The sequence below is a fragment of the Ascaphus truei genome, chromosome 1, assembly GCF_040206685.1.
Source record: "Ascaphus truei isolate aAscTru1 chromosome 1, aAscTru1.hap1, whole genome shotgun sequence".
In the NCBI taxonomy this organism is placed as follows: domain Eukaryota; kingdom Metazoa; phylum Chordata; class Amphibia; order Anura; family Ascaphidae; genus Ascaphus; species Ascaphus truei.
This window is the reverse complement of record NC_134483.1, coordinates 554,190,830-554,335,008: the sequence shown is the minus strand read 5'-3', so window position 1 is coordinate 554,335,008 and position 144,179 is coordinate 554,190,830. Positions and strand designations below refer to the sequence as shown.

At 45.2% G+C, this 144,179-nt stretch overlaps 1 protein-coding gene across 1 annotated transcript; it reads left to right on the top strand.

The window, feature by feature from the left end:
• The first annotated feature begins 44,292 nt into the window (after positions 1-44,292).
• Positions 44,293-124,194, top strand: LOC142466731 (vomeronasal type-2 receptor 26-like). The gene is made up of 4 exons (XM_075572110.1): positions 44,293-44,331; positions 44,731-44,958; positions 87,865-87,988; positions 123,284-124,194. Exons 1-4 carry the CDS (start codon positions 44,293-44,295, stop codon positions 124,192-124,194), a joined length of 1,302 nt encoding a protein of 433 aa, XP_075428225.1.
• Positions 124,195-144,179: the final 19,985 nt, after the last annotated feature.

The following is a 144,179-nucleotide window of genomic DNA, read 5'->3' as shown; positions in this document are numbered from 1 at the left end:
CACCCGCAACCCCCCCCCGCAAGTTCTAAACTCACACCAAGGGCCAAATACCCCCCTCACCCATCCCCACTACACACATTAAAGCGGGCACGGTGGGTTAACCCCTTCATTGCCTTAGCGGCTATCCGCTATGGTAATGAAGCAGCATTTCTGTATTTTTAATAATATTGAGCAGGAGCAGGGGGGGTCCCTGAGCATTAATTTCTGGCTCAGGGAACCCCCTGCTCACTGTACAATATTATTAAAATACAGAAATGCTGCTTCTTTACCATAGCGCATAGCCGCTAAGGTAAATAACGAGTGTTTATTTATACTGTATACTGTATGTGTTTTATTGATACTGTACATGTGCAGAGGGTCTCCAGAGCAGAACCGCACTGGTTTCAGGTCTGGGGACCCCCTGCTCCCCGAGATACAGGCCCCTTTAGGGGGTGCCGGTATCCCTCTGCTCTGCTTGGTTTACAGGCCGCGATCACGTGGTCGGGCCCTTTAAACAAAGCAGAGGGATACCGGCACCCCCAAAAGGGGGCTGTATCTTCGGGGAGCAAGGGGTTCCCAGACCTGAAACCAATGCGGTTCAGCTCCGGAGACCCCCTGCACATGTGCACTATCAATAAAAATGTATTTCAAATGTATTTATTGTCATTTATTTACTTATTTATTTAGATTTATTTATTTATTTTTTGGCGGCTGCTGTGTGTGTGTATTTTTTTTATTGTGGGTAGCGGGGGTGGGTGAATGGGGTATTAGCCCCAACGATGCTTGTTTAGGGCTTGCGGGGGGGTAGCGGGAGGGCTTAACCCCTTCATGACCGTAGCGGTATTAACTGCTACGGTCGTGAAAGTGTTAAGTGCACCCGCAACACCCCCGCAAGTCCTAAACTCACACCAAGGGCCAAATACCCCCCTCACCCATCCCCACTACACACAATAAAGCGGGCACGGTGGGTTAACCCCTTCATTGCCTTAGCGGCTATCCGCTATGGTAATGAAGCAGCATTTCTGTATTTTTAATAATATTGAGCAGGAGCAGGGGGGGTCCCTGAGCATTAATTTCTGGCTCAGGGAACCCCCTGCTCACTGTACAATATTATTAAAATACAGAAATGCTGCTTCTTTACCATAGCGCATAGCCGCTAAGGTAAAGAACGAGTGTTTATTTATACTGTATACTGTATGTGTTTTATTGATACTGTACATGTGCAGAGGGTCTCCAGAGCAGAACCGCACTGGTTTCAGGTCTGGGGACCCCCTGCTCCCCGAGATACAGGCCCCTTTAGGGGGTGCCGGTATCCCTCTGCTTTGCTTGGTTTACAGGCCGCGATCACGTGGTCGGGCCCTTTAAACCAAGCAGAGGGATACCGGCACCCCCTAAAGGGGGCTGTATCTTGGGGAGCAGGGGGTCCCCAGACCTGAAACCAATGCGGTTCAGCTCCGGAGACCCCCTGCACATCTACACTATCAATAAAAATGTATTTCAAATGTATTTATTGTCATTTATTTATTTAGATTTATTTATTTATTTATTGGCGGCTGCTGTGTGTGTGTATTTTTTTTATTGTGGGTAGCGTGGTGGGTGAATGGGGTATTAGCCCCAACGGTGCTTGTTTAGGGATTGCGGGGGGGTAGCGGGAGGGCTTAACCCCTTCATGACCGTAGCGGTATTAACTGCTACAGTCGTGAAGGGGTTAAGTGCACCCGCAACCCCCCCGAAAGTCCTAAACTCACACCAAGGGCCAAATACCCCCCTCACCCATCCCCACTACACACATTAAAGCGGGCACGGTGGGTTAACCCCTTCATTGCCTTAGCGGCTATCCGCTATGGTAATGAAGCAGCATTTCTGTATTTTTAATAATATTCAGCAGGAGCAGGGGGGGGTCCCTGAGCATTAATTTCTGGCTCAGGGAACCCCCTGCTCACTGTACAATATTATTAAAATACAGAAATGCTGCTTCTTTACCATAGCGCATAGCCGCTAAGGTAAAGAACGAGTGTTTATTTATACTGTATACTGTATGTGTTTTATTGATACTGTACATGTGCAGAGGGTCTCCAGAGCAGAACCGCACTGGTTTCAGGTCTGGGGACCCCCTGCTCCCCGAGATACAGGCCCCTTTAGGGGGTGCCAGTATCCCTCTGCTTTGCTTGGTATACAGGCCGCGATCACGTGGTCGGGCCCTTTAAACCAAGCAGAGGGATACCGGCACCCCCTAAAGGGGGCTGTATCTTGGGGAGCAGGGGGTCCCCAGACCTGAAACCAATGCGGTTCAGCTCCGGAGACCCCCTGCACATCTACACTATCAATAAAAATGTATTTCAAATGTATTTATTGTCATTTATTTATTTATTTATTTAGATTTATTTATTTATTTTTTGGCGGCTGCTGTGTGTGTGTATTTTTTTTATTGTGGGTAGCGTGGTGGGTGAATGGGGTATTAGCCCCAACGGTGCTTGTTTAGGGATTGCGGGGGGGTAGCGGGAGGGCTTAACCCCTTCATGACCGTAGCGGTATTAACTGCTACAGTCGTGAAGGGGTTAAGTGCACCCGCAACCCCCCCGCAAGTCCTAAACTCACACCAAGGGCCAAATACCCCCCTCACCCATCCCCACTACACACATTAAAGCGGGCACGGTGGGTTAACCCCTTCATTGCCTTAGCGGCTATCCGCTATGCTAATGAAGCAGCATTTCTGTATTTTTAATAATATTCAGCAGGAGCAGGGGGGGTCCCTGAGCATTAATTTCTGGCTCAGGGAACCCCCTGCTCACTGTACAATATTATTAAAATACAGAAATGCTGCTTCTTTACCATAGCGCATAGCCGCTAAGGTAAAGAACGAGTGTTTATTTATACTGTATACTGTATGTGTTTTATTGATACTGTACATGTGCAGAGGGTCTCCAGAGCAGAACCGCACTGGTTTCAGGTCTGGGGACCCCCTGCTCCCCGAGATACAGGCCCCTTTAGGGGGTGCCGGTATGCCTCTGCTTTGCTTGGTTTACAGGCCGCGATCACGTGGTCGGGCCCTTTAAACCAAGCAGAGGGATACCGGCACCACCTAAAGGGGGCTGTATCTCAGGGAGCAGGGGGTTCCCAGACCTGAAACCAACGCGGTTCAGCTACGGAGACCCCCTGCACATCTACACTATCAATAAAATTGTATTTCAAATTTATTTATTGTCATTTATTTATTTATTTATTTAGATTTATTTATTTATTTTTTGGCGGCTGCTGTGTGTGTGTATTTTTTTTATTGTGGGTAGCGGGGGTGGGTGAATGGGGTATTAGCCCCAACGGTGCTTGTTTAGGGATTGCGGGGGGGTAGCGGGAGGGCTTAACCCCTTCATGACCGTAGCGGTATTAACTGCTACTGTCGTGAAGGGGTTAAGTGCACCCGCAACCCCTCCGCAAGTCCTAAACTCACACCAAGGGCCAAATAACCCCCTCACCCATCCCCACTACACACAATAAAGCGGGCACGGTGGGTTAACCCCTTCATTGCCTTAGCGGCTATCCGCTATGGTAATGAAGCAGCATTTCTGTATTTTTAATAATATTGAGCAGGATCAGGGGGTGTCCCTGAGCATTAATTTCTGGCTCAGGGAACCCCCTGCTCACTGTATATATATATATACTGCTTTACAATTCATGAATTTATGCCATCTGGTAGACACGCGAAGCATTGCAGCCTATTAAATCCTGATCATTATCATTTAACAGATCAGGCCCCCCTCAGCCAGGCATGAACCCAGGCTGGGAAGGCAAACACAACGCGGCTTGTCAGAGGTGAGGAGCGGCGCATTCCAGGTATCTGCCAGGTACAAACTGGGCATTTGCTCGAATAAAGTGTGTCGCAGCAGTATACAGGGGAATTAGGGTCCCCTTTTGTTCCGTGCACCCTGCAATTGCATATATTTAACACCATCAGAGTGCTGTCCCCTTTTACCCTTAGCTGATATTCACCAGATGATTTTGAAATACCCTCAGAGCGGTAACATGTACCCTAAACATGCCCTGTCCAACTTATTTATCCTTGCTGTATGTGCATTTTATCACCACTTTAATATTTGTAATATAATTTACTATTTTACACTATGAGAGGGAGTGCGCTGGCCAGCGCACCCATCCTTGCAGCCCCTGACTATTCAAAAAGATTTTTGGTGCAGACCGATGCCTCCGATTACGGTATCGGTGCTGTACTCAGTCACGTGGGGGAGAAGGGGGGGGGGCATCCTGTCGTGTACCTGAGAAGAAAGTTACTGCCCAGGGAGGGCACCACAATTGAAAAAGAATGGCCAGTGTCTCGTCTCTGAGAAAACTTCAGCCCTCTTTGTATGGCGGGACATTAAAGGTGATCACTGATCACAATCCCTTAAGTTGGTTGCAAATGGTGTCTGGGGAACATGGCAAGCTCCTTCGCTGGAGTCTTGCAATGCAAGAATTTGACTTTATCATCCAGCACAAAAAAGGCAGCGAGCATGGATACGCAGATGGACTTTCATGCCAGGACTGTCCCAGTGAATATCCTCAAGACAGGACAGGCCAGTTAATCCGTCGGACGAGGCGGTCGTAACACTGCCTTTTTATTTGAGTAGGGGAGGTGTGACAGTGAAGGGGCTAACCAGGCTAATCAATAAAGGTCAAGCCCACTTGGTTAACCCTGATCCATGTGTTAGGGTCTTAGTGTCAGCACTGGGACCCATTTGTCGAAAATGTATTACTGCAACTGTACTGTCGCGGCCGAGCTTATTCTAACATTTACCCGGTCTCGGCCGCGACAGATACCGGGCGCGCGCCGAGGTGTACCGTGCGCGCGCCGGAGCCTCGGAGGATCGGTCCTCCGATCGGGGCTTCCCCCTCCCCTCTCCGGGTCCGCCGGGTCCCCGGAGCCCCCCACCGCCATCCCCCACATTACAGCAACCCAGGGCTCCTGGGCTCCTGAGAACCCCCAGCACAAACAAATTCCTGAAGATGGGATGTACTTCTTGTAACGCTGGAAAGAGTTCGTTGTCTTCTGGAATTGCAGGCTGCTGGACTTGGACGTAAACTTTGGAAAGTTTCTTCAGATGTTACAAGAAAAATCAGACCATGGGGATAGCTTTGGGAGCATGTATATAGGGTCTGATAGCCTGTCTCCAACATAGCCCTCCAACCCCAGGCGTGGGAAAGATCTTTCCCCAATCACCACCTTGTCCATACCTTGCAGTGTGGGCACATCCAGGATTTCCTGTTGCTACTTAGCCTGTGCCAACCTCACACCTGGTCTCTATAGCATAAGGATACTCCCACCCATAGCCTTTCACCCTGGCTAAGGTTTGTCCCCAAGGTGTGAACTAGCCCTGCAAGCTAACAGGATTTCTATTCAGCCAGCATCCTGGATACCTCACACCTTGGCAGGTCTGGGCCTTTTAACTGCAACATTCGGAGACTCAGTGGCACTGCCACTACAGGAGGTCTCTGAACGTTGCAGAAAAAATACCCCCAGCTCATAAATGCCCCGGAACATATGTGCACATATACACTTCAAAGGCAGCAGGAAAAATAGTTTCCTGCCTGTCGTTTAAAACCTGCAGCAAAACAGCACTTTATTAAAAATACAAGTTCTACCTATGCTACAGATACATTTTTCATGTGTGTGTGTTTGGAATGTTATTCTAGGGTTGCATACAAAGAATTTGGGTTCTAACTCATTTCATGAACTTGCGTCTCGGCTACCGCAGCGCCATCTTGTGCCTAAAAAATAGTATACAGGCACAAGGTATACTTTAACACTGCAGGCACACACCAACCTGCAAAAGGGGGACACAAATGCATAGAAGGGAAAATAATACATGGGTAATGCATATAAAATTAACCCCTTCATTCCCCAGTGCGAATTAGGGTTAACTAGCCGAGCATATTGCCTTTATTAATGCGCTGATTAACCCTATTTTCGTTACACTGGGTACTGGGAGCGGGATTTCTAGGCTGTAAGTTTCAGGGTGGGTTTGTCAGAGAAAGTCTTTACAGAATGTGTCTGTGTATCGGGGTTCCAGAGTTATGGGATACCTCAAAAGTTGGACCCGGGAATTGAGTGACATTCTCGGATCCAGCCAAGCACATTGCTCCGCCAAACTCTGACTCTGAAAGCGCTATTACAACTCACCGCCAGGATCCCTGCTGCAGCATCATCCAGATAAGGTAAATGGGTAGGAAGGGGTTAAACTATATCTGCAGCTATACATGGAGTCCCTAGTGTTGCAGGGGTTCTCCAGTATACCAGAGATACTCACATACATACCCAGGTACACTGAAGCTAGTGTGGGGGTTCAGGGGATGCTCCAGCCAGGTTATAAAGCTGAGAAGGTTTTACTGTGTCTAAAAGTTTTAAAAGTTATTAAACTCGTGTGCCAGGAATGAGGCTAGTGAATGTAGGGAATATACACTCACTCCATCCCTGACACCAGAATAGGAACTCATAACTTCTAGCACACAGAACACAGGCACAATATATTTTATTAAATGGTTATAGTTTAATGTGTAAATACTGCTGCGGCGGCTTTTATTATAACAAATCAACGGTTTTTCCCTGGCTTGTTCCTGGAATGCGACGCTCTTCAGTTGGCGCATGCCGCGTTCATTTTGCGTTCCCAGCCACGGGTCATGTTGCAGCTGACGCGCGGTTGATGCGTTTCTTGAGAATGGTTCGGATTTAATAGGCTGCAATTCTTCACGTGTCCGCCAGATGGACAGTTTTTCTCCAAATGGCTCAGCCAACAAAAGTTTGCAAGAAGCTGGAGCTGAGCGGCGATAGCTGACATAAAAAAAAAATCAGGCTTTTTCCTGGCTGGGATTCATGCAGGGGGGCTACAGAGCTGATACCCAGGAATATCAGCACCGGAGACCCCCGGCATGCATCCGAGGCAGGAAAAATGCATGTACAGCCCACTTCATTACCTTAGCGGCTAACCACAAAGGCAATGAAGGGGTTAACCCACCGTGCCAGCTTTATTGTGGGTAGCGGGGTCGGTGAAGGGGGTATTTGGCCATTGGTGTGAATTTAGGGCTAGCGGGGGGGTTGCGGGTGCACTTAACCCCTTCACGACGGTAGCAGTTAATAACGCTACGGTCATGAAGGGGTTAACCCTTTCCGCTACCCCTCCCGCAAGCCCTAAACAACCACCGTTGGGGCTAATACCCCCTTCACCCACCCCCGCTGCCCACAGTAAAAAAAAATTCACACACAGCAGCCCCACAATAAATTAATAAATCTAAATAAATAAATGAATATAAATTTAAAAAAAAATTATATATATATATATATATATATATATATATATATATATATAAATAAAACAACAACCCCTATACCCCCCTATCATACACATATATGCACATCAATGATACTATAGGCCGGCGGGGGCCCTCGGGTGTTACCCGCAGGCCTGCAGTAACAATTATGTGCCCCCCCCCCAAATTAATGAATAAACACATACATACTTTTAAAGAAATACCCCCCCCCCCCCCAACACATACAGTATAGTTATGGCCACAATTACTATTATCCACAAAGGGATAATAGTGAATGTGCCCATTTTAAATACATAAACAGCAATAAATACATTACATACATATAGCACTTACCACCCATGTCCGGCTGCCACGATGAAGGCAATCCTCCTCTTCATCCTGCCCATGCCCGCTCCGCTGCTGCAAAACAGACACAAAAATTAAAACATCCAAAGTAATGTCCCCTAACCCCTTAATCACCATAGTGGTTATTAACTGCTACAGTAATTAACCCACCCTCACCCACCACTCGGGACGCCTACACACACTCCCACACTAACCCCCCACCCCGTGTGGCCTAACCACCCTCACCCCCAGTACCCACAATAAAAACAGTGCAGTGACCCACAATAAACTTCATTCTATTTATTAAATACATTACCCACCCTCTGTGCCCCCCCCATAAATACAAGATTTATCCTTTTACATACAGGGTTCATAACACAGCCCCACGTGAGTCCCCGGTGGGCTGGCGGGGCACCTGACAGACCTACAGGGTACCAGCAGCCCTTTTCAAACAGGTTCTGGAGGCCTGCTGGTGGGTCCCGCCAAGTGCCATGGCCCCCAGGTGTTCTCCTTGGGTCACCGTGGGCCACAATTGGGTCCCCACGGTAGGCCCAAGAATGTCTGGGAGCCCCGGGTCAGACCCACAGGTGTCTGCGGGGCCTCGGGTGGTTCCCACAGGGGTCTGGGGAACTTACGAGTGCTCACTACGGGTCCGCGGTGCCCCCACAGAAGTGGGACCACCGCTTCATCCCCGCACCTATGGGTCGGTGGTGCCCCCACGGAAGTGGGACCACCGCTTCATCCCCGCAGACTACGGGTCCACAGTGCCCCCACAGATGTGAGGCCACCGCTTCATCCCCGCATGTGTCACCCGTGGAACCAGCAGCCTGATACCCGTGAGATACGCAAGGAGATCCGCAGGTGGTCTCCAGAGGTCTCACGCAGAACCACGGAACAAACCCTGAATGTAAAAAAAATAAACCTGGCCTATACATTCAATACATACACTCCCCCCCCCCAACACCTACAGTACAATAATGTGCAAAATAACTATTATCCAGATATGGATAATAGATTAATTGCCCATTATTAAAAACATTAACTAGCATATTCAAATAAATAAAGTACTACTGACCTCATCAATAAGAAGTCTCCATCGCCAGCAACATCCTTGTCTTGCCCACAAAATACATAGCCAATACAAAGCCAATGCATTGCAAGTACATTCAAATATCAATTAACCCCTTAAACAGCTTATCGGATAATAACCGCAAAGGTAATTAAGGGGTTAAGCCACACTGGCCCGATACCTACCCTTCACCCATGAATTTGTACAGTGGCTTCATCATGCAACTATATATTATATATATACACACACATGATGAACCAATATACAAATAAATGTAGAAGTGTTACCAAAACCATACTGTACTACAAATAACACTTCTCCATACAGACACACTACATTAAAATCAATTTCCTTTAATAATCCTAACTGATCTTACAATCTAAATCATCAAATGCCAATGAAAAACCTCACATTCCAATCAATAAATTGCATTTACATTGTATATATAATGCATAAAATCTATGCATCATATACATTCTGCAAATGAATGTTAATAATATCATTGCAAGCAAAATACAAATACCTCCAAACAAGTAAACTATTTTAACCAATCAAGTAAACAAAAATCAATTAGCATTCATTATTTACATCCCTAAACAATTGACAGTCCATCCCGAACAATTAAACAATTAACTAATTCATGCCTGGAGCAGAACAATTTAGCATGTGAAAAAATATAAGTACCAACCAGAATGCAAAATTTAAAACCAAGGCTAACCCTGACCACAAGCACACAATACAATACCAAGGATTATATCTATCTAATTGTAAAAAAACATTATACACACATTGAAGCATAGCAGCATAGCCAAATTAATTTAAAACACATCAAATCAAGCTTTTAAAATAACAACATTTCTTACCCTGTATGTATATATCTCTCTAGACATATATACATACATACATACAGTGGCAAGAAATGATATACCACAAATAAATAATACACATGTTAAAAAAAAACTTTAAAAAAATTTACAAGCACAATTAAATACATTTCTTTAGTTCACTTACCATTACTTGAACCCACCGTCTCCCGTTGAACAGCTTACTCACGTACAAAACCACCAGGCACAGGAACCCATAAAATAAAATAAAAAACCATAAAAAAATAAACATTAAACTAAAAATCCAAATCAATCCACGTGTCTTCTACTTGTAATCCATCTTCATCTGTATTCTTCTTTCTTCTACCTTCTTCCGGGGTCTTCTTCCCACCTTCGGCCACGCCCTGGTCTTCTTTCTTCTCCGGAGGTCCGTCCTCCTCGGCGTCTGGCTTCAAAATGAGACGACATAGGCTTTTAAAGGCCTATGACGTCACATTTTCGTCATGGTTCCCACGGTCCTGATTGGCCCGTGAAAACCATGTGTTTTGGCCGATAAAAAAAAAAAGAAGATGACGTCACTTAAAGGCAATGAAAGCACAGCCAATCAGAATGGCTTTGCTTCCATTGCCTTTAAGATGACGTCATTAAAAGAAACATGGCCGTCCACACATGGTATACTACAGCCAATCAGAGTAGGGATGGAGTTCCCACGCTCTGATTGGCTACCGTACCATGTGTGGATGGCCACGTTTCTTTTAATGACGTCATCTTAAAGGCAATGGAAGCAAAGGCCTCTTTATATTATCATTATTGCATTGATTTTGCAATCATCTTTGCTGTGTGATTACTACATCAACACAGCCTCCAGGACTGATTGGGTGTCCTTGTCCTGCCCCCCTCGGTACATTTGTAGTGCTGTGAATCATTTCATGTAGCTCCTCACCCCTTAAGAAGTGTGAGCACCACACGAAACACGTGTTGGGGATATGACGACAGCTTGGCGTCCGTGAGAGGGCTTAATTGTGGAGTTTAGCAGCGCTGGTGGTTGCGGTAGCAGTCCGGTCATCACATAGAAGCATGGTTGTATAGGGACCAGGGGATACTTGGGGCTTACATCTGTGCCCCTGTGCTGTGTTATTTAACCCTTGGCACCCATTGGATTTTTGTCTGTATGTTGCGGCTATTCTTATTGCTTAACGGCCTTGTTACTGTGCACATCAGACCTTACCTTACCCCTTGAAGCTGAGAGACTCATGCTCAGACCTTGTACTATATGTAATTGCTTCTTATCGGGCTATCCGCATATTGTGATCTGTACATCCACATGCACCACGCTGTTTTGGTATTTTCATTCGAGTAGTTCACTTATACACATTGCTCTTACTATTGCACATACCATGTTACTGTTGCGGCCGAGCTTAGTCTAACACTTACCCGGTCTCGGCCGCAGCAGATCTCGGGGTCGCGCCGAGGTGTCCCGCGCGTGCACCGGAGCCTCGGAGGATCGGTCCTCCGATCGGGGCTTCCCCCTCCCCTCTCCGGGTCCGCCGGGTCCCCCGGAGCCCCCCACCACTATCCCCCACATTACATCAACCCAGGGCTCCCTCGGGGAGCCCTGGGCACGCATGCCATGAATGAAGCGTGACCGCACATCGATGACGCGCGGCACGCCGAGGGAAAAAAACGAGAAAACCGGAACGCCACGCGGCTTGCGGCTCGAGCCAAGTTAGACTAAAGTGTGCCGCCACTGTACATGAGCATCAAGGGCCTCATTCAGAAAAGCAAATGAAGCACAGCCATTCTGATTGGCTGGCATAATTCCCTTTAAGTGACGTCATTTAAAAAAAAAACAATTAAAGTCGGACATGGTTTTAACAGCCAATCAGGTGGCTGTTAACCCTTTTGAGGCTAAATGTGATGTCACAAGCCCTATTTAAGGCCGTGACACCTCATTTGAGCCCAAGAAGACGACGAGACAACATCAGTTGGGATCTACCATGAGGCTTTTTGGATTGACAGATGAAGATAGAAGATAAAGAAGATCAAGAAAAGGTGACAGATGAACATAGAAGAAGGTGATTAAATAAAGAAAAAAGAAGAACCGGATCTTCATGGCGGATGGCATCGGATGCTGTTGGAGGCCTTCAAGGTATGTGAGCTTCCTGTTACCCCGGGAGTCGGAGGGCCACCGCTTCTAATGGTAGTAATATATTGAATGTTTGTAAATGTCTTTTTTTAAAAGGTTTTTTCATTGGATGTGTTTTTTGATTTTTGTGGGGAGGCACATTGACTGATAATATATTAATCTGTACCACTTTAGGGTACAGATTAATATATTATTGTGACAATATTTGGGGGGCATTTCTGGCTCGGTATTGCTGTTGGTTTTTTTAATTACAGTTACTTATATGGATGTCATTGTTTGGTGTTTCCCTGCTTAATGGTAATCAAATGTTTGCGATTGTTGTTCGTTTTTAGTTAATGTTGTATTATGTTAGCTAATGCGATTAATGGTTATTTCAGATATTGTTTGAATTTATTTCTTTGTATTTTAATGTTAAAATTAATTCATTAATGTTGTAGTAATTAATTGGTTTGATTGGTTACTGTTTCTATTCATTTTGAATTGGCTTAGTAATTATTTGGTTTGATTGGTTGCTTTATAAAATAATTCGGAGTTGTTTTAAGAATTAATTGTTTTGATTGGTTAATGGTTTAATTAATTAATTGTTGATGTTGTTATTGCTTGTATTCATTGGATTAGATGGCTACTGTTTTTATTTAGTGAAGTGTGTTTTTTTGGAGTTTAGTTATGTTTTATTATTGTGTGTCTTGTGTATTAATGTATTGTAATTAGGGTGCCCATTGAGTGCTATAGAGGCTTATCATGCCCATATTATTATTATATGGGTATGATGTACCACTATACTACTAAATGTGTCAGGGTGGGTATAGTCAGTCCGGAGGGGTGCTTAGGCCTTACGGGTGGGTGAAGGGTTTATTAGCCCTAAGGATGGGTGTCTAGACCTTGCGGGTGGGTAGCGGTTGGGATAACCCCTTTATTACCTTAGCGGTATTAAGTCCCCCCGCAACCCCCCCGCAAGGCCTAAACAGCCACTAAGGGCCAAACTACCCCTTCACCCACCCTCGCTAGCCACAGTAAGCCTGGCATGGGTGTTTAACCCCTTCATTGTCTTCGCGGTTAGCCGCTAAGGTAATGAAGTTGCTGTAAATGCATTTCTCCTGCATCGGATGCATGCCGGGGGTTCCGGAGCTGCTATTAATGGCTATCAGCTCCGGAGACCCCTGGCATCAATCCGAGGCAGAAAAAGGGCCTGATTTTTTCTAAGTCCCGACATATCGCAGCTCATTGAGGCAATCTCCCCACCAATTTACCTACATTTTGAGGTGGATTGGATTTGGGGAGAAGATCACCTTTTAGGGCTGCGATAGGCTACGATAGGCTGCGATAGGCAAATCACGGCTACTAGAATCGCGTGAGTTTATGATCCTTCCGAAATTGGTGGATAAGGGGCTGATCGCCGCTTAATCAGCGATTTTCTTTTGGTCATAAGATTTTGCGGTGATACAGGCCGTTATCGAGCACTTATCAAGTCTTACTAAATATGAGTAGCCATTTTGGCCGATAAGTGCTCAATGAGGGCTTATCGACGCTTTCTGAATGAGGCCCTAAGTGTTCTTTACTACCACTCCCAACCCGCTCCCCTAATATGGGTCATTGTTTCCATATATTTTTTTCACTTGTCACCGTCATTATTTGATGTTTATAACCCATATTCCCCCCCCCCACCCCCAATCGCAGATAGGGTGCATATGCGGCGAATCTATATGTATTACCCGGTGTGGTGCTTTACCTGTGAGGCTCACAGGAGGCCTGAGCCCCTACCAATGAGAGACTGGGGTGTATCCTCCTGAACAATACTATAGGGTGCAGCGCCTCCACCTGCGATGGCTCCCAGCAGAGCGGGAGTTGTTCCTCGCAGGACACATACAAATGAACACATACACTAGATGTAAAGAAGCAACGATCTTTACTATAACAATATAATACTCTTCTCACTCTATAATAGTAATGGCACAACTACCCAAAGCGCCAACGCAGGGCGCAACCCTCCATCGTGTCCCCACACCGTGTCCACTGTCCCACACCCAAACCCCAAGTGTGTGGTGACCGCGCGGCAACTAGAATTAAGGTATTATAGGTGGTGCACTTTGGTGTAAGGTTACCTGCCGAGCGCTCCTGCACTCTGACCAGCGGACAATCTTCACAAAGGCTCCACCGCCGTGATGCCTTCCACGACGCTCCTCCGAGGCGATCCCACCCAGAGAGATATGACGGTCTCTGCACTGGCAGAGAGTAATTCCCTGCAATCACTGGCCAGGATTTTCCTCTTCCAGGCTGGACCCTCACACCCCTGGGTTCTACAGGACCCTGTCCCTATCTAGGGGGCGTCCCTTTAGTAACCACAAGCTGAGGTGATTGGGGCCTAGCTGGGGCCTAAGGGGGAATGTCTGGCCTAGTGTATGAGCCACTTGCTCTCTACACTTACCCACCCTCCCCTGTCTGTGTCCCAGCTTCTTCTGCCAACTCACAGCAACACACAAAATGTATCTTCTCCAGCAGGAGAAGCTACAAGCTTTATTGGCTCTCTGTTGTCAGGTGGCCTGTCTGCCTCTAAGCACTCTGTAGCATTGGGGCCACGTGCGCTATGGGTACTGCGCATGTCCGGACTTCTAATGTCCGCCGCCGCAAACTGCGAGTGCGCGACTGTGGGCCGTCCCTGCTACTGAGCACCTCTGCTGCCACTTCTCCTTTACCAAAATGTCAGCTGTGTTGCTACTACTGCATGCTCTAACCTCCGCGACACAACCAAGATGACGACGACCTGCCTTCGACGCTGCCAGGAGCCCCCGCAGCAGCAACAGCCCCCACCGGAGCGAGGGTAAGGGGAACAAGGGGGGACCCTGCTACATATTTTTAAAATTTTATTGTTTTGTATTTTAACAGTGGATTCCATTTTCTTTGGCTATTAGGTATAACTTGGGCAGGAGTTTGACCATATGCATTTTCTCCGTTTTTGTGGACACATCAGTTCTTTTACTGGATATTGTATCCTTATGTACACATTTACACTCTTTATGGGACAATTGTTCCTTTGGTGGATACTATATCTTTATGTACATTACTATTTCTTTTACCTTGACTGCAATGTGAAAAGGGGACTGCTGTGACCTTGTCACTTTCTTTGTATCTCGATACATATATTTTCCCCATGCACCAGGTTTTCTATACATATTGACACTTGGGTTTGAGCGGTATGCTGCCATAATCTATTACAAAGTGGCAGAGGTGCCAGGTTGGCGCATGCCCTATACAGACTGAAAAAAGGTGCCCTCCTGGCTTTACAATATCGGCAAATCAGTGATTGGCTGGCAGGAGAATTCCCACGCTCTGATAGGCTGTACAGGTTAGTAGATGAGAGCCTGAAAACCTTAAGAGATCCTGCAGCCAATTTCTATTAACCCAAAGGACGTGTGAGCTTTGAAAGCAGCCATTACGTTAACCCCAGATAGCGAACTGTATCCGCTACTGTTACCCCATACGGGGTAAGTGTCTCCAGGAAATCCGCAGAGCTGAAATTCATGAGGTTCAGCTGCGGAGACCCCCATCAATCCTATGCAACAAAATAAAACAAATGGAATAAAACAGGCAGCTTGCATTGCGGCTTTATGGGAAGTGGAGTGACAGCGCTTTCACAGTAAGTCAGTGAGCCACTATTTCCCCTTTCACCCAATGTAGGTCAGCTATGGAGCCACAGATCCTGTCCTCAATGACAAGTTTCTGTTCCCAACCTTTTTCCGCACTGTTCCCAGTAACATTCCTCAGTATGCTGCTATGACCCAGCTTCTGCTGCACTTTGGGTGGAATTGGGTTGGAATAATCACCTCGGATGATGATGCTGGGGAACAGGAGAGCAGGAAACTGGAAAAAGAACTGACCAGTCAAGGCATCTGCATTGAGTACACTGAGAAGCTGCATTCATACCATAAAGACCTTGAGTATGATAACACGATGAAAACAATTCAACAAACTTCCTCACAGGTTATTCTAATGTGCGGGAACTCAAATGCTTTTGCTTTTTTTTTTCTTACTAAAACATTTTATTTAATTGAGAGTAAAACATTTATTCTCCCAGGCACGATAGTCCCTTTCTTTGTGGATGAGAATGATTTACAGGATAACCCACTAAATGGAAGTCTGGTCTTTGCTTTCCCTGGTGCTAAAATCCCGGGGCTGACGAGTGTTTTGGAAAATGTTCATGCAACACATCCCCAACATGACATGTTCTTGGAAGATATTTTTGCTAAATTTTACAATTGTGCAACTGCTGAGCTGGATTTGAACTTTCATGTTGAATACAAAGGTGAATATAACCTCACAAATTACCTCACTAATTGTACAGAGAAAGAACATTTGAATTCTTTACCAACTTTTGTATATGATGCAACCACTTTCAGAACCACCTACAGTGTGTACAATGCGGTGTATTCCGTGGCCCATGCAATACATGAAATGCATCTGTCCTCATTAGTGACAAATCCAGGAACACTGGATCATGACTATCGATGGAAGGTGAGTGCTACTGTCTAAGTGAGATTATTTAGTACGATAGAATTAGACTTCTGTAGTGACTTGTATTTCTAATTCTCATTTAATGTTTATGGCAAATTAAGATTGTACTATAAAGAGAATAAGAAAGGGTACAAAACATAATTATCCAAATGGGTATAAATACAATTTACAGAGACACAACTAGCAGAACTCCGTACTGTACATTTGAAGACATGGGAGTGATAATTGTTGGTCCAAAAGTAAACAAAATATTTTGAAAACAAACATTTTCTAGTCTGGAGTGGGCAAAATACGCAGGTAAAATACAGGTGATGCAACCTTCCTAGCGCATAGTGTGAGGAGCTATAGTGAAGAAAGGAAATGATATAATGTACTCAGTGTATTCTATGAATGGTATGAGACTGAAGTAAAAAACTTGAGCTCTGTCAGGATCACAGGCACAATAGAGAGTGACATTTGTGACGGTAGGGGGTAGCCGGCTTTCATTAATAAAGCCTGGCTAGCTTCCTCTGTGAACCGTATGTCAAGGGCTGAAGTGTCAGCTCTTGGGCCCAGTATGACAATACACAGTGTTTCCATGTAACCATGTTCCCATATACGGTCCTGTAAGAGAAGTGTGCAGAGGTACATTTAATGGAGAATGATTAGGGTGAAATGATATCTTGGTTTTATTGCGCTTGTTCCTTTAACAAGGCAAAACATGCAAAAAGAAACAAAATAGAAGCCTACTCCACTTTGGAGAATAACTAAACCTTTACTCCAGCCCTTTCTAACTGGGTGGCTAGCTAAGCTGGTTACCGCCCTAAACATATATGTTTACGTGCGCGTCGGGGCTTAACCTTTGTGTGCCGCAGTGTCCCTGACTTAGCCGCTCATCTGTCTGCTGCGGGGATACGTGAGATGCTCCTGTATTACAGACGGAGCCCCTGTGATGGACGCTGAAACCCCAGTTACCCTTCGACCTCAGATAATTCACATTGGACATTCGCTAAGTATTGAACAGCATTTCACAGAGGTCTTATCTCTGCTTCCACCTAGCTGTGGGGATTACGTATATCTATTACCTCTGTACACTGGCTGCACCGCTGAGCCTAAAGCGGCTGGCACCGCGGTTTAAAAAAACCGTGGGCGCCGCGCGGCAGTGCCCCGCCATGAGCCGGGAAGGCGATCGTGCTGGGACCTTTCAGGGGAATACACGTCACCTGCCCGGCCGGCTCCCATCTTTTATAAGACTCAGCTCGGCCGGGACAGTATGTTTTCCATCTGTGTTTGCTGCACTTCTATGCTGTAGGTGGACTCAGACATTTTAGTTATTGTCTCTATAGGGTTTCGCTTGCCTTATAGGTTATTAGACCGGCCGGTCTGGGTGTCGGTAGGCCAATCACTTGCCACCACACCTAAGGGTTTGCTAATATTATGTAGCCAGGGTCCCTCCGGTCCCCCTGACTCCCAGTGCCTTTCCCCCTTATGTGTGTGCTGCAGCGGGGGCGAACGCATCGCTGGGGGCTCCCGGTGCCAGCTGCGGCAGGACGCCGCCATGTTTAATGTGTCTGCGCATGCGCGATGGTTCGCGCATGTGCAGAAGTGACACGGCGGCCATTACAGGGTTTGGGAAATGTCAACAGAGGCTTTCTGTAGCGCAGGGGCTTTAGAAGTGTTCCCCTGCGCAGTTAAGTGTAGCGGCGGCCATTACAGCTTCGCACATGCGCAGTAGATATCGCGCACGCGGCCCACATAGCAACGAGCTTCCCAAGGGACTACAACTCCCAGCAGCCCCAGGTGCTGGAGCACAGGTGACTCATTAGAGCCAATAGGGCTCTGGGATTCCCTTTAGCAGGGAATAGATACGTTGTTGTGTGCTGAGTCAGTGAGGATTTGAAGCTGGGAGTGAGGCAGGGAAGGTTGTGTGTGCAGAGGTCAGGGACCCATTGCACTAGGCCCGTAATCCCCTAGGCCCCCAGCTAGGCCCTGAGCCAATAAAAGGTTGTGGCTGCTGCAGGAACATGCCCTAGATAAGGAACGGATCCCCTTAGCAGTCAGGTGTATTCCAATATAGTCAGGGGCACAGCTGTGTGCAACGTGGCCTGGCAAGTTTGGTCTGGGACCAGACCTCTTCAGGAATGAGACTGTCTTCATGGTGGGATCATCCAGCGGGACCCTACCCCACATGGACGCGGATTCATCGTGGGATCAGCGGATCCTTTGTGAAGACACCCGGCAGGTATAATACTACAAGTGCACCAACTACAACATCTTCATCTTAGTGGACCGTGCGGTCATATACGTGGAGTATTGTGGGATTGGGACTCTCATGGACACTGTGGTGGGTTATAGCCCTGGGAGGTATGGGTGTAGTTGTGTCTGTAGTGGGTAGAGTGATAAGATATTATAGAGTCAGACAGTTGATAGAGCATTAAGAGACATGTTCCAGTAAAGCCCTTTTCTATTTTACTCTCTGTGTGTGTTCATTGTAAGAGTGTCCTGTGAGGGGCTGCTCCCACTCTGCTGGGATATCTCACAGGTGGAGGCGCTGCACCATATAGTAGTATGTGGTAAGTGTAGTTCACTCCAGGCTCCCAGCGGCAAAGCCTTAGGCTCCTGCGAGCCAAACAGGTAATGGGCAGCACCAGTAGCTATTTATAGCCACCCCCCTGACCTCACTTAGGGGTGGTGGAAACAGGCTACAGTTATTACCCAATGTGCTATTTGCAGTGACATCTATGTTTACTATACAGACATTACATGTATTATAGAGGTCACTCTTTACTCTAAATATTGAGGTTTCAACTAAATCACTCAGGCTCAGTGACACTGTGGCATGGTTTTAATCATTATATGTTGTATGTGATGCAACTAATAAATTAATATTTTTGTACGCTATGCTTGTACCGGGATACCTTTCTTCATCATGTTTATATATATATATGTAGGGATAATTATATATATATATATATATATATATATATATATATATATATATATATATATATATATATATATATATATATATATATATATATATATATACATATATATATATATATATATACACACTCAACAGTCCAACAAGAAAGTCTCTTATCTGTTTCTGTTGTTGTAACTGTAGGGAAAGGCCTCTCTGTTCTTCTGGGTCAGCATCCTTGTGTGTGTAACATGGTCCCCGTCCCCCCCCATCTCATTTATGGACGGGGGAGCTACACATATTTCTTCCACAAGGACCAGTGGAGCGCTCCCCTGGTACTTGTGGAAGAAGTTTGTGTAGAAGACTATTGGAACAGTCTTCACTTAGGGTTGAGTGTGTCTGTTTACCTCTTATTCACTTATAGTACACCATTAGAAGTGTTGTTATATTTATATTTTGTCACATTTGGGCACTATTATTAATATTTTATATTTATTTATATATTTTTTGAATGCACTATTGTATGCACTATTATTTGGGTTTGTGAGACCGCTATCTAGCACCTTTTTGTGTTATATGAGTGCAGTGGTTTTCCCTGGCCCTCCCTCTGGACCTCCGCTGTTGGGGGACGATCACAGGCACTTTTAGGGTCGCACAGCATATTTGGAAGGTGGGGGCAGAGCAGGGAGCGTTCCGCGGAGGCCGATAGTACAGGGAACCGCCATGTTGTGTTTCGTGCATGCGTAATACCAAGGCACGACGGGAGGCTCTGAGGAAGTTTGCGCATGCGCAGTGTAAAGCGTGCGAACGGCTGGCTAATCACCAGGAGGCTCAGCAGTAAACTACAACCCCCAGGAGCCTCAGCGAAGCCACCTGACGCCAGGGAGCGAATAGGATTGCAGGCTTTGCTGACAGGCAGGAACGTGAAGCGTGGGGGAGAGACCACGCTAGTCAGAGGGCACCGGAGGAGCAAGGGAAGGGGTTGTGTGTGTGCAGGGGGTCAGTGACCCACCTGCATAGGCCAGATTTCCCCTCAGGCCCCAGTGTATAACCTGAGTCACTATAAGCTTGTGGTGCTGCAGGGATGCCCTATATAGATAGCGACACCTAGTCACTTACTGTATATACAGATAGGGACACAGTGTCGCGGAGCTGCGGTTGTGACAGTGGTTTGGGCTCAAGCTGTTGGACATCATCAACTCGAGAGAGAGAGAGAGAGAGAGAGAGAGAGAGAGAGAGAGAGAGAGAGAGAGAGAGACTAAGCTGGATCGGCGGATCCTTTGCGAAGCTTGTTGCCGGTTACAGGCGCTGATCCCGCCTTGGGGGAGGACTCTTTGGGGACACTGGGTTGAGTGACCAGAGAACTGCGCATATATATATATATACATAACAGTGGACACGGTGTGGGGTGCACGCGGTGATGGGAAAGTGACATTTCTCTATAGGAGAGTGGCTGAGCCACCTGTAGATGTTATTGCATGTCATTCATTCAAATGCCATATCATATGTGTGTTATTCCTTATAGCTGTAAGATAAGATTCTATGACTACGTATTACTAAACGGTTACCAAGTTGAAGTGTGTTACCATTATTTTATTTCTTAGGGGAATCTCACTTATTGGGGATCCTGGGTAAGTGGAGGCGCTGCCAAGACTCTATTAGTACCCCAGGCTCCCAGTTAGCGGAGCCCCAGATTTCGCTGAGCCAGCAGGTACATATGCACTAGTACTCGCTCTAGATCAGCAGGAAAGAGGGCTACATTTGGAGGCGCTGCTGAGATCTCAGACCTGGGGTGCCCATTCAGAAATTAAATTGTGTTATCCTGTTCATCCAATGTTTGTGCCCTCACAGACCGAGGTACGCAAGTGGGCCCAACAAAACCATGTTCCACTGACATGCGCTATTGCCATTGGGAATGTCCCTGCATCCACCTCCTTGAGCCTCATCCACTGATGAAGTGACCACATTGCGTCACGAAACGCGTATGGAGAGGGAGGAGCTAGAACTGACACGGTCATCAGGAGCAGAGAGATCAGGAGAGACGCCATAGTGTGACATCACTGAGCTGCGCGCGGGCTGACGGCGGTTACTCAGAGAGGAGAGCAGAGCACAGTGTGTAGTGCTGGCCACCTCAAGCTGAGATAGAGATAGCAATAGCAAATAGAGGGGGCAGATCTCGCAGGGCAACTGCATAGAGATAAATGCCACTTCAGGGTTTGCAAATAACAAAATTGCCATCATCCCAGAAGCCTGCTATACCTGATTGTATCAAGCTGCGGACGGCACGTTGTCAGCTGTTTTAATACAGCCTGGTTTATGTGAGTAAGCCTTTGACAGTTTTTATTTTTCATTGTAAATTTTTTTTATCAATCTGCACCATCATCTTCTATGTTATCTCCTTTCTGGGAACACAGGGGAACCATGTCTGAGTGGTAATGCTGTGAACAGATAGAAAACCTGGATGAATGACATACAACACGCGGGATTCGTGATATCTGAAAGAGAAGAGGTTTAAAGCACAGATTGTCTCAAAGGAACAACAACACAGAAAGTCTGTAAGTTCATTACTTTAATCTGTCGTGGAGTCATTTATTGGTTCTTGTGGCTGCGCAATGGTCTTTTCCTTTTTGTCTATTATTCACTAGGAGGAGTCCGGAACTAACAGCCAGGAATTGGATCATCATCTCTCCATCAGCTGGAATATTGAAAATAACTTTCCATATCCATTTGGACTAATCATTGGACTGGGGTATTATTGTAGCCTGGAGCGCCGGCTCATTTCATTTTTGTATTATTGTCTGAAATGAGTTTGTGAGGAATTTGTTAGGCAAAGACCATTTGGCAGCTTTCACTTAGCAGTAAGCTTATTATTCACTTATTGTATTTACACACTTATAAATTGTTTTGTTTTTTTTGCGCTGAGATATTGGGTTAATCATTTTTTAGTTTATTTTTATCACCCTTTGGGGACAAGTGGACTCCTGCATGTGAACAGGCGTTTCTAGGGTTGAAGACAAATCTAACCCAGGCCCCGGTGTTGGCGTATGCAGATCCTGATCGAGAGTATGTCCTGCATGTGGATGCTAGCTTCAACGGCTTGGGAGCAGTGTTACACCAGAAGTATGACACTGGGCACCGACCGGTGGCGTACTGTATGCCAGCCAAAGTTTGACACCAAGCGAACAAAACTACCCAGTCCACAAGCTGGAGTTCCTAGCCCTCAAGTGGGCTATAGTGGATAAGTTACACGACTACTTATATGGCATTCAATTCGAGGTCAGGACTGATAACAACCCTATGACATACATCAATACTTCTGCGAAGCTGGATGCGACAGGCCACCATTGGCTAGTGGCGCTGTCAAACTATCGATTCAATCGCAAATACAAACCGGGGCCTACCAACATAGGGGCGGACGCTCTGCCTCGAAGACCTGGGCTCAACCCTATTACCGACGAGGAAGTATGGTAGGAAATTCCGGAGCCTGGCATACGGGCATTGTGTTCCCTAGCCACAGTGGTCGACGATCGAGTAGCTTTCTCTGAGTTAAGGATAGCAGATTCTCTGAGTTAAGGATAGCAGATTCCTGAGTTAAGGATAGCAGATTAAGGATAGCAGATAGTAGCTTTCTCTGAGTTAAGGATAGCAGTTCCCAGGGCGTACCGACATCCCGAAGGGATGAACATCACTCAGGATAAGATTATTGCATGTAAGGAATTGGTGCAATATCAAATTCAGCACCCAGTAGTTGGACTAGTTTGTCAAGCATTGCAACAAGATAACCCCTCCATACTTAAACGAGCTCCCAAAGAACTGGCGACCCTACAAATGAAGGAGATGGGTAAATTTGAACTGAACAATTGCCTATTGTACAAGATCATACTGTATCACAATCATCCCGACAGGCGACAGTTATTTCTGCCCAAGATTCTGCAAAACATGGTACTCCGAGCCTTACATGACGACCATGGTCATCTGGGCATTGACAAAACAGTCGGTCTACTTCGTGATCGATTCTAGTGGCCCAAAATGAGAGAATCTGTGGAGATACATTATAGGCAGTGCACCCGTTGTATACAAAGGAAAACACTCCCCACCCGGGCGGCACCCATGGCCCATCTGAAAAGTTCAGGCCCCATGGATCTGGTGTGTATGGATTTCCTTTGTATCGAACCTGACACCCGGGGCATCGGAAATGTACTGGTAATCACAGACCACTATACAAGATATGCTCAACCTTTTCCTACCAAATACCAATGGGCGGTGACGGTGGCTAAAGTGCTGTGGGAGAAATAATTCATTCATTATGGACTGCCAAATTGACTGCATTCTGATCAAGGCAGAGACTTTGAAAGTAACCTCATACGAGAACTGCTTAAGTTACTGAGCATCACCAAGTCACGAACTACCCGTACCATCCGGAAGGGTACGCTATGCCCGAACGTTTCAATCGAACGCTGTTCGACATGTTGGGCACCCTGAATGTCCCACAGAAGACTGAGTGGAGTAAGCATGTAGAGACATTAGTGCATGCTAATGAATGTACTCGCCACAAGTCCACAGGTTATACACCGTACTTCCTAATGTTTGGACGAGAAGCTTGGCTACCAGTGGATGTGCGACTGTGATATCTACCGATGGGGTATCCAACAGTACACATTTTCGGTATGTGCAGAGATTACGAGACAGCTTGCAGCATGCATACAAACTGGCAGATAAGGCAGCTGCACAACTAAATGCGAGTAATAAGAGGCGCTATGATCACAAAGTGCCATAAGGAAATTTGCCCAGGGGAAGCGGTCCTCATTTGCAATTTGGGTGTCCCCGGAAAGCACAAACTGGCCGACCGTTGGAGAGATGGCGTTTATGAGGTGGAATTATAGATGCCTGGCCTCCCGGTTAGACCGCATCAAAGACTCAGAAGGCCAGGTAAAGGTATGTGTAAGGTCCGGGGGAAACACCTCTCTCTAAGGGGGTTCCTCCCGTGACTTTACCTGCCTCCGCTCCAGCTCTGCCTTCTCCTCCACTTCCCGCGGCGGCTGCTGAACACGCGCATGCGCGCGCACGGCCGAGGACCTTCACGTCCTCCCTCAGGAGGAGTTCCCGCCCCCAGCAGAGGCCGTGCACGTCTCTCCCGCGCGGCGCACACGCCTGATGCGCGTGCAACGCTCACAAGCTTCACATCTAGTGCATCTGTGGCAATTTTCTCCCTACCAATCCCTATCTTCCCTGGGGCCGCTCCCTCGTTACTCCCCTTCTCCCTATTGGCCGCTCCCTCGTTACTCCCCTTCTCCCTATTGGTCCTTCCTCCTACTTATACCTTGCTCAGCCATTCATTCTTTGGCTGAGCATAGCTTTGTGTGACCTGTGTTACCCACGGTCATGCCTGCCTCAGTTCCTGTCTCTTTGTCTTCCCTAGTGATCCCTTGTGTACCATACCGGCTTGGCTGTGGACCCGCTCTGGACTTCGACCCTTGGCTTGCACCCAGACCTCCTGAACTCCCCGAACCCCTTTACCTCGGCTTGCGGATTCCGACTTACCCCCCGGCTCTGGACCCCAGGCTCTCGGTACCAGCTATCTTCTAGAACCTCCCTTCTCGTCTGGCGAGTATCTTACTCTATCTTATACTCCCAGACGGTTCCAGATGCCTATTTTCCACTTTCCAGGCTTGTCCCCGTAGCTGTGGGTGCAGTTGTTACCCATCTCACCTCAGTTTCGGGGTCCCTCCTTGTCTGTGGTGAGCACAGCGTAACATTATGCTCAGCCCAACGGACATGGACCCCGAAGAGGTTGAGCGACCAAGCCCCATGCAGCGACTTCTCCAGCTAGAGGCGCAGCTTGCCTCTATGACGCAAGAGCTCTCTAAACTCTCCTCATTGCAGCATTCCCCAGGCCCCTCTCCCATGGACGCTACGGCGTTTCCCTCTCCAGGTCTTCCCGTGGCTGTTGATCCTCGTCTTCCGGCTCCCAACCGCTATGCAGGGGACCCCCACGAGTGCAGAGGGCTTCTCAATCAGTGCGAGATTCAATTTGAATTATCTCCCTCGCGTTTTCCTACTGCACGCTCAAGGGTGGCCTATATTATGTCCCTCTTGAATGGAAAGGCCCTAACCTGGGCATCCCCCATCTGGGAGCGGGACCCTGCCATGACGCGTGACTATTCTCTCTTTGTTTGAGAATTCAGGCAAGTATTTGATATGCCTGGTTGCCAAATTACAGCCGATTCCTCTCTTTTCCATATTTCCCAGGGTACTCGTCCTGTTGCCGAGTATGCTCGGGACTTCCGGACCATCGCGGCGGAGACCTCCTGGAACGACGACTCACTCTCCGCAGCTTTTTGGCAGGGTCTGTCTGATGCCATCAAAGACCAGCTGGCCACTATGGAGAGACCCACCAGATTGGAGGATCTCATTGCGGTCTGCATCCGCGTGGACCAGCGTTACCAGAGAGAAGACTTGAACGCGCTCTTCCTCGTCCCACCTCCTCTCGGTCTACCGGCCGCAGTCTCGTCCATTATGTTCCCCAACCCATGGATGAGCCTGAACCTATGCAGCTCGGATGTCATCGGCTATCCGCGTCTGAGAGACAGCGTCGACGAGATGGTGGACTGTGCCATTACTGCGGTCATCCCGGTCATCTGCTGGTAAGCTGTTCTCTGCGGCCGGGAAACGCCAAGACCCAATATGGTATGAGAGGGTCTCGTTGGGTGTAATCACTTCTCCTCTTTCTTCTTCTAAAGTACTTCCCACTAGAATAATGCTGCCTATCTCTCTGGCCTGGAATAACTCCCTGATCCTCGCCTCAGCATTTATAGATTCTGGGTCTCAGGGAAAATTTATTGATCAGAGTTTTGATTATAGGAATGGGATTCCCTTCCGATCTAAGGCTGTTCCAGTTGGTCTGGAGGCCATAGATGGGAGTCCACTCCAACCAGCTTTTATTTCCTTGGAGACTTGTACTCTATCCCTCTCTACGGAGGACGGTCACCAAGAGAAAATTATCTTGGACGTGATCCACACTCCATCGGTAGATGTGATTCTGGGACTCCCCTGGTTGCAACTTCATAACCCACAATTAGATTGGGTTAATAAAGAACCCATAAGATGGAATCCCCAGTGCCTTAAGACCTGTCTTCCCCCCAAACGGATATTAGCCGGAGTGGAATTACCCGCAGAGTATAAAACTTCCCTTCCAACGGTCTACTGGGACCAGGCGGACTTTTTTGATAAGGTACGTTCTGAGGTGTTACCTCCCTGTAAGAGATGTGTGCAGAGGTACGCAATGGAGACCGTTTTAAGGTGAAATTAAAATAAGGCTTTATTGCGCCTGTCCCTTTTAACACAGCAAAACATATGAAAACAACAAACGCCTGTCCCTGTTTAAGGGCTAACATACTTCCCCAGTCCCTTTCTCCAGGGCTGGAGGGATACTCCCATTACCACCCTATTCCCCAAAGTCTCAAGAGATACCTTAAAGCAGGTGACCCTTCATGTAAGTCTCTGGTAGGTTCCTGGGTCCCCTGTGTCCAGGAATATAAGTCTCTGGGTGTCTTGATCTCTGCACCCTTTTGTGCTCAAGACAGTCTGTGTGCAGGCTTCTCTGCTTTCCTGTGTCAGTTCCAAATGTCAGCTCAGGAAAATCCTCTTCCTGTGTCTCACATGACACTATTTCACAGAGCTCTGAGGGAGCTCTAATCAGCCAGGTGGAGTGGATTGCAGGTGTGCAAATAACCAGCACACTGGTAGATTAGAGGCAAGATTCTTAACAGGGATAAGACCCTGTTACACACCTCCCCTGTTTGTGGGAAGCTCAGGCTTACCATGGCCGAAGCCCATCCTTCCACTCTCATTCTAGATATCTCTGTGACTTGAATGAGAGTGGATGGAGGAAGAGAACCCTCAGTCCCACTGGGTTTGGAGCCCTTTCTCCAGTTTATTCATGTCTCCTCCTGAAGGTGCTTGAGATCAGCACTCCTCAGTCGCTCGAGGAGAACTTTTTCCAAGTAAAGTCTTTTTACCGAGTGCGCGGGCATGAGATTTCCCTTGCATTGGGCGCTCCTCTTTTTGTAGGCAGATTGTATGGCGACAGTTGCAGAGCGTTTGAGAGTAACGCTTTGAGTTTTCCGCTCTTGTAGCTGTCCTTCTGCACTCTTTCCACTCCATGCTGTTGCCAGTTCATATTCTTTGGGATTGAGTTGCAATTCCACCTCCAGAGAATGTCCCATCTTTTCAGCTTCATCCACTAAGGATTCTTCTGGTTTTGATTCTGCACATATACCTTTCCGTTTTGCCTGTTGGCCAGCTGAAGGTTTTGCTAGTGCTTGCTTAGGTGATTTAGACTTTGCAACCTTGTTTTTCAGATGAGCGGTGTTCCCAGCTCTCACTGTATCCTTTTTCCTTTGTTTTTTTGTGGCTGTGGGATACCGACGCTTGGTCAGGGTCAATACTTGTCCTTGTAGTACTGTCATCTCATCTGCGAGAGATCCTTGTTTTTTGAGTGAGTCTTGCAAGTCTGTTCTCAGGGAATTTATCTGCGCACTTTGCTTTCTCTGAGTCTGTATCAGTGTCTCCTTCATATTCTGGAGCTCTGTAATGTTTGTCGTCAAGGTTGCCGCTGCGTCTGTTTTCTCCTTGGTGTACTGACTCAAGGAACAGACTCTCTTTCTCTCCAGCTCTTGCTCCAGTTTCTGGGCCTTCTCCCGCTCCCTCTCATACAGAGTCACCTGGTATTGAAGCTCCGCCTCCAACGATGCTCTGGTGACACGCAGCGTGGCCTTTAGCTCCTCATACTGCTCTGTAGGGACACACAGGTTATTCAGACGTTCCTGCAGTATTTGTACCTCTTTATCAGCCTGCAGGTTTTCTTCCTGCAGAGTTCGCTGCTTCTCCTCTGTATTCTGGAGGTGTGTACGCAGACCTTGTAGTTGGTTCTGTAGTCGGTGCTCTGCTTCAACCTTTTCACCTTCCAGAAGTTTCTTTATTTTTTTTCAACTTGTGGAGCTTTTCATTCTTTCCATTGACGTGGTCTGTCAACTCAGAATTTTCTTTTTTTAATCTTAAATTTTCTCTTTTTCCAGTCTCTGTAATATTCAGGGCCTCCTTGTAGTCCGTCTTCCATTTTCGCACCTCTGCTTGGAGACCGACTGTCTCCTGGTGTGAGACTTCCATCTCTAGGTTGAGGGTCTGAAGCTCCTTCTGAGAGACTTTGAGATCTATATTAAGATTGACAATAGTTTTTTTAGAATTGTCCAGCTCCACAGCGAGACTGTGAAGTTCCTTTTTGGCGACTTCCAGTTTTGTCCGGCAGCTGCCGATCTCGTGGTGTGAGGCATCCAGTGCTGTGCGGAGATTATGAACCTCTTTCTGGGATATGTCCACCTCTGTCCGGACACTGTTGACCTCCTGGTGTGAGGCATTCAGTTCTATGCGGAGAGTGTGAATCTCATTCTGAGAGACTTCCACCTCTCTATGGCACTTGCGAACATCTTGCTGAAAGACTGTAATCTCCTTCAGTGCCTCCTCATATTTCTTCTTCAGATTAGCAATCAGTTTCTCAGATTTGCTCTGTTTTTCATCCATGGCGGTAATAGCAATGTTTGCTATATCTAGATCTGTCCTTAGATCCTCCAAGTCGGTCCCGGGTTCAGAATACAGTGTGAGAACAGTCTTCTGTAGCTCAGCATTATCTTCCCTCTCCAGTTTCAATTGTTCCCGTAGCAGATCACAGTCACGCCTGGCAATTTTCAGGGCATCTTCAGGGCTGGTCAAGGGATGGTCACTCATTGGTTCCGGCTCCGCTTCCCTGGTATGGTTGGTTGAGGGTTTCTCACTACTAGCACCGGACAGACACTTCTTTGGGGTACACGATTTCTGCCTTGGGCCCTCTGGATATTCGGTCATCTGCGGGACGAACTCTCCATTTTCTCTAGGCTGCAGGGCATCTCGGACCCCCTTTTCCTCCGCAGGATCTGCAGATGTGTCTGTTCTTTCCACGGTAAGTGAAGACCCTTTTTTCTTTTTCTTTTTCCGCCTTTTTGTTTTTGACGACTCCGTCCCATCAGGGATATTGGAGTCTCCGTCTTTATTTGAAATTTCAGCAGCTTCACTGTATCCGCCATGTTTTCCTTGCAGTTGCGTTAGGTGGCGTACATATTCAGCGATCTGCTGTTCCTGCTCTTCCTCCTGCCGATCACATTCGCCATCATAGAGAGCGGTCTTTTCGGTTTGTACCGAGTTTAGGCACCCCCACCATTCTTGGGGTGTTCTGTGGGTGTGATTCGGTTCGGGTTCCCCGTAAGAGATGTCTTCCTCCTTATCGGACTGGAAGGGCCACTCTTCCGTGGGGTAGGGTTCATTACAGGAACACTGCATCTTGTCCTCCATTTTGGTGTTATCATGTGTATTTTTATTCCCGACCTCAGGAGGCGCTATTGCAGCTGTTATCACTGTATTTGCTAGAACCCCAAATTGTGGTAGTCCTACAGGTGGGCATATTTTGCTTGTAGAGGTTGCAGCTCTCACAGGCATCTCTGTAGACTTTTTCTTCCCTTGGGTAAGTTTTACAATAATAGCAGTACTGTGCATGCATTCACTCTCATCGTCTGAATAAGGCCTGAAGGGACACTGCTCGGTGGGGTTCTTTACACCAGGAACACATTTTCTTCCCCATTTTTGCAGAGTCTGTATTTGACTTCAGCTGGGTGGCCATTTTAAATTCCCAGAATCAGTACCTTGCGTCGGTCACCGTCTGTAAAAGTTTCCCTGCTTCAGCACAGTCTTGCATCAATTTTCACACTTTTCTGCATATACTCCATTCACAGCTGTTAGTCCTATGCGGTGTGGCAGCCTTTAATTTTAGAATCAGTACCGTTTGTGGGTCACTGTCTGTATTCACTGCTTCAGAGCATTTTTTTTTTTTAAGAAAACAATAAACAGAGGAATTCCGTGAATGCGGAATATTTCCTTAACAAAAATGTCTGCCAGGATGGGGGAATTGGGTAGGCCTTTGAGAGGAACGAAATGGGTCTGCTTGGAAAAACGATCCACGACAACCAAAATGGTGTTCATCCCTTTAGAGGTTGGAAGTTCCACCACAAAGTCCATGGACAGATAACTCCATGGGCGTTCTGGTATAGGGAGGGGTTGTAGAAGGCCGTACGGCTTTTTACGAGCTGTCTTAACCTGGGTGCAGATTGGACAGGTTTTTACATACTCCGAAATGTCCTGCAACATGGTTGGCCACCAAAAGGTACGACCAATGAGGTCAGAAGTCCTTCTAATGCCTGGATGACTGGCTGACCTAGAAGAATGACCCCACTCAAGAATCTTCTTAAGGAAGCATGGAGCTGCATACAGACGGCAGACCGGCACCTTAAGACCCCTCGGGAGATTAGATTGTGCTGCCATGACCTGATCCAGGATATCAAAAGAGTTGGCTGAAATAATATATTTGTAGGGTAAGATTGTTTTGGAGACAACTTCGGAGTTGTCCTCAAACAGGAATTAACGTGAAAGTGCATCTGCCTTTTGATTCTTTGAACCAGGAATGTAAGATATGAGATAATTAAATCTCGGGAAAAAAAGAGACCATCGAGCCTGGCGTGCCCCAAGGTGACGTGCACTCTCAATGTAAAGTAAGTTTTTATGATCAGTAAAGATCGAAATGGGGGTCTCCGTTCCCTCCAGAAGATGTCTCCATTCCAGAAGGGTGAGTTTAATAGCCAGGAGCTCTCTGTTTCCGACATCATAGTTCCGTTCTGCCGAAGAATTTTTTTTTTAAAAGAACCCACAGAGATGAAGTTTGGCCTGTGGGGACTGTCTTTGAGATAGAATGGCGCCAGCACCGACGTCGGATGCGTCTACCTCTAGGGTAAAGGGAAGCCCGGGGTCAGGTTGATGCAAAATATGAGCAGAAGCGAAAGATTTTTTGAGGGAGTCGAAAGCTTGGAGAGCTGCAGGAGACCAGACTGCAGTGTTAGCTTCCGTTTTGGTAAGGGCAGTAATGGAGGCCACGGTAGAAGAAAAATTCTTGATGAATTTACGATAGTAATTTGCAAATCCTAAGAATCGCTGTATGGCTTTCAGGGAAGTCGGTTGACTGGGTCCATAGAGAAGCCAGTGCTAGAAATGATATATCCAAGAAAGGGAATGGAAGAAAGATGAAAAGAACATTTCTCTAGCTTAGCGTAGAGATTGTTCTCCCGAAGGCGGGACAGGACTAATTTGGTGTGCTGAATGTGGTCAGAGAGGGATTTGGAAAAAATAAGGATATCATCAAGGTATACGATAACGAAGCTGTTGAGGAGATCACGGAAGATCTCGTTGACAAACTCCTGGAAGACCACCAGGGCATTACACAGGCCAAAAGGCATGACTAGGTATTCATAATGCCCATCCCGGGTGTTAAAGGCGGTCTTCCACTCGTCGCCCTGACGGATGCAGACAAGGTTATAGGCTTCGCGGAGATCAAGTTTGGAAAAAAATTTGCCCCCTGTAGACGATCAAAGAGTTCGGAAATGAGTGGCAGGGGGTAACGGTTCTTGATCGTAATTTTGTTAAGACCTCTGTAGTCAATACAGGGGTGCAAGGAACCATCCTTTTCCTTAACAAAAAAAATCCAGCTCCAGCTGTAGATGAAGAATTGCAGATGAAACCCTTCCTCAAATTATCCTGGATATACTCGGTCATGTCCTTGGTCTCGGGTATGGATAGGGGGTAAGAACGGCTCTTGGGTAAGGTAGCACCGGGAAGGAGATCAATAGGACAGTCAAAGTCTCTATGGGGAGTGTAACAGGGTCTTATCCCTGTTAAGAATCTTGCCTCTAATCTAGCAGTGTGCTGGTTAATTGCACTCCTGCAAGCAACACCACCTGGCTGATTAGAGCTCCCTCAGAGCTCTGTGAAATAGTGTCATGTGAGACACAGGAAGAGGATTTTCCTGAGCTGACATTTGGAACTGACACAGGAAAGCAGAGAAGCCTGCACACAGACTGTCTTGAGCACAAAGGTGTGCTGAGATCAAGACACCCAGAAATTTATATTCCTGGACACAGGGGACCCAGGAACCTACCAGAGACTGACATGAAGGGTCACCTGCTTTAAGGTATCTCTTGAGACTTTGGGGAATAGGGTGGTAATGGCAGTATCCCTCCAGCCCTGGAGAAATGGACTGGGGAAGTAAGTTAGCCCTTAAACAGGGACAGGCATTTGTTGTTTTCATATGTTTTGCTGTGTTAAAAGGGACAGGCGCAATAAAGCCTTATTTTAATTTCACCTTAAAACGGTCTCCATTGCATACCTCTGCACACATCTCTTACATATGGTGTCAGAAGTTGGGATGAGAGGGGGCCCTTGAAGTTCAAAGGGGCCCCGGAGACTGCCTGTGAAAATGTTTGTGCTTTCCCTGAATAGTTCCTGCAAACAGTCTGAGCAACAAAACTAAAGAAACACATCCAGGCAGCAAAACTGCACTGCCTGTGAAAAAGGTTGTGCTTATTTTCCTGCATATAGTTCCTGCAAACAGCCTGAGCAACAAAGCAAAGAATCGCATGCAGCAGGGACCAGAATTAAAGGGATACACATCCAGGCAGGAAATCTACACTGCACTGAAGAAAGGCACACTATCACAGATGGACTCTTTTCCCCAATCCCAAGAGGAGAGAGAGAGATTGCTGAAGCAGGTAAACCTTACTTGACAATCACAATGATGTGTAATACAGTATGGTTGTTGATAAAGGAGCTTTGCCTTCCAGCAGTAGTCAGGGTTCAAGAAGTGAGTTAGCGCTCCAGTGGAGCTAGGCTAGCCCGGGAGCAAACTGGAAACTTTTTTTTTATAACTTAAATTTTATTGAATCAAGACAGCATAAAATACATTACAGAAAGCAAACTGGAAACTTAATGAATCGTTGATTAAGATACCAGATCTAGCGAAGACGGTTAAAGGGGAAATCGTTCAGTTTTTCCAGACCAATCTAGGCAGTGTGGAATCCCACGCAATGTTGTGGGAGGCTCATAAGGCCACGATGCGGGGGGTACTGATAAGCATAGCGGCCAGAAGGAAAAGGCAAAGGGATGCCAAATTGACTCAGTGTTACGCCGGTGCTGCCCGCAGACCAGACCCGTCCCCTGTGCTGAGGTGGGACGTAGGGATACACGCACCCGCAGCAAAGGGAGCATGTCCGGAGTGTGGTGTTATTGTTGCCAGGCCAGGTATAGTAAGGAAGACAATACTTGCCGGTACCGGTAGTAGAGGAGGAGTAGTTATTGCCGTTGCCAAAATCAGGGATGCCAGAAGTCACGAAGTCCAAGTAGAGCCAAAGTCGAGAGCCAGAGGGGGTAGTCGTCCAATCCGCGTCAATACCTGAGGAGTCACTGAGAGAATAGTCAAATGCTTCCATACAGAACTATGTCGAGCGACGAGTGATGGGAAGCACAGGCATAATAAAGCTGGGCAGGCCAATGGGAAAAGGGGGCAGGCCTGGAGGACTGCAGGGAGTCCTCCCTGATAGGAGAGAGGTGTTACAGCCCAGCTGAGTGTAATCATTGATTTGCATGGATCAGTGTGATGCTTGGGGGCGACGCCTCACTGCAGAAGCAGTGGTTAAAAGTGCTCTGTTAGGCGTGTGCTCTGTAAGCTGGGAATGCATGCACATAACGTCTGGGGCTGGCGTGCGTGTAGGTGTGCGTGCAGGAGGGCGTGGGCGCGCCCGGCGCTGAGCAGAGGAATCGCCGAGGGGAGTGATCCCGCGACGGCGGCAGGGGCGAGGAGCCGTGGAGGCCGGTAAGGCAGGATTGTTTTGTGTGTCCAGGGGCTCCCTGCGGAGAGGGAGTGCTCTGTGTGGGAAGCGAGGAGAACGCCGATTCCTGACACTCAGCTATATAAGAGGTTACATGAGCTCTCTACACTACATAGCCAATCAGGTAGAGGGGATACACTAAAGCAGTTGAAGGATGTAAGGATTGAGCTTAACCTCCTCCTCACATCCCGGGCGAAAAAGATTTGAGTTGGACACAGAGGAAGTTCTTTGAGAAAGCTAACAAACCGGACACCATGTTGGCCACCAGACTCCGTAATAGACAATCAAATTACAACATACAAGCAATTAGGACAGAGGCGGGGGTGTTATCCTCTAACAACAAAAATATAGTAGAAGAGTTTAAAAAATATTATGCACAGCTATACAATGGGGAGAAGGTGATTCATACCGCTAAGACGAGCAGTAAACTGCAGAAATTCCTAGCAGATGCTGCACTGCCACAGCTGAACAGCTTAGAGCGCCAGGCAATACAGAATGATTTCACACGGGAAGAATTAACAGCAGTCGTCAAAAATCTAAAGTCCTCTAAAGCCCCAGGCCCAGATGGGTTCTCCAATCTTTACTATAAAAATTTCATAGGCATACTTGCCCCACATATGCTCCGGTTATTTAACGGAGTCCTGGCAGGAGAGCCCTTCTCAGAGCAGATGCTCCAGGCGTCGATATCCTTGATTCATAAAGGAGACAAAGATCCCACAAATTGCCAAAGTTACAGGCCGATATCATTGATCAACTCTGATGTTAAAATATATTCTAAATTACTGGCCAATCGTTTAAGCTTATCCTGCCGAGGCTGATCCATCCGGACCAGGTCGGTTTTATTAGAGAGAGACAAGCGGCCGACAATACCAGACGGATTGTAGATATAATTTATTTTGTTGATGCCAACCAGGTTCGGAGCCTGGTGTTGAGCTTAGATGCGGAGAAAGCCTTTGACAGGATAGACTGGCCATACTTGGAGTCCACGCTTGGGGCATTTGGGTTTGGGGATAAAATCCTAAGGGCAATAAAAGCGTTATACTCAGCTCCGGCAGCAAGTGTGATTCACCAGGGTTTCCCCTCAGAGCTGTTCTGAATCAAAAGTGGTACGAGACAAGGATGCCCATTATCGCCCCTGCTTTTCGCCCTATGCATCGAACCACTAGCAGCCCAAATACGTAGCAAGTGCAAAACGTGATATATCAAAAGTGGCGCTCTATTATAAGCTTTAAACACGTGTTAATCCAATATTAACATATAAACCATAAATTGAATAAATATAAGTGATACAAACAAATCCTTGAATGCTGCTGTGAACCATTGCAGGACTGCTCTCTCAATCCCAGGTGAATATGGCGACGTGGTGATCAAAGGGAAGCGCAAACATGTGGAGATATAAAAAATAAAACTGATGGTGCAGTATTGTGACAAATAAATACGTATTCTTCTTTAAGTCTGCTGTTATTTATACTCACAAGTGTGAGGATGATACTGTGTACGTAAAGGTATCTTTGGGTATATGTCTGCAGTGATGATAAGCTGGCTGGAACCTCGGTGTGGGAATGTATTCCTTAAATGGTTAAACACAGAAAAGCCAACATAGCGCGATCTGTTTAAAAACTGTATTCAAGTGGTTAAAAATATAACAATACACTCACATGATGTATGCTATTTAAAAGCATTTAGATACGCAATGGATCTCGCCTCCGGTGTCTTGGTGCAGTTTTTCCTTCCCTCTTCTCAGCGTGCGTCTCACTCCTGCGTTCCAGCAGGGCGGATGTGACGTCAGTGGGACTTCGGGAGTTCCGGTTTGGAGGGCTGGCTGTGAATCACCTTCACTCTATGCGTTTCTTCCCTTAGAATTTCTTCAGGAGTCTCCCGAAGTCTCACTGACGTCACATCCGCCCTGCTGGAACGCAGGAGTGAGACGCACGCTGAGAAGAGGGACAAGACAGGACATGACGGCTTGACAGCGGGTACTCCTGCAGGGATCCAGTAAAACACGAGCTATACAGCACAAGTGGAGTCAGGAAACTCAGAATAGATAAATAGCGACCATCAGATGGAAGCAAACGGATGGAAGATGGACATACCCTTCCCGAACCCCCCCTCCCTCTTCCCCCCCCGTGGTTCTTGTCTTGTCATCTCCACACCATGTGGGCTGTTATATGTTGTATGTCCTCAAAGGATTTTGTCTAACAAATTATGGTATTGTTATTTGGTGTGTATAAGATATATGCAAAAAAACAATAAAAAGAAAGTTAAAAAAAAAAAAAAAGCAGGGGTCCCAGTACCGATCCTTGAGGTACTCCACTCACGACTTTAGCCCAACCTGAAAAAGTTCCATTTATGACAACCCTCTGTTGTCTGTCCTTTAACCAGTTTTCAATCCAGGTGCATATATTATTACTGAGTTCAATTTTCTTTATTTTGTACACCAACCTCTTGTGTGAAACCGTATCAAATGCCTTTGCAAAATCTAAGTAGACCACATCGACTGCATTACCCTGGTCTAAATTCCTACTTACCTCCTAAAAGAAACAAATAAGGTTAGTTTGGCAAGATCTATCCTTCATAAATCCTTTTTATGCTCTTTTATTGCCCCTGTATGGATGTATGTATATCTATATTGCTAGATATACAGGGATAATAAATGATTGTTTTGCAAATGTTTGTTAAGGTTCTTTTGATGTTTTTAAAATGTATTTTGCAGCTTTCTTTAGAAATTGGTGTGTGTAATGTAATTTTTATTTAGTTACATGTAATTTTTAGTGGTCTTTGCAATAGTTTATTTCAGAGGCTTGCTTTTTAATATTGTCTTATTTTTGGTAGTTAGATTTTGTATGATGGTGGTTACTTTGAAGTTGAATTTTTATCACAATGGTTTGGTTTTAGGAATAGAATAGTGAATTGCGTAATTGATTTGTATTTGATTGTAATTGATTGTTGATTTGATTAATTGATGGTTAAAAAATTATGTTTGTAATGGTTTAATGGTTTTAATTTGATTGTATCTTGTTGGTAATTGTTTATTTTATTTGGAACATTGATTTGGCATAGTGTAACATGATGCACAGATTAATTCCATCATGTACACACTAAAATGCAATTGTTTGATTGCCATTTGGTATATTTTTATTTGTCTAGGTCCTCTATGGTTGGGAGATGAGATATAATTTATTTTGCAATGTGATGTTAAATTTTCAGATGCAATGTGCTGTTGTTGAGATTGAGATTACATGTTTGTTTTTCTGCATGTTTGTGTAAACCTTAACCATTTATTTGTATATTGGTGTATATATATATGTAACGTTTTTTCTGGCCCGGCCTGACCCACCCAATCTCACATTGGCCCCTGTGGTCTAACCGATCCCCATTACAGTGTGGTAGTGTCTGGTGGTGCACCTGTTGGCTACAGGACTCCTGAGTCTCCCGCATGATGGTGTGTGGGGAGGACCCGTCCAGACAGGCAGCTGAGGTAGTGTGCTGAGTCCTACCTAGTTCCAGTGCAGCGCCTCCACCTCATCAGGGTCCCTTCGGTCACTTGGGGATGGTCCTGGCGAGGAACTCCTCTGTGGTGCTCCTCTCTGTACATTCACTCCGCACATGTACACGAGAGGGTTTGTGATTAAGAGCATCTTTATTGCTTGAGGTGGGCTAGCTGCCCTCCACAATGGGGTGTACTTAGCCCTCCATCTTCCAGCTGCTTACCTCCGAAAGGTACGCCTTCCCTTAATAGGTGGGTTCCCTATCCCCGCAGGGATCTCGGCCCTGTGCCAGGTCCCTGGTCACAGTTCTCTCAGGCAGCTTGTCTCTGTCTGCTTTGTGCTACCAGACTCACAGCTCTGCATTCAGACTACTGCAACAATGTTGCAGACCTCCATCTGCCTCTTACTGAACACAGCAGCACAGCAACAGGAACTCCTCAGCCACAACTCAGCAACAACTAACTTTAGACACAGTGCTGTGCCTTATGTACACTCTGGAAGCTGACACACCTCTGACATCACTAACCATGGAGTCAGAGCATGTGACCACTCCCATCCATACACAGGGCACCTCACCAGGGTGTGAGGGCAAACCTCCATAATTACTGCTGGCATGCCCACAACTTACCAGGCCTTACTGTCAGCAGGAGAGATGACTGTAGCCATTTTACATGACCGCTACATATATATATATATATATATATATATATATATATATATATATATATATATATATATATGTATGTATGTATGTATGTACAGCTCGACCCCGTTATAGCTCGATCCGCTATAATGCGGATCCACTTATAACGCGGTTTGAGCATGAACCCCGAATTAAAAAAAAAAAATCACATTTATTTTTTTAACATTTTTTTTGCACACTGCACACTGCACACTGCACACTGCACACTGCACACTGCAAACACACCACACTGCATACACACACTGCACACTACACACACTCACAGCACACATCATACACTCACTGCATACTGCACAGACTCACATCACACAGCATACACTCACTGCACACTGCACTGCACACTGCATACACTCATTGGACACTGCACACACTCACAATACACTGCACACACTCACAGCACACAGCATACACTCACTGCAGACTGCACACACTCACAGGACACTGCACACACTCACAGCACACTGCGCATATTCACTACACACATCATACACTCACTGCACACTGCACACACTCACAGCAGACTGCACACACTCACTGCACACACTCACTGCACACTGAACACACTCACAGCACACTGCACACACTCACTGCACACTGCATACACTCACAGGACACTGCACAGACTGCACACACTCACAGCACACTGCACACACTCACAGCACACTGCATACACTCACAGCACACTGCACGCACTCACAGCACACTGCACAGACTCACAGCACACAGCATACACTCATTGCACACTACACACACTCACAGCACACTGCACACACTCACAGCATACACTCACAGGACACTGCACACACTGCACACACTCACAGCACACTGCACACACTTCACACACTCACAGCACTCTGCACACACTCACTGCACACTGCATACACTCACAGGACACTACACACACTGCACACACTCACAGCACACACTCAGAGCACACAACATACACTCACTGCACACTGCACACACTCACAGCATACACTCACAGCACACAACACCCCCCCCCCTATCTCTGGTGTCAGCTGCTATCTCCTAAATCACTCTTGCACACAGAAGGATATAATGTCTGTGGTGTAGAGCAGGAGAAGCTATCAGGAACAAGAGAACACACACAGACAGAGACACACACACACACAGACATACAGACACACGAACACACACCTCTCTCCCTAGACAGGGCAGGCTCCCCCGGCGTCCCTGAAAAGTTTGCCAGTGAGAGCGAGTTGAAGGAGGAGAATCTGCTGTGCGGGGTGATCAGTGGCCAGGAACATGTGAGTAAAATTGGCATGAAGAGGCGGCTGCAGCCCTGAGCCTCGCACTCTCCTTGCCTGCCTGCAGCTCTCTGACTGCTGGAGACACGGGAGGAGGGAGGCGGGAGGAGGGAGGGGAGAGGAGGCTGCAGCCCTGAGCCTCGCACTCTCCTTGCCTGCCTGCAGCTCTCTGACTGCTGGAGACACGGGAGGAGGGAGGCGGGAGGAGGGAGGGGAGAGGAGGCTGCAGCCCTGAGCCTCGCACTCTCCTTGCCTGCCTGCAGCTCTCTGACTGCTGGAGACACGGGAGGAGGGAGGCGGGAGGAAGGGAAGGAGGTGTAGCACAATGCAGCACAGTGCGATCCCAGCTCTCCCCCCTCTGTAGACACGGAATCCCGGACGTGGCGGCCATTTTTTTTTTAAATTAGCGCAACCCCTTTTGTAGCGTGGTCGGATCGGGTGGCCCTCGAGGACCGCGCTATAACGGGGCTGAGCTGTATATATATATATTATACCCACTGTACAAATGAATGTGTGAAGGGTTGATATCGGGGCAGGGTGGGTTAACCCCTTAATTACTTTCACAGTTATTAACCACTAAGGTGATTAATGGGTTAACTGGCATTTGAAAGTATTTGCTTTGTATTTTTCTGCCAACGGAGCCCGTTTGATGACCGGACGCCCATCACATTGCTGGTGGGTAACTAGAACTCTATTTATTTACTTTATTGATGCTGTTTTATGTGTTTAATAATGGGCAAATAATCTATTATCCATATCTGGATTATAGTTATTTTGCCCATTACTGTACTGTATGTGTGTTTGGGGGTGGGGGGGTATTTATTTATTTAAATGTATATGACAGGTTTATTGTTTTACATACAGGTTTGGTTCCTTAGGTCTGCGGGGACCTCTGGAGACCACCTGAGGACAACCCCGGATGCCCCCGGTTATCAGGCTGCAGACCCACGGGGGACACCTGCGGGGAAGAACAGGGGGCCCCGCAGCTTTGGGGGCCCGCGGACCTGTGGGGACCACATGAGGGCCCCTGACCCCTGTGGGAACCACCCAGGGACCCTCAGACACCTGTGGGGCTGACCCGGGGACCCCGAGACACCCGCAGACCCACCAGTGGAGACCCCATTTGGGGCCTATGGTGACCTGCGGGAACCACATGGAGGACCACGGCGCCTGGCGGGGACCACCCATAGGCCTTTAGACCCTGGAATACTGGTACACTGTGGGGCATGCGGACACCCGTCAGGACAACCAGGGACTCCCGTGGGCCTGGGGTATTAACCCTGTATGTAAAAGAATAAATCATGTATTTATGGGGGGGCACAGGGGGTGGGTTATGAATTGTTTATTAAATATAGTGATGTTTACTGTGAGTAGTGGGGTGGGGTAAGGGGGTATTGTCCCCAAGCCAGGTTGGGTAGGCCTCTCGGTGGGAAGTGGGTGAGTGTGGTTAGGCATCACAGGGTGGGTAGTGGGGGGGTGTATTTAGGCCTCCAGGTTAGTGGTGGGTGAGGGTGGGTTAACCCCTTAATTACTAATTAATAACCGCTAAGGTGATTAAGGGGTTAGGGGACATTACATTGGCTCTTTTTATTCTTGTGTATGTTTTGCAGCATGGGAGGGGGACATGGACGGTGATGAAGATGAGGATGGCCTTCATCGTGGCAGCCGGACATGGGTGAGTGCAAAATGTATTTATTGTATTTATTCTGCTTTATGTATTTCAAATGGGCAAATGCACTATATATGGATAATAGTAATTTTGCCCATTACTATACTGTATGTGATAGGGGGCGGGGGGGTCTATTTATTTATAAGTATTTTTGGGCTTTTTAATTATTTTTGGGGGGCACAGAATTGGTAATTCAGGCAAGCGGGGACCCCCGGGCACCTGCGGAGAACACCCGCGTGCCCCCGCCGGCCTCTAGAACCATTGCTCTGCATCCCCAAAATTACATATATGTACTGTATTTTAGGGGGTATATGGGTTATTGGTGGCACAGGGGCTGTGTGTTGTATATTGCAATGTTTATTGGGGCAATTGTCCCCAATAAACATGCTACTATGCCTTAACCCCTTCATTGCCTTAGCGGATAGCTTCTAAGGTAATGAAGCAGCATTAATTTATTTTAATAATATTGTGAGGAAACAGGGGGTCTCCTGAGCTGAACCGCATTGATTTCTGGCTCAGGGACCCCTTCTTCCTGAGTTACAGGCCCCGGTTTGGGGCATCGGGTGCCAGTGTCGCCGCCATCTTTATAGCGGCCACGTCGCGTCTTGGACGCTAGTAAGATGGAACTAGAAAGAGTGCAGAGAAGAGCCACCAAATTAATAAAGGGGATGGACAATCTAACTTATGAGGAGAGGCTAGCTAAATTAGATTTATTTACATTAGAAAAGAGGCGTCTAAGAGGGGATATGATAACTATATAGAAATATATTCGGGGACAATACAAGGAGCTTTCAAAATAACTATTCATCCCACAGGCAGTACTAAGGACTCAGGGCCAACCCTTAAGGTTGGAGGAAAGGAAATTTCATCAGCAACAAAGGAAAGGGTTCTTTACAGTAAGGGCAGTTACAGTGTGGGATTCATTACCCATGGAGACTGTGATGGCAGATACAATAGATTTGTTCAAAAAAAGGTTGGACATCTTTTTAGATGGGAAAGGTATACATGGATATACCAAATAAGTATACATGGGAAGGATGTTGATCCAGGGATTAATCCGATTGCCAATTCTTGGAGTCAGGAAGGAATTAATTTTTCCCCTTAATGGGGTTTTTTGTTTGTTTGCCTTCCTCTGGATCAATAAGTAAGTATAGATATAGGATAAAGTATCTGTTGTCTAAATTTAACATAGGTTGACCTTGATGGACCTATGTCTTTTTTCAACCTCATCTACTATGTAACTATGTAACTATGTAACTATATGGCGGCGACACTGGCATCCGATGCCCCATATCGGGGCCTGTAACTCGGGAAGCAGGGGGTCCCTGAGCCAGAAATCAATGCGGTTCAGCTCAGGGGACCCCCTGCTCCCGTACACTATTATTAAAAATACATTAATGCTGTTTCACAGCCGCTATGGTAATGAATTATTCTTTATTGATATGTGTGTTTTACTCATAGTGTAGATGAGCAGGGGGTCTGCGGAGCTGAACCTCTTTGGTTTTAGGTCTGGGAACCCCCTGCTTCCCGAGATAGAAACCCCTTTATGGGGTGTCGGTATCTCCTCTGCTTTGTTTACATCTCGCGGTCACGTGATCGGAATATTTAAATGCAGAGGGATACCAGCACCTCATAACAGGGCCTGTATCTCAGGAAGCAGGGGGTTCCCGGACATGAAACCAACACCATTCAGCTCCGGAGACCCCCTGTTCATCTACATTATGAATAAAACATTTTTTAAGAAATATGTATTTTTGGTCGAGGTTTGCACAGAGAGAGGCTAATCTCTCTCTGCCGCAGACAGATCTCGGCAGGGGAGCCTTATCGGCAGGTTATCGGCAGGCAGACTATCTCGCCACCGGCAATACGCCATGTTTTCTAATGTTGCTCTCGCAGGGATTCGGGAGGGATTCGGGCCTTCCTGCATACTGCGAGGGCAACACGCCAAAATCATGCCGAGTTCAAATCCCTGCCGAGAGTGCTTTTTCAGTGCTTACTGCATGGAGCCCATAGTTGTGAATCCTTCTGCCTCGCAGCTTGTCTAGGATAGCTCTGAGACAGCTGCCTGATTACCAGAAAAGTCTTCCTTATATCTCATCATGCTGGTTGTCATGTGTCTGCTTACTTCCTGATTGCCCAGCTTTTTCTCCTGTGTTAACCTTCTGAGTGCTGGTTGCAGGACTCAGATGTATGTTTGCCAGGCATAATAATCAGTACCTGACTTCACCCGGTCACAGGGGGCTTCTGCTAACAAAAGGTGTGGAGTCATTAAGTCTGATTCTGACCCTGGATCACAGGGACACATGCTAGGCATAAGTGTGAAAGCCATCTGAAGCGGATGGCTAAATTGAGTACCGACATCCTGTTCTAACAAATGCTGTCAGACCAAATCCAGACTCTGTGGAGCCTGGAGTAACTGAGAGACCCCTGGCTTTTTGCATAGTGATTAGGCACGATGGCGTTTTTCGCACATGCTCGCACAGGTGTAAGCTTTCCCAGAACTGGCAAGCATCTATGAGTGGCTAGTGGGACAATTCCCACCCTGCTGGTTGGTGGTAATACTGGGGGCTGCCTTTGAAACGGTTATAAAAAAAATGAGATGACAGCCCAGTGAATGTGATTCAAGGTGTGTTTCAAGATTTCAAAGTCCTAGGTGATTTTAAGTTTCCAGTTCCCAGCAAGAAAGAGGCAGGGCTCTGCTTCAGCACAGCCTGCCTAGAAGCTTTGCAGTTACAAGCCTATTGAGGGTAAACTTCTAGATGTGAAGTCCCTACACCTAGGAAAGATTAGTTTTGTATCCCAGTTTCCAAAGTAAGTGTGTCTTTCTTCTGTATTTTGTGTAACATTGCTGTGTATGTTCTTTTTGTAAATAAATCACAATTTATTGTATCTCTGCTTTGCTCAATCAATGATCCTGGTAATTAAGGTTTTCAAAGCATTGGTATCCCGTGACAGGCTTTTTTCTGGTGGCAGCAGAGGGATAGATTGAGCGTATGTTTTAGGGTTTAGGGGTGCGGTGCGGTCTGACCCCAGAGCGGAGCGCAGGAGGCTGCAGGTGTCCAAGTTTAACTCAGCCAATGGGTCAGACCGGGACTCCTGACATCGCGGGCTCTTGTGTGAAGAGCCAGGGTCTACCAGTTTAGATAGTCTGAACTGGTAGAAGACTGTTAGTGGTACCGAGATAGTATAGGCAACAGTTGTTATAAGGAGTCCACTCCATACCACTAGCGGGGCCTCAGGGAGTCACTCGCAAGAGAGCCCAGCTGTTGCAGCCTTGCTACTGGCTTGGGGCATCAGGGGCTATGGCAGAGTTCTGCCACGCCAGGGATGCCTGGAAGCAAGTAGGTAAGGTGGGTGATCATGTGAGGCCAGTCCTGAACCCGTTACAGGTAAAAGGGGAACCTTACCAAGGGGTAGCTACAGATGTAGTGGGACACCTCATGATCCACAGTTGGTCTGGCAAGTGTTACATGCTCATGGGGGTAGATTGGTCTACCCAGGACACTGAGGCTGTGGCGCTTGCCACCATCAATAAGAGGGCAGGGGCAGAAGCATTGTTAGAGATTAGAATAAGTGAGAGTTATGCCTTGTGTTTGTTTTAGAATGATACAGTATGTGAAAGTTTGTTCAGCACACACAAAAAAGATATAATATGATTTATGTTTAATACTGAGTGTCTGCTTTTTCTTCTTGAAACCATATAACCTATTCAGAATTATTCTCTTGCTCTCTTATCCCAGCTGCACCATCATATGAAGAATATCCGGTTTACAAACCCAGTTGGCGAGGAGATATTTTTTGATAAAGATGGGAACGCACCGGCTCGATATGATATCTTGAACTATGTTATCTCTCCACTTAATCATTCTGGCTATTATAAAGTCGGCAGCTTTGATGGTTCATATCCCAAAGAACAGCAGATCATACTGAACAAGAGTGCGATACGTTGGAATAAGTTTTTGAAACAGGTTAGAATAAGTAACAAATGAACAAACAAAATGAACAGCTTGCGTATACTGACTGATCTGTGTGGTTGATTTAAAGTGCTGGTTGTTTAAAGTGTGCAGTTAGAACCAGAAGCAGTTTGAACAAGGAAGAGGTTAAACAAGGTATAGTTTATTGAAGTACAGTCTACTGTTAGTACTTATAAACTTCATAGTTGCTAGAATGAGCAGGATTGAAAATGCCACTCAATGCACATCTTGCCACATGTATGTGCACTTGGAGCAGCTGTTCCAAGGAGCATACCGCTGTGGGAAGTGTGAGCGGGTGGGCTCTTTAGAGTCAGAGATTTCTGATTTGAAGAGGCAACTTGCAATATTGAGGGACATTAGCAATCTTGAAAGGGAATTAGAGCTCACTGAGCAGGCCCTTGCTTCGACTAGTGGTGCAGATTGTGGTGCTGAGGAGCAGGTAGGCAGCTTGGTTGCTATTAGTGAGGAGCAGGTAGGTAGCTTGGTAGCTGTTAGTGAGGAGAAGGTAGGTAGCTGGGTGACAGTTAGAAGGGGAAGCAGGGGCAATAGGGAGAGGCAGGTAATTTCTTAGCTGACACATCCAAATAGATTTGCCATGTTGAGTGAAGATATTGGGTATGTTGGGGCAGAAATGGCATGGCTGGGGGAAAATAATTCCACTAGCAGCCAGGGGAATAGTTCCTCCAGCACAGTGGGGACTCAGGATGCTCAGATACAAAGAATGGTTGTGGTGGTAGGGGACTCCATTATTAGGAAGATAGATAGGGCAATCTGTTGCCGTGACCACATGAACCAAACAGTTTGTTGTCTCCCGGGTGCTCGGGTTAAGCACATTACGGATCGGGTAGACAGATTGTTGGGGGGGGGGGGGGGGGCTGGGATTGACCCGGCGGTCTTTGTACACGTTGGCACCAATAACAAAATTAGAGAAAGATGGAGGGTCCTAAAAAATGATTACAGGGATCTAGGCCAAAAGCTTAAGGCAAGGACCTCCAATTTAGTATTTTATGAAATACTACCAGTGCCATGCACTACCGCAGGGAGACAGTCAGAGACCAGGGAGGTTAAAGCTGCAGTTCAGTCTTTTTTTTTTTTTTTTTTTTACATTTATTTTTTTACTTCAATAGTTCCATGTGTGCAATCTCTAATTAGCTAAAGAACAGTATAGCTGCAGCTCAATTCGTTTTCCATGTATTGATAGGTCGAAATTTGGTGACATATTAAAAGCTGGGATTTGTTTATAATCTGCTTGACTGGCAGTGGAAGCTCATGAATATTCATGAGCAATCCTGCACTGACATGTGCTAGAGGGAGGGCAGGGCTGACAAAGGGGTGTGCCAGGGCTTGTGACAGGACATGAAGGGGCGGTGCCTTAGCAAATGGCTGTTAAAATAGAATACAAGAAAATTGGTCTTTCAAAGTTGTTTATTTAAAAACAGAAAATGCTAAAAGTATTTTTTCTTACTACAGAACTGATTTATTAAAAAAAACACACATGCAGGATATTGACTGAACTGCAGCTTTAATGCATGGCAAAAAAAGTGGTGCAGAAAGGAGGGGTTTGGGTTTTTAGAGCACTGGGACTCCTTTTCTGAGAGGTGCCATCTATATTCTAGGGACGGATTGCACCTCAATGAAGAGGGATCTTCTGTGCTAGGGGGAAGAAAGCTAAAAATGTTGGAGGAGATTTTAAACTAGGATGGAGGGGGAAAGGGAATAAAACAGATAATGAACTAAATGGAATAGAGGATGATACAAGGGGGTAAGGAGGTAGAATTGGGACAAGTGTGAGTTTGACAAGCAGTGAGACACCCATAGTAAATACAGATAATACTAGAAAACTTCTAAAGACTAAACCAAGTGGGCGCAGAAAGGAAGGAGCAGATAAGATAATAATACAGGCTGAAAAAAACTGAAATGCATGCTTGCTAATGCAAGAAGCCTGACAGATAAAATTGGGGAGCTTGAATTAATAGCTGCAAGGGAGCAGTATGATATCATAGGCATTACTGAAACATGGTGGGATGAAACTCATGACTGGACAGTTAATTTAGAGGGTTATTCCCTTTTTCGGAAGGATCGAACAAAAAGAAGGGGAGGTGGAGTATGTTTATATGTTAAACCGGATCTTAAACCTATTATAAGGGATGATGTCTATGAAGGGAATGTTGAAAATGTAGAGACTTTGTGGATAGAAATTATCAGTGGAGGTAAAAGTATAAAGAAAATGTTGTGGGAATATGCTATAAACCACCAAATATCTGTGAGATTGAGGAAGATAAAATACTTTTGCAAATGGAGAAGGCATCAAAACTGGGTCATGTTTGCATAATGGGGGATTTTAATTATCCAGACATAGACTGGGGGAATGAGATTAACGTTACAACAAAAGGAAACAGGTTTTTGGGGGTGCTTAAAGACAATTATATGACCCAAATTATTGAGGAACCAACCAGGAGAGGGGCAGTTCTGGATTTGGTCATATCACACAATGTAGAAGTAATAACAAATATTCAAGTCCTGGAACATTTGGGTAACAGTGATCATAACATGGTCTCATTTGACATAAATGTTCAAAAAATATATTACTTGGGTTCAACAAAGACCTTAAACTTTAGAAAGGCAGATTTTAATAAACTGAGGTCTAATCTAGTAGTAATACAATGGGATGATGTTTTTGCAGGGAAAATGTAGAAGATAAATGGGCAGTCTTTAAAACATTGTTAGAAAAGCACACTTATCAGTGTATACCCTTGGGTAATAAGTATAAATGAAATAAGTCAAAACCAATGTGGCTAAATAAACAGGTAGGGGAGGAAATGGACAAGAAGAGGAAGGCGTTTTGATTCTTTAAGTCAGAAGGGACAGAGACATTGTATCAGAATTATAAGGAATGTAACAAAAATTGCAAAAGGGCAATCAAATTTGCAAAAATGGAAAATGAAAAAAGGATTGCAATAGAAAGTAAGGTCAACCCTAAAAAGTTCTTTAAGTACCTTAATAACAAAAAAAATGAGAAAAGAAAATATAAGACCCTTTCAGTGTGAGGTGGGTAGGCAGATTATTGGAGATAAGGAAAAAGCGGAGGTATTAAACAAATTCTTTGCCTCTGTGTTTACCAGGGAAGAATCAAGTCCAATAGTAGTGCCTCAGGAGGAAGCCACAACCTCCATATTAATGAACAATTTGTTAACTGAGGAATTAAAAAGCAAGTGATTGTAAGAATGGCAAAAATTGATAAAGTATCAAAAACATGCTTCACATAATGATTTATTAAAATCAGTCCTTTAAATAAGCCCATGATGAGAAAAAAAAGGGGGGGGGGAATGTATCTTTTTTTCCAGACTTGAAATTCACATTGAGGGGCCTATGCATTAAACAGCAAGAAGCCCCTTATCACCAGCTTCTCACCAAAAAAGCCTACTGCGATTCAGTAAGCCCAGAGAAGCTGCCGACAAAAGCAAAACTCGCCGGTTTTTTTCCCCGAAAAAAAAAATCCGCCGACCGCTTGGAGATAGGCCCCTTCTCATCGCTCATCGCCAGCTTCTCAAACTCGCTGTATTCTATTAGCCTCGACCAGCTTCTCGCAGCTGTTCGCCGCTCTAAAATGGAGAATTTATCTCCAAATGGCCATGCTAGAAAAAGTTGGGTAGAAGGTGGGGATGAGCGGCGAGACAGGACTTAAAAAAATCAGGCCTTGTTCATGCATCGGATTGATGCCGGGGTCTCCAGAGCTGATATCCATTTATACCATTACCAGAGACCCCTGGCATGAATCAGTTGCTTGGAAAAGGCATTTACACTAAGTCCCGAATGACACCTTACCACCGAGAAGGGGCTGCTCTGCCTGAATGGTTCAACCGAACACTGCTCGATATGCTGGGCACGCTGACGGGCTCGCAGAAGAGCGAGTGGAGTAAGCATGTGGAGTCCTTGGTGCATGCCAATATTGCACTCGCCACGAATTCACCTGGTATACCCCTTACTTCCTCATGTTCAGACGAGAAGCTTGGCTACCGGTGGATATACGTCTGCGGATATCTACCGATGGGGTATCCAATAGAACACATTTCAAGTATTTACAACGGCTACAGGACAGTTTGCAACAGGCATATAAATTGACAGAGAAAGCTTTAGCTCAATTAAATGCTAGTTACAAACGGCGCTACAACCAAAAGATTCGCCATAAGGAAATTCTTCCTGGAGATGCTGTCCTTCTTCGCATTCTAGGGATTCCCGGGAAGCATAAACTGGCCGACCATTGGAGAGATGGAGCATATGAGGTTGAATCGCAGATGCCTGGCCTCCAGGTTTATCGTATCAAAGACTCCGACGGCCGGGTAAAGTATGGCATCGAAACCATCTCCTCCCTATACCCCAAGTAGGAGATGAAGAACCCGAAATAGTAGCTACTCCCCTAAATGGTGAGACAAACTCAACAGAGGTTGGTCCAGAGACTATAAATAACACCACCTCTGAGGACTCTATGGGAGAACCTCTCAAAGGGGCTTTCTGACCACCAGGGCATCTCTCGAAGGACCTTGTGTAAAATATGTGTGCACTTGGTAACGTTCCATAGCGGGGTCATTGGATTTCTCACCAGGGGGAGGATGTAGCCAGATCCCCCTCTAAGCTTTGTTTACCCTTCCCCCTTCCTCCCTGCACTCACCTCCGTGGCGGTTAAGAGGTTTGTGGCTGGTCCCGGAGGAGTTGCGAGTGAGTGTGCACACGCCGGTAGGCAGATCCCGGGGGCGTGCAGGGTGTGTTTGGGTTATCAGGTGTCGATCGCGTCGCCAATGAGAGCACCGCCATGTTGAGGAACCTTAGCAGATGCACAGAAAGCGGCAGCCATTACATGTCACGCTTGCATATTTATTTAGCGTGCAAAGACTGGCCAATAGGAGAAAGAATCTAGGCAGGGACTACATATCCCATGAGCCTCTGAGTAGTCACCTATCCTCAGATAGCCAATAGGGCTGAATAGGGAAGTGTTCAGAAGGGACCACGCTAGAGAGTGGGTGCTGGGATAGCAAGGGGAGTGGAGGTGTGTGTGCACGGGTCAGTGACCCACTGCACTAGGCCATAATTCCCCCTAGGACCCAGTGCAGAACCTGAGTCACCTTCAGCTTGTGATTACTGTAGGGACAGGACCTTTAGGCAGGGACTTGCCTTTAGTATTCAGTAACAGTTAGGGACAAAGCTGCTGTGCTGAGTATTGTGACATTCTTAGTCTGGAACCAGAATACCAGGACTGCAGTAAGGATCCTCGCTCACGTGGAGTCCAGGACCTCGCTGTGGACTGCACTGGATTGGTGGATTCTTTTTGAAGTGTCAACGACCGGTTGCTGGAGCACCCGGCAGGTATTTTCATAAGTGCAACAAATACTGGTACCTTACAGGCGCTGATCCCGAATTGGGGGTGGGTTCCTTGGGGACACTCAGGGGTTAAGTGACCAAGGGACCCAGCTCATAGGTGTCAAAACATTTGGTTCTTGTGTGCATTTTAATGACAGGAGAGAAAAAAAAACTCATCCTGCCTGTCCCTGTTTAAAACCTGCAGCAAAAATACACTTTATTGAAAATACATGTTCCCCTTATCTCACACTTATATTTTTCATATGTGTGTGCTTGGGGTGTACTATACTGCAAGCTCATACAATCCTGCAAAATCGGGACAACAAGGGACAGAGGGAAAAATAAGACATGTACGGTGCATGAAAAATGAACCCCTTCTTCCCCAATACAAAATAGGGGTAACCAGCTGAGCACACTGCCTTTATTAATGCGCTGATTACGCCCATTTTCTTCACAGCACAGTACTGTACACATTACAATTCATTCATTTCTGCCACCTGAAAGTTACGCAAAGATTTGCACCCAAAGAAATCCGAAACCATTAAATAAAAACAGATCAACGCGTTAAATACAGGTGTGCCTGGTGTGATTGGCGGCGTGAATTCTGCGTGGAATACAGCAGAGCGCATGAAAATGGCTCTGTGAAATGTTTGTATAACGGCCGCTGCATCTATATCCTATGAAACTTGTAGGAATTTAGTTATAGAGTGCAAGCTCTGTATATATTTGTGGACATCCCTCGTAGCAGTAAACACTAGATTTGCACAGACAGTTAATAATAACAACTGTTAGATAGATGTAGTCAAAAGGCAATGATTGACTGCAGAAATTCAACAAGTGAATTAAGTAGCACCTTGCCAAAAGACTGAGACAATATGAAGTGATTGTTGCGCTGGTTCCTTTTTCCTTTAGAATAAGTAACGATAGATAGTTAAATACAATGAAAACTAAATGTTCCTCACTAGAGATTCAGACAGTTTTGTATTAATATTTGCACCAGCGATGGATATTCATCTGCGCAGTTTATGTTAAACAAGGAGAGCAAATGTGTGAAATTCTGACGGTTGCCACTATCGCAAATTCATCCCAAACATTTGATTTGTCCTGAACCTGAGATATATATAGAGAGAGATGATCACACTTGAGATATCTGGGAAATATGTTAATGAAATATGCAAAGTATATTCAAATGAGTTAGATTAGCAAATTTCCTCATGTTGTAGAAAGCTGTATTTAAAGGGATCTCTAACATCATCTCTAACATCATTGTCACGGTAACTTGTGATAGGATATAATATACACCAAATAACTGGGTTGAATTGAACACAACTTAGATATAATAAAGAGAGTTTATTCCTTAAAGAAGGTGAACACACAAGATAGTACAAATAACAGACAAGAAATAGCACTTACTTAGGGATTAGGATGATCCAGTCAGCAGCAGCCACGTGCCAAGGCTGCACGTGCTCAGTGAGAAAAAAAAACAGTACCCGAAATAAACGCTTTAATTCGGATGAAAATACAGCCCTTGTGACGGGCATTGTGGCCAGCAATGATCAGCTGTGTGGTAATTTATTAGGTAAGAACATCTTTTCATTGAGTATCTCCCAAATTGTACTCCTATGATTCATCCTAAATTATTTTGAATATAGCTGATATAAGAAATATATCACATAACATATCATATCATGATAATTAATCATTATAATATAGGTCGATTAGAGAGCTAATAGATAGGTCAGGTCCATTTACATCATAGGAATAAAATATATAATGTGACAAAATGTATACATTATAGTTCAGTATCCCATGTTTGTCTAAAAATGTTTCTATTTCCTTTTATGCTCAATAATTCATGTTGGTATAATGATCCTAATTTAGCCCATATTTGGGGACATGTCGATCACTAACATGGCCGATATGAAACTCAAATATTTAGGATTAATTAATTAATAAATGAATGATTAAATGTATATATCCATTATTGCTATCCAATGTTCTTCATGTTAAGTGTTTATCAATATATAGTGAACATTCATGTCTGTATAAGGAGTACAGGCTAAATACCAACTAAGAGGTTAAAAACAACAATAAGATTAAATACAATACTGGTCTCTACTTTTATAGAGATTAATAGTACAAACTTGTAAACCAGCTACAGACAGGAATGAATGCATTTAATGCTTAATTATCAAGAGACATCAATTGGTTTTCATGTACTGATATAACCTTTTACATATATATGACAATACCTTTGATCTGTGTATTGATATGAATTTGTATCTAATTCATTTAATATTTTATACTTGATGTGTATAATAATTACTATTCACAAGATTTAATTAGGCCAATATATTGGTTTTAATTGATTTTTATTTATCAATTTATCCCTTTCATGTGTTTTACTAATTGCTGATTAATATGGAAGGGGGTTGATTAACATACACACATATAAATAGCTGTGACACACTTCCGTCATTTATCCCCTGATGAAATCACCGTGTGTGTGAAGAAACGCGTTGGGAAGTAGTGTGAGCTATTGGTTTTGAGTGTACCTCACTGCACTACCTGCTGGGACCCTACCTGCATTGGTAAACACTTGCGTAAGAGGTGCGTCTGCCATCAACTCGGTGGGGTCGCAGAGCCATTACCTCCCATCCGGTTACTACTGTAAAAGCGGTGGACTTCCTGGTCACATCGGGAGAGGTTGCGCAGCCTCCAAGGCCCTGCTGGACGGTGGCTCAGAGGAGCTGGGACTTCACGGAGGAGAGGAGAGACGTGGAAGCGGTGCAGTATATCGTGCAGTTGGCGAATGAGATTGCTCATTACATGCTTTTATTACACGTTTGTTTGTGAGTTTAAAATTGTTGGACCTAGAAATGGTATTAAAAGTGTATTTTTTCATATTACACTAGGATCGGGAGCTTTCTTTTCTTGTTGTTTGCAGATCATTGGGAGGTCGTTGGTTCCTGCAGAGAGCAGCCTGATCCTGAATCATCCATTTTTTCTTTATACAGGATCAACCGTTATTTCATTGGTTTGATATGGATTTATATTGATTTTTTGATTTTTGAAGACATTGACTGGTACTACTTTTTTAATGCAAATTCAATTATTTTAATTTTATTTTTAATCTTTTTTCAACCAATAGCTCACACTAATTAATGATATTGATATAGGATACTAGTTCCTTAATATTATATGTATATGTATGTAGATAATTTTTTAATTGTCTCTTGGTATATTTCCATTTACTACGAAGACATCAATAGAATCATTGGTATCTAGTGTATTAGTATTAGCTCCTGAGGAGCGCAGTCTTCATTTTGTTTGTATATATATATATATATATATATATATATATATGTATATATATATATATATATACACACATATATAATTGTAGGATTAGTATGTTGACAAACATATTCAGTATGTATGTATGTGTTGTTGCATATGTGTGTTATAATGTTTATAATAACGCCATGAGCTTAGTTCCCACTAAATTCTTTGTCCTTGCAAAAGTCAACACACTTTTGTTGATGAATAATTGTGTAAACATTGCATTACAAAGCATTACCAATTATACAAAAATTACATTTTAAACTATCTGATCATGCTCTTATTTATAAACACCTGCTTGTGGGAGTGTAGGAGCTGTAAAAAGTGGCTTTTGTTTTTTAACCTTGAGACTCACGTCACATTGATAAAAAGTATCCAATTGTGTATTTGCAAGAGATGCTTTGAATTTGTCATTATTTACTTGAAATTACAAGGGAATAGACATGGCTTCAAGTGTGAGACGACCATTCAAATCATACAAATTTTTACTTTTTGAAGCGATAGAATCACAACAAAATAAACGAGACACTCTACGTGAGATTTATGCTTTTATTGCTGACAAATATCCTTACTATAAAGAAGCAACCAATTAAAAACAATGGAAAGTATCAGTCCGTTACAACTTATCAAAGAATCAATGTTTTGAACGAGTCTACCCCCGGCCTGGTGAAATGTACTGTTGCTGGAAAGTTGTGGATTCTATGAAGATTACTTTAGAACATGGAACATATCTTCTTCTAAACAGCTTCTTCTGACGTAATCCCCATTACAACCAACTCTCACAGAATGCTGTCTCTTACCCAAGCCAACAACATTGTGTACCAGAATGTGAGATGCAATGTGGAGGTAACTGCAATGGTATGTTGCATAATGTACATGGTCAAAACCTGTGTGCATGGGAAAACAGAGAACCTGTGTACCTGCCTCAGTCCGTGTCCTGTCTACCAAACGCTGCGGAACCATATGACGATGTCACCGAGATGTATGTGCCTCAGGATTACACGATTGACTCAACCATTGGCAATCCGTGTCTGCGTAGCGGCGGCAGCGGCGGCGGCGGCGGCAGCGGCGGCGGCAGCGGCGGCGGCAGCGGCAGCGGCGGCGGCAGCGGCGGTGGCGGCAACAGCGGCAGCAGCTGCGTATTCCAGGAAGGTCGTTTATAACTTCCAAAAAAAGGTAAACATTGTTATACTTTAACAAGGACAAAGCTAATTATATTTTACAATAACACTGCATGATGTGCAGCATATCACTCACGCATGTGCAAAAGCAAAACATGTTTTGTAAACTCGCACACATTCTAACATGTGTACATAAACATTATGAAAGTTGGCAAACAAGAACATTTTGTGAAAATGACAGACATGTAAAGTTATTTTAGCAAACTGTTATCCCATTTTTGCGAACATTACACATGTATATCCACACACGCTCATGTACAATCAATTGTTTACTATTCCACATCATCTAATGTGAACGCCGCATCCATCTGTGACGTGGGTACGTGATCATCTGACAATGCAGGCTCACAACTATGACGAGCTACATGGAGGTGCCAATATGATGTGCACGCGCAATCTCTGTTGCGTGTGTACACTTATTATGTACGCATACAAAGAAACGCTCACAAAAAAAATAATTCTCAATGCTTGTAGTTAGAAATTACACATCTTAGATTTGAAACATATGTGTACCTTATGCGTCAACATGTACACTCATTGACATCATATGACATCTCAGTAATGATAACATAATCATTGTCCTGCAAAGTTTGATAAGTATGTCCTTTGTATTTCAGAAATATCACTCTGAGATGGAGTCACAAGCAATGAAATGACCTGGCTACACAAAGAGAGTTTGCAGATTTGAAACGTGTGCCAGCGTTAGAAGGAATGTTACAATGCTTGCAAACACTGTAGCGCTGATTTAGACAGTCTTGTAGTGAATGTTACATACTGTACATAAACACACATTACCAGCTATGTACTCATGCTACAGCCCCAACATCATTAATCTATATTGATGTTAAATAAGAGTGCTGCTGTGCGTGGCAAATATATAGCACTAAAGACAGGTGTGGGCAATGCAAATTCAAAATAGCTACACATACAGTATATGTTCATAAGTATAAAGTGAAACATAAAATATATTCATAATAAGAATGTAGGATTATAGTATTATAAACATATGTCCAAAGCATACGTAGCCTGCCGAGCAAACATCCATGTATATGTATAAAAATAAACAAATTATTAGCATTGATGTTTGCTTAATTGCATACATACATACAGAAATACACCAAACTGCAATGTGTATAATGTGCAATTAAGGGATCATTCTCAAAGTGTGATATATAAAAATAAAACATGTGATGATGTTTCAATGTGCAGAGAAATATACATTAAACTTTCATTAACATTATATTATCATGGTGAAACATGAATGCTTGTTAATAATGATATTTAAATAATTATATTGTAATGTAAAAATTGAAAACATACAACATATTTATTACAAACAAACATTACATTTTGGTACATGCAAATGTATTAGTGTAAGAATATATCAGGTATCACAATATTGTGTAGCTAGACAAGAAACATATTGTCAGACAATTGATGTTCTTGTTAACATTTGACAAGTGTTGTCTGACATACACATTCAGTGTTGCCTTCGCGCATGAGTGCAGAGAGGAAACTGTTCATACGTTTACGTTACACAAAGTATGAATGAACAATGTCAAACAGTGTCCAACACAGCAAACATGGAGCAAACACCATGAACACAATACAGTCATAAAATGTTGAAACACATCTATGTTTAAATATAAATGTAACAACATGATAGTGTAACTAAACATGTGACTGTGTCACGACTGTGCTTGCCACAAACCTGGGTCGGACCGCGTGGCTGAGGTGGGGTTGTAAAAGCACCGACCTTAGACCGCGCAGGCTGATCCGGATTGCGCAGTTCGTAGTCGTACGTAGCAGGGTCAGGATAGGAGAAGACAGCATCATCGGTGGACACGCCAGGGTCAGGACTGGAGACATCAGGGTAAACGTTGTTCAAGCAGGAGTTCGGCAACAGATGGTCAGGAGAGCCCCGCTTCAGCTTAGGAGCGCGGGAGTGGCCTCTGCGCGTGCGGCGACCATGGCCCATGGTACTGGTCTCAGGAGGTGGTAGACAGACCAGAGTAGCACACCTCCTAGCTGCACTGGTAAACCAGTGCTTCAGCACAAGAGTTCTGAGCGGGCTGGGGAATCCTCCGTTTCAGCGCAGGAACCAGGACACGGCCTCTCTAGATTAGGGAAAGAGTAGGCCCCAGGAACCAGGAAGCTGAAGATACACAGGGAAACCTCCGCTTCAGTGCAGGAAACAAGGAACAGACCGCTGCATGAATATAGCAGCCGGTCACAGGAAACAAGGAGCTGAAGTAACAAGGAGAGTACTCAGCTTCAGCACAGGAAACAGGAACTGACCGCTGCATGAGACTAGCAGCCGGTCACAGGAATCAGGGAGCTGAAGACAACAAGGAGAGTACTCCGCTTCAGCACAGGAACAGACCGCTGCGTGACACTAGCAGCCGGTCTCAGGAACCAAGGAGACAGACAAGACAAGGCTTATGGCAGAACACAGAGACATCCAGGAAGGACTATGCTCGGCAGGGAGCATTGTGGGAAGGCAACACTTAAAGGTCAGAGAACCAATGGCAGAAGGGGCGTGTGGCAGTATTGCTTTGGTGAGTGAATCCAGGCTGCAGTAAATATCAGGGGAAGTGTTCCGGGACTGCACACGTTCTGCAAGGTAAGGCAAACATTAAACCGAGGAGCGGATTCCTTACAGTACCCCCCTCTTCACGTGAGACCTCCGGGCGAACAAGACCACTCATAGAGTTGGTGGACCAGGAGTTGTTCCAGAACCGTCTAGGATTGGTGTTAGAGTCATGGTTCAGAGACTCGTGGTCACTCCTTTGTGTACCCCCACCCCCCGGAGAGAACTGCGGCCAGCTAGGGCCATCCATGGTTCTCGGGGACATCGAGTTGTTCCTAAAGTTTTTTAGGCGGAAAGGGGATCCGTAAACGAGCAGTTCCTTGGTGAGTACTGTTCTAGGATATGAGAGTGGTGGTAGAGATATCATTGGTACCTGGATCGCCCCGTGAAATGGCTTGGGAATCCAAGGCTGTGAAGAACCAGAGGGTTCCGGAGCAGAAACGGCAGAAGAACTCCCGCTTATGAGCCCAGTCTTTAGTAATGGGACCAGAATTTAGGATAAGCGGCCTTGATAGTTGATCGAATATACCCGGGCGACCTTCGGGATAGACAAAGTCTTGGCTGACCTCTGCATGTAGGAATTTGAGAGGGACTTCTCCTCCAGAGGTCTCCCAGGTAGTGGTCAGCGAGGGTATAGGGTGGGTGGGAGCATTTCCCAGTATTGGTATGGACGGTGACAAGGCAAGCAGTAAACCAGACATAGAGACCGAAATCTTGGGATACGTACAGAGTATTTCCAACTCAAAGGAAATAACAGGGGCAACAGAAGGTTCCGAGGGGGAAAAACATCGTTTCACAGAGGCAGAGAAGCACTCAGCAGTGGAGCTCTCAAATACTGGGGAACCCTTAGTGGGAGATAGTATTGTCTGGGGAGTAGGAATAGGCTTTGGGGCTCTAATATCAGAAACTTGAGAATCAGGCAGAGCAAGGGTAGCGGAGGGAGGGGAGCTAACCTCAGAAGCTGAAGTCTGTACTTCAGTGACAGGGACCTGAGAGACTACAAAAACAGCAGCGAGTAAAGGAATTGACTCCGGAGCTGGAGGCTCGGAATCCATAACAGAAACATCTCGCAAAGCAGGGGTACCGATAGGAGAACTAGCATCAGGAGCTGGTGCCTGGGAATCAGTGACTGGTAATGGGAGAGTAATGATGGGAGTTAAAGAGACAATAAGTGGTAAGTTGGAACCGTGGAAACTCTTAATAGCAGAAACCTTTGAAGTAAAAGGAGTTTTATCCAAAACTGCAAGGGCCCTAACAACAGGGGTGCTTGTCATGACAAAAACAGATTTAGGCGTGTTTACTAGTGCAAAAATTCTGATAACGGGACTCCTAGCCAGTGGTGAGGGTGTCAGGGTTTGACTAGTGAGAACAACAGATATAGTGATAAGTGACTTAGAATCAATCACTGAGGTTCTAGGTTTGCTGGACATGTGTGAGAAAGTACCCTTTAAGACAGGAATTTTAATTTTTACCCCGAGTAACCCAACGGTTGCTGGAGCACGTTTAGCTGCAGTGCTGAGGGACTGAGGTTTAGCAAGAGCAGTAAAACTAAATAGCTCAGATTTAAACACCAGGACTTGTAATATAAGCAGGGTGGTCTCAGACTGTACTAAGGGGGTAATAACCGATATGCTGATCCCTGGAGGGTTTGCATGGGCAGAGAAATCAGGGGCACTAACAGCAAGGACGACCTCTATAGGAAGAGATTCTGAATCTGAAGGGAGGTTTTTACCTCTCCGAGTATCAGGGCCGACAAGGCAAATTTCAGAGAGAGGGGAAACTGTGTGCAGGCTTCTAGCTAGCACATATGAAAAAGCGTCGCTTTTAAGTGAAAACAGTGTGTCAGCAAACATTCCTGGGAACACAACATGAACCCCAGGAGGGGCATACTGACCACTGTACGGTTTTAACCCTAAGCTTTGAGAAGGGGAGAACACAGACAGTACACGGGGGGTAATCATAACTGTACTGGTCTCTGAAGTGGGTATTTGGAAAGGAGTGTCTGGGAAACCAGAAATGACTGCAGATTCCACGACGTGGGGACTATGTGCTGAAACAGGGATCATCGCTCTCTGGGTGACAGACTGGTTCAGCGAAGTACCTGGAAATGGGAACTCTGCGACCAAGCTTAGGGAAAAACTTGGTAAACTGAATACATTTAACTGGAATCAGAACTTTAGCCGAAGTTTCAGGGGGCACAGCAGCTGAAACTTGAGCTGAAGCAGGGGTTTTATAGCAAAAACTAACTAAGGATTCAGCAACCTTGGGGAAGTCATTTAATGCAACCTCTGCTATAGGACTTGGGGACACATTCTCTGAGGCTAGAACGAAGGTATTAGCTTGGAGGCAGCAAGAATTTACAGGAGTTAAAGCAGATAATACCCGAGAGTAGAACATAGAGAGTTTTTCCTCTGTAATAGGTGAGACAAGGGATTCTTCCTCTGGAGCTAGGGACGTGACCATGGCTGGCGGAGAACAGGGGGTAACAAAAGGGGACTCAGAGAGCTGCCCCACAGGGTTTAATACAGGAATGACCCTGGGAACAGAACTTAGAAATTGAAGCTGAGTACGTGGAGGTAGGAGGGATTTGTTCCCTGACAGGGAAGGCATGCAGAACTGCCTAGCAGGGGTTAAAGCAGGAAAAACTTCGAGGGCTGAAAAGGGAGATTCAGAGTTAGGAATTGAGGGAAAAAGGGACTTGTTCTCGGATACTAGAGCTTTAGTGTTGGCTAGAGAAATATACGTATACTCCAGGGGAACCTCACAGGACTGATCAGCAGGGGTTAACGTAGACGTATCATTGGTGTCAGAGTACCCGGGTGTACCATCAGGGCTAGGGACCGTAGCAGCATTTATGTTAGGGAGCAGTGATAGTGGGTCAGTTTGGTCATTGCCTGGAGAGGGAGATACATCCCCAGGTTTAGCGACAGGACTGGCAGCACAGGTGGACTGCCAAGCGGCAACGTAGCTGGCGAGGAGAGGGTCCTGTTCCTTTATGCAAATGTCCAAAGTCAGGGAAAGTACACGGAGTGTGTCTTGAGCATGAACCACCATGAAGAGAGGGTCCTGTTGTACTAGGTGAATGTCCAATGATAAGGCCAAGGCAAGGAGTGCATTTCGGGCGTTGGCAAGTTTGATAGGATGCACATTATCCCAGGTTAAAGGGGAACCAGAGGAGCAAACACAATCGGCCAGAGACTGTTTTAAGTCCTTGAGGCAATAAGCCTTACTAATGAGATCGTTACGGCATTGTCTTTGCAACGGGGTTAAACCTTCATACATAATCTGATCTTCAATCAGGGGTAGTATTTCGCACAGATACTGGTTTTCAAACTGGGACTGGTCTATAGGCCGGGACAGGATTTCAGACAGAAACATACCAACCCTCACCACAGGGCGGTCCGAGTTTGTGGGGCCGAGCATACTGTCACGACTGTGCTCGCCACAAACCTGGGTCGGACCGCGTGGCTGAGGTGGTGTTGTAAAAGCACCGACCTTAGACCGCGCAGGCTGATCCGGATTGCGCAGTTCGTAGTCGTACGTAGCAGGGTCAGGATAGGAGAAGACAGCATCGTCGGTGGACACGCCAGGGTCAGGACTGGAGACATCAGGGTAAACGTTGTTCAAGCAGGAGTTCGGCAACAGATGGTCAGGAGAGCCCCGCTTCAGCTTAGGAGCGCGGGAGTGGCCTCTGCGCGTGCGGCGACCATGGCCCATGGTACTGGTCTCAGGAGGTGGTAGACAGACCAGAGTAGCACACCTCCTAGCTGCACTGGTAAACCAGTGCTTCAGCACAAGAGTTCTGAGCGGGCTGGGGAATCCTCCGTTTCAGCGCAGGAACCAGGACACGGCCTCTCTAGATTAGGGAAAGAGTAGGCCCCAGGAACCAGGAAGCTGAAGATACACAGGGAAACCTCCGCTTCAGTGCAGGAAACAAGGAACAGACCGCTGCATGAATATAGCAGCCGGTCACAGGAAACAAGGAGCTGAAGTAACAAGGAGAGTACTCAGCTTCAGCACAGGAAACAGGAACTGACCGCTGCATGAGACTAGCAGCCGGTCACAGGAATCAGGGAGCTGAAGACAACAAGGAGAGTACTCCGCTTCAGCACAGGAACAGACCGCTGCGTGACACTAGCAGCCGGTCTCAGGAACCAAGGAGACAGACAAGACAAGGCTTATGGCAGAACACAGAGACATCCAGGAAGGACTATGCTCGGCAGGGAGCATTGTGGGAAGGCAACACTTAAAGGTCAGAGAACCAATGGCAGAAGGGGCGTGTGGCAGTATTGCTTTGGTGAGTGAATCCAGGCTGCAGTAAATATCAGGGGAAGTGTTCCTGGACTGCACACGTCTGCAAGGTAAGGCAAACATTAAACCGAGGAGCGGATTCCTTACAGACTGTGGATGCACCTATTTCTCATTATTGGTCATTATTTTGCTTCGATTTACATGGTTCACATGAACATCCACGCAATTTCAACATGTTAACAAACATACAGGCAGTCCTCGGTTATCCGACACAATGCGTTACTCAATATGGTGTTGTAAAGCGAAACGTTGTAAAGCGAAACACGTTTTCCTATAGGAACACTGTTTAAATGAAAGGTTCCGTTCCTGAAGGCATTTTTAACACTAAAATACACCAAAAATTTTATGCCGGCAATAAGATATGCAGCACACACATAAATTATATAGTGTATATACTGTATTATATATATTAAATAACATAATAAATAATATATTATATAGTATAATATAATATTATATAGTATAATATTATATATATACGCTCTTACGACGCTTTGCAACGTTGTTTATGTGAATGTGTATATATAAACACACGTACACAACGTTGCAAAGCGTCTTAAGAGCGTTGGATAAGCCATTTTGGCATTGTAAAAATGAATATAGGTATGCATTGCATAGCGTTGGATAAGCCATTCGTTGTAAAGCGAAGCGTTGTAAAACGAGGACTGCCTGTACATGTCATTATTGGAAAATAAATAATATGTATGCAACATTTACAAGGGAATATGCTAGAGTTGCATAATGTCAGAACATGGAATAAAAACATGCTAGATTATGCAAAAAATAATGAACATTGTATATTTTAAAGCTATGTACATGAGTCAGATGAATTCACATGTTTTCTTTGAACACTAGTGAATGTGGAACAAATATTCAATGTTTTTCTCTCAGATACAGCAGCAACAGAGATTATCCAAGGCTACATGGATTTGTCATTTCCATTTTTGTTGACAGCTACACTTCAAAATATTGATTACAATCATATACCACAGCAAACATGACATCTATTTTGTACTTGTACAACATTGTTCATTCATGCATACATGATATACAAATGTGTTTTGATTTTTTTTTTTAGAACATTTCACATACCATAGCCACATGTGCTTGGACAAACAACACAGATGTAAAATCTGAGGAGGAGAGGCAACACTATCCTATGATGATAAGAATGTTACACATGTCATTCAACGACACTTTCATGAATGTATATATTAATATTCATATCTACCTTGTTGGTTACCTGAGAAATAGGTGTTGATCACATTCTGACGTGTCTCAACACCACTGGCTGTCTGCTCATTATCACCTGCATCATATACGGGAGGGTCCTCCTAAAGCCCCTCCCGTATGTCGCCTTGAAGATTATGATGCAAAGCAATATTGTGCAGAATGCAACAACAAATGACTATGTCAGACACCTTCTCAGGCTTATACTGAAATGCACCGCCAGTTTTATCTAAACACCTGAACCGACTTTTCAACAGTCCAAATGTCCGCTCAATAACTGACCGAGGGGATATGTGTGCAACATTATATCGCTCCTCTGCAGGTGATTGCGGATTAGCCAATAGTGTCAACAGCCACGGTCATATCCCATAACCTGAGTGACCTAGAATATAGCGTTAACATTAATTTTGATACTATACATTGTAGTCATGTTCTTACAAATATGTTTCATTTAGAATTGTGAGTAATGTTGAATCAAAAACATTTATGACATGATATTTATTATTCCATGTCTGAGATGATCAGTAAACATGAACATATATAATTACAAAACAATAAACAAATATTTAAATAATGTTCACTTACACCTTCATATTTGTGTTAATTAAAATTTTCATTAGGTGATGATACCGATGTTGTATTAAAAGATGTGAAATCATATATTTCAAGTAACACTTTGATTGATGGCCACTTGTGTTATTGTGTGTGTGTGTGTGTGTGGCGGGGGGAGGGGGGTGTACATATTAGCAAATATGTATCCACAATTATGCTAAATAGAATATTAAAAATGCACAATAACTATGTTTGTGGTTATTTGGCAATAAGACAAATTATACATTTCATATTCATCATAATGTTACATGTCACCAAATGAGACATGATGACATGTATGTTAACAATTCATGGTCTTATACTTCATAATATGTACTCACCCACCAGCCAACCATGCCCAAAATACCAATTTTCAGAGGCATGGAAAACTGATGAGTTCCTTAGTATCGATGAATCATGACTGGAACCACAGAATCTGGCTACCACATTCATAATCTTCATAGTGGCATCGCATACCATCTGTACATTCAGGGAATGGTAGTGCTTACGGTTGAGATAAGCATGCTTACTCTGACTAGGCGGGATCAAGGCAACATGGGTGCAATCGATTGCACCCATCACACATGGTATCCCGGCTATGTTATAAAAGCCATTCCTCACTTCCAGCCACACTGTGTGCTCTGTAGGAAAATGAATATAATTCCTAGTGCGGCTATTGAGTGCATATAGAAACTGGGTAAAGGCTCGCGAGAATGATGACTGCGAGACCCCGCCCACTATGCCCACAGTTGTTTGAAAAGATGCGGAAGCCAAAAAATGTAATGAGCACAGCATTTTAACAAGACCAGGGACTGCACGACCTCTGACTGTTACACTATCCAAATCTTCTCTTATTTCTCCGTAAAGATCTAAGATTGCTGCTGAACTCAATCTATACCGATTTATAATCTCCTCCTCACTCAGCCCATCTAAAAGTGTTCTTTCCCGGTACACACATGGACGGGCTGCCACCACCTCTTTCATCTCTCTTCTCCTCTCCTCTCCTCCTCCTATCCCTCTCCTGTCCCTCTCCTATCCCTCTCACATCCTGTCTATTTTCTCCCTCCAGCAAAATAAGCCTCCGCCTTCTCCTGATCAAACGTCTCATTTGCATATCCATCTCCACGTCACAATGAGTGTTGATTGTTCCTCCTTTAAATACATATGTGATTAGGTCACGTGACTGCATTAAATTAACGTGGTGTCTAAATATATTTGCATTTTAATGTGAGATGAGTGTTTACGAACAATGAGTAACTGTTAATTAACACTTAAAAACATCGCTAGATAATCATGATAAATGTTTCAAAATTACAATACAACATTGGTTATAACAAGTTCGTCAGATATTTGAAATGCATCCACAAGTGTGTGCAAGAAGATTTGTCAACATGAATGTTGAGAAATTTATTAAAGCATATTCCGGATGAAGGTGTTTAGTAAGAATATCTGTGTAATTTAACAAACATTTTTGGGCTGAAAACAATATCCGTCCATACAATCAATATGTATAAAAATAAATGATTATTTACAATATCCATATATAATTTGTCATGTCATTGGTGTCTGAAGCACAGTTTTAACATGCAAGTGTTGCACTGCATTGCGTCCAATATGGAATGTTAATGAGTGTGTACACAATTGGTTATACAATTGGTTCTGTGCTAGAGAGAGGGCGTGCCATCTAAATATGTAAATATTACCAATATGCATAATGTGTGACTTGCAACATGCTTGTAACATTATAAACATTATGAAATAAATATCAATATTTTGTACACGAGCATTGATATTATTATAATGTATTTGAGGTGAAGGAATTATATAACTTTTTATGTTGACAAACATGATTAATCTTATCTGAACTGTTCCTTTAAGAGACTAGCTAAAGACTTACCATTGCAAATACATTGATTTACTCCGTAAATAATCATAACAGTAACAAATGAAATTGTTAAAACATACTAAACGTACGAGGTGACACTATTATGTCAATAAGCTGAACTAGTTCATGTAAGAAATCATATATTTGTAAGACCACAGAAGCAATAATACAAAGTAATATGTCTTAGCTCCATTGACATCATGGTAACAACATATATTTCAACAATGTTTTTTTTCTAAGTGCTGATCCGCCGCTCATCCGCAGCCTCTCACCATCAACCTGCCTACTTTTTGTGGCGTGCCGGATTCGCCTGAAAAACGCAATTCTAGAGTTGCAAATAGCGGCGCAAAGCTACTCGCCACTATTTGAATTGAGCGTGGTGGAAAAAAAGGCTAGTTGAGGCGAAAAGGGCCTTTTCGCCGCGCTGATGGCGGAAAAAGAAACCGCCAAACACATTGGCGTTTTTTTTGCTTTTCGCCAAGTTTTTGCCCCTTACTGAATAGGGGTAGGTATTTTTGGTGTGAAATGGGCGAGAAGTGCCTTTCCTCCGCTTACTGCATGAGGCCCTTAGTCGTTTTTACGCGCTGCTTTTCCTTGTGCCATTGGAGTCAATGGTGCGACACTCGTGGCACGCGTGACCCTTTATGGGGGTCCTTAATCCTCGGACCCAGTGGTGGTCGAGTGTGGGGGTTCCTAGGGTCTAGGGGCAAAAATTATTTTATTTCTGGGTGCCATATAACCTAAGTTTCCCACGCCAATTGTACGTGAACTTGAACTAGTGGGATAAAAGCTCTTTTTCAGATATTGTATCTGCTTCTGCGGTCTGCGGTTTGGATGGCTGCCAACCCGTTCCTGGAGGTCGACGTCGAGGAATCCCCATTGAAATGAATGGCTCCATTGACTTACAATGGGGAACCGCCGCTTCTCCTCTCGGGCACCACCTGCTGGTTTTCTATGGAAATGGGCCCAAACCGCCGGATTCGCCATATGATTAAATGGAGCTTCAATGGCGACTTATGGGGAAACTGCAAAATGGAGCCTGAAAATGCGGGAACATGGAACAAAAGGCTATAATCACTTCCTAACTATTAACCCTTCTCCTCCCCAACGGATCCCAGTGTGAGTGTTGGTGCAGACACTGGAATGGTGACAATACATAATTACAGGTGAATGCACATTTGGATGTTGAAGCAAGGTAAAAACACATTCCTGGACCGCAGTCAAGTTAACCCCTTGCCTCCCTGGTGAGGTCAGGGGGTGGCCATATGGGGTGAAACCCCTTTAATACCAGGCCAATCCCCCTCTCCCTCAACACCTCCCCTTCTTTCTTTTTTTTTTTTTACTTATTCTTTATTTGTTTTTTTTGTTTTGTTAAGAAAAGTGGGGAGTGGGATACAAAACACAAAAAGGGGAACATGTTACTTGCGAGTCACATACAGTTGTATCATGTGGATAACACATTCAATGGGGAGACAATAATGACATCACTGTTATTACAGTGTTTAAAGTAGTGAATACACAAAATTAACTCAAAAGACTTAAAAGGGGAAAAAGAAAAAGAAGGAAATGTCATTGCTTTTAGAATATTCATTTCTTTTGTTGTCATACCAGCTTAACCTCCATGCATTTGTAGAGTATCCGACACTGGATACTGGATACCCTCCAGGCTCACCACGGCAATTTATACAATTACGATTCCTATCACATCAAGATTGTCTCAGTGGTGAAGCTCTTGATTCTTTTTTTTTAATTTTTTTTTTTTATTTAATTTCCCTAGCTAGTGTGTTTTTACCTCATCCATTTTTTGATTTGATTTTGATTTTTTGATTGGTGGAAATTGAGTCCGATGTGATATCTGGGTCATCCATAGAAATGATACTGTGGTTAACAAAAAAAGAAAGACCACCTCTGAGGGTGCCCCTAGAATCGATCACACACTCGCTAACCATGTGGGATTCATTGAAACTTAAACATGGGCTATCCACCTACAAATCTCAGATGGCACCACTATTTGACAATATTAGCTTTATCCTGGGCACGGAACCAACAGCATTTAAGGACTGGAGCAAGGCAGATATCATAAGGGTAAAAGATCTAAGGGCAAACAACGCTATTAAGACGTTTGAGGTAGTAAAGAGAGACTATGGCCTCCCTGATTCGGCCTTTTTTAGGTATCTTCAATTGAGGGATCACATACAGAGGACAGGTCCGTATAGCGACTTCACAACATTTGAGAATTTGTGCCTCATGGGGGAGGACAAAAAGGGCCTAATCTCTAAAGTATACAGCATACTTGCAGAAGGCAAACAGGAATTGGAGATACAGACCAAATTGAGGAAGAGGTGGGAAGATGAGCTGGGAGAACTAGATCAAGAGCAGTGGGATAACATATTTGAAGGAATAGCAAAGAGCTCCACATGTGTATTAATAAAAGAAAATGCATATAAAATGCTCCACCAATGGTACTACACCCCACTACGATTGTCCAAATTTTTCAGAAACATGTCCCCAGTGTGTACAAGGGGGTGTGGCCAGCAGGGATCGTTTATACATATGTGGTGGACGTGCCCAAAGGTAACAAAACTATGGAGGGCCACACATGATATGGCGCAGACAATTCTTGGGTATGACTTCCCCCTGGACCCCTGGCAGGTACTGCTATGCAGGCCAATTGAAAACATAGAAAAAACTGACGACAAACTCCTGACACACATATATACAGCTGCCAGATGCGAAATAGCTAAAGCCTGGAAACAGGAACAGCAGCCAGCCATACACGCTGTAAAAGCAAGATTATGGGGGATCTGTCTTATGAAAAAACTGACGGGGATACAAAACGACACAGTACAGAAATACATAGACGTCTGGGAACCGTGGAGAACCTATATAGGAAATAGATATATTGCGAGGGCTACTCTCCAGTCCTGAAAATCAAAACACCTCCCCTTCTTAATGGGTGACCTTTGGCCCACTGCCCCTCATGGGAAGTGGGTCACCGTTGGCACCATTAATGAACTCAGTCTCATAGGGATAGTCTTGACGAGAATGTCCATCAGCATTGCAGTTTTCACTACCCTTCTTGTGTTGGATAGTGAACTCAAATTCTTGCAGGGCCAAGCTCCACCTTAGTAGCTTGGCATTCTCCCCTAATGCCCTCTGCAGCCAACTCAGGGGGTTGTGGTCAGTGATGACCATGAAAGCTCACCCATACACATAAGGTTGAAGCTTTCTGAGTACCCACACAATGGCCAAGCACTCTTTCTCAATGGTGGCATATGCCACCTCCCTGGGGAGCAGTTTACAGCTGAGATACACCATGGGGTGCTCTCTGCCATCTTCCCCCACCTGGCTCAACACAGCCCCAATGCAAAAGTCTGAGGCATCAGTTTGTATGATAAAGTGTTTGGTGTAGTCCGGGGCAGCCAGTATGGGGGCCCCAGCAAGCGCAGTTTTCAGTGCCTGAAATGCAGTTTCACAGACAGGAGACCAGGTAATAAGCACAGGCAGTTGCTTTCTGGTCAAAACCGTCCGGGGTTTGGCCATGGCGCTGTACTGTGGGACAAACTTCCTATATTACCCTGCGGTGCCCAAAAATGCCATGACTTGTTTCTTGGTTTTTGGAACAGGCCACTGAACTATGGCTTCTACCTTGGCTGGCTCTGGTTTGAGGTGCCCTCCACCCACCCTGTACCCTAAGTACAGGACCTCTACCATCCCTACCATACACTTTGAAGGTTTCAAGGTAAGCCCAGCCTCCCTAATCCTAGCCAACACCGCAGCTACATGTCCTAAATGGGATTCCTAGGAGTTACTAAAGACAGCAATGTCATCTAGATAAGCCCAGGTGTTGGAAGGTAGCAGCCGGGGAATTTTTCATTCCAAATGGCATCACCGAGAATTCATAGAGGCCACTTGGGGTGATAAATGCTGACTTCTTCCTAGCCTCCAGGGTCAGTGGGATTTGCCAATAGCCTTTGCTCAAATCCATGGTGGTCAGATACCTTGCCCCCACGAGTTCATCTAATAACTCATCCATGCGGGACATGGGATAGGCATCTGAGACCGTCCCAGCGTTGAGCAAGCGGCAGTCCACACAAAACCGGATGGTCTTGTCCTTCTTAGGAACTAGGACTACTGGACTTGCCTAAGGGCTCTGGGACGGGGTAATTACCCCTAGGGTCAACATCTCCTCTATCTCCCTCTCTATACTGGTCTTGACCTCTGCTGACACTCTATAAGCGTGCTTATGCAGAGGTCGCAGGTCCCCTGTGTCCACTGGGTGTTCTGTGAGGTGTGTTTTCCCTGGCATGTCCGTGAAGAGCAGAAAAAAATGGAGAGTGAACTCCTGAGTTCCAATGCTAAACAATCATATGTATAATGATGTGCAATCACTGTCCAGGTGTATCTAGGATTGGAGTCTCCAGCAGGTATAAATTAGAAAAAGTATATGGTAAGATATAGGGTGGTTATATAGGTATAAAACAAACCAGTCGGGGGTTAATAAGCAAATGTGGACCAGGGGCACAGGGAAATGCAACCACCGTAACATATGCTGTGACCCATAAAAGTCCCAATAATGCTAACCTTACCCGACTGGTATCCGAACCAACCCCTGAAGCCAAGCAGTATGCTGAAGTAGTGTCCCGTATTGAACCATGCACGGCTGCCAGGTACACAATAGCTGTAGATCCCACGTGTACGGCGTTCTTGCAGGACACACCGGTAGAAGGTATCGCTGCACCGCTATCTGGCTTGCGAGCCCACCCCTCCGTTCACCGGTGTTGTTGGAACAGGAGCTGCGTCTCTGCACCCAGCCGCGCCGATCTGGGGACCCACGTGATGGTGCGTATGCACGCACAGGTCGTCCTCGAGCCGCATCCAGAAGGCAATCAGCTGTGTTGAGACCGGGGAGCCAGTGTGCGATGCCTTGCAGCGTGTGTCAGCTGGATACCGCCCCCTCCGTGGATGAAGTGAATCACCTGCTACCGATAGAGACTCCTGTGTGCTCCATTCGTAAAACGTGGCATAGAAGGTAGAAAGGAAGGAATGGTCACTACTTCCTAGTGAACCAAAGCAAGTGTTTGATGAATAATAAGTTCTTTATTACAAAAGCTGGACATCATGCAAAGAGCTGTTTGCATGATGTCCAGCTTTTTGTAATAAAGAACTTTTTATTCATCAAACACTTGCTTTGGTTCACTAGGAAGTAGTGACCATTCCTTCCTTTCTACCTTCTATGTCCGTGAAGAGAGCTAGCATGTCCCTGGCTTCTCCCTTCTGCCTAGCACTTAACTGCCCCCCTCTGCACCTGTTCCACAGTGTTTCCCTGCCTAGTCTCCCCCAGAAGATCAGGCAGAGCATTGTTCGCCGGATTTTCCAGCAGTGGGCTACAAATTGCCATCACTACTCCCATACTAGGTGCTCTGTACTCCTTCAACATATTAATGTATTATATCTTATGCCTATCAGGCTCTACCTGTACAACATAGTTGTACTCATTCATCTTTCAGATAACTGAGTACGGTCCCGACCAGGCAGCCATCAGTTTGTTCTCCTGAGTGGGTTTGAGAACAAGCACCTGCTGTCCTGGGATGAATTCTCTGCTACGGGCGTTCCCGGTCATACCATTGCTTTTGCTTGGTCTGAGCAGCCCTGAGGTGGTCCTGGGCCACCCCCATGAGCATCTCTAACCGGCCTGGAGATCTACTACATACTGGATCACTGAAGCATCAGTAGCAGTAGCCTCCCCTTCCCATCCCTCACGGAATAGGTCCAGAAGTCCACGTACCCTGCGGCCATATAGTAGCTCAAAGGGGGAAAAGCCTGTAAATTCCTGCGGTACCTCTTGGTAGGCAAACAGCAAGTGCTGTAAATGAATCTCCCAGTCTTTCCCCTCCACCTCTATAAAGGTCCGAAGCATCTGCTTCAGGGTACTGTTAAACCTCTCACATAATCCGTTTGTCTTGGGATGGCAAGGGGTAGTGCGCTGGTGCTGTACACCGCATGCATCCCAAAGACACTGTAACAGTTCACTCATGAACTGCGACCCTTGATTGGTTAGGATCTCGCTAGGGAAACCTACCCTAGAGAAAATGTTCAGCAAAGCTGCTGCCACTGTCTTGGCACTTACGGTGCCAAGCGCTACTGCCTCAGGGAACCTGGTGGCAAAGTCCACCACTGTGAGGATGTAGCGCTTCCCTGACCTGCTAGGAATCATAAGGTGTCCTATCAGGTCCATCACTACCTTCTGGAAGGGTTCCCCTATTATCGTTAGGGGTCTCAGGGGTGCCTTCACACGGTTGCCCGCCTTACCCACTCACTGGCAGGCATCACAAGAGTGGCAGAAATTGCTCACATCTCGAGATGCCCCCAGCCAGTAGTAACGCTGTAATAACTGGGCTCGCGTCCTAGTGACCCCCTGATGTCCTGCTAACGGAATAGAGTGAGCTACCCGTAACAGTTGCTATCGGTACCCCTGGGGCACTACATGCTGTCGCTTACTGGTGAATCCCTCCTCTATCCCCGGGATCCCCGCTTCTCTATACAGGAGTCCCCGGTGCCATAGGCAGTGCTCAGTGCCCTCCCCTGCCTGAGACTCGGACGCCCGAAGTCTCATGCCGGCCAGGCTGGGGTCTGTTTTCACTGCCTCCCTAAACTGGGCTCCTAATTCTGGCCACCCCCCAGTCATGTCCATGTCAGGGGAATGGGATGTGGTGAGGGGAAACAGTAAGTCCGCATGTGGTTGCAACTGATCTTGGCTTACCTCCCTGGTCTCCTTAGTGCCCTCCGCTATCGTTGGTCTCAAATGCAGGGGGGCTGGAGCCACCGCCATCGCCGCAGTCTGGCTCCAAGTGACTTCCGCTACAGCAGCGGGTCTTGGTACCCGATCGTAGGTGCAGGTCATCGGTCCCAGATCGTTGCCAAGGAGAACCTCCGCATCCAAACCAGGCAAAACCCCCACCTCCCACACACCCTGTCCCTCCCCCCAATCCAAAAAGATCCTTGCAATCTGCAGGAATCGTGGCTCTCTGTCTGCCATTGTAATCTGCATCCCAGGTTCTGGGAGCAATTCCTCTGGTCGGACCATATCAGGTCGGACCAGGGTTACTGCAGCACCTGAATCCAGCAAGCCGATTGCTTGCTGGTCACTGACTGTGACCGGGGTGTGGTGTCTGCTCCGGCCATCCATCTGCTGTAGTGCTATGCTGGGATGTCCTCTGCTCCTGGTTGTAGGCTCCGAAGAAACCGGGACAGGCGTTGCATGGGACGTCTCGCTGGGAGTTGTTTCCATGACTGGTCCGGAATCCTTGGTGGAAGCCACCCGCACGTGGGCTACTGGCTTCGCAGCTGGGGTGCATTGCCCTAGATGGGGTCCGCCGGAACGCAGGGGTTCCGGGCAATCTTCTCATATGTGACCAGTGCAGTTGCAGTTGTAGCACCAGCGCTCGTGCCGGAGCTCTCCCGACTTCGGTGGACTGCTGCCCGAAGACGGCCTCTGACTCCATTGGGGAGTGCTGTCCATTTTCTTGGCTGGGGCCGCCGCCGCCACTTTGGCTGCTGCCTTGGTGGGCATCTGCGCCCGGCTGGAGACGTAATCATCCACAAGCCTCGCTGCCTCCTGGTGAGTCTTGGGCTTTTTATCGTACACCCAAGCCCTCACCGGCGGAGGACACTGCGGCATGAGCTGCTCCTGGAAAATCAGATCCAGCAGGACCTGGTAAGTCTTTGCCCCATAGCCCTCCACCCATCGGGTCCCGTACAATGCCATGCGGGTATCGTAAGTCACATAAGACTCCAGGGGCTGTCTTTCTTCCAGCCGGAATATGCCCCGGTAGGCTTCAGGGGTGAGACCATATTGGAATAGCAATAGCTCTTTTAAATGATCATAGTCATCAGCATATTCCTCTGGGAGTGCCATCATGGTCTGCTTAGCCAGACCGGACAGCAAGGGGTCAAGTCTCATAACCCGGTGCTGGGGAAGCACTTTGTACCACCGGCACTGCGTTTCAAAGTTTTTTAGAAAACTGTCAATCTGGTCGGTACCTTCCACAAACTTGGCAAGGCTGTGATGGTCCAGCTTGGGAGTATACTGGTCTTGGTGGACAGGGGGTGATAAACGGGCGGGTTCACCACCATTGTGATGAACTGCAGCAGCTCCTCCGGCATCCCTCTGTCACCCCACGCAGTAATCAGCGCCAGCATTTCAGGGGTGAACGGACTGGTAGCCGCAGCAACCAATACCCCTCCTGCTGCACTGCTCCCGGGAGTTGCTCTTGCTCCCTCCCTGGGACTCTGCTGCCCTGGAGCTGGGTCCATTCCCTGTTCTCCGGGTGGTTGCATGACGGCAAACTGAGCTGTAATTTGGGGATCCGCAAAACGGGCTTCGTGGTCTTTGATCACCTCCTCCATCTGCTCGACCTCTTTGCCCTCCGTGGGCAGTCCATATTCGTGCCACTTGTCCTGTAGCTGAGCCCGGGTCCGGATATTAGATGAGCCGGCACCCTCGCTCATGTTTCAAGGCTGGTAGGTGTTCAGTCTGAACAGTGAGGTGGTGTTATATCTCATGTTATATGTTGCACACCCATGTATTCAATATCTTTAACCTTAGGAACTCGCAATTCACCCGAGTTCCAACTGTATTACAGGTTCAATTCAATCCCGCTGCTGCCACCAGTTTATTATATGCCTGTCACAGGTAGCTGAGCCTTTGAACAGGGGGTCTGTTTTAGACAATGGGTCGCCCCCCTGAGCATTTACATTTAACAGAGTCAGAAACATTCGCGGGCTTTTATCCCCGCTTTGAAATACAATATATTTTCCAATATCAAGGTATATTAAACTAATCCGTTTGGCTGGGCTGAGTGGGCTGAAACTTGCCAGACCCTCATGCTGGAGGTGACTCTCCATGGTGGCCAAGTTTCAGTTCGCTGCGACCTACAGGACCGGAGATACAAAAACACAGTTTAAAAACCCTTTTTGAACATGAGGATTTTTTCCGCCATGCTAGTCAATGGCAGAACCCCAAACTTTGCAATTACCCTGACTCCGTTCTGTTGCCCTGAGAGAGCCGGTATTTGCCATGCAATCCTGCCAGAACTAGGGCTACATGGTGGCCGAATCTGAGCCCTCTAGGTTGGACAGAACCGGAGTTATTGTCTCTGGGTTTCTGTTCATTCGGACTTAGTCATTTTTACGCGCTGCTTTTCCCTGAGCCATTGGAGTTAATGGCGCGACCCTCGTGGTGCGCGCAACCCTTTACGGGGGTCCTTAATCCTCGGACCCGGTGGTGGTCGAGTGTGGGGGTTCCTAGGGTCTAGGGGCATAAAGAATTTTATTTCTGGGTGGCCTAGAACCTAAGTTCCCCACGCTAATTGTGTTTGTACTTGAACTAGTGTGATAAAAGCTCTTTTTCAGATATTGTATCCGCTTCTGCGGTTTGCGGTTTGGATGGCTGCCAACCCGTTCCTGGAGGTCGGCGTTGAGGAATCCCCATTGAAATGAATGGCTCTATTGACTTACAATGGGGAACCGCCGCTTCTCCTCTCGGGCGCCACCTGCTGGTTTCTATGGAAACGGTCCCAAACCGCCGGATTCGCCATAAGATTGAATGGAGCTTCAATGGCGACCTATGGGAAACTGCAAAATTGAGCCTGAAAAGGCGGGAACATGGAACAAAGTGCTATAATCACTTCCTAACTATTAACCCTTCTCCTCCCGAACGGATCCCAGTGTGAGTGTTGGTGCAGACACTGGAATGGTGACAATACATTATTACAGGGGAATGCACATTTGGGTCCTGAAGCAGGGTAAAAACACATTCCTGGACCGCGGTCCAGTTAACCCCTTGCCTCCCTGGTGAGGGCAGGGGGTGGCCATATGGGGGGCAACCCCTTTAATACCGGGCCAATCCCCCTCTCCCTCTACAATCATCTCTAACATCATCTCTAATATCATCTCTAACATCATCTCTAACATCATCTCTAACATTATCTCTATCTCCCCCCCATCTCCCCCTCCCCCCCCTCACAATGTTGCTCCGCAGGGGAACTACACTCCCCAGAATGCCCCAGGAGCTGCGGTCATGTGACACAGTACAGCCAATAGGGCTGCTAGAAACTCCTGAGGGTTATTGGAACTTTGGGAGCACTTGAAGTGCAAGCTGACAGTTAGTTCAATTGGAGACAGGACTGAGACAGGGAAGATAAATCTGGGTGTCGTGACACCCAGGCTAGGTCATATTAACCCCCTTAGGTCCAAGATAGTTCCCAATCATTGTGGTGGTGAGTGGGTTAACCAGGCCAATAATAATAAGGTCTTATGCCCGGCTGGTTAACCCTAAACCGTGTTGGGACAGAAGGGGTTAAAATGTATTGCAACCCTCAGCCTATGTTTTCCCCTACACTACCTTTATTGTCCCTATTTTGCAGCTAAGGTGCTAGCTGCAGTTACAAGGAATGAATGAACTCTGTGCTAATTGTATTTCAGGCACAAGGGGGAGCTTTCAGCGCTGTGCCAAGCGCTGATTGAGAAAGCGTGCCGGTGGATAAGTAGCTGCTTTAAAGATGGGTATCCATTTTCAAGCCGCATACGTCTGGACTGCAAAGTCAATTGGATAAGTGATTTGGGGTCAGGCTGAAGTGGCGACTTATCAAAATGGGTTACACAGGGCTCGTTAACCACTTGAGTTGAAGTGCCTCCCTGTCAAAATGTATCAAGCAGTCTTGTTATCCCCTTAAACTGTAGTGCTGGAGCTTGCAGTGATCCCCAATCAAAGCACATTCAATTAAGGGGCTAAATCGCGCTAGGAAAGAGCTAGCACTCTAATTTTTGGAGTGCATCTAAGTAAAAAGAAACCATAAACATGCATATAAGGTTTATAATTGTTGCATAAGCAGAACATACTTTTATAAATAAACGGTATTGTATTGGTATTTTAAAATGTACAGGCACAAACCCTTTACTGCCAAACTGGCAATGAGTCTATTAACATGCCCATATGTTATGGAAGAATTAGCTGAGGGATTTTTTCATCTCTGTACTTCAAAAGGCACCCTGTTGAGATGGTGACCCAGAGTCCAGCGAAGTCCGGAGTTGAAAAGCCTCAGAGATCCTAGGTGTTAGGATGGTAGGAATATTTGTAAAGATCAGATACCAGTGTGAAGTATGGGTGCTTCACACTTGTTAGCCAAACCCAAGACTTACTGTTGCCAGGTAAGAGGTTTGACCGGTATGCTAAGCAGCCTAGGTGTCAAGTTGACACATGCTCTGTGCATACCAGGGAAGCAACCTCTGCCCTTTTTGCAAACTACTGGCAAGTCTGGGATTGGATGGAAAAGTTATTCCCACAAGAGGATTGGGTGTATGTGTTAGGTAAAAAAGGGTAGAAATGGTGGTCACTGCTTCCCCGAATCCTCGGAATCAACCAAGCCATAAGTAACTAAAAATATTATTTATTCATGAAATAACGAAAAATCTTACAAGGTGTACAACTCTAACGCGTTTCGTCTCCACAGAGACTTTATGTGTTAGATATAGGACCCTTAACCCTATAAAAATGCCTGCAGCCCTGTTCTAGTCAGATTCATCTACGATTTTACCAAGAGACATCAAAGTAACAGCAGTGGCGGCGGCTCCGGAGTGAGGTGTTAATTACACTGTAACCTCTTCCAGAATTCGTTTGTGCAAAGGATTCCCGAACGAATCCTGTAAGGACTCTACGAAATCTTTCCCTTCGGCAAAGATATAGGGGTTGCAAGTTGCGACCATAGCCAAGGACTGTCGCAGGACTCAAACCATGCACCCACTTGCATGCTTGCATGGGTGCCCAGAGACTTTGATTTGTTCTGTGGACATTTGATTTCATTTCCCCATCCCATTAAGTGTTCTTTCAAGTGTATTGTGAAGATTTGTATTTGTCTGAAAAATAAATAAATTACAATTTACTTGTATTGTATTGTTTGTCTTTATTTATATAGCGCCATTAATGTACATAGCGCTTCACAGTAGTAATACACATGGTAATCAAATAAATAACAGATATAAATAGGTCATGGGAATAAGTGCTACAGGCATAAAAGTAACATTAAGGAAGAGGAGTCCCTCCTCTGAGGAGCTTACAATCTAATTGGTAGGTAGGGAGAACGTACAGAGACAGTAGGAGGGAATTCTGGTAAGTGCGTCGGCAGGGAGCCAAGCTTTATGTAACATGTGTCCAATATAATCCACAGTGCTATTCGTATGCTTCTTTAAGCAAGTGTGTCTTAGGGTGGGTCTTAAAGGTAGATAGAGAGGGTGCTAGTCGGGTATTGAGGGGAAGGGCATTCCAGAGTTGTGGGGCAGTCAGTGAAAAAGGTTTAAGGTGGGAGAGGGCTTTAGATACAAAGGGGTAGAAAGAAGACATCCTTGAGAGAAACGCAAGAGTCTGGATGGTGCATAACGAGAAATTAGGGCTGAGATGTAAGGAGGGGCAGAAGAGTGTAAAGCTTTAAAAGTGAGGAGGAGAATGGAGTGGGAGATGCTGGATTTGATCAGAAGCCAGGAGAGGGATTTCATGAGGGGAAATGGTGAGACAGATCTAGGAAAGAGTAGAGTGATTCTGGCAGCAGCGTTTAGTATAGATTGTAGGGGAGACATGTGAGAGGCAGGAAGCCCGGATGCAGGAGGTTACAGTAATCAAGACGGGAGAGAATGAGGGCCTGAGTCAGAGTTTTAGCAGTTGAGCAACAGAGGAAAGGGCGTATCTTTGTTATATTGTGGAGGAAAAAGCGACAGATTTTAGAAATGTTTTGAATGTGAGGGGCGAATGTGAGAGAGGAGTCGAGTATGACCCCTAGTCAGCGTGCTTGGGCTACTGGGTGAATGATCTTAGTTCCAACAGTAATGTGGAAGGAGGTAGTAGGGCCAGGTTTGGGAGGAAGTATGAGGAGCTCTGTTTTAGCCATGTTGAGTTTAAGGCGGCGGAGGGCCATCCAGGATGATATTCAAGAGAGACATTCAGAAACTTTGGTCTGTATAGCAGGTGTAAGGTTAGGGATTGAAAGGTAAATTTGTGTGTCGTCAGCACAGAGGTGATATTTAAACCCAAAGATGTGATTAGGTCACCTAGAGAGAGTGTGTACAGTAAAAAGAGAAGAGGTCCCAGTACAGAGTGCTGGGGTACCCCCACAGAGAGATCAATAGACGAGGAGGAGGTGTTAGCAGAAGAGACACTGAAAGTATGATGAGAGAGGTAGGATGAGATCCAGGATACAGCTTTGTTCCGAATACCAAGAGTATGGTGAATGTGAAGGAGAAGAGGGTGGTCCACGGTGTCAAATGCTGCAGAGAGGTCAAGTAATATGAGCAGAGTGTAATGACCTCTGCCTTTGGCAGCATGGAGGTCATCAGTTATTTTAGTGAGGGGTGTTTCTGTGGAGTGAGCAGTGCAGAAGCCAGATTGTAGAGGGTCTAGGAGGGAAAGGGTGTTGAGAAAAAGGAGCAAGCAAGAGAATACAAGACGTTCAAGGCGTTTAGATGCAAAAGGCAGGAGGGGACAGGTCGATAGTCAGAAAGACCGGTAGGGTCAAGCTTGCTGTTTTTGAGTAATGGTATAACTGTTGCATGTTTGAAGAGCCGTCAGGTGAGCTACTAAAGAAGAGAAATTCTAAATGAATCTGCGATAATAATTGGAAAACCTCAGGAAGCGCTGTGCCGCATTAAGTGTGGTGGGTTGGGGCCAGTCGAGAACTGCTTTGACCTTGGCAGGATCCATCGTAAGGCCGGTATCCGAAATGATGTATACAAAGAAAACTGTAGAAGATTGATGAAAGTGACACTTTCAAGTTTAGCAAATAAATGGTTCTCTCGTAGACGAAGCAGTACTTGTTTGACGTGTCCTACATGTTCCTGCACAGACTTAGAAAAGATCAGAATATCGTCCAAGTTAACGATTACAAACGAGTTGAGACAATCCCTGAATATCTCATTGACAAAATCTTGGAACACAGCTGGGGAATTACATAGGCCTAAAGGCATGACCATGTAGGTGTAGTGACCGTCTCGAGTATTGAATGCGGTTTCCACTTGTCACTTGACGGATTCTGATAAGGTTATACACACACCATTGATCCAATTTGGAAAAGATTTTAGCTCCTTGAAAATGATCAAAAAGTTTGGATATGAGAGGAAGAGGATAGCGATTTTTTATTGTAATTTTGTTGAGGCCTTGATAGTCAATGCAAGGTCACAGGGTCCCATCTTTTTTCTTTGGGTCTTAAAGGTGGATAGAGTTGGTGTGTGGTGAAAATGGGGGTACCCAGCGCATTAATAAAGGCAGTGTGCTCAGCTGGCTACCCCTATTTCGTATTGGGGATGGAGGGGTTAATTTTTCATGCCCTGTACATTCACTTATTTTTTCCTTGTCCCTTGTTGTCCCCATTTTGCAGGATTGTATGTGCTTGCAGCATAGTACATCCCAAGCACACACATATGACAAATATAATTGTGAGATAATGGGACTATGTATGATCAATACAGTGTATTTTAAAGTGTGTTTTGTTTTGACACCTATCAACTGTGTCACTTTCCTATGCAAGCTTCAAAAACCACATGCTGGGGGCAGTCCCTGTGAGTCTCAGGAAGTTTTGCATTTGAAAGCCCCAGGGTCAGGAAGTGTGAAATTGGCCAGGATGGTTGCAAATTGGAAATCCTGTTGACCATTTGTGCTAGCTCACGCCCTGAGTTTCCCTCCCAGCCTGAGAGGTGCCAAGTAAAGAGGAGAGTGCACCTATGCAAGTAGCCAAGGTGGCGTTGTCGCACAGACTCTGTGTGAACAGGAAATCCCTAGAGTGCCCACTCTCCAAACTGTGGGCAAGTAGGGGATTGGGGAATGAGGAAATTCCCACGAGGGGGATTGGGTGGGTATGTTGGAGATAGGCTTTCAAACCCTATATACATGCCACCCAGGCAATCCCCATTGTCTTTCGTTTTTGTTATACTGTACCATGTGAGCGGATTTCCAACATGCTTCTAATAGCGAATAAGAACAGCAGCATCTTCCTGGAACACAAAGAGTCTTATTACATCGGAACCAAGGACAAAACTCTGCGTTAGGACACTGTGATTTCTGGGGGTTATCTGATTAACCCCAATGGACTAGGAATGACTTTGCACATTCACAGAAGGATTGGGCTGGCAATTTATGCCCTTGAAAATGGACTACATTTTAAAAGACAGTCTTCTGGTGCTTTGCACCTTTCTGGACATTATCCCCTGTTCCTATACCAGTAAGTGTAATTATTAAGTGTATTCTGCAGTTGTCGTGTGTTTGCCTATCGAGGGAATAAATCTCAGTTTATTTTGCTCAACTTGTTCTGCTCAATTGGGATCCACAAAATATAAATTTGTAAATAAGTCCGTCCATCGTGAAAGGTCAGGTATTGAGGGGAAGGGCATTCCAGAGGTGTGGCGCAGTCAGTGAGAAAGGTTTAAGGCGGGATAGGGCTTTAGATACAGAGGGGGTAGACTGAAGACATCCTAGAGCCGAACGCAAGAGTCGGGATGGTGCATAGCGAGAAATTATGGATGAGATGTAAGGACGGGGAGAAGAGTGTAAAGCTTTAAAAGGGAGGCGGAGAATTGCATGTGTGATACAGGATTTGATAGAAGCCAAGAGAGCGATTTCAGCAGGGGAGACGCTTAGACAGATTTAGGAAAGAGTAGAGTGATTCTGGTAGCAGCGTTGAGGATAGATTGTAGGGGAGACAGGTAAGAGGCAGGAAGGCCGGACAGCAGGAGGTTACAGTAGTCAACACGGAGAGAATGAGGGCCTGAGTCAGAGTTTTAGCAGTTGAGCACCAGAGGAAGGGGCGTATCTTTGTAATATTGCAGAGGAAAAAGCGACAGGTTTTAGAGACTTTTTTAATGTGAGAGGAGAATGTAAGAGAGGAGTCAAGTGTGACCCATAGGCAGCGTGCTTGGGCTACTGAGTGAATTATGGTACTTCCAACAGTAATATTGAAGGCGGTAATAAGGCCAGGTTTGGGAGGAAGTATGAGGATCTGGGTTTTTGTCATGTTAAGTTTAATTCGGCAGAGGGCCATCCAGGATGATATCGCAAAGAGGCATTCCGAAACTTTGGTCTGTTCAGCAGGTGTAAGGTCAGGGGTTGAAAAGTAAATTTGTGTATCGTCAGCATAGAGAGGTGATATTTAAACCCAAGGGATGTTATTAGGTCACCTACAGAAAGTGTGTACAGAGAAAAGAGAAGATGTCCTAGGACAGAGCCCTGCGGCACCCACACAGAAAGATCTATAGAGGAGGAGAAGGTGTTAGCAGAAGAGACTCTGAAAGTACGATGGGAGAGGTAAGAGGAGATCCAGGATAGAGCTTTGTTCCAAATACCAAGAGTATGAAGGAGAAGAGGGTGGTCCACGGTGTCAAATGCTGCAGAGAGGTCGAGTAATATGAGCAGAGTGTAATGATCTCTGTCTTTGGCAGCATGGAGGTCGTCAGTTATTTTAGTGAGGGCTGTTTCCGTGGAGTGAGCAGTGCGGAAGCCAGATTGTAGAGGATCTAGGAGAGAATAGGTGTTGAGAAAATGGAGCAAGCGAGAGAATACAAGACGTTCAAGGAGTTTGGAGGCAAAAGGCAGGAGGGAGACAGGTCGATAGTTAGAAGGACAGGTAGGATCTAGCTTGCTGTTTTTGATTAATGGTATAACGGTTTCATGTTTGAAGAAGGATGGAAAGGTACAGAAGAGAGGAAGATGTTAAATATGTGTGTGAGCGTAGGGATTATAGTAGGAATTAGATTGTAGGCGGACGCTCACAGAGGTATGCAAGGGAGACTAGTTATAGTGAAATTAAATAAGGCTTTTATTGCGCCTGTTTCCTTAATATCAGGAAACCATCCAAACAAGGGGTAAACAAAGCTTCTATTCACTTGGGAGTATGTCTAGTGAAATACTATGCAATCCACCACTCCTTTTAGATAAGCATGTCTCCCAGCCCCAAACATATAGCATGAAATGAACAGATATAAAAAGTCTTGTAAATGAAAGTCTTATCTGTTAGCTGGGCTGCTGTAGGGGAAGATTCTCTGCTCTCTTGGAACCGCACCCTTGTGTGCAAAGGAAATATCAAGCTCCAGGTTAGAATCTTGTCCCCTTTGTCTTGAAAGCAGCTCTGCTGTTTCTTCTGGCAGGGCTCAAGACAAGGGTCCCCATGTCAGTCTCACAAGTTGTGAGAGTCAAGGACAATCTCTGCTCTGTCTCCAAGTTCAGCTCAGGTGTGAGCTAAGGAGTCTCACTTCCTGTCTCAAAAGACAGGCTTTTCTAAGCAATCTAATCAGACAGGTGGTGTTTGTTAATTGACTACCAGCAGTTAACCACCACACTGCTGGATTAGAGGCACATTACCTGAACAGGGATAACTCCCCTGTTACAAAGATGTTTTAGGAGATGGGAGGGGATGGGGTCAAGAGGGCAAGTGGTAGAGGGAGAAGAGGAGATCAGTAGTAACACATCCTCCTCTGTGACCGTGGAAAAAGAGTCAAGGAAGGCAGGAGGAGAATTAGGAAGAGGTGTAGGATAGGTGGAGGATACAGAGGGGAAGTTCTGACTAATGGAATCCACCTTTTCCTTGAAATAGTCAGCAAAGTCCTTAGGTGAGATGGAGGAAGAAGAAGCAGCTGGGGGTGGTTTGAGTAGAGAGACACAGACAGAGAAGAGTCGGTGTGGGTTAGATTTGTGTGTTCATTAGTGAAGAAAAGTAGGTTTGTTTAGCCCGAGAGAGGGTAGAGTTGAAACAGGACAGCATAAATTTGTAGTGAAGGGAGTCTGCGAGATTGTGAGATTTCCTCCAGAGGCGTTCAGATGAATTAGTGGAGGAGCATGCACGTGTGGAAATCTATGCCAAAAAGCTTCCAACAGATCAACCCTTTTAAAGCTTACATCATACTCCCTGCTACCTGGGGTGTATAAAGGCAAAAATGTCTGAGTTTTGAAACCCTCTCCCACCTTAAACCTTTCTCACTGACTGCCCCACACCTCTGGAATGCCATTCCCTTCAGTACCCGACTAGCACCCTCTCTATCCACCTTTAAGACCCACCTTAAGATACACTTGCTTAAAGAAGCATTTGAATAGCACCATAGATATTATTAGACACATGATACATAAAGCTTGCCCCCCTGCAGAAACACTTACCAAAATGGTCTCTGTACATTCCTCCTACATACTAATTAGACTGTAAGCTCCTCGGAGTAGGGACTCCTCTTCCTAAATGTTACGTTTATGTCTGAAGCACTTATTCCCATGACCTGTTATTTATATTATTTGTTATTTATATGATTACCACGTGTATTATTACTGTGAAGCGCTACAGTATGTACATTAATGGTGCTATATACTGTAAATAAAGGCATACAATAAAATACAAAATATACTTCTCCCCTGTTTCTTGTGCTAAACATGTCTAAGTCCCCTTTCTGGTGTCAGGGATGGAATAAGATTATATACTTTCTACTCTTTCTAGCCTCATCCCTGCCACACTACAGAAATCTGACTTTAGACTTTAAACACAAATAAAAAACAAGCAGCTTGATCACATAGCTGGAGCACCCCCTGAACCCCTATAACGGGTTCAGGGTGACTTGGGCATGAACTGGGTATCCCCTCTTATGCTAGGGACACTGTACCATTCTGGGGATATCTTGATCCCGATGCCCTTTTTACTTTTCCTGTCTGTGCTGAAGCAAGGAACCCTGGCGGTGAGTCGTAAGAGCGTTTCCAGGGTAGGATTTTGACCGGAGCACTGTGCTTCAATGTATCCGAGAATCTTACCTGATTCTAGGGTACATCTGTGGGGTATCCCATAACTCGGGGACCCCGCTACATAGCCACAATCTGACAAGACTTTCCCTGCAAACCCCACTCTGAAACTCATAGCCTACCAATCTCTGCGTGCTGGCAGACCTGGAAAGGCAAAAACACACACATTCTTTATTGTCACATAATTTTCATACAGTCACAGTAATGCATACACGACTGCCAGGTCCAAGAGCTGACACTCTAGGATCTCAAAACACAGATTAGGGGCAACCAACTGGGCTTAACCTTTATTAGTGAGCCTAGTTACCCCCTCACCGTCATAGTGTCTAAGACAGGATATGATAACTATATACAAATATATTCGGGGACAGTACAAGGAGCTTTCAAATTAACAATTCATCCCAAGGGCAGTACAAAGGACTCGGTTTGGATCCCTTAAGGTTGGAGGAAATTAGATTTCACCAGCAACAAAGGAAAGGGTTCTTTACAGTAAGGGCAGTTACAGTGTGGGATTCATTACCCATGGAGACAGTGATGGCAGATACAATAGATTTGTTCAAAAAAAGGTTGGACATCTTTTTAGAAAGGAAAGGTATACAGGGATATACCAAATAAGTATACATGGGAAGGCTATTGATCCAGGGATTAATCCGATTGCCAATTCTTTTCTGAGAGGTGCCATCTATATTCTAGGGACGGATTGCACCTCAATGAAGAGGGATCTCTGTGCTAGGGGGGAAAATGCTAAAAAGGTTGGAGGAGATTTTAAACTAGGATGGAGGGGGGAGGGGAATGAAACAGATAATGAACTAAATGGAATAGATGAGGATACAAGGTGGTATGGAGGTAGAATGGGGGCAACTGCGAGTTTGACAAGCAGTGAGACACCCATATTAAATACAGATAATACTAGAAAACTTCTAAAGACTAAACAAAGTGGGCGCAGAAAGGAAGGAGCAGATAACATAATAGTAGAGGCTGTAAAATAAATGAAATGCATGCTTGCTAATGCAAGAAGCCTGACAGATAAAATGGGGAAGCTTGAATTAATAGCTGCAAGGGAGCAGTATGATATCATAGGCATTGCTGAAACATGGTGGGATGAAACTCATGACTGGACAGTTAATTTAGAGGGTTATTCTCTTTTTCGGAAGGATCGAACAAATAGAAGGGGAGGTGGAGTATGTTTATATGTTAAACCGGATCTAAAACCTATTATAAGGGATGATGTCTATGAAGGGAATGATGAAAATGTAAAGACCTTGTGGATAGAAATTAGCAGTGGAGGTAAAAGTATAAAGAAAATGTTTGTGGGAATATGCTATAAACCACCAAATATCTGTGAGATTGAGGAAGCTAAAATACTTTTGCAAATGGAGAAGGCATCAAAACTGGGTCATGTTTGCATAATGGGGGATTTTAATTATCCAGACATAGACTGGGGCAATGAGATTAGTGATACAACAAAAGGGAACAGGTTTTTGGGGGTGCTTAAAGACAATTATATGACCCAAATTATTGAGGAACCAACCAGGAGAGGGGCAGTTCTGTATTTGGTCATATCAAACAATGTAGAAGTAATAACAAATATTCAAGTCCTGGAACATTTGGTTAACAGTGATCATAACATGGTCTCATTTGAAATAAATTATCAAAAAACAGATTACTTGGGTTCAACAAAGACCTTCTACTTTGGAAAGGCAGATTTTAATAAACTGAGGTCTAATCTAGTAGTAATACAATGGGATGATGTTTTTGCCGGGAAATTTTGGGCACCAGTCCTAAGAAAAGACATTATGGAACTAGAGAGAGTGCAGAGAAGAGCCACCAAATTAATAAAGGGGATGGACATTCTAACTTATGAGGAGAGGCTAGCTAAATTAGATTTATTTACATTAGAAAAGAGGCGTCTAAGAGGGGATATGATAACTATATACAAATATATTCAGGGACAATACAAGGAGCTTTCAAAAGATCTATTCATCCCACGGGCAGTACAAAGGACTCTGGGCCATCCCTTAATATTTTAGGAAAGGAAATTTCACCAGCAACAAAGGAAAGGGTTCTTTACAGTAAGGGCAGTTAAAATGTGGAATTCATTACCCATGGAGACTTTGATGGCAGATACAATAGATTTGTTAAAAAAAGGTTGGACATCTTTTTAGATGGGAAAGGTATACAGGGATATACCAAATAAGTATACATGGGAAGGATGCTGGTCCAGGGATTAATCCGATTGCCAATTCTTGGAGTCAGGAAGGAATTAATTTTTCCCCTTAATGGGGTTTTTTGTTTGCCTTCCTCTGGATCAATAAGTATAGATATAGTATAAAGTATCTGTTGTCGAAATTTAGCATGGGCTGAACTTGATGGACGAAGTCTTTTTTCAACCTCATCTACTATGTAACTATGTAACTATGAGTCAGGAAGGAATTTATTTTTCCCCTTATGAGATATCATTGGATGATATGACTCTGGGGATTTTTGTTTGCCTTCCTTTGGATCAATAATTAAGTATAGATATAGGATAAAATATCTGTTGTCTAAATTTAGCATAGGTTGAAATTGATGGACATACGTCTTTTTTCAACCTCATCTACTATGTAACTATGTAATACAATATTGCATGATGCAGCAATGTCATGATGCCTGGATGCTGCAGGAGAAGGGCCACTATAGAAGGAATTGCCCGGGCAGGTATGTGCCTGCAATCCAAACCTGCTGCCACCTACCCTGACATTAACCTGTCTGAACTTCTCTTCTACCTCATTTATTATATGGCTTTTGTCTGTCAATCATTCCCAGTAACAACTCTGTGATGATCAGCCGATCACTGCAGCCACGGGCTCCACCTGTTCTGCCTGTTACAGCCACCGGAATATGCTCCATAATGATGATCCCACCTTCATCTCTACCTTCAGTGGGATAAGACTTTAAAATCCCAATATGGGAGTGCTCAGCTGAATCCTGTTCAAATCTGCCCCCGTCCTGTATATAACTGCCTCCTGCTGTCACCTGTCATCTCCAGTTTTCAATTTGCCAGTCTCACTTACTATTCTTAAAGCTTCAGGATCAGATGCAGGTAGTCTTTCCATGGCTGGAAGTCCATGGAATATGTTGAGGATCTGTCATTTATTTGCACCCTTTCTGTGTCTCAAAATGCCCCACTCCTGTCACCTCATCTCCACTCTGCAATAAATCAGTTTCAGCTGTTTTCATGATTTTGTCATTAGTTTATAGTTCATATGATTTTTCATAAATGTGTTCCTAAAATTTAGTAAAAACTCAAAACAAAAAACAAATCCAACACCGAAACCAATCAAATCGAGTTTGTGTAAAACCAAAATTCAAAACATAACACAAACTGCGTCCAAACCAAAAACACATTTATTTTTAGGACCAAATCCAAACTGTATCGGAAATGCGCACTTCAGTTTGACTAGGGAAATATATTTTCTCCAGAACATCTTGATTCAGAAAACGAATCAGATCCTGGATACACATCAAACTATTCATGTTAAAGCAGAGTACAGTATTAACCATGACTATCACTGTGTGCCGGGCAGTGACTCTCACATGACATTATACCGGCTTTGTTTCATGACAGGTTCCCCGTGCCGTGTGCACTGAGCCTTGTACTCCAGGATACCGCAAAACACATCCAGAAGGAAAACCAGTTTGCTGCTATATTTGTGTTCCTTGTTCAAAGGGGGAGATCTCCAACGCATCTGGTAGGTGATTGTCACGTAACGGTACTGATCAGGCCCGCTAGTTCGTTGGATCGCCAACCCAAGGCACGGAGTTCAAGAAACTATGTTTATTTGCAAGGTCAACAGAATAGAAGCATTCAAACGTACACAAAACACACAATTATCCACTTTGTGTCCCACCTCTATCCTGGGAAAGGATTGGATTTCTCCCCACAGAGTAGGTTACTGGGAGGTGAGGCCAGGGGTAGCCACAAGAGTCCCTCTGTTTCTGGGTTGGGGAAACAATCCATTATGGGGTACAGCAATGTCCTGGGGTGGCTTTGAGAGCGGGCGCACAATGAATAAAAACAGTCCTTGTTGCAATTACCGGTAGAGGCTGTCCCGATAGTAGGAGGCCCGACTGTCATGGTAGACCAGGTCTTACCAACAAATTAATACCAGGATTCTGGACTGAGCAGTACAAGGAGTGTAAAATAAATTGTAATTTATTTCCTTTTAAGGCAAACACACAATACTTCACAATTACAGTCAATATACACTTACTGGGATGGGGAAACGAAATAAAATGTCCACGGAATGAAACAAAGACTCTGGGCACCCCTGCACGCATGCAAGTGGGTGCGCAATGTGAGCCGTGCGACAGTCCTTGGCTAGGGGCGCAACTTGCCAGCCCTATATCTCCGCCAAAAGGAATTATTTCGTAATGTCCTTACAGGATTTGTTCGGGAATCCTTAGCTCATACAAATTCTGGAAGAGGGGTACGATCCTTCGTTATGATGTAGTTAACCCCTCACACTCCGGAACCGCTGACGCTGGAAGTAGGACGTGTCTTGGTTGATCTTAAGTGAATCTTACTGGGACTGGGCTGCAGGTATCTTTATAGGGTTAAGGGCCTTATACCTAACATACATACTCAATCCTCTCATGGGAACAACTTTTCCCACCTATTCCAGACTTGCCAGTAGCTCACAAAAAGGGCAGAAGTTGCTTCCCTGTTTGCACAGAGCATGTGGTAACTTGACACTTAAGCTGCTTAGCATACCAAGCCCAACCTCTTACCTGGTGACAGTAAGTCTGGGGTTTGGCTAATAAGTGTGAAGCACCCATACTACACACCGGTATGTGGTACTTGGGAACAATCCGCCCGCCCTAACACATAGGGTCTCTGAGGCTTTTCAACTCCGGACTTCCCTAGACACCGGGGCACCATCTCAGCAGGGTGTCCTTTGAAGTTCTGAAATGAAAAATCCCTCAGCTCATTCCTCCATAACATATGGGCATGTTAATAGATTCATTGCCGGACCGGCAGGAGAGTGTTCCTGCCTTCAAATTTAAAACACCATGGAAATACAGTATATTTATAAATGTATGTTCTGCATATGTATCAAATATAAAACTCATATGTATGTTCATGGTACATGTGTAACTAACTGCACTCCAAAAATTAGAGTGCTAGCTCATTGCTAGCGCAAGTAATCCACTTAATTGAATTGGCTCTCTGATGTTGGTTGTGGTTTGACCTATAACTGGTCTGGGTTACAAGCCGGCATGTATCCATGCTGGCTTTGATCGGTAACCGCAGTAAGACGCCAACAATTCAGCTTAAGTGGATAACAAGACTGCTGGATACATTTTGACAAGACGGCACTTCAGCCTGACCGCAAACCACTTATCCAATTGACTTTGCGGTTCAGACATCTGCGGCTTGGAAAATGATACCTATCCTCAAAGCAGCTACTTATTCACAGGCACGCTTCTTCAATCAGCGCTGGCACAGAGCTAGAAGCTCCCCCTTATGTCTCAAATACAGTTAGCACATTTTCATTAATTCATCTTAACTGCAGCAAGCTTCTGAGCTGCAAAACAGGTACAAAAAAGGTAGTGTAGAGAAAAAAAATTATATTATGGGGACAATACAGGTTAACCCTTCAGACCAAACAGGGATTAGGGTTAACAAGCTGCGCATAATACCTTTATTATTGGCCTGGTTAACCCTCTCCCGCCACACCGACTTCCAATGGTTAGTTGGTGCAAGGGTTAAAGGTACCAGCTCTCTGTGACAGGCAGAATCTGATGGCTGGAGAAATTCTTCAAAAAGTCTTTGTTAGCTTTATCTTTGTTTCGTGGCTCAGGATGCACAGCATTTATAACTTTTTATCAGGATCATACATTGAGCAAAACAAGATAAGTGAAATAAATTGTAAATTTGAAAAGGCATACACACAGTGTGACACAAACTACATAAGAAAGACACACTTACTTGGGACCTTGAACAAAAAAAAAGACTTTCCTAGCTTGATGTAAAGGTAACACAAAACAAGAGACTTTAGTTGACCGAGACTTGGCCCGAAATGTCCTGGAACTCAAATCGGCCTGAAGTTTCTGACGTCACCGCTGTCTTTATTCCGGAGGACTTGAAATCTTTTAACTAGTTTAGGCTTATGTTTTTTTTTAATATTTTCACCGGGAGTTAGCTCCAAGCGTCCTAGAACTAAATTCGGCTTGCAATCCTAGCCGCGACCTGTATGTTCAGTTTTTAGAACTTGCCCGCAAAAAGCTGGACTTAGAAATATTTCACCTCGGATTTTTAAAGCCGGTGTCTTTGCTATTTCTTTCCGAGCATCTTTTGGTCGTTTCAAATTTGCTGCTGCTGTTATGGCGCTTAGAATCTGCTCTCTTGATTGGCTGAGGGATTCTTACAGTATCTCTGAGTTCATTCATGAAATACTCCAGCCAATCAGAGCGATGTCAGTCTACTGAAGCCGGGCAAGCGACTCTTCTGAATCAGCCAAGGGCATGTGCAAGATTGCCACCTCTGGAAAGCAGAAGCCACCCGCTGGTTTAGGTTCCTCACAGTCTGGGGAGACAAATGGTAGTTCCATTCATCCATGGACATGGGTACTCGAGCCTAAACCTCCTGCCCAAATGTTTTTCACACCTGACAACCTCTGGTGGCTTTCAAGTTCAATGTCTGGGTAGACTCGCTGGCACCAAGCTGGAATCCCAGTGACTCACTCAGAACATCGGTTCCGGAAAGTCCCAGCTCATAATACTGTGCACAAGCATATATATTTTAAAACACACTGTTGAATAAAAATAAACACTTTGAAAAAAATTCTAAGTCTTTCTGGTATGGGGAATAGAATAAAAAGCTGCACGTTATTTCTTACTAAAACAAAAGTGAATGAAACCGCAGTCACCATATTTGAACAATAAATGAATAACAGGTGCTCTGGAGGATAATGGTATGATAATAACAGTGTTGATGAAAAGAATGATCAGAAAGTTTCCTCCTATAGTAAGCACTTAATGTCATATATAGTAACTATCAATGGACGTAATAGACCTGCAGTAAATTACTGCTGTTCAGGTCAGTTGACCCAGAATCACCGGAGAAATCAAAAATAATAAAATTGTATTACTTCTATATTGAATATTAAAAACACAGATACATTATTAAAAATCTCCATACTAGTGTGGCATAAAGAGTATATCGTCAAAAATAGCTATGCCTAAGTGGCTAATACCTGCTTAATTCCTTTTGTACATCCAAATTGTATAAGAAAATCTTAGTATTCAAAATAGAAACGATTCTCTAGATATGCAGGTAATCAAACTTAAATCAGATGTCTCTCCATATCAGAGATCAGACTAGTGCAGCAATCATATAACTAGAACACATAATTCTGATTAATATCAGCTAGTATGTCTCTTTAAGGAGTGTAGTCACACTGCGTGGCGTGGTATATATCAATAAGGTAGGTGAAAGCCCTCATTGGGTATGATGTAAGTATTATTACGGCTGATAAATATGAATATCTCTTGCTATATGTCGTATATAAGAGCATATAATGTCATGCCAATTGCTTCCTGTATACACCACTTCCAAGATATATCTTTAGAGTAAGCATGTAACAAAAATAGCGCAGTGGATATTCATTGCAGTTCAGTATAGATATTTACTGCGACACTGTCTCCTTTTCAAAAGGTAAGCATCGGCGGATACTAGGTATAAGGAAACCGCTGCAAATACAAGCCTGCTCATTGTCTAGGTTGTGTGGATGTCGCCACTTCGGGTGACGTCACAGACGTGACGTCCTACGTTCCCGACGCACGTTTCACATGTTCACCACGCTTCATCAGGGGGAGGAGGGAAAGAGCTATGGTCTCTTCGGTGGATATTTATACTCTCAATGGAGTGTGTGGTTCAGCCCACAAGGTAAGGTAGGCGGGGTCTGAGCCATTAGTTCAAACCAGACCTGGAGGTAAGGAGAACTTATATGTGTCTGTATCAGATATTTAACCATTAATCAAAGTTAGCTAATCATGTTGAACATAACAAATCACTTGTATAGTGATTGTAGGCAATGGATTATAATTCTGGAAAGCGAGGATATAGGGTTTTGTAATAAAGAATAAGCTTAGTACGGAGGCTTTATAATCTGGTGAGTGTTATGTAATATTTATGTGTAATCCATGAAAATTAAAATAAATGTTGAAATAAATAAATTAATTTTTGGAAAATGTGTATGTGTGGTTATTGTGTCCTCCTTACTTGTGATAATAAATAGTGTGAAATTTGTTGCCCATTGTGAGGAATCAGGGATCGCGGCGCCCGCACCCTGGTTCCTCTGCTGATTTATTCCCTCCTGCTGCCGTGGCGCGCACCCCTCGCCAGCGCCACTCACCTCCGTCGGTTCTGGGGGTTCCTCGTCGTCCTCGGCGTCCCCGGTTTCCAGCAGTACCTCACGCGGCCGCCATGTTGCTCGGGCGCGCGCCTGAACAGCGCGCGCCGGGCGAAGTTAATTTATTCACTGCTCTGGCAGTGAAGACCCGCCCCCAATACAGGAATATGATCTCCTGTCAAGACAAGAGTCCTCACCTGCCTGCCAATCAAGGGAACCTATCCAGGATGGCTCCACGCAGTCCTCCAGGTCTGCCTTCACTTCTGATTGGTCAGCCACACTTTATAATGCCAGTCCTTCCTATCATTCATTGCTCGACATAGTTTTCACTTGGATTACTACTCTGGCGTTTTCTCTCTCATTCACTCAGGTTACGACTTGGCTTGGCGGACGTCTCTCTCTGGCTCTAGACCCCTGCTTGGACAAACGACCTTCCAGTATTCTCCAATCCCAGACCTTGGCTAACGGCAACGACAACGGCATTTCTACACCGGTACTGGCAAGTATTGCTAGCGAAATACACCTGGCCTGGCAACGCCAAAATCACCACACTCCGGACACGCTCCCTTTGCTGCGGGTGCGTGCTTCTATACGTTCCTCACCTCAGTGAAAGGAACGGGTCTGGTCTGCGGGCAGCACCGGCGTAACATTATGTCGAGCCCACAAGACGCAGACCAGACTGTGGACTCTATGATGACGGCCATGTACCAACAAATACAGGCCTTAACGGATCAAGTGGCTCTCCTCTCCCAACAGGTATCGGACCGCCCTTTACAGGCTCCGCCTGCGGCTGCACCCCCGGCGCAGCCTGACTTATCTTCCACTTCATTTTCAGTTCCGAAGATTCCGGCTCCAAGGCCCTATGCAGGGGATCCACACACCTGTCGTGGCTTTCTCAACCAGTGCGAGATCCAGTTCGAGATGGCTCCCCAGCTGTATGCTACTGGCCGGAAAAAGGTAGCCTACGTATATAGTCTGCTCACAGGTAATGCACTGGCATGGGCCTCTCCGATCTGGGAACTACGCCCTGATATTACCCGCGATTACGCGGCCGTCAGACGGGACTTTCGACAGGTTTTTGATATCCCCGCACGTCAAGAGACTGCTTCTGATACCCTGCTAGAGCTTTCACAGGGACGTCGGCCTGTGGGTCAATACGCCTTGGAATTCAGAACCGTAGCAGCTGAGACTAATTGGGGTCAGGAGGCTTTAGTCGCCGCCTTCTGGAAAGGTCTATCGGAGTCTCTGAAGGATGAACTTGCTTCCCACACCAGGCCAGAGTTACTGGAGGATCTCATCACCCTGGCTACTCGTATGGATCAGCGCCTTCAGATACGCCGCGCTCAGCGTCAGCTTCCCCGGTCTACGCCTTTCCGTGCTTCCTTTTCCAGGTTCTCTACTAACCAGAGACCCGTCGTATCCCCGTTACCGGCGCTGGAGGCTCCAGAGCCGATGCAACTTGGAGTTCAGCAACCTCGGGTACCGTCACGACAACTTCGCTCTACTGGGGAATCGTGCCATCATTGCGGAGCTTCTGAGCAGCGTACCCGTAACCATCCTCCATCTCCGGGAAACGACTAAGCCCAGTGAGTACGAAGGGGCGCTCTCTGGGTACTGAATCTCCTTGTCCCCCTCCAAAAAGGGAACTTCCCAAAAGATTGACTATTCCCGTCTCCCTTTCAGGACCGACTTTCCGCACCTCCACTGCTGCATTTATCGATTCCGGCGCAGGAGGGAATTTCATAGATCAAACCTTTTCTGAGCAAAATCAAATTCCGCTTTCCAGGAAGGACTCTCCCGTTGCCTTGGTCGGGATTGATAATCGACCTCTCACCCCGGCTTATATCTCCTTAGAGACCGGACCTATCACCCTTTCTACTCATTCTCACAAAGAGACTCTGGGATTTGATGTTATTCATGCCCCAGGAACACCTATCACGCTTGGCTTGCCCTGGTTACAGAAGCATAATCCACTCATCGATTGGGTGTCTCCTAACCCTATTAACTGGAGGTCAAGGTCAGAGAAACCTTTTTCCTCTATCAAGCAACCATCCTTTCTATTAGCCAATACATCAAGTTCTCTGAGGGAGTTGCCTTCTCCATACGCCGAATTCTTGGACGTTTTCAGCAAGGCTCAGTCTGAACTTCTACCTCCTCATCGTTCCTACGATTGTCCGATTGATCTGGTACCTGGTTATACCTTGCCGAAAGCCAAATCTTATCCTCTCTCGTTGCCCGAGACCAAAGCTATGGACGAATATATTCGTGAGAATCTTAAGCGGGGCTTCATACGTCATTCCAATTCTCCTGCGGGGGCTGGATTCTTCTTTGTCAAAAAGAAAGATGGTACTCTCAGACCATGTATTGATTACCGGGGTCTGAACCATATCACGGTGAAGAATCGTTATCCACTCCCACTCATCTCCGAACTCTTTGATAGACTTCAGGGGGCCAATCTCTTTACTAAACTGGATCTCCGTGGGGCATACAACCTCATCCGCATCCGGGAGGGCGATGAATGGAATACTGCCTTCAACACCCGTAGCGGACACTACGAATATCTAGTGATGCCCTTCGGGTTATGCAACGCACCGGCAGTTTTTCAGGACTTCATCAATGACATCTTTCGAGACGTTCTTAATATATTTGTCATTGTATACCTGGATGACATCCTTATTTTTTCTCAAAACTTACAGGATCATATCATCCATACGAAGTTTGTGCTTTCACGCCTCCGCGAGAACCGGTTGTTTGCTAAAATGGAGAAATGCATTTTTCATCAGTCTACCACGTCTTTTCTCGGATACATCATCTCCAACAAAGGTTTGGCCATGGACCCAGAGAAGCTAAAGGCCGTCGTGGATTGGCCACAACCCAATTCCCTCAAATCGGTTCAACGGTTTTTGGGTTTTTCTAATTATTACCGGAAGTTTATCCGCAACTTTTCCACCATTGTCGCTCCTATCACGGCACTGACCAAAAAAGGTGCAGACCCTTCATCTTGGTCTCCAGAAGCTGTCACGGCATTCGAGACACTGAAACAAACTTTTGTCTCTGCTCCCATCCTTCGACACCCTAACACGAATTTCCCCTTCACCTTAGAGGTTGACGCTTCGGACTGTGGGGCTGGGGCGGTTCTGTCGCAGAAATTTTCTTCCCAGGATAAACTTCATCCTTGCGGGTTTTTCTCCAAAAGATTTTCATCGGCAGAGAGGAATTATGACGTGGGCAATAGGGAACTTTTGGCCGTCAAAATGGCTCTTCAAGAATGGAGACATCTTCTGGAGGGGTCAAAAGAGCCATTCACCATTCTTACGGACCATACTGCTGCGGCCAAGTTTATTCGAGCATTTGCCCGTTCTTGGCCGCAGCAGTAGCCTGGCGCGCGCCCGAGAGTGACGGGCGCGCGCCGAAGCAGCGGAAGAGCGCCCTCCGATCGGGGCGCTCTCCCTACCGCTGCCGGGTCCGCCGGGTCCCCCGGAACCCCCTGCCGCTGTCCCGCGATCGCGGGACACGAGGGCTCCCTCGGGGAGCCCCTGGACGCACGTGCAGGGGGCGCACGCTCCCGAAGACGCGTGACCGCGCGTCTATGACGCGCGGCACGCCGAGGGGCGGCCACTAGCAAGCCGGGAAATCTCCCGGCTTGCGGTACCGGCCACACTCGAATAAAGTGTGTCGGTACTGTAAGAACTTATTGTACATTGAGAATGCCCGTCGCTTAGGTCCTCGCCAAGCTCGCTGGTCGTTATTTTTCTCTAGATTCAATTTTGTTCTCTCATACATTCCCGGCACTAAGAACGTCAAGGCGGATGCTCTCTCCCGGCAATACTCTTCTGAAGAGAGATCAGAGAAGACCACTGAGTCCATCCTCCCTAAACAAAGAATCTTAGCAGCTGTGGCATTCAAGAATCTGGAGAGGATCATCAAGTCTCAAGAGAACCTCCCGTCCGGTCTTGTGGTTCCTAAAGACTCTTTGTATGTGGAACCCAAATTTATCCCTGAAATACTGGACTGGGGACACGCCGTCCGTTCGGCAGGGCATCCTGGATTCAAGAAAACCTTGGACCTCATCCGTCGTACCTTTTGGTGGCCCAATATGGCTAAAACCATTCTGGAATTTACACGGTCCTGTCCGGTATGTGCGCGGAACAAGATTCCTCATCAGAAACCTCAGGGTCTTCTCTTACCTTTACCTATTCCGGAGCGTCCCTGGTCCCACATTTCGATGGATTTTATTGTGGAGTTGCCTAGGTCGAATGGCATGAATACCATTCTTGTGGTAGTAGATCGGTTTTCCAAGATGGCACACTTTATCCCTCTCAAAGGATTACCCTCCTCACCCGCCCTTGCGGATATTTTTGCCAAAGAGATTTTCCGGATCCATTGGATTCCTACATCCATCGTGTCCGATCGGGGTTCCCAGTTCGTCTCCAAGTTCTGGAGAAATTTCACCAAGAGACTAGGTATCTCGTCTTCCTTTTCTTCTGGATATCACCCTCAATCCAACGGACAGACCGAGAGGGTTAATCAATCCCTCGAGAAATACTTAAGGTGCTTCGTCTCTAATTCTCAGGATGACTGGGCAGAATTACTTATCTGGGCTGAGTACGCATTGAATTCTTCCAGGAATGAGTCCACCCACGAGACTCCCTTCTTTATCAACTACGGATTCCATCCGGCTCGCCTACCTATTACTAAAGAATCCTCTGGGGTACCAGCCGTGGACGAACATATTGCCCTCCTACAAGACTCTTGGTCCAGAATACAATCTGCATTACAAAAAGCATCCTTGACATCTAAAAATCAGGCTGATCGTCACCGTCGTCCGGCACCCGAATACAAACCCGGGGACAAGGTTTGGCTATCTTCCAAGAACATCCGTCTCAAAACGCCTTCCCTCAAATTGGCTCCTAGGTTCCTGGGTCCCTTTTCCATTTTGGAGCAGGTTAATCCGGTTTCTTTTCGACTCCAACTTCCTCAAAGCATGAGAATTCCGAATGTCTTTCACACCTCACTTCTCAAACCTTTTATCTCCAGTAGCCTCTTTCCGGATCACACTTCGAAACCAGATCCTGTGATGGTACAGGGTAACGAAGAGTACGAAATACAGGCTCTACTGGATTCCCGTCTTTCAAGAGGTAAAGTCCACTTCTTGGTCCACTGGAGAGGTTTTGGACCCGAAGAGAGGTCATGGGTACCCCTGAAAGATATTCATGCTCCAGGACTCCTGAAACGCTTTCGTAAGAAGTTTCCATCAAAACCATGGAAGGATCGTCCTGAGGCCGATCCTGAAGGGGGGGTACTGTGAGGAATCAGGGATCGCGGCGCCCGCACCCTGGTTCCTCTGCTGATTTATTCCCTCCTGCTGCCGTGGCGCACACCCCTCGCCAGCGCCACTCACCTCCGTCGGTTCTGGGGGTTCCCCGTCGTCCTCGGCGTCCCCGGTTTCCAGCAGTACCTCACGCGGCCGCCATGTTGCTCGGGTGCGCGCCTGAACAGCGCGCGCCGGTCGAAGTTAATTTATTCACTGCTCTGGCAGTGAAGACCCGCCCCCAATACAGGAATATGATCTCCTGTCAAGACAAGAGTCCTCACCTGCCTGCCAATCAAGGGAACCTATCCAGGATGGCTCCACGCAGTCCTCCAGGTCTGCCTTCACTTCTGATTGGTCAGCCACACTTTATAATGCCAGTCCTTCCTATCATTCATTGCTCGACATAGTTTTCACTTGGATTACTACTCTGGCGTTTTCTCTCTCATTCACTCAGGTTACGACTTGGCTTGGCGGACGTCTCTCTCTGGCTCTAGACCCCTGCTTGGACAAACGACCTTCCAGAATTCTCCAATCCCAGACCTTGGCTAACGGCAACGACAACGGCATTTCTACACCGGTACCGGCAAGTATTGCTAGCGAAATACACCTGGCCTGGCAACGGCAAAATCACCACACTCCGGACACGCTCCCTTTCCCTTTGCTTCTATACGTTCCTCACCTCAGTGAAAGGAACGGGTCTGGTCTGCGGGCAGCACCGGCGTAACACCCATATATATATGAATCAATAATAAAGGGTACTGTGTAGGAGTGTTACTCAAGTATAACGACCTGCCCCTACTGGTCAATGCAGGTCCTGTTTAACCAATAATCAATATCTAAAGAATATTATGTGTAATATCCAGGTGTAGGAGTGGATGTGTAATAAAAAGAGTGATCTGCCCTGTAAGGTAAATACAGATCAAATAGTAAATTGGTGACCCTAAAATGAGTGAAAAATTATGAATTAACGTCTAAACTAATCTGTATATCACTTGTGAACAGATAATATAACCTCAAAGCTAGATAAAAGGAGAATAGATGAACCCTTCGTTTAATCCTATGGGAGCAAGGGTATGTAGTTGGAAAATCCAGCGGCATTCCTGTTGTAGAAACCGCTGGTCCCAATTGCCTCCTCTAGGGTCTCTAGGTATATGTTCGATCCCACAGAAATGCGTAACTTTAGGGTCCCCCTTATGATGTTCTATGACATGTCTGGCAATGGGAGTGTCAGTTGCATTGCGAACATTCCCTATATGTTCTAATACCCTCGTCTTCAAAGGCCTGTGGGTCTTGCCCACATACATGATACCACAATCACAAGTCATAAGATAGATCGTACCGCAAGTTAAACAATTGATAAAATCCATTATCTTAAATGTGGTATTAGTATTAGAATCCATGAATTGTTTGGTGACTGACATGAAAGGATAAGCTTTACACCTTGCACAAGGAAAGGAACCACAGGGTTTGGTACCTAGCCTGTTTTTGCCTTTTGTTTGTCAAAATGGCTATGAACAAACCTATCTTTGATGTTCTTATTGCGTCTATATCCTGTTGTAGGAGTATCTTTGAGAACTTTGCGTAAATCTATGTCTTCAAGTAGGATATGCCAGTGTTTCTGGAGGATGTTTTTAGTCTCTTGCCATTGGTTATTATATGTAGGGATAAATCTAATAACATCCTCCTGAGGTGTGATCTTTTTTGGTATCAAAAGATTCATCCTTGGGGACATAATAGGCCCTATAATAGGCCCTCTTCATTAGTTTGTTGCTAAAACCTCTAGTTTGGAACCTCTTGGACATATCAACTGCCTGTTTAATTAATTCATCAGTAGAAGAGCATTTTCGTCGCAGTCTTAGAAACTGTCTATAACAGGGGCGTTATCCCTGTTCAAGTAATGTGCCTCTAATCCAGCAGTGTGGTGGTTAACTGCTGGTAGTCAATTAACAAACACCACCTGCCTGATTAGATTGCTTAAAAAAGCCTGTCTTTTGAGACAGGAAGTGAGACTTCTTAGCTCATACCTGAGCTGAACTTGGAGACAGAGCAGAGATTGTCTTTGACTCTCACAACTTGTCTTGAGCTCTGCCAGAAGACAAAGCATAGCTGCTTTCAAGACCACAAGGAACAGATAAGAGTTTCATTTAAGAGACTTCTTATATCGCTTATTTCATGCTATATGTTTTGGGGCTGGGAGACATGCTTATCTTAGGGAGTTGTGAACTGCATAGTATTTCACTAGAAATACTCCCAAGTGAATAGAAGCTTTGTTTACCCCTTGTTTGGATGTTTTTCTGATGTTAAGGAAACAGGCGCAATAAAAAAGCCTTATTTAATTTCACAATAACGAGTCTCACTTCACTTGCATGCCTCTGTCCGCCCATATATGGTGTAAGAAGTGGGATGAGAGGTGTCTTTGAAGTTAAAAAGGGCCAGAGATTTTTATGTGAATTTCTTTTTATGCTTTTTGCCTACAAACAGTTTGAGCAACTTTAAAAAAAAAAAAAATCTCATGCAGCAGAGATCAGAGTTAAAGTGATACACACCACTGAAACTTACACTGCACTGAAACTTACAAAACCACAGATGGACTCTTTTCCCCAATCCCAAGAGGAGAGAGAGAGAGACTGCTGAAGCAGGTAAACCTTTATTTGCCTATCACAAAGTGTAATATGGTCATTGAAATATGGGTTTTGCCTTCTAGCCATAGTCAGGGTTCAAGAAGTGAGTCAGCCCTTAAAAGGGGATAGGTGTTTGTTGTTTTCAAAAGTTTCGCTGAAGCAGTGAATACAGATGGTGACCCACGAGTGGTACTGATTTTGCAAATAAAGGTGGCCACACCGCATAGGACTACCAGCTGTGAATGGAGTATATGCAGAAAAGTGTGAAAATTGATGTAAGACTGTGCTGAAGCAGGGGAATTTTTAGCAAACAAATGCTAAGTGTAAAATTGCCCTACAGGGGAAAAAGGGATTGCTGAACTGTGTAAAAGGTATTTCAAAGCCAATTGCTGAGTGTTGAATTTCCCTGCCGGGAGTAAAAGAAATATTCCACTGCAAAGAAAGTATTTTTTTCTGCAAGTAAAAAAGTTTGCTTATGTATGTTGGGAGCAAAACAGACACCCAGAGTGTGGAGTGGGAATGCTATAATACCCAAAGATGAGACTGAAAATGACTGAACTCAAACAGAAAACCACATTATTTGGTTGAAGCAGAGAGATTGACCTAGCAAGTAAATGGTGTAAAGCAAACAGAAGTTTTTACTTAGCAACTACACATTCAGCATACCTAATGAGAGATTAAACCTAGCAAGTAAATGGTGTAAAGCAAATATACTTTTCTACCTAGCAACTGCACATCTTGTATACCTGATGAGATAAAATGCATGCACAGTACTGCTGATATTGTAAAACTTATCCAAGAAAGAATAATTCTACAGAGATGCCTGTGAGAGCTAAGACCTCTACAAGCAAAATATGCCCACCTGTAGGACTACCACAATTGGGGGTTCTAGCAAATACAGTGGCAACAGCTGCAATAGCGCCTCCTGTGGTCAGGAAGAAAATTACACCTGATAGCCTAAAAATGGAAGACAAGATGCAGCGTTCCTGTAATGAACCCTACCCCACAGAAGAGTGGCCCTTCCAGTCCAATAAAGAGGAATACATCTCTTACGGGGAACCCGAACTGAGTCACACCCACAAAACACCCCAAGAATGGTGGGGGTGCCTGAACTCGGCACGAACAGAAAGGACCGCTCCCTTTGATGACGAATATGATCAGCAGTAGACAGAGCGGGAGCAGTGTATCACCGAATATTTCTGTCAGCTATTACAGTTGCAAGAAAAGCCGGGTGGATCCAGTGACGCTGCTAAAATTTCAAATAAAGGAGACCCCAGTATTCCTGTTGGGACAGAGCCATCAAAAACAAAAAGGCTGAAAAAGAAAAGCGGTTCTTCACTTACCGTGGAAGGAACAGACACGTCCGCAGATCCTGTGGAGAAAAAGGGGGACTGAGTTGCCCTGCAGCCTAGAGAAAATGGAGAATTCGTCCCGCGGATAACCGAATATCCAGAGGGCCCAAGGCAGAAGTCGTGTACCCCAAAGAAGTGTCTGTCCGGTGCCAACAGTGAGGAACCCTCAACCAACCATCCCAGGGAAGTGGAGCCGGAACCAGTGAGTGACGATCCCTTGACCAGCCCTGAAGATGCCCTGAAAAATGCCAGGCATGTCTGTGATATGCTCCGTGAACAATTGAAACAAAAGGAAGATGGTTACACAGAGCTACAGAAAAATAACGTGAAGCTACAGGAATATGTGCTCGCAATGTACTCTGCAGCCAGGACAGAATTGGACGATCTCAAGACTGAGCTAGATACTGCAAATGCTACTATTTCCGCCATGGATGAAAAGCAGAGCCAATCTGATAAAATGGTGGCTACGCTAAAGCGGAAGTATGAGGAGGCACTGAAGCAGATGATAGTCTTCCAGCAAGAGGTTCACACTCTTCGCAAAGAGCTGAATGCCTCACAACAGGAGGTCAACAGTGTCCGGACAGAGGTGGACGTATCTCAGAAAGAGGTTCAGACACTCCGCAGAGTACTGGATTCCTCAAATCATGAGACCAACAGCTGCCGCACAGACCTGGAAGTTTCCATAAAGGAACTACACAGTCTCACTGAGGAGCTGGACATTTCTAAAGAAACGATTGTCAATCTTAATACAAATCTCCAAGTCTCCCAGAAGGAGCTTCAGACCCTCAACCTAGGGAAGGATGTCTCACGCCAGGAGACTGTCATTCTCAAAGCAGATGTGCGTAAATGGAAGGAGGACTGTAAAGAGGCCCTGAATAGTACAGAGACTGAAAAAGGAGAACATTTAAGAATTAAAAGAAAAAACTTAAAACTCAAAGAAGAAAATTTTAATTTGACAAACGACGTCAAGGAAAAAACTGAAAAGCTGCACGAGCTTAAAGAAATAAATAGACTTTTGGAAGGTGAGAAGTTAGAAACAGAGCACCGACTGCAGAACCAACTGCAAGGTCTGCGAACGCACCTTGAGAAGGCAGAGGAGAAGCAGCGAACTCTGAAGGAAGACAATCTGCAGGCTGTTAAAGAAATTCAAGTGCTGCAGGAACGTCTGATGACCCAGTATGTCCCCGCAAAGCAGCATGAGAAACTGAAGGCTACCCTGAGCATCACCAAAGCATCGCTAGAGGCCAAGCTTAGAACCCAGGTGACCCGGCACAAAAGGGAGCACAAGAAGGTCCAGAAACTGAAACAAGTAACTGTGGCCCGAGCAAAGAAATTCATACTGCTTCACAATGCAATAAAAATGTGGAAGCAAGCTCAGAGAAAGCAAAGCGTGCAGATAAATTCCCTGAGAAGAGACTTGCAAGACGCACTCAAAAAGCAGGGATCTCTCGCGGATGAGATTACAGTCCTACAAGGACAAGTATTGACCCTGACTAAGCGTCAGTATTCCACAGCCTCAAAAACCCATGAAGACAAGGGTACAGTGAGAGCTGGGAATACCGCTCATCTGAAAGACAAGGTTGCAAAATTTGAACCACCTAAACAAGTACTAGCAAAACCTTCAGCCACCCAACAGGCAACAAAAGAAGGTACACGTGCTGAATTAAAACCAGAAGAATCCTTAGCTGATGAAGCTGAAAAGATGGGACATTCTCTGGAAGTGGGTGTGGAATTGCAACTTAACCTCAAAGAGGCAGAACTAGCAACCCCATTGAGTGGGAAAAGGGCAGAGAGACAGCTTCAATAGAGGAAAACTCAAAGGGCTGTTTTTAAACGCTCTGCAACTGCTGCCATACAGTATGCCTACAATAAGACGAGCACCCGACGCGAGGGAAATCTCATGACCGCGCACGTAAAAAAAAACTATACTTAGCAAAAGTCCTCCTCCAGCGACTGAGGGGTGCTGATCTCAAGCACCTTCAGGAGGAGACACGAATAAACTGGAGAAAGGTCTCCAATCCCAGCAGGACTGAGGGTTCTCTTCCTCCAACCACTCTCATTCAAGTCACAGAGATATCTAGAATGAGAGTGGAATGATGGGCTTTGGCCGTGGCAAGCCCGAGCTTCCCACAAACAGGGGAGGTATGTAACAGGTGAGTTATCCTTGTTCAAGTAATGTGCCTCTAATCCAGCAGTGTGGTGGTTAACTGCTGGTAGTCAATTAACAAACACCACCTGCCTGATTAGATTGCTTACAAAAGCCTGTCTTTTGAGACAGGAAGTGAGACTCCTTAGCTCATACCTGAACTGAACTTGGAGACAGAGCAGAGATTGTCTTTGACTCTCACATCTTGTCTTGAGCTCTGCCAGAAGACACAGCATAGCTGCTTTCAAGACACAGGGAAAACTTCTAAACCTGATTGCTGACACACCCTGAGGTAAAGGGGAGCTGAACCAGGGACAGAGAAGATTTTGCCTCCAAACCACAAGGAACAGATAAGACTTTCATTTAAGAGACTTCTTATATCTGCTTATTTCATGCTATATGTTTTGGGGCTGGGAGACATGCTTATCTAAGGGAGTTGTGAATTGCATAGTATTTCACTAGAAATACTCCCAAGTGAATAGAAGCTTTGTTTACCCCTTGTTTGGATGGTTTCCTGATGTTAAGGAAACAGGCGCAATAAAAAAGCCTTATTTAATTTCACAATAACGAGTCTCCCTTGCATACCTCTGTGAGCGTCCGCACACACTGTCCTATCGGTATATTACTAGTGACATGTTTAGGATGGTGGCTGTTTGCCATTAATAAGCTATTAGTCAAAGTGGGTTTTCTGAAAATACTAGTCTCAACAGTACCATCCTCAGTCTTGGATATAGTAATATCCAAAAATTCGATCTTGTTTTTATCAACTTGTACCGTCAGTTTTAAATTGTGTTTTTTTCGGTTCAAACTGTCAATGAAACTGTGTAAGAGTATCTCAGTGCCATTCCATATCAGGAAGATGTCATCGATGTATCTGACCCACAACTCCACATGCTCAGTGTATATCTCTTTGTCTTCTATGAATACCACCGTTTCCTCCCACCAGCCCAGATATAGATTAGCATAGGTGGGAGCACAGGTGGTCCCCATAACGGTACCCTGTATTTGATGATACAGGGTATTATTATGGAACATGAAGAAGTTGTGGGTTAGTACACAATCCAGTAATTTTAGGACCAGATTGTTGTGTGGTATACAATTTACGTTTCTAGCTTTCAAAAAATGGGCTACGGCATCTATCCCATACTTATGGGGAATGCTCGAATACAGCCCTTCTACATCAAGGCCTACCAAGAAAAAGTCGGAGTCCAGGTTGATACCCTCTATCTTGCGCAAAACATCTGTAGTGTCTCTCACATAAGATGGTAAAGTTTCAACAAGTGATCTTTAACAGGACATTGGAGCACACACTCAAGAAGCCCTTACCTCGGGCAGTGACATTCCCTTTCCTCTACCACAAAGATCAGGCCCTTCTTTTTTAGAGAATACAGGACTTTTCCCTATTCCAACTACAAGAGGAAAACAAGGAATTGGAAAGGGTAAACTTTCTAAGAAATCGAGAGAGATGGGCCTATCAGGAGCCACCCAAGAGGAGAAATCCTCGGGGGAAGACAAGACAACGCAGGTAATCAATCTATCCTGTAAAATTCTGAGCCCCAATCACATCAATGTATTGTCCAAAGGGCTATCATTCTGCCCCACCAGCCAAATAGATTTATTTGACTGTGTCAAAGATCTAAATCTGTTTTGTCGAAAGTTATCATTGCATACATTTTTCAAAAAACGGAGACAGTTGCAAAATGTTAATACCCCTCTAGAATTATTGAATACACAAGACCTCAATAATATTGATATTCTAGAGGAACTTGCAGAAGAAAGTCTTAGACCATCTGGCGAAGGCCCATTTACAGATCTAAAACCTGAAATCCTCATTTACACCTCCTATTGACTGTTGCTCCAATGTACATGTTTTTAATCAACTTGTAACCAAGGATTTAAAAATTTTAAAGACTAACAAAGGACCACAAAATTTGACCTATCAAGAAAGATTAGCTCTGAGAGATTTGAAATTGGACAAGACCATTATTGTCAAACCATCAGACAAAGGTGGTAACATTGTCATTCTAAATGAAGAAGACTATATACAAGAGTCTAGACGTCTTCTCTCAGATATACAATGCTATTCGATTTTGCGAACAGATCCTACCATCTCTTATTTGAAAGAACTAAGTGTGATATTAAACCTAGGTCTGGAAGAGAAACTTATTTCTAAAAAAGAGTATGATTTCATGTTGATCAAGACACCCAGAATTGCTACCTTCTATCACTTGCCTAAAATTCATAAAGAAAAGAGACCACCACCGGGGAGACCCATAGTCTCTGGTATTGGAAACGTCACCTCCAATACAAGTGTCTATTTAGACAGATTTCTATGCCCATTTGTTGAAACTTTACCATCTTATGTGAGAGACACTACAGATGTTTTGCGCAAGATAGAGGGTATCAACCTCGACTCCGACTCTTTCTTGGTAGGCCTTGATGTAGAAGGGCTGTATTCAAGCATTCCCCATAAGTATGGGATAGATGCCATAGTCCATTTCTTAAAAGCTAGAAATGTAAATTGTATACCACACAACAACCTGGTCCTAAAATTACTGGATTGTGTACTGACCCACAACTTCTTCATGTTCCATAATAATACCCTGTATCATCAAATACAGGGTACCGTTATGGGGACCACCTGTGCTCCCACCTATGCTAATCTATATCTGGGCTGGTGGGAGGAAACGGTGGTATTCATAGAAGACAAAGAGATATACACTGAGCATATGGAGTTGTGGGTCAGATACATCGATGACATCTTCCTGATATGGAATGGCACTGAGATACTCTTACACAGTTTCATTGACAGTTTGAACCGAAATAACAACAATTTAAAACTGACGGTACAAGTTGATAAAAACAAGATCGAATTTTTGGATATTACTATATCCAAGACTGAGGATGGTACTGTTGAGACTAGTATTTTCAGAAAACCCACTTTGACTAATAGCTTATTAATGGCAAACAGCCACCATCCTAAACATGTCACTAGTAATATATCGATACGACAGTTTCAAAGACTGCGACGAAAATGCTCTTCTACTGATGAATTAATTAAACAGGCAGTTGATATGTCCAAGAGGTTCCAAACTAGAGGATATAGCAACAAACTAATGAAGAGGGCCTATTATAGGGCCCTGATTTCCCCAAGGATGAACCTTTTGATACCAAAAAAGATCACACCTCAGGAGGATGTTATTAGATTTATCTCTACATATAATAACCAATGGCAAGAGTCTAAAAACATCCTCCAGAAACACTGGCATATCCTACTTGAAGACATAGATTTACGCAAAGTTCTCAAAGATACTCCTACAACAGGATATAGACGCAATAAGAACATCAAAGATAGGTTGGTTCATAGCCATTTTGACAAACAAAAGGCAAAAACAGGCTAGGTACCAAACCCTGTGGTTCCTTTCCTTGTGCAAGGTGTAAAGCCTGTCCTTTCATGTCAGTCACCAAACAATTCATGGATTCTAATACTAATACCACATTTAAGATAATGGATTTTATCTAAGGGTTCATCTATTCTCCTTTTATCTAGCTTTGAGGTAATATTATCTGTTCACAAGTGATATACATACTTATTAGATTAGTTTAGACGTTAATTCATAATTTTTCACTCATTTTAGGTGTAATACAAATAAGGGGTCACCAATTTACTATTTGATCTGTATTTACCTTACAGGGAAGATCACTCTTTTTATTACACATCCACTCCTACACCTGTATATTACACATAATATTCTTTAGATATTGATTATTGGTTAAACAGGACCTGCATTGACCAGTAGGGGCAGGTCGTTATACTTGAGTAACACTCCTACACAGTACCCTTTATTATTTATTCATATATATATGGGCAACAAATTTCACACTATTTATTATCACAAGTAAGGAGGACACAATAACCACACATACACATTTTCCAAAAATTAATTTATTTATTTCAACATTTATTTTAATTTTCATGGATTACACATAAATATTACATAACACTCACCAGATTATAAAGCCTCCGTACTAAGCTTATTCTTTATTACAAAACCCTATATCCTCGCTTTCCAGAATTATAATCCATTGCCTACAATCACTATACAAGTGATTTGTTATGTTCAACATGATTAGCTAACTTTGATTAATGGTTAAATATCTGATACAGACACATATAAGTTCTCCTTACCTCCAGGTCTGGTTTGAACTAATGGCTCCGACCCCGCCTACCTTACCTTGTGGGCTGAACCACACACTCCATTGAGAGTATAAATATCCACTGAAGAGACCATAGCTCTTTCCCTCCTCCCCCTGATGAAGCGTGGTGAACATGTGAAACGTGCGTCAGGAACGTAGGACGTCACGTCTGTGACGTCACCCGAAGTGGCGACATCCACACAACCTAGACAACGAGCAGGCTTGTATTTGCAGCGGTTTCCTTATACCTAGTATCCGCCGATGCTTACCTTTTGAAAAGGAGACAGTGTCGCAGTAAATATCTATACTGAACTGCAATGAATATCCACTGCGCTATTTTTGTTACATGCTTACTCTAAAGATATATCTTGGAAGTGGTGTATACAGGAAGCAATTGGCATGACATTATATGCTCTTATATAGGACATATAGCAAGAGATATTCATATTTATCATCCGTAATAATACTTACATCATACCCAATGAGGGCTTTCGCCTACCTTATTGATATATACCACGCCACGCAGTGTGACTACACTCCTTAAAGAGACATACTAGCTGATATTAATCAGAATTATGTGTTCTAGGTATATGATTGCTGCACTAGTCTGATCTCTGATATGGAGAGACATCTGATTTAGGTTTGATTACCTGCATATCTAGAGAATCGTTGCTATTTTGAATACTAAGATTTTCTTATACAATTTGGATGTACAAAAGGAGTTAAGCAGGTATTTGCCACTTAGGCAAACCTATTTTTGACGATATACTCTTTATGCCACACTAGTATGGGGATTTTTAATAATGTATCTGTGTTTTTAATATTCATCGTAGAAGTAATAAAATGTTATTATTTTTTATTTCTCCGGTGATTCTGGGTCAACTGACCTGAACAGCAGTAATTTACTGCAGGGCTATTGCGTCCATTGATAGGTACTATATATGACATTGAGTGCTTACTATAGGGGGAAACTTTCTGATCATTCTTTTGATCAACACGATATTTCTTACTAGCCATATTCCCCACACACTATAAACTAGACTTAGACTTTTAAAACTCCTCACTGCTTGTACCGGTGGGGTTGGTAGCCCGGTATTAAAAGGGTTACCCCCCAGCTGGCAACCCCTACCATTGTGCAGGAGACGATGGGTTAATGTAATTATGTGTGATAATCTGTATGCATTCCCCTGCTTCAGCACAATATGTGGTTGCTAGCTGGGGGGTAACCCCTTTTTTTTACTTTGCTAGCAACCCCGCCGTTACACCTCCCCTTCTCAATGGATGCCCTGCGGCCCGCGGCCCGCTGCCCGTCACCTGAAGTGGGTCACCGGTGACACCGTTGGAGTTTTACCCTGACTGGGACTTAGCCCGGAATCTCCTGGAACCCAAATGGGCATGAAGTTCCCCACGCCATCACTACCTTCTCTTCTGAGAACTTGGTCCCTCCTTACCACGAGTCAGCCCAAATCTCCTGGAACTCGAATCGGCATAAAATCCCAGCCGTGTCCGCTACGTTCCATTCTGAGAACTTGTGCGCAAAATGCTGGACTTAGGGGGCTATGCACTAAGCTCCGTTAAGTCACTTTTAGACCGCAAAGTGCTTTTCGAACGTGATTTTTTGCTCAACCCGATACACTAAGCAACACAAACAGGCACTTTGTGATCAAAAATTGACTTTTTTCATGAATTTTTTCTAAGTCCAGCTTTGCTTGGTCGCAACCCTTTTTGCGTTAATTCTGCCCTTATGCGGGATGCACTAAGCAACGCAACCTTAGCAAACGCAAAAGTTGCGTTGATCAGAACACGTCAGGTCAGAGTAGACGCAAAGAAATCTGGACTTAGAAAAAAATCTTGCTTTTCATTTTTGCATGCGCAAAACCCATACAACAGGCCAGCGGGTGTCCCCGGCTAACCCTGCGGGGGTCCCCGAGGGAGCCCGGGGGTCACATGTGTGTCCCCGGATTACCCCACGGGTGTCCATCTCACTAAGCGGGGGTCCCCGCGGGAGTGCGGGGGTCCCCGAGGGAGTCCGGGGGTCCCCGCGGCCATCCTGGGGTCCCTGAGGGTGTCCCGGGGTACTCGTAGGCCTGCGGTACCAATGTTGCACCAAGAAAAATAATAAACAAGAATTAAAACTTAACACACCCCCTAACACATACTAAACAGTAATGGGCAAAATTACTATTATCCATATATGGATAATAATGCATTTGCCCATTTTAAATACATATAACATTCAATAAATATATAAAAAATATAATACACTTACCTTTTACAGGCACCCACGATGAAGGCCATCTTCATCCTCATCTTCATCCTGCCCATGCCCCTCTGGCGCTGCAAAACATGCACAACAATCACAATAGCCAATGTAATGTTCCCTAACCCCTTAATCACCATAGCGGTTATTAACCGCTACAGCCATTAAGGGGTTAACCCACCCTCACCCACCACTCGGGAGGCCTTAATACCCTCCCACACCAACCCCCCACCCTTGAGGCCTAACCACCCTCACCCACTACCCACAAGGGAGGCCTACCCACATACCCTTGGGGCCAATACCCCTCCCCCCAACACATACAGTACAATAATGTGCAAAATAACTATTATCCAGATATGGATAATAGATTATTTGCCCATTATGAAACACATAAAACATGCATAAATCAAAACATGAATTTTTCATCTTAAAATCACCACATTGCATGTTAAAATAAATCCAGCATCTATTGTAAATATATGCCAACAAATCAGCAGCTCAACAAATGTATATGAAATGTCACACAATTGCATTGAGTGTGTACATGATACAATTAATCTGTGCATCATGTAACACTATGCAAAATATATGTAACAATAAACTACACTATGAACAATGTCCCCTAACCACCAAAGCCATCATGAAAATCAAATAGCAGCATCAATACAATTAGCATCAATGAATTAATCCATTTCCTAAACCAATCAAAAGGCATTAAATGGGACTGAGAAAATAAAATACATGAATCAAAAATCAGAAAAACCTGTAAAAGTAAAAATAATAAACTTTTCTTTTGTTTACTCACCATTAGATGTCCACTCACCGAAATCCAAGCGACCCGGAAGCACAAGAACCAATCCACAGCTAAGCCATAAAATAAAAAACCATAACAAATCCACTGCCTGTGTCTTCTTTCTTCTTTGGGGTCTTTTGGGGTCTTCTTCCGTCTTTTGGGGTCTTTTCCGTCTTCTTCCATCTTCTTACGCCACGCCCTTCTTCTCTTCGTAGGAGGGGAGATATTCCCTCCTCGGCGACTAGCTTCAAAATGAGGCGACATAGGCTTTTATAAGCCTATGAAGTCACATTTTCGTCATGGTTCTCACGGTCTTGATTGGGCCGTGAAAACCATGTGCTTTGACCGACAAAAAAAAAAATGCAATGAAAGGCAATGAAAGCACAGCCAATCAGAATGGCTTTGCTTCAATTGCCTTTAAAATGACGTCATTAAAAGAAACATGGCCGGCCTCACATGGTATGGTAGCCAATCAGAGCGTGGGAAATACATCCCAACTGTGATTGGCTCTGGTACCATGTGACAGGCTTTCAAAGATGTCACATCCGTTCTCCCCCAAGCCTCTGTCACATGGTCTTCTAGAGCCAATCAGAGATGGGATGGAGTTCCCACGCTCTGATTGGCTACCGTACCATGTGAGACCAGCCATGTTTCTTTTAATGACATCATCTTAAAGGCAATTGAAGCAAAGCCATTCTTATTGGCTGTGCTTTCATTGCCTTTAAATGACGTCATCATTTTTTTTTTGGGCGGCCAAATCACATGTTTTTCGCGGCCCAATCAGTACCGTGTGAAACATTTGATCAAAATGTGACATCATAGGCCTGTAAAAGTCTATGTCGTCTCCTTTGAAGCTACTCGCCGAGGAGGGAACATCTCCCCTCCTAAGAAGAGAAGAAGGGCGTGGCATAAGAAGATGGAAGAAGACGGAAGAAGACCCCAAAAGACCCCAAAGAAGAAAGAAGACACAGACGTAGGTTTGTTATGGTTTTTTATTTTATAGCTTACCTGTGGATTGGTTCCTGTGCTTCTGGGTCGCCTGGATTTCGGTGAGTGGACATCTAACTGTAAGTAAACAAAAGAAAAGTTTATTATTTTTACTTTTACAGGTTTTTCTGATTTTTGATTCATGTATTTTATTTTCTCAGTCCCATTTAATGCCTGTGAATGTATTTATTTATATAAAACATTCACGGACACTGAATGGGTGTTTTGTATGTGATTTTTGTATGTAAATGCTTTGTATTTGATGCTCTATTATTGCCCCTGTATGTTATGTTTATCTATCTATATGGACAGACATACAGTACAGGGATAATAATTGATTGTTTGGCTCATGTTTATGTTCTTTTCAGGTATGGCTAATATATTTAGCAGCTTTATTTTGTCATTGTTGTGAATAATGTAAATTGTATTTAGTTATAGGTTAATTGTAATGGCTTATTTCTTGTAGTTAGATTAGAATGATGGTGGTTACTTTAAATTAGAATTGTTTTGGCAATGGTTTGGCTTTAGTAATTGAATAGGGAATTGTATAATTGATATGTATTGTATTTTAATTGTTTGAGGAAATGGATTAATTGATTGATGCTAATTGTATTGGTGGTGGTTAGTTTCTAATTGATTTTCATGAAGGCATTGGTGGTTTGGGGACATTGTTCATATTGTATTGTATTGTATTGTATGTCTTTATTTATATAGCGCCATTAATGTACAAAGCGCTTCACAGTAGTAATACATGTGGTAATCGAATAAATAACAGATAATATAAATAACAGATCATGGGAATAAGTGCTTTAGACAAACATAACATTAATGAAGAGGAGTCCCTGCCCCGAGGAGCTTACAATCTAATTGGTAGGTAGGGAGAACGTATAGAGACAGTAGGAGGGAGTTCTGGTAAGTGCGTCTGCAGGGGGCCAAGCTTTATGTATCATGTGTTCAGAATGTTCACAGTGCTATTCGTATGCTTCTTTAAGCAAGTGTGTCTTAAGGTGGGTCTTAAAGGTGGATAGAGAGGGTGCTAGTCAGGTACTGAGGGGAAGGGCATTCCAGAGGCGTGGGGCAGTCAGTGAAAAAGGTTAAAGGCGGGAGAGGGCTTTAGATAAAAAGGGGGTAGAAAGAAGACATCCTTGAGCAGAACGCAAGAGTCGGGGTGGTGCATAGCGAGAAATTAGGGCTGAGATGTAAGGAGGGGCAGAAGAGTGTAAAGCTTTAAAAGTGAGGAGAAGAATGGTGTGTGAGATGCGGCATTTGATTGGAAGCCAGGAGAGGGATATCAGGAGGGGAGATGCTGAGACAGATCTAGGAAAGAGTAGAGTGATTCTGGCAGCAGCATTTAGGATAGATTGTAGGGGAAACAGATGAGAGGCAGGAAGGCCGGACAGCAGGAGGTTACAGTAATCAAGACGGGAGAGAATGAGGGCCTGAGTCAGAGTTTTAGCAGTCGAGCAACAGAGGAAAGGGCGTATCTTTGTTATATTGCGGAGGAAAAAGTGACAAGTTTTAGAAATGTTTTGAATGTGAGGGGCGAATGTGAGAGAGGAGTCGAGTGTGACCCCTAGGCAGCGTGCTTGGGCTACTGGGTGGATGATCGTAGTTCCAACAGTAATGTGGGAGGTAGTAGGGCCAGGTTTGGGAGGAAGTATGAGGAGCTCTGTTTTAGCCATGTTGAGTTTAAGGCGATGGAGGGCCATCCAGGATGATATAGCAGAGAGACATTCAGAAACTTTGGTCTATATAGCAGGTGTAAGGTCAGGTGTTGAAAAGTATATTTGTGTGTCGTCAGCATAGAGGTGATATTTAAACCCAAAAGATGTTATTAGGTCACCTAGAGAGAGTGTGTACAGAGAAAAGAGAAGAGGTCCCAGGACAGAGCCCTGGGGTACCCCCACAGAGAGATTTTCCGGAGGAGGAGGTGTTAGCAGAAGAGACACTGAAAGAACGATGGGAGAGGTAGGATGAGATCCAGGATAGAGCTTTGTTCCAAATACCAAGAGTATGGAGAATGTGAAGGAGATGAGGGTGGTCCACGGTGTCAAATGCTGTAGAGAGGTCGAGTAATATGAGCAGAGTGTAATGACCTCTGTCTTTGGCAGCATGGAGGTCGTCAGTTGTTTTAGTGAGGGCTGTTTCCGTGGAGTGAGCAGTGCGGAAGCCAGATTGTAGAGGGTCTAGGAGAGAATAGGTGTTGAGAAAATGGAGCAAGCGAGAGAATACAAGACGTTCAAGGAGTTTAGAGGCAAAAGGCAGGAGGGAGACAGGTCGATAGTTAGAAAGATAGGTAGGGTCAAGCTTGCTGTTTTTGAGTAATGGTATGACTGTTGCATGTTTGAAGGAGGATGGAAAGTTTCCAGAGCAGAGGGAGGAGTTAAAAATGTGTGTGAGCGTAGGGATTATAGTAGGAGCAAGAGGTTTTAGGAGATGGGAGGGAATGGGGTCAAGAGGGCAAGTGGTAGAGGGAGAAGGGGCGATCAACAGCGACACATCCTCATCTGAGACAGTGGAAAAAGAGTCAAGGAAGGCAGGAGGAGAGTTAGGAAGAGGTGTAGGATGTGAGTAATAAAGAAGCAAGAACCCACTATACCCCCTGATGTATGATGTGAAAATTAAAAATAATTTTTAATGCTATACTAATTAAAATAATGGGTGTTAAAATTCAACAAATGACACACATATATGATACCCTATGATGTATATATATGATATTCCGGGTAACTAAGTAAGGCGACAATTTGAGGTTAATTGGATCAAACTGTCCCAGGGAGCCGGTATACAGTATTCCCTATAAGTGGTTAATTAGGTGTACGCTGGTATCAGTGAGGGGCTGTTCAATACCTGTCTCAGGTGTCACACAGGTCCCAGATGGTGAAGGTGAAATGTGAAATAGATCATAATCGGCTAGGTACAGACAAAAAGATCAGTATTTCAAACCAGTGTGTGCTCACTTTGCAAAATCATGAATCCATAAATGGAAAGTATAGACTCTCTCTACAATCCAACATGTAGCCACCTAACAGCAACTGGTTCACTCCTGAATAGTAAAGGAGTGGGCTGTTAAACACAGAACACAATGTGCAGAGGCTCATAGACTCCTATAGGCAATGTGGTTGTCAGTATACCTGTGCACATATTAATGAATGTGCTTCCACTGTCAGGAGTGCTAATGCCACTTTAAAGCTGTGTATGGTGGAAAGAAACCTATCTAGTATGCAGAGAAAGGTTTATGGTGGATACATGTAGTCACCTAACAGCAGCTAATTATCTCCAAAATAGTAAAGGAGTAGGCTGTTAAACACAGAACACAATGTGCAGAGGCTCATAGACTCCTATAGGCAGTGTGGTTATTGGTATACCTGTGCACATATTAATGAATGTGCTTCCACTGTCAGGAGTGCTAATGCCACTTTAAAGCTGTATATGGTGGAAAGAAACCTGTCTAATGTGCAGGAAAAGGTTCCTTGGTGGGTACTGAGTGAGAAAGAGACACTGTTATAATACTGCCACAAAGCAGCACTGAACACACTGTTAGTAAACTGCTAAATGAGCATATGGTATACAGATCCAGTGAAGGTAAATCAGTCACATAGTGACCATACCGTTTCTAGGGGTATATTAGCCACGGCATTTGCATTTATGAGTGGTATTAGCTCTATGAATTCATCAGCTAGTACACAGGTGATTTATATGTGAATTTTTATGGTACAAATGTGACTGATTTACCTTCACTGGATCTGTATACCATATGCTCATTTAGCAGTTTACTAACAGTGTGTTCAGTGCTGCTTTGTGGCAGTATTATAACAGTGTCTCTTTCTCACTCAGTACCCACCAAGGAACCTTTTCCTGCACATTAGACAGGTTTCTTTCCACCATACACAGCTTTATAGTGGCATTAGCACTCCTGACAGTGGAAGCACATTCATGAATATGTGCACAGGTATACTGACAACCACACTGCCTATAGGAGTCTATGAGCCTCTGCACATTGTGTTCTGTGTTTAACAGCCCACTCCTTTACTATTCAGGAGTTAACCAGTTGCTGTTAGGTGGCTACATGGTGGATTGTAGAGAGAGTCTATACTTTCCATTTATGGATTCATGATTTGCAAAGTGAGCACACACTGGTTTGAAATACTGATCTTTTTGTCTGTACCTAGCATATTATGATCTATTTCACATTTCACCTTCACCATCTGGGACCTGTCTGACACCTGAGACAGGTATTGAACAGCCCCTCACTGATACCAGCGTACACCTAATTAACCACTTATAGGGAATACTGTATACCGGCTCCCTGGGACAGTTTGATCCAATTAACCTCAAATTGTCGCCTTACTTAGTTACCCGGAATATCATATATATTCATCATAGGGTATCATATATGTATGTCATTTGTTGAATTTTAACACCCATTATTTTAATTAGTATAGCATTAAAAATTATTTTTAATTTTCACATCATACATCAGGGGTATTGAGTGCTTATAGTGGGTTCTTGCTTCTTTATTACTCACCTTATACGTCACCCATTAGCACCTTACCCCCACACTATTACTTTGTACTTAGCTGAAGCGGGGTTCTTCTATATTGAACTTAGAGGTGTAGGATGGGAAGAAGAAACCGGGGGGATGTTCTGACGTATGGATTCCACCTTTTAGTTAAAATAGTCAGCAAAGTCCTGAGCGGAGATGGAGGAAGGAGAGGCAGCTGAGGGTTGTTTAAGTAGAGTATCAAAGACAGAGAACAGTCGGCGTGGGTTAGATTTGTGCATGTTGATTAGTGCAGAAAAGTAGGCTTGTTTAGCTTGCGAGAGGGCAGAGTTGAAACAGGATAGCATAAATTTGTAGAGAAGGAAGTTTGCTAGAGTCTGAGACTTCCTCCAGAGGCATTCAGAGGAACGAGTGGAGGAACGCAGCATGCGTGTGTGGGAATTTAGCCAGGGTCTAGGGTTAGAAGGGCGAGTGCGGCAGAGAGAAAGTGGGGCATGTAGATCAAGAGAGGAGGACAAGACAGAGTGGTAGTTCCTGACCAGGTTGTCGGGGTCTGTAGCAGAGCTGAGAGAGGAGAGGGAGGAGCGAAAAGTGGACTCAAAGTCAGGTAAGTGAATAGAGTGCAGGTTTCTGCAGAACCGGGGTGTAGATGGAGGTGGAGAAGGGGAGAAGCGAGATAGGGAAAATGAGATGAGATGATGGTCAGAGAGAGGAAAAGGGGAAATGGAGAAATCGGAGAGAGAGAAGTTCTTATTGAAAACCAGGTCTAAGTAGTGGCCATCCTTGTGGGTGCTGGCTGCAGTCCACTGTTGAAGGCCAAAAGAAGAGGTTAGAGAAAGAAAGCGGGAAGACCAAGGGAGAGAGGGGTCATCAATGTGGCAATTGAAGTCCCCAAGGAGAAGAACAGGGGAGTCTGAGGAGAGGAAGAAAGAGAGCCAGGATTCAAAGTGAGAGAGAGAGGCAGAAGGGGGATGAGTAGAGGTAGGTGGGCGATAGATGACCGCCACATGAACAGGGAGAGGAGAGAAAATCTGGACAGTGTGAGCCTCAAAGGAGGGAAAAGCAAGAGAGGGAGGAATAGGAAGGGTTCGATAACGACAGAGAGAGGAGAGCAGGAGCCCAATGCCTCCACCCCTGCCATCAGTGCGCAGAGTGTGGGAGAAGGAAAGGCCACCATAGGAGAGGGCAGCTTCCAGAGCAGAGTCAGACTGAGTGAGCCAGGTCTCAGTTATAGCAAATAGAAGCACAGAGTGAGAGAGAAAGAAGTCATGCACAGAGAGGAACTTGTTAGAGAGGGAGCGAGCACTCCAAAGGGCACAGGAGAAAGGGAGAGAGGGAGGGTGGCAGGGGATGGGTATGAGGTTGGAGGGGTTGACACCAGAAGGAGTAGAGGTTGCAGTTGGCAGGTGAGGACGAGCGCATGTAGGAATAGGGCAGGGACCAGGATTGGGAGAGATATCCCCCGAAGCAAGGAGGAGAAGCATGGATAGAAAGAGAATGTGTGAGGAGGATTTGTAGGGCTGTGTTTTAGTGCAGGGGATATAGCTGTGTGGTGTCAGAGGACGCAGGTAAGAAAGGAGTTCATGTGAACAGAGAAGTGATGAAGGAAGGAGAGATGGAGATATATGAATAGAGTTAGAGACATAATGAGGTTGGTAAAAAGAAGTGCATAATTTGAGAAGAAGTGAAGTCACAGGAAATATAAATGGTAAAGGCAGCATCACTGCAGTAATTATGCAGTGTGGTATTGATGATATCCTCCTTTCCAGCGTAGTTCAAATGCAGGAATCAGGGCCAGATGGGGTGTCCACTTCTTCCTCACTTCTTTTGAACTTCCTTTTAAACTTCAGTTGTTCAGTAATCCTGCCACTTATAATGGGCCACTTGGATTTGGCTGCATATTGTTACATATATTTTGCATAGTGTTACACGATGCACAGATTAATTGCATCATGTACACACTCAATGCAATTGTGTGACATTTCATATACATTTGTTGAGCTGTTGATTTGTTGGCTTTTATTTACAATAGATTCTGGATTTATTTTAACATGCAATGTGGTGATTTTAAGATTAAAAATTCATGTTTTTATTTATGCATGTTTTATGTGTTTCATAATGGGCAAATAATCTATTATCCATATCTGGATAATAGTTATTTTGCACATTATTGTACTGTATGTGTTGGGGGGGAGGGGGTATTGGCCTCCCTTGTTGGTATGTGGGTAGGCCCCCCTTGTGGGTAGTGGGTGAGGGTGGTTAGGCCTCATGGGGTGGGGGGTAATAGGGGAGGTTATGTAGGCCTCCCGAGTGGTGGGTGAGGGTGGGTTAACCCCTTAATGACTGTAGCGGTTAATAACCGCTATGATGATTAAGGGGTTAGGGGACATTACATTGGCTATTGTGATTGTTGTGCATGTTTTGCAGCACCGGAGGGGCATGGGCAAGAGGAAGATGAGGATGAAGACGGCCTTCATCGTGGGTGCCTGTAAAACGTAAGTGTAAAATGTTTTGACTGTATGTATTGTAATTTTTATGTATTTAAAATGGGCAAATGCATTATAATCCATATGTGGATAATAGTAATTTTGCCCATTACTGTATTGTATGTTGTGTATTGCAATGTTTATTGGGGGAAATTGTCCCCAATAAACATGCTAATGTACCTTAACCCCTTCATTGCCTTAGCGGCTATCCGCTAAGGTAATGAAGCTGCATTAATTTTAATAATAGTATGTAATGAAGCTGCTTTAATGTAATTTTAATAATAGTGTGCGGGAGCAGGGGGTCCCCTGAGCTGAACCGCATTGATTTCTGCCTCAGAGACCCCCTGCTTCCCGAGTTACAGGCCCCGGTTTGGGGCATCGGTTCCAGTGCGGACGCCATCTTTATTGAGCCCACGTCGCGTCTTGGACGCTATAAAGATGGCGGCGACATTGGCCTCCGATGCCCCATACCGGGGCCTGTAACTCGGGAAGCAGGGGGTCTCTGAGGCAGAAATCAATGCGGTTCAGCTCAGGGGACCCCCTGCTCCCGCACACTATTATTAAAAATACATTAAAGCAGCTTCATTACCATAGCGGATAGCCACTACGGTAATGAATTATTGTTTATTGTTATGTGTGTTTTAATACTAGTCTAGATGTGCAGGGGGTCTCCTGAGCTGAACCGCATTGGTTTCATTCCGAGGACCCCCTACATCAGGAGATATAGGCCCCTTTATGGGGTGCCGGTATCCCCTGCAGAATTTAAATGTCTCGGTCACTTGACGCGGGAGCTTTAAAGTGCAGGGGATACCGGCACCCCATAACGGGGTCTATATCTCCTGAAGTAGGGGGTCCTCGGAATGAAACCAATGCGGTTCAGGTCCTGAGACCCCCTGCTCATGCACACTATTATTAAAATATATTTATTTAGTGTACAATCGCCTGTAACAGCCTTGCATGGAGATGGCAAATCTCTATGCAAATGTTACAAGCAGCTTTTTTTTCTATCAGCTACAGTAGCGTACGTAAAGGTTAAGAACGCTAGCATTGGGGGGAAAAGCAACACGTATGCTGTGGGTGTTCTGAGCTATTTTGAGCAGGTACATTAAAAAATGGCCTCAAGGCCTTAGTGCATCGCGTCCCCGGCTTCACTTTTTAACGAACCTGCTTTTTGGCCAAATCAGATCGCAAAGCCATTGAGCTTAGTGCATAGCCCCCTTAGTCTCTAACGGGCAGGCTTTTCAGGCTTGAAATCGAAGCCAGTTGCTTTGCTATTAGAAACAAAGCATCTTTGAAAAGCCCGCCCGCCCTCTTTCAGCTCAGACCATCTGATTTTCTCACGGTTTCTTATAGTATTCTCTGCTTCATTCACAGTATAGAACCACACCGCCAAGCCAATCAGCATGGGGGAACATTCTCAAGCAGCCAATCAGAGCCAAGCCGGCTAGAAAAGCCGGGTCAGCTGGAAATTTAAAATAGCCAAGAGACATGCGCAAGTCTGCCACCTCTCTCCCTGCCGCCTCTCCCCCTGCCGCCTCTCCCCCTGCCTCCTCTCTCCCTGCCACCTCTCTCCCTGGCTATCTCAATGCCACCTGCTGGGCAGGCTCCACCAGGTCTGGCAGAACAAGTGGCATCCTGGAGGACGGCCATTGATCTCTGGACCTGGTACTCCGCCTTTCCCCGCTGACCAAATGCAATTCACACCTCTGGGCATCCTCTGGCTGCTTTGAACTCCGATGTCATGCAGACATACCTGTGCCTATGGGTTAGCTCAGGCAGCATGTTTGGACATCGGTTCAGAATGTTTAAACATATTAAAACTATATTTTAATACACACTGAGTCTCTGGGAACCCATTAAGCTATGTGAGCACATTAGGTGAAGGTCTTGGGGATACAGGGAACAGAAAAGGAAACATTTTGTTGTTTTATTTCTGCCTGTCTTATTCCCCTACATGCTCCCTTGGACTCAGTTTGGACTCTCAGATTCCCCCCTCAAACGTATATACTGTTGGGAACCCACAAACCCTATACTGGTTGTAGGTCACCTTGGTACTAGCTGGGGTACCCCCCTTAACCTAAGGATTCCCTTAGCTACATGGATACATGTTTTTTCCCTGTGCCTCATTCTCCTTTCAGGGTTGTGCTGAAGCAGGGTGCGCTAGTGGTGAGTCGCGCTTTCTTTTTCAAGGTGAGATATTGCCGGGATAATGTGCCTACATATATCCGAGAATCAGGCATGATTCCTGGGTACATTTATTGAAGACCCGGTAACTCTGGACCCCAACCTCCTAGGATCATTCTGTCAATGGTTCCTCCGCAAAAAAAAACCTTGAAACTCATTGTAAGAGGACGTGTGCAGAGGTATGCAATGGAGACTTTTTAAGGTGAAATTAATAAGGCTTTTATTGTGCCTGTTTCTTTAACACAAGAAAATCATCCAAACATATGCAAATTAAGGGGTCAAACAAAGCTTCTGTTCCACTTGGGAGTATTTCTAGTGAAACCTATGCAGTCCACAACTCCCTTTAGATTAGCATGTCTCCCAGCCCCAAACATATATCTTGATATGTGCAGATATACAAAAAGTCTTAGAAAGGAAAGTCTTATCTGTTTCTTGTAGGGAAAGGCTTCTTTGTTCTCTAGGTTTAGAAGTACTTTCCCCTGTGTCTTGCAGGCAGCGCACAGTTTCTTCTGGCAGGCTCAAGACATCTGTTCCTATGGTCAGTCCCACAATTTGTAAGACTCAGGAACAATCTCACTTCCTGTCTCAAAGGCAGGCTTTTCTAACAAACCTAATCAGCCAGGTGGTGTTGGTTAATTGACTACCAGCAGTTAACCACCACACTGCTGGATTAGAGGCACATTTCCTGAACAGGGATAAATCCCCTGTTACACTCATACACCCGCAATCCCGGTAAACAATGAAAATGGTTTTATTACACAAAGTACAATGTGATCATACAATGTTACTGGGTCCAAGAGCTAACTCTCTGGGAAACTTATTCATGGAGCAGGGGTAACCAAATGGGCTTGTCCTATATTATAGAGCTTGGTTACCCCATCCTGTCACAGACATCATTTCTTAATGCTTGCAGTTATTAAATATACTGTGTAAAGTCATTAATATTGGAGCCATACTGTAAAAAACAAACATACTTCACATCCATATTCACAAATAGATAATGGTTTAGTATTAGCTCGTAGAATAAACAAAGGATAGTAAGGTAGAAGTGATACATTTTGTAGCAAACCCATTGTCACAGGAGACCAGAAATTGTAACACCTTTACCTTCTGGGATCAATTCACTAGGCAGGATACAGTAGTGGAATAAAATGGGGTGTGATTTGCAGGTAAAAAAACGGAAACTTTGTCCCAGAACATTTTACAGTATATATTCATTTTAACCTTTTTGCCCCCCCCCCCAATACAAACCATTAAAGTCCCGCTCCCAAAGTCCCAGTTCTGTACCTAACACATATAGAGGGTCAAAACCCACATGTTGTCCCCGGCTTATAGTGCTGATATGCCGCCGGGGAACCACGATTTTAGGGTTAGAAAGCCTTCATAATAAAGCTGAGGACCGGCTAGCAAAAATAATGGTTCCCAGGTGGCTTATCAGCACTATAAGCCGGGGACAACATGTGGGTTTTGACCCTCTATGTGTTTTAGGTACCACCATCACACCCATGATTAAAAAGGCAAATTTGTGAAAAATTAAGATTAAATAGCTTGTCATATTTCTTCAATTTCATATATACTATATAAACAATATTTCAATTCAATAATTTGTTCAATGACAGTGAGAGATTCCCAAACATGATAAGAAATTAGACTTTCTGACACATATTTATTTAAAATTTTTCTGATGTGCTACAGTACTCACCAAGAAACTCAGTACTAGAGTGTGTACAATAATACACGCTAAATATGTTTCTGAAAGATCTGAGTATTACTAATGTTTCCCCAGATATGGAAATCTGTACACCATGCCCGGAGGATCAGTGGCCCAATGAAGACAGGAACAGATGTATCCCCAAAGTTACAGATTTCTTATCTCTTGAAGATGTTCTGGGTGAATTGTTATCTTTCCTCTCTTTGCTTCTGTCCTTTCTGACTGTCATGGTCATGATGCTCTTTGTGAGATATCGGGACACTCCGATCGTCAAGGCCAATAACCGGGACCTCAGCTTTGTTCTCTTATGCTCCCTCATGCTGAGCTTCCTGTGCGCTCTACTTTTCATTGGACGTCCCATGGATGTAACCTGTATACTCAGACAAACCTCTTTTGGTATCATCTTCACTGTGGCTGTGTCTTCTGTACTGGCCAAGACTGTTATGGTTGTCATCGCCTTCACAGCCACCAAGCCAGGGAGCAGGTTGAAGAAGTGGGTGGGACCCAGAATATCTCATGGTATAGTCATAGTGAGCTCATTTATTCAAGTTATGATATGTGTGATCTGGTTGACCATCTCTGCTCCTTTCCAAGATGTTAACATGAACTCGGAGGTTGGGAAAATAATCATTGAATGTAATGAAGGCTCTTTGGTTGCATTCTACTCTGTCCTTGGTTATATGGGACTTCTGGCAGCTGTGAGCTTCATTGTAGCATTCCTGGCTAGGACATTACCTGACAGCTTCAATGAGGCCAAGTACATCACCTTCAGCATGCTGATGTTCTGTAGTGTTTGGGTTTCCTTCATCCCAGCCTACCTGAGCACAAAAGGCAAATATATGGTGACTGTTGAGATATTTGCAATGTTAGCTTCTGGCTCAGGGCTTTTTGGATGTATATTTATTCCCAAATGTTATGTCATCCTTTTGAAACCAGAACAAAACACAAGAGAATATCTGATGGGGAGATCTAATGCTAACATGTAGAAGATGAAATAAGCTTACATTTCACATTGTCTTCCTTAATGTTTATTCATGTCTCTATCTGTGCAGACAGAGTGAGCCTAATCTTTCCAAGGCTCTAGTTGTGATGAGTTGACTAAGTGAGCACAGAAGGAATATCTTACAATATATATATACATATATATATATATATATATATATATATATATATATATATATATATAAAGAGAGAGAGAGAGAGAGAGAGAGAGAGAGAGAGAGAGAGAGAGAGAGAGAGATAGATAGATAGATAGATAGATAGATAGATAGAGAGAGAGAGAAAACTACCTACAGTAGTAAGTAGTAATGAATAGTGTATACGTTTGACTGCTCTCATATATTTGTTTGTAACAGTTTCGTTCGTCGTGCTGTTTCCCTGCTTGTGAGAAGCAGAATAAATTCTATACCGAGACAAACCCTGATTGGATTTTTTATTTTCGAGCTTATAGAAACATTACATTGGATTGACTCTTTCTAACACCTTATACAAAGTCCTAGTCAACTGGGTGTGTCAGAATTGTAGAAGAAACAAAGCTTCACCCTTGTTTTAGGAGAAAAATAGTTTAAGCAATTTTAAAGGGTAAACATTTTCTTGAAACAGTCTCTTACCCATAATCCCTTTCTATACTGAGCAAGAGTTTGAAGTTATATACTACATGTCACTGCTGACCAGGCGTTTACACCAGTAGCCAGTTTCCCCCCTCTCTGGGGTTGTGCCCCCTTGTTATGTTACCTCTGTTCGGTCAGGAGAGTTGCGGCCGGTTGTGGGGGATTGCGGATGCGCGTGCAAGCGTGTCGGGAGCTTCGATAGAGGGGGCATGCAGCGGGAGGTTGTGGTGTGCGCCGAGAGGGTGATCGTGTCGCTGGGGGCTCGGGTGATTGCAGAGAGAGAGCCGCCATCTTAGAGAAGCTCGCGCATGCGCAGAGCGGTGGCCATTCTAGTTCACGAATGCACAGTGTAAAAGCGCACGAATGCTAGCCAATCAGGGAAGGCTCTGGGAAAGGACTACAAGTCCCATGAGCCTTAGCAGTGTCCCACCTTATGCCAGGGAGCCAATTTGAGCTGGAGAAGTGCTGCAGGCAGGATAAGGAAGTGTGTCACAGGGAGCATGCAGGCAGAGTGTGACAAGGAGAGGTAGGGGACAGATGGTCCGTGTTAGGACCAGTAGGTCAGGCCAGAATCTGCACTTGTGTTAAGCTTCCATGTTGTCTGTTCATATCTAGTTAACATTCTGTAGTCAGCCTTTTGCTGAAATATATATCCTAATGCACTTAGTTTCTGTCAAATTACATTTCCTTTCTCCCTGCTCAGGATATTGCTAAGATACTTTTTGTATTGTCAGTTTCCTGCTCTTTTAGTCAAATATACAAAAGACTGGTTCTCTGAAAGAGTAAAAATAGTATAACTTAGTTGCTAGAGATTCAAGGTCTCTTTTGATAACAGACAATGAATAAGCTATGTATTCAGACATTGCTTGTATTGGGAGAAACACGTCCCAAAATCGTCCCACTAATATGTCTTGCCCCTAAATCACGCCTCTAATCAAAACTACGCCCAAGACACACCCAGGTTACGCCTATGTTACGCCTATGTTACGCCTATGTTACGCCTCTAATCAATATCTTCTTTTTCTTGTATAAAAGTCATTACCCTATGAGTAATAAATGGAGACAAAAGATTTGAAACCTGGCTTGCGTTACATTTAATTTCTTTCGTATTCCTGGGCCTGTAAGTTCATAAAAAATCGGAGATAACAAGTGGCAGTGCGTGAAAGCTTCCCTGGGAAGTCTGCTGCAAATGGTGAAGATGTGTATCCAGTCACAAGGCCTTCAGCTTTCTTGGCAGAGGAAAGGTTCCTCTCAGTTCTGAAGCCTAGCCAAGAAAGAGGATTTTCCTTCAGTTCGTGTGGAGGGCAAGTAAGCCTCTACACTAGGCAAGTATATACCCCCCCCTAGGTCTAAGATAAGCCCTGAGTCAACCATAGCTTGTGGCTGCTACAGGGACAGGCCCTAGCTTAGGGAACGGATCCCTGTAGTGACTAGATATATTAGGGTCACAGCAGATGCTGAACTCCTTGAAGAGAGGTTTGGGATCAGACCTCACTGAAGAGACTGCAGAGACATTGCCTTGGTGGGAACACCTTGACAACGTCGGTGTGGGAGAGAGAGGATCGGCGGATCCCTTGCGAAGCCTCATCAGACCGGGTGCTGCATTGCCCGGCAGGTAAAGGTAAACAATTGCACCAACATACCGGTCTATACCCAGGCACTGATCACGTCTATAAGGGTGGGTACTTTGGGGACACTGTAGGACTAGTGGCCAAGGGACTTAACATACTGTGGAACTCTTAGGGACTCTGTGTGAGATACGCATATCCCTGGACACAGTGTGGGACACGGTGGTGGGTAGCATTTTAGGAGAGTAAGCCCTGCAAGGTGTGTGGTATTTGTGTATATGTATCTTACTCATAAGGGAGAGTAATCCTATGATCTATTCAATCGCACTAGAGTAAAGGCTGCATTTTTTTACACTGTGTGGGTGTTTAATATTGTGCCCTGTGAGGGGCTGCTTCCGCCCTGCTGGGAACCCTCACAGGTGGAGGCGCTGCACCAGAATAAGTATACACCTCAGGCTCTCCATGGCAGAGGCTCAGGCTCCTGGAGCCAACAGGTATAAGAGCAGCAATCGGTAGTTTCCTGTGTTCTAGGGGAAACAGGGCTACATTTGGAGGCGCTGCCAAGATTCCAGACCTGGGATGTCCTATTCAGTATTCCAAATTGTTCAATTAACTTCTCCACCTTGTTTGTGCCCTCAAGGCTGGAGGTCCACACATGGGCCTTGAAGCTTAGCATGACTGCCAACCGCCTGGTGGCCATAGGCAATATGCCTGCTTGTGTATCCTTGATTCAGGAGCATGTTCGGAAACTCCCCTGGCTAGCTCATACGTGGGTCATAGGTCGAAGGTATGACCCCACTTAGCAATGGAGTGCTGTAATAATGGGTGTTGGCCACGTCATATGTGAGGAAGACTACCTAGTAATGAATAGTGTATAAGTTTGACTGCTCTCATATATTTGTTTGTAACAGTTTCGTTCAACCTGCGGTTTCCCTGCTTGTGAGAAGCAGAATAAATTCTATACCGAGACAAACCTTGATTGGATTTTTTATTTTCGAGCTAATAGAAACATTACATTGGATTGACTCTTTCTAACTCCTTATACAAAGTCCTAGTCGACTGGGTGTGTCAGAATTGTAGAAGAAACAAAGCTTCACCCTTGTTTTAGGAGAACAATAGTTTAAGCAATTTTAAAGGGTAAACATTTACTTGAAACAGTCCCTTACCCATAATCCCTTTCTATACTGAGCAAGAGTCTGAAGTTATATACTACATGTCACGGGAGACCATGCGTTTAAACCTTTTTACCAGGATCATACATTGAGCGAAACAGGTAAAGTGAAATAAATTGTATATTTATTCGCAGGAAAAGGCATACACACAATTAAACACAAAATACAAAAGAAGCGACTCACTTACTTGGGAACTGGGGGAAAAACTAGACTTTCCCAGCAAAATGCCACTTAGAACAAGAGTGTTTAGTTGACCGGGACTTAGCCCGCAATGTCCTGGAACCCTAATCGGCATGAAATTCCAGATGCCACCGCTCCCTTCTCTCCAGAGGCCGTGATTTTTCTTGACTGGGACAAAGCTCCAAATGTCCTGGAACTAAAATCGGCTTGAAATCCCAGCTGTGACCGCTATGTTCAGTTCTCAGAACTAGGCCGCAAAACTAGGCAGTACTAGAACTAGGCAGGACTTAGAAATATTCCGGGCTGGTTTTTCTGCCGCCGATTCTCTGCTATTCGCGCAGAGGCATATTTTTCAACTTTAAAAAAAACCCCGTTTTTTTGGCGCATGGTAATCTCTCGACTGGAATATCTGCATTCTGGACCAATAAATGACCCTTCTTTTTCATCAGCTGTGCTGTGCTGGTATACTAGATAACTTTAGTGATTTATCTTGACTTATTGCCTCCCTCCCTTTACCATGCACCACAAACGCCACATCATAGGCATATCACACGGTGTGTGGCAGTTTTTATATATATAAACAGAGGCGGCACATTTTATTTGAGTGCGGCTAGCTCAGCAAGCCTGGGGATGCCCCGGCATGCTAGCCACACTCCCTCGGCGTGCCGCGCATCATCGGGTGCCTGCGCCCCCTGCACACGCGTCCAGGGCTCCCCGAGGGAGCCCTGGTGTCCAGCGATGTGGGGGACGGCGGCAGGGGGTTCCGAGTGACCCGGCGGACCCGGCGAGCGGAGGGAGAAAGCCCCGATCGGAGGGCGCTCCTCCGAGGCTTCGGCGCGCGCCAGGCACATCCCGGCGCGCACCTTGTTACTGCTGCGGCCGAGACCGGGCAAATGCTCAAATAAACTTGGCCGCAGCAGTATATATATATATACACACAAAAATGACTGCGCTTTAAGTATCTGTCTGCAATGTATTACATACTACCTGTATAATTAATGTATAAAGTATATATATATAGGAAAAAATGAATATAAAATCTTATTATATATTTGTGAAAGCACTGTATGCCTGTCTGCATCTCCTGTGTCCCTAGGGGAAATCTCATTGGTCCCTTGGGCAGCCCGCCCCCGCACCTCTCATTGGCCTGAGGCTGAGTGACGACACACACACACACACACACTCTCTCTCTCTGCGCGGCGCTCATCGGGACCTGAGCGCACCTCCTCTTCTCCCCGGGTCTCCCGGTTTCCCACGCTTTTTCCTTCCCTTCCCCCCCCCCGGCGCCGCTACAGTCAGCGGGGGAGCGGAGCGAGCGCCCGGGACACAGCGGGGGACACTCACCCCCCCCCACCCACACACACAGAGCACTGAGTGGCTCTCCCCCCCCCCGGCTCACCCCCCACCCACACACACACAGAGCACTGAGCGACTCTCCCCTCCCCCCCGGCGCTCCCCCCCGGCACTCCCCCCCCCCCCACACACACAGAGCATGCGGCTCTACCCTCACACAGGCCGCTCCCCATCCCAGAGGCCTCTCCTCCGGCTGTCTCCGCCTCTCCCTGTGAGAGGCACAGCACCTCCTCACCGGAGCGTCTCAGCCTCTCTGCGGAGGAGCCCGAGGTGGAGGAGGAGGGCATCCGGTACCCGGAGGAAGAGGAGCATGGCCGTGTGCAAGGTGAGGAAACGCAGGGGAATGGGTTATTTAACATGTCCAAGACTTGCCCTTCCCTTTGCCCCCCCTGCCCTCTGCCCCCCCAGGCCTTTGCCCCCCCCTGCCCTCCTGCCCTTTGCTCCCCCTGCCCTTTGCACCCCCTGCCCTCCCTCCCCCTGCCCTTTGCCCCCCCCTGCCCTCCCTGCTCTTTGCCCCCCCTGCCCTCCCTGACCTTTGGCCCCCCATGCCCTCCCTCCCCCTGCCCTTTGCCCCCCCTGCCCTTTGCCTACCCCTGGCCTCCCTCCCCCTGCCCTTTGCCCCCCCTGCCCTCCCTCCCCCTGCCCTTTGCCCCCTGCCCTCCCTCCCCATGCCCTTTTCCCCCCTGCACTCCCTCCCAATGCCCTTTGCCCCCCAAGCCCTCCCTTCCAATGCCCTTTGCCGCCTGCCCTCCCTCCCTCCCCCTGCCATTTGCCCCCTGCCCTCCCTCCCCCTGCCCTTGCCCCCTGCCCTTTGCCCCCTGCCGTCCCTCCACCTGCCTTCCCTACCCCTGCCCTTTGACCCCTGCCCTTTGACTCCTGCCCTCCCTCCCCTGCCCTTTGCCCCCTGCCCTTTTCCCCCCTGCCCTCCCTCCCCCTGCCCTCCCTCCCCCTGCCCCTTTCCCCTTTGCCCCCTGCCCATTGCCTCCCTGCCCTTTGCTCCTCTGCCCTTTGCCCCTCGGCCCTTTGCCACCCTGCCCTTTGCCCCCCTGCCCTTTTCCCCCTGCCCTTTGCCCTCTTGCCCCCCATGACCTCTTGCCCCCCCTGCCCTCTTGCCTCCCTGCCCTCTTGCCACCCCTGCCCTTTGCCCCCCCTGCCCTTTGCCCCCCTCCCTCCCCCCTCCGTCCCTGCCCTCTTGCCCCCATGCCCTCTTGCCCCCCTGCCCTCTTGCCCTCTTGCCCCCCTGCCCTCCCTGCCATCTTGCCCCTCCATGCCCTTAGCCCCCCGCACCTCCCTGCCCTTAGCCCCCCTGCCCCTCCCAGCCCTTTGGCCCCCCCCACCCCTCCCTGCCCTTTGGCCCCCACCACCCCTCCCTGCCCTTTGCCCCCCCCGCCCCTCCCTGCCCTTTGGCCCCTCCACCCCTCCCTGCCCTTTGGCCCCCCCACCCCTCCCTGCCCTCTGGCCCCCCCCGCCCCTCTCTGCCCTCTGGCCCCCCCACCCCTCTCTGCCCTCTGGCCCCCCCGCCCCTCCCTGCCCTCTGGCCCCCCCACCCCCGCCCCTCCCTGCCCTCTGGCCCCCCCGCCCCTCCCTGCCCTCTGGCCCCACCACCCCTCCCTGCCCTTTGCCCCCCCCGCCCCTCCCTGCCCTTTGCCCCCCCGCCCCTCCCTGCCCTTTGCCCCCCACCCCTCCTTGCCCTTTGCCCCCCCCGCCCCTCCCAGCCCTTTGCCCTCCCCCGCCCCTCCCTTCCCTTTGCCCCCCTGCCCCTCCCTGCCCTTGGCCCCCCCGCCCCTACCTGCCCTTTGCACCCACGCCCCTCCCTGCCCTTTGCCCCCCCACCCCTCCCTGCCCTTTGCCCCTCCACCCCTCCCTGCCCTTTGCCCCCCCGCCCCTCCCTGCCCTTTTCCCTCCCCGCCCTTCCACGCCCCTTGGCCCCCCCCGCCCTTCCACGCCCCTCCCCCCCTGCCCTTCCACTCCATGCCCCCTGCCCTTACACACCCGGGCAACGCCAGATACATCAGCTAGTATATAATAAAGGAACCAATATATACCAAAAATATATGCTCTAGCACTATACCAAAAATAAAAATATAAAATAAAATAAAACTAAATCAATAACATAAACTAGTATTACCAATGACTGTTCAAATATAACATATAAACATGCATGTATAAGAAAAAATAAAATTAAAAAATTAAAATAAAATAAATAAAATAAGTGTGCTTGGGGGAGTGTGGAATTTGTAAAAATTATAATGAAACCACAAATAATGAAGTGAATCAGAGTCCACAAAACCATATGATGGAAATATTCTATTAAGATGGAAGGGTGGTTGCCCTCTGTATGGATTTAGGCAGCTTTCTGAAAGGAACAACGACCTCCCACTGGGTCTAGAAGACAAAAAGAGAAGAAAGCGCCCGATCCTAGTGTATTATATTAATATACAAAATGTAATGTTCCATAAAACTCCAACAAATGCGCACTCACAAACATAAAAAGTATTAAAGCATGTAATGAGTAATACTCATTCGCCAGACGCTGGAAACTGCTGCTCCGCTCACACGTCCTGCTCCCACAAGTTGTATGGCACCTCTGAGCTACCATCCAGCAGGAGCTCCAGAGAGTGTGCAGCTACTCCTGTTCTCAGCCGGAAACGAGCTGTGGTGAACAATGGTTCCGGATAGGAGGAAGGGAGAAGGTAGGACCAAAGGGACCAAATCGCTGATGTATCACCATGAGGTGGCGTCCCAAAGTCCCAGTAAACAGTGCGTATTTCTTATATTTTATATATATGTTTCTTTTTTTATATATTTAGCAGTGAAAAAGAGGGGTCATCCTTTGGTCCAGAAAGCACACATTCCAGTGGGACTGAAACTTTGGGCTTTTGTCTGCAATCTAGACCAATAAATTACCCTTCTTTTTCAACAGTTATGCTGTACTTTTATACTAGATCTCTTTGGTATTTTAGCTATATATATATATCCAAAGAGAATGACCTAGGCGCAAATGGAGACAAGAAAAAACAAACATAGGGTAGTATGTTCTAACAAGTAAACCGCCAGAAGGTATAATATGCACTCACAGCGTATAGGATAATATCAAGCCTTGTATCCACTCTGGGATCTGGAACAATTATATGATGAGTCTGGAACAGCTGGTCATCCACAGCAATTGCAATCTCGAGCAAAGATACCCATGCAGGAAGAGAGATAGAACACAAATAGCGTAACACAGTTTATTAAAATTATAAATAAAAAATGACTATAAGTAAAAGACTCACATTCTGTGAGATATCATAAAACTTTTGAGAATTCTGAGCATCTCACACTCATTGGAAAAGGGTAGTAACACTATGCAGATTTCTTCAACAGTCCTTAGTCTGTAGATTAGTAACCAATAGGGAAATGAGTCCAGGTTGTAAATAGCACACACACTTGGTGTCTCTACTGTTCCACACAGTCTCCCTGTGTGAGCTGTCTCTTTCCGTGGTTATCAGCCTACATAGGTCTATCTCACTGCACCTAATGTGTGTATAGTACTCACGGTACTTAAAGGTAGGTGCTGTCCGGTTTCACATTTAGTAAGTTTTTACTGTTTTCCCACGAAGAGTTCTCAATCTTCCTCCGGTCACCCACGTCTCCTGGGGACGCTCCGTGCCACGTGACGACGCGGTGATTCGAATCAGCCCCTGACGAAGCCTAACGGAGAAACGCGTAGGGCGTGGTTTACAGACAGTGAACACAGTGTATTCAGCAGGAGTAGCAGCAGACAGCAGCCAAGAGGTGCCGGTGGCCGTTTGTCCCATTATTTGCCTGCAGGAAGACTAGCAGCGCAGAGGATTGAGGCCCCGCTCCCACAGCCCACCGGATGAACTCTCTCGAGAGTGAGTGACGTCACCGCGTCGTCACGTGGCACGGAGCGTCCCCAGGAGACGTGGGTGACCGGAGGAAGATTGAGAACTCTTCGTGGGAAAACAGTAAAAACTTACTAAATGTGAAACCGGACAGCACCTACCTTTAAGTACCGTGAGTACTATACGCACATTAGGTGCAGTGAGATAGACCTATGTAGGCTGATAACCACGGAAAGAGACAGCTCACACAGGGAGACTGTGTGGAACAGTAGAGACACCAAGTGTGTTTGCTATTTACAACCTGGACTCATTTCCCTATTGGTTACTAATCTACAGACTAAGGACTGTTGAAGAAATCTGCATAGTGTTACTACCCTTTTCCAATGAGTGTGAGATGCTCAGAATTCTCAAAAGTTTTATGATATCTCACAGAATGTGAGTCTTTTACTTATAGTCATTTTTTATTTATAATTTTAATAAACTGTGTTACGCTATTTGTGTTCTATCTCTCTTCCTGCATGGGTATCTTTGCTCGAGATTGCAATTGCTGTGGATGACCAGCTGTTCCAGACTCATCATATAATTGTTCCAGATCCCAGAGTGGATACAAGGCTTGATATTATCCTATACGCTGTGAGTGTATATTATACCTTCTGGCGGTTTACTTGTTAGAACATACTACCCTATGTTTGTTTTTTCTTGTCTCCATTTGCGCCTAGGTCATTCTCTTTGGAAATTTTCGTTACCAGCCCGTGGAGCGGTAGACCTTTTGGCTGCAGACTGAGTCAGGGAAAGTTAGACTGTAAGGGTGTATACCCTCCATTACATGTGGTAATTATTCTATTTACTAATTTCAGTATGGTTGCGCTCATTGTATTTCTGTCTTTTATATATATATATACACACAGGAAGAAAAAAAAAGAGAAGAAAAAGCTCCCGATCTCCGTGTATTAACATAAGTAAAATTTAATAAAACATGGACAAGACGATTCAAAACTCACAAGAATCCAAAGAATATAGGCATTGTGTGAGTGAAACTCATGCTCCAAAACCGCTGTGTGTCGACGCCGCGGCGCTGCTGCTCCACTGGGGATGCTCCGGAATGACGTCACTCCTCTGTTGATGGTGTTACACACTGGAGGGTCCTCCGGCAAATCCCAGCTCTATGGCACAGGTTCACTTGGATGTGAAAGTCCCGGTGCCCCGGAGCGGAGTTCAGCTTCACTCTCCCAGCTGGCACTAGTTGTGAGCACTTAAAATTTACAATGGTAACACGTACCCTACGCGTTTCTTCAGACTTGGCTGATTTCTTCAGGGGATATTGGTCGACTGGACCGGAAGGGTTTAAATATATTCATTAACCAATCCGTAGGGACGTTGTTTAATTACTTGATTTTATAGTAGAAAAGCAAATGTGTGGTGCTGCAAACAAAAGCCTTTTGAGTCAAAAAATAACTTGATAGAAGAATCCTGAGGTGCAACCCCCCTATGGTTGAGTGACTGAATAAGCCCAGACAGAATAGGTGACAGCTGCTGATAAGGCTCCAATTATGAACCGACTAGTGGATTAGGGTCCCACAACCACTGCAGTAAGGGACCTCACATACATGTGAACCAGCATATATTGTCGGAATGGAGAATGTCCAGATAATATCCAGATGTTTGAATTAAAGTAATTACTCACTCAGAGTCAGCTTGTCCTCCTTCTCATCACTGTAGATGTACCTTCATCCACTTGAGGGTGGTGTGCATCCGTTTTTTCATCAGTCCTGAAAGTATGCAGATAGGAAAAGGCAGGCACCAGCAGCCACACAGGATCAGCAAATAAGGATTAATAAAGAGAGCTGGTTCCCATACAAAAAGATTTAATGAATTCTACAAAAAGAGTACAACAACATTGTGGGGTACTAGACCCCCCACCAACGCGTTGCGAGCGCTAGCTCTTTATCAAGGTGACTTACAGTACTCACCCTGCCGTTTTTGTAGTCCCCAGAAGCGCGCCAAAATTCATTGCCAAACACTTCCTGAAACTCTCAGGAGCGACGTCGGCGTGATGACGTCAGCGCGCGACCAAGGGAATACAGAAAAAAACTTCAAAATTTGAAAACTTTATTCAACAAACATTTTTAACATTAAAAATCGACGCGAGTACCAGGCATGTCTTCTAGTGGTAAAAAACACTAAAAAAGCAAGTGCTAATACAGGTCTATCTCACTGCACCTAATGTGTGTATAGTACTCACGGTACTTAAAGGTAGGTGCTGTCCGGTTTCACATTTAGTAAGTTTTTACTGTTTTCCCACGAAGAGTTCTCAATCTTCCTCCGGTCACCCACGTCTCCTGGGGACGCTCCGTGCCACGTGACGACGCGGTGATTCGAATCAGCCCCTGACGAAGCCTAACGGAGAAACGCGTAGGGCGTGGTTTACAGACAGTGAACACAGTGTATTCAGCAGGAGTAGCAGCAGACAGCAGCCAAGAGGTGCCGGTGGCCGTTTGTCCCATTATTTGCCTGCAGGAAGACTAGCAGCGCAGAGGATTGAGGCCCCGCTCCCACAGCCCACCGGATGAACTCTCTCGAGAGTGAGTGACGTCACCGCGTCGTCACGTGGCACGGAGCGTCCCCAGGAGACGTGGGTGACCGGAGGAAGATTGAGAACTCTTCGTGGGAAAACAGTAAAAACTTACTAAATGTGAAACCGGACAGCACCTACCTTTAAGTACCGTGAGTACTATACGCACATTAGGTGCAGTGAGATAGACCTATGTAGGCTGATAACCACGGAAAGAGACAGCTCACACAGGGAGACTGTGTGGAACAGTAGAGACACCAAGTGTGTTTGCTATTTACAACCTGGACTCATTTCCCTATTGGTTACTAATCTACAGACTAAGGACTGTTGAAGAAATCTGCATAGTGTTACTACCCTTTTCCAATGAGTGTGAGATGCTCAGAATTCTCAAAAGTTTTATGATATCTCACAGAATGTGAGTCTTTTACTTATAGTCATTTTTTATTTATAATTTTAATAAACTGTGTTACGCTATTTGTGTTCTATCTCTCTTCCTGCATGGGTATCTTTGCTCGAGATTGCAATTGCTGTGGATGACCAGCTGTTCCAGACTCATCATATAATTGTTCCAGATCCCAGAGTGGATACAAGGCTTGATATTATCCTATACGCTGTGAGTGTATATTATACCTTCTGGCGGTTTACTTGTTAGAACATACTACCCTATGTTTGTTTTTTCTTGTCTCCATTTGCGCCTAGGTCATTCTCTTTGGAAATTTTCGTTACCAGCCCGTGGAGCGGTAGACCTTTTGGCTGCAGACTGAGTCAGGGAAAGTTAGACTGTAAGGGTGTATACCCTCCATTACATGTGGTAATTATTCTATTTACTAATTTCAGTATGGTTGCGCTCATTGTATTTCTGTCTTTTATATATATATATACACACAGGAAGAAAAAAAAAGAGAAGAAAAAGCTCCCGATCTCCGTGTATTAACATAAGTAAAATTTAATAAAACATGGACAAGACGATTCAAAACTCACAAGAATCCAAAGAATATAGGCATTGTGTGAGTGAAACTCATGCTCCAAAACCGCTGTGTGTCGACGCCGCGGCGCTGCTGCTCCACTGGGGATGCTCCGGAATGACGTCACTCCTCTGTTGATGGTGTTACACACTGGAGGGTCCTCCGGCAAATCCCAGCTCTATGGCACAGGTTCACTTGGATGTGAAAGTCCCGGTGCCCCGGAGCGGAGTTCAGCTTCACTCTCCCAGCTGGCACTAGTTGTGAGCACTTAAAATTTACAATGGTAACACGTACCCTACGCGTTTCTTCAGACTTGGCTGATTTCTTCAGGGGATATTGGTCGACTGGACCGGAAGGGTTTAAATATATTCATTAACCAATCCGTAGGGACGTTGTTTAATTACTTGATTTTATAGTAGAAAAGCAAATGTGTGGTGCTGCAAACAAAAGCCTTTTGAGTCAAAAAATAACTTGATAGAAGAATCCTGAGGTGCAACCCCCCTATGGTTGAGTGACTGAATAAGCCCAGACAGAATAGGTGACAGCTGCTGATAAGGCTCCAATTATGAACCGACTAGTGGATTAGGGTCCCACAACCACTGCAGTAAGGGACCTCACATACATGTGAACCAGCATATATTGTCGGAATGGAGAATGTCCAGATAATATCCAGATGTTTGAATTAAAGTAATTACTCACTCAGAGTCAGCTTGTCCTCCTTCTCATCACTGTAGATGTACCTTCATCCACTTGAGGGTGGTGTGCATCCGTTTTTTCATCAGTCCTGAAAGTATGCAGATAGGAAAAGGCAGGCACCAGCAGCCACACAGGATCAGCAAATAAGGATTAATAAAGAGAGCTGGTTCCCATACAAAAAGATTTAATGAATTCTACAAAAAGAGTACAACAACATTGTGGGGTACTAGACCCCCCAACAACGCGTTGCGAGCGCTAGCTCTTTATCAAGGTGACTTACAGTACTCACCCTGCCGTTTTTGTAGTCCCCAGAAGCGCGCCAAAATTCATTGCCAAACACTTCCTGAAACTCTCAGGAGCGACGTCGGCGTGATGACGTCAGCGCGCGACCAAGGGAATACAGAAAAAAACTTCAAAATTTGAAAACTTTATTCAACAAACATTTTTAACATTAAAAATCGACGCGAGTACCAGGCATGTCTTCTAGTGGTAAAAAACACTAAAAAAGCAAGTGCTAATACAGAAATATAAGAAAAAATAGTTAGATGAGACATACATGTATACGTTTGTGTTAAAAACTTTTACAGAAGACATACCTATAAAGCGGATGGATCCAGATTGTAAAGTGCATATATTCTAAGTCATAGATCGATTTGACTACACACTATATTATTGTATACTTAAAATTCCAAACCGTTTACTTTATGAGAAAGTACAATATTATTGCATTGGGAAGCGTTTTTCATTGACTTGGTCAGTATTAAGATTGTATAAGTTATAAGATGTATTAATTATATCTTTACCCCAGATGATAAACTTATCAATAACAATACTACAAATTTTAAATTGTCAATTAACCTTAAGGCATGGTGAGTACCTGTAGAACATAATATGCACAGAATGAAATATATTAAAAATCTATCTAACACATTTGTTTGACATATTAAATGTAGATGTGGACAATTGAATTGGGGAAACAATTTTCTTAGAACCTCAGTATGGTATGTATATATAACTCAATCACAAACTCAATACGTGGATGGAACACAACATGTCATCTTAAAGTTTAATTTAATTTAATGTAAGAAGGGTGTTAGGTCCCAGTCAGAGTTCAGGCCGTAGGGAACTCTGGTATTTAGCGTAAAAATCCAATAAAGCTCTCGCTTATCCAGAAGCAATTGCAATACCACATTCGTAGTTTATATATTGAACTGCGGATGTGGTAAGCAATACGTGGGCCGTACCACACGCGCCCTGAAAGTACGCATCAGGGAACATATGGGACTCATCAAAAAAGGTGACTTTAATCACCCGGTATCATCACACTTTACCAACTGCCCAAAGGGTAGTATTGATGCCCTTACGTATATGGGAATAGAACATGTACCCATGCCAGTCAGGGGAGGCAATAGAGTGGAGCCTCTGGATAAGCGAGAGCTTTATTGGATTTTTACGCTAAATACCAGAGTTCCCTACGGCCTGAACTCTGACTGGGACCTAACACCCTTCTTACATTAAATTAAATTAAACTTTAAGATGACATGTTGTGTTCCATCCACGTATTGAGTTTGTGATTGAGTTATATATACATACCATACTGAGGTTCTAAGAAAATTGTTTCCCCAATTCAATTGTCCACATCTACATTTAATATGTCAAACAAATGTGTTAGATAGATTTTTAATATATTTCATTCTGTGCATATTATGTTCTACAGGTACTCACCATGCCTTAAGGTTAATTGACAATTTAAAATTTGTAGTATTGTTATTGATAAGTTTATCATCTGGGGTAAAGATATAATTAATACATCTTATAACTTATACAATCTTAATACTGACCAAGTCAATGAAAAACGCTTCCCAATGCAATAATATTGTACTTTCTCATAAAGTAAACGGTTTGGAATCTTAAGTATACAATAATATTGTGTGTAGTCAAATCGATCTATGACTTAGAATATATGCACTTTACAATCTGGATCCATCCGCTTTATAGGTATGTCTTCTGGAAAAGTTTTTAACACAAACGTATACATGTATGTCTCATCTAACTATTTTTTCTTATATTTCTGTATTAGCACTTGCTTTTTTAGTGTTTTTTTACCACTAGAAGATATGCCTGGTACTCGCGTCGATTTTTAATGTTAAAAATGTTTGTTGAATAAAGTTTTCAAATTTTGAAGTTTTTTTCTGTATTCCCTTGGTTGCGCGCTGACGTCATCACGCCGACGTCGCTCCTGAGAGTTTCAGGAAGTGTTTGGCAATGAATTTTGGCAATGAATTTTGGCGCGCTTCTGGGGACTACAAAAACGGCAGGGTGAGTACTGTAAGTCACCTTGATAAAGAGCTAGCGCTCGAAACGCGTTGGTGGGGGGTCTAGTACCCCACAATGTTGTTGTACTCATTTTGTAGAATTCATTAAATCTTTTTGTATGGGAACCAGCTCTCTTTATTAATCCTTATTTGCTGATCCTGTGTGGCTGCTGGTGCCTGCTTTTTCCTATCTGCATACTTGATTTTATACACATGATGATTAAATGCAATATACAGAACTTCCAATGGATCTAATTCTAACACATATTTTAGCTAGATTGATACAAATTTACATGTAATCCATATAATCTTTATAATAAAACTACATTGATACAACTAGTTTTACACATGTAACTATTATACAAACATTTTTTAATTAATTCAATTGATGGCTATTTCGGGCTGTTATTTGAGGATGGCATAGATAAATGAACATACTAAACTTTGTCTAGGGAGAAATATACTCGTGACAAAAAAAGAGCAGTGTGGTTGGAATATTAATTAATTAATTGGTTAACTACTAGATTTTTGGTGGAAACTCCAACCACAAACATGATTTTAATTTAAACAATTATTAAGTTATTTTTGAGGGGGGGGGGAGTTGTGTTATTTTTACTATAAATATTCATATTAAGTAAATTGTATCCAATTAAATCCTGTTTTTGGTATAAATAAGATCTTTCAACCACATGAATCTCTGTACATAGTATGTAGACATAGGGAAAAGGAGAGAAACCTCGCTCTAACCCCAGGGCTGTGTGCTGCCAGGGAATGGACAATAGCAAAAGGTAGAATGATGGATTGTGTCAGAGGCACAATCCACTCAAAAGTATCCCTTTAATGGTGCACAACAGTACAGAATTGTTATATATAATTTTTTCTGTGTGATCAGTGCGAACCTGAACTTAAGTGTACAGTAAAAAAGAAACTTTAATAACACATATCTATAAATTAAATAAGTTTAAAAGTAGAACTGTAGACCCTATTGTATTGTGAGTCTAGTGACTAATTTTCGAGAATAGCCAGCACTAACAATGTATAGTCTTGCTGGTACAGTAGAACAGTGTTAGTGTGTAAATATACAATAGCCCACCGTGGTGGGGTATAGTAGTAACACTGTTACTATTCAACACAAAGCTCCTATACTGCAGCAAATGAAATTGAAGCAATAATGTAGTAGTTGCCTAGCATGAATCAGTTCTGAGAAGCTAGATCCGTAACAGAATTAGGATTCTTAGCTCTTTCAATGGAACGCTTGGGAGCCACCTAGTGGTCAAGTCCCCACATATAAGTCTTATAACTCTTGTTGACAGCGTGAAAATGCTTTTCCACAAACAAGAGGGAGAATCTAAGAGCCATCCTCTCTTCTGTGTTCAAACAGGTCAGGTTTAAGCACCTCTATAATAATTAACAGAGAGTTGGGTGTTTCCTTGCTCAATTCTTACGCCTCACGGAGTGTTCCTGTAACGCTGTACTGCCCGCAGACCTGGCCAGTCCCCAGTACCGAGGTGGGTAAGGGTATAACACGCACCCAAAGCAGTGAGGGCGTGCCCGGAGTGTGGTAGGGTGCATTGCCGGGACTGGTGAGAAAGGGTTAGCCAGATACTTGCCGAGTCCAGGACACCAGAGGTCAGAGTAGTGAGATCCAGAAGCGTAGGTCGAGGACAGGAGAGAACAGCGTAGTAGAGCCCAAAGCCGGGTCAAGGGGGTAGAGAGGTACACGTAGTCAAAAGGGAGCCGAGATCAAGTCCAAAGGTAGCACACGGAGGAAGGAACTGGAGCGAGAGCTGAAACACACAAGAGAGCCAGGCATAGAACTCCAACAGCAAGAGCCACAAGAAACTATGCAGAGTGAGGAAGGAGAGGGCAGACTGGGGTAATATATGTGGGTGGATCAATAGGAGGGAGAGGTGGTGCGGTGGTGTGCACGAGCACGCCCAGGGATAGGCTCAGGTGCCTAGAGGGGAAGACAGCCAGGTGAGTGGAGGAGATTTCCCTGATGTCCTGCGGCAGGTGAGAGGTGGAGCCAGGCGTGCGGGAGGACGTCCAAGAGGACCTGGTGCGCATGCACCCTGTAAGGTTCCCGCGCGCGCACCCTGGCAGCGTGCGGGTGGAGACGGCGTGTGCCGCAGGGGAGAGGAGCGGCGGAACGGGTAAGGAGCCGGCGGGGAGGGTGCACGGCGTGTGCGGTGATGCAGGGAACCAGAGCAGCGGGGACCCGCCATAGGGAGCGTGTCTCCCAATCCCTTACAGTACCCCCCCCCCCCCCTTTAAGGATCGGACTCCGGACGATCCTCCCAAGGTTTGTGAGGAAACTTCCAGTGGAACCGCTTAAGTTAGAGCTGGAGTGTGGATGTGGTGGTGAGGTACCCACGAACGTTCCTCTGGTCTGTACCCCTTCCAGTGAACGATGAAGTGAAGTTTGCCACTAGAGAATCGAGAGTCGAGAATATATTGTACCTCAAATTCTTGTTGCCCCTGTACAATGACCGGATTGGGTCTGTGAGGATGGTCTGGAAAGTGTGCATTCTGGAAAAAAGTTTTAGGAGGGAAACGTGGAAGAATGTGGGTATCTTCATGGCAGGGGGCAGCAAAAGCCGGTAAGCAACCGGGTTGATCCGCTCGAGGACCTTGAAAGGACCCAAGAATCAAGGCGCCAGCTTCTGAGAAGGAGTCTAAAGTTTGATATTCCTGGAGGAAAGCAAGACTCTGTCCCCTGTCTTATACTCCGGTGCCAACTTACGGCGCCGATCAGCATGAGTCTTCTGTTTTCGGTGGGCCTGGGCTTCTGTGATTTTATCCAGGATCTCAAACATATTGGCAGAAATTATGCAATTCGAAGGCAAGATGGTTTCCGTAACCTCGTCGGATCTCTATTCTCTAGAGAACTGACGTGAGAGTGCGTCAGCCTTGATATTCTTTGTGCCCGGAATGTACGAGATGGTATAGTTGAACCAGGAGGAAAAAAGTGCCCAACGTGCTTGGCGGGATCCCAAGCAACGGGCCCCCTCGATGTACAATACATTTTTATGGTTGGTGAGGATGGCTACCGGCTCCGTGGTACCCTCGAGGTGGTGTCTCCATTCTTGTAGGGCTAGCTTGATTGCCAGGAGTTCCCTGTTCCCGACGTCATAATTTTTCTCGGCCGAAGAAAATGTCCTAGAGAAGAAGCCACAAGGGTGGAGCTTGTCTTGAGGAGTGAACCTTTGAGATAGTACTGCCCCTGCTACAACATCGGAGGCATCAACCTCAAGGGTAAAAGGGAGAGACGTGTCCGGGTGACGGAGGATGAGGCGGATACGAAGGCTCTCTTGAGTAATTTGAATGCCTTGGTGGCCTCAGGGGACCATAACGACGGGTCAGCCCCTTTTTTGGTAAGGGCGGTAATGGGAAGGACAGTAGTAGAAAAGTTGCTGATAAATTTCCGATAGTAGTCAGAGAAACCGAGGAAGCGCTGGATCGCTTTCAGGGAATTCGGTAACGGCCAGTCCAGAATAGCCCTCAACTTCTCTGGATCCATATTGAAGCCCTTATCGGAAATTATATAGCCCAGGAAGGTTGTGGAAGATTTGTGGAAGAGGCATTTCTCCATCTTAGCGTAGAGGTTTTTTACACGGAGCCGAGAAAGAACCACCCTGGTGTGGTGGAAATGCTCCTCTATGTTTTGGATAAAATAAGGATGTCGTCTAAGTACACTATGACAAAGATATCCAGAATGTCCCGAAAGATTTCGTTCATAAATTCTTGAAATACGGCCGGGGCATTGCAGAGGCCAAACGGCATCACGAGATATTCATAATGGCCACTGCGTGTGTTGAACGCGGTCTTCCACTCCTCGCCCTCTCATATACGGATTAAATTGTACGCTCCTCTCAGATCGAGTTTGGAGAAAATAGAGGCTCCTTGCAGTTGATCAAAAAGTTCTGAGATTAAAGAAAGGGGGTACCGGTTTTTAACAGTAATTTTGTTGAGCCCCCGGAAATCGATACAGGTTCTTAATGAGCCATCTTTTTCTTCATGAAAAAGAACCCCGCCCTGGCCAGTGAAATAGAATTCTGGATAAAACCTCTCTTGAGGTTTTCCTGTATGTAGGTAGACATGGTCTCGGTCTCAGGCACGGAAAGGGGCTATGATTTAGACTTGGGGAGTGTGGCTCCGGGAATTAATTATATGGGGCAGTCGAAGGAGCGATGAGGCAGCAGGACCTCAGCCTGGGTCTTGTTGAAGACGTCCTTGAAATCAGGGTAAACCTCTGGAAGCATGGAGGGAGGCGGAACGGATGTCTCGAGGCCGGCGAGCGTGGTTATGGAGGATAATCCAGCATCCTTCACTGAAGGGCCCCACTGGATCGCGACTTGCCCGTCCAATCCACACACGGATTGTGAAGCTGGAGCCAGGGTAATCTATGAATGACCTGGACTGTAGGTGAGTGAAAGACGTCGAAGACCAAGACCTCAGTGTGGCCATCCGCATTGGAAAGTGTGAGGGGGACCGACTCCAAAGTGATGAACACTGGTTGGAGGGGATAGCCATCAATAGACTTGAGGCCGATGGGTACCCTCTTCTTGATTAAAGGAATCCGGTTATTGAGTGCGTAATCGTGATCCAGAAAATTGCCACCAGACCCAGAGTCGATAAACGCTGCGGCCGACATCGGGACGTTGGGATCCTCGAGGATTATAGGCAACAGAA

Excerpts from the sequence above, each read along its gene's own strand:
- LOC142466731 (XM_075572110.1), top strand. The coding sequence starts at position 44,293 with ATGGCAGAGTTCTGCCACGCCAGGGATGCCTGGAAGCAA. Across the intron at positions 44,959-87,864 it reads GGAATAAGTTTTTGAAACAG|GTTCCCCGTGCCGTGTGCAC; the intron begins GTTAGAATAAGT and ends GTTTCATGACAG. Across the intron at positions 87,989-123,283 it reads GGAGATCTCCAACGCATCTG|ATATGGAAATCTGTACACCA; the intron begins GTAGGTGATTGT and ends ATGTTTCCCCAG.